Here is a 121,896-nt window from a genome sequence, read left to right on the forward strand (position 1 = left end):
GTCTTCTCTTCTCAAAGAGCTGACATATAGTTTACTTTGTATTTGCAGGAAAGGACACACACTTCCCTCCCTATTGGCTCTTTAATTAAACACATATTTAATTATGTGGCCCTCATGTTCTTCATTGAAACTGCAAAATAATTGGGTGGAAACTTAAGCAAATGGCTGATAAAGCACAGTGAAAAAACAAAAAATCCAAACATTGATTGAGTATATGCCTTGTCAAGTTAGAAGTGACGTTACATAAACTATTTGGGCTATGTTACAAAAGGCCACAAGCTGTCATTCTCTTCTCTTACTACTTTAAACTTAGAAATGTTTAAGGATCTTAGGTCCTCCTAGATTCAAACCAAGATGATTATTTTAGATACTTTGACATTTGTAGTTCAGGTATTAGAAGTGCTTTCCACTTCACACTTCCAGCCTCTATCCTCCTGTCTAGAACCATATCACTGAAAAGCAGCAGTCTGATGCACCACTTTGCAAAACAGTACTTTTCCATTTCACTATTTAATTATGGTCCTTCAAAAGGAGAGCTCAGGCTGTGGTGCCACAACTTTTAATTTCCAACTCACGCTTAAATCTCAGTCCAGGATTTGACTCAGAAATATATCAAACCACTTGGCTGCCTGGGGGTGCCGGTCTTCTAATATTTATTATCTAGTAGTGTATATTATTATAACTTTTTCTTGTTAGCCTATTTCTATTGTTATTGCAACACAGTTTTAAATAATGAAAGTTTGAGTTGTCTCAACTTATAAAGGAAATTGTACCCCCATATACCACTGCATATAGCAGTTTTCTCAAGGCACCAGCAGAGGTCCTCATTTCTTCATCCCGAAGATGATTAACGAGTGTGGGAAAATTGGAAGATGTCTGCATTACATTAAGTCACTCGAAAATTAATACTACTTTAACCTTTTCTTTTTTTATACCTTTTCTTTTTTGATCAAATTTCCATGTGGCTTTTAACGAGTCATTTTGAACTGATTGCGTAAAGACCACTATCTAAGCTTTTTTTTTTGTTGTTGTTCTGTTATGATCTGGGGGTAATAATGAAACTAAAGGATGGGGCCCAGCAACTTCAGCAAATAGTTTAATGTGACAGTAAATCACCTGACAGGACAGTGTAGTGAGCAGTTAGTGAGTGCAATGAGGAAGTGATATAATCTAGATCCTCAAGGTGGCAGTCGTGACACTTCAATGCCGTAAAATCCTAACGCAGAAGAAGCAGTGATTCGTGACGCCAGCACGTCACGTCTCACGCAGCCTGTTGCCAGGAGGAGCAGCGCTTTCGTTAGTGTGAGTGGTAGACGGAGCCGTCGGCTGTAGACGGTCTGTACTCTCGCTCTCCGGTACCGGTTCAGAAGGAAGACCGGACAGACCAAGAATCCTTTCCAACAGGACTGGCAATGGATAATAGTAAACGGACGGTGGTCGTTACAGGTGCGTCGTTATTTTCCCAGCTATGGTTGTCTCTTATCTACAGTGTACACAGCGAGTTGGAGTGGGGAAAAAGTTGACAGCTGCTGGAACGTTAATGGCGTCAGGCTGTTAACTGCTACACTCCGCTGCACTCTCAGACAGTTACAAATAAGGCTTCATGAAAGTTCACTATCATGACGGCTTATCAAGGTGTAGCTGTGTTTTTAGTGTCTGTGTCAGGACAAGCTGCCGAACATAATGATTATTACTGATTCTTCTATCGTCCACGAAAAGCAGCAATAAACAAATCAAAGTAGTAGCTAAATAAATATTTACAATACTTTAGAAGAAATTTTAAGTTGACTGAATTTCTACAGATGTTGCAATTGAGTATTTCCAAATATAAGTGCATGTGGCCTAAAACAGGCTGCACTGAGTAAATGTCAGTTCTTGAATGTTTTTCTCTTAAATGTTGATACATTTTTTTGTATCACTGTAAGTAAAGAAAAAAGAAAAAACAAAGTGATGGTCTACATGTTGTGGATGCATTTTAGGACAGTAGCGTAATTTTTCTTGGAGCAAATCTACAGTCTGAAGCATTGAGATTGTGCAGGACAACGGACGCAGTGACCTGGTGTTTTCAGACACAAAGGGGAGAAGGAGCTCACAGTCCCAGCTGATCCATGATGTGTAGATAGCCTGGGAACTGCACCTTCACAATAGCGTGCCGGCTGGCAGCTGCTGGCCCCTCACTCAGCTCCTTTTCAGCAGCCTGTCAGACAGACTGACCCCCCTCCTCTGTGTAGCCCCAAGGGACCCACTGACCCTTGGAAGGGTGGTGGAAGGGGATCAGTTATAGATGCTTACATAAACAAGCTGAGCGAATATCTGTAAGCTGCTGCTGTAAATTTTCTAGGTCATATGAGAAGTAAGCTACAGGAAGGGGTTTTACTAATCAAGTATAATGTAGATTAGTCTGCCTTCAAGATCTGTTTTGTATTACTCAAATCTGTGTGCAGTTGACATTCTTTACTTGGTGCACAGTATTAGAAAGAGTATTCAACATATTTTTTTGAATACCCTGAGTCAGTCTCTTAAACTTTTTTGTGATATTTCCTGTGAAACATGCAGAACTTATACTCTATCATCTCCGTCAGTTGGATTTTTTATATATAATTTACTCTGTGCAGCATTTAAATAACACAATGTTTGTTTTGCAGGTTTCGGGCCATTTGGAGAACACACAGTAAACGCCAGCTGGGTAGCAGTTCAGGTATATTTTTTTCTCTGTTGACGATTTCATGCACATATTTTTTATGTCACTTCACCACAAGCAGGTGATGCAAGATTTGACAGCTTACACAAGCAGTCAAATATTTAAAAAATGGGTGTAGTTGAGATTGAATAAATATCTCTTGGTGAGCCTGTTTTTTGTGGAGGTGACAAGATGCTCTGATTGCTGCTGGCCAGCCTCACATTGTGCAGCAGTACGTCGATAGGTCTGTCTGTGCTCTGCTGAGGAAACTGCATGTGGGGGATGATGGTGGTTGTCAGGGTGTCTAGACGGACTTGATAAGGATATTAAAGGCAAACAATGGGCTGCTTTGTGGCGGGGTCACAGACGTGGTCGAAAAATCCTCTTTACAATGCAAGTGGGGGTCAGTGTCCGGGCCTGCTGGTCTTGGAGGGAGACAAGGGGAGGTGCTGGTCAATGACACAATGTGACACAGATTTATCTTACTTAGAATATGTCTCACTACATCTCTTATCTCAGGATGGTCCAATGCTGGTTTTATTTAAATATTATATTTATATATTCCTGATGGTATTGAAAATTTAGTTCTGTAACTAATATACACATGAAAAGAGAGATTCCACTGACATCCAACTAAGATGTGCAAACCTTCATCACCAAAACATGCTCTAGATAAAACATCTTTTAAGTTAAAATACGAATTTGAAATAAACTAAGGTGTTAAATGTTTTTGTTTTATTTGGTTTGTTTTTTACTCACACAGGAGTTAAAGAAGCTTGGACTTGGAAGTGAAGTGGACTTGCATGTATCTGAGGTTCCTGTGGAGTATCAGACAGTACAGAGTTTGGTTCCTTCATTATGGAAACAATATCATCCCCAGGTAAGAGAAGAGAAGGCTGTGATGTGATAGAGCCACATAATTCCTCTTTTAAGGGTGCAACACAAAGGGTTGTGTAGACCCTGGTGTGGTACAGTAATTTTTGGATTCAGATCTATGTGGTTCATTTCTGGTCCAATCACAGAAAACCACGTGTCAGATCATGTCAGATAAAAGTAGTAGTAGTAGTAGAAAAGTACAAAAGTCAGGAGAATTGCCAGTTATGTTGCATTACTTTTTTTGCCTTTGGAAAATGATATCTAGTAAATCCATCTTGTATTTTGAATGTTCTCTTTGTTTTCCAGTTGGTTGTACATGTCGGGGTCTCAGGAATGGCCACCACTGTGACGCTGGAGAAGTGTGGCAGAAATCACGGCTATAAGGGCCTTGACAACAGCAGCTTTTGTCCCGATTCCCAGTGTTGTGTAGTGGGAGGCCCGGACTGTATCGACTCAGTTATTGACATGGAATCAGTCTGTAAGAGAGTGACCGCCTCAGGGCTTGGAGTAGCTGTGTCTGTTTCCAAAGATGCTGGAAGGTAACAATTTATTTTCTTTTGCCATTCACGGTTTGCCTTTTGCTTTTTTAAATACAATATGAGGGATCTGTGAAGAGGTGTATAAGATTTCATAGACATTATGAGCAGCACCCTCCAGTGAAATAATTGCGTACTGCAATATCTTTCACAAACTTATTTAAATGCATGTCAGCAGCCACAAAATATATTTGAATGCATGTCATCATTTTGATTTGAGAGAATTTGTAGTGCTAGAGAACTATGTTGTGAGATGTGCCTTTATTGTTAAGCCTCATCAATCCCGCATTAGAATATATAGGAAGGGTAAAATTTACAAACATTTGAAAATGTAAAACATTACCGTAAAAACAAACAACCAAAAAAAACCCCACCTACAATGGGTGCTGGCAGAAGCTGCTAGGGATCAACTGGTTGAGCAGTAGTGTGGTCTTTATATGTATTTAAATAAATGATGAGGGAAAACATGAGATGTATTAAAATAATACTTAAGGATGTAACTAACTCTGAAGCTTGGTTTCACACGTTTTTCTAATCTGGGCTTCAGGTCTCACAGTCACAGATTTATTGAGGCTAATCTGCAAATGAATTTTGTGCCACAAGTAAAACAGTATGTATGTAAACAAAGAACTTTGGATTCTTGATATTATTGTAAATCTTGTTCAGTTAACAGTGTATGCCATGACCTCCATCTAATAAATCCAGGCCCTTCATTAATGTAATGCTTCTTTAACAGGTACCTATGTGATTTCACCTACTACACATCTCTGTACCTAAGCCATGGTCGCTCTGCCTTCATTCATGTGCCTCCACTGGGAAAGCCTTACAGCGGGGAGGATCTGGGCCGTGCGCTAAAGTCTATCATCCAGGAGATGCTGGAGCTTCTAGACCAGGCTGAGGAGAAGATCCACTGCCAGCAGCACTTCCACTAAGTGACCTCCAGATGCCAACCAGCCTCTCCAGCCTTCGACACACAGGGGAAATTGCACTTGACCATAAGTAGCCAAACCTCTTTTTGCTTTTGTTGTGGACAAAACAGAGAACTTCCTCATATTTGATCTTTTAAGCATTTGTTTGCTTTTGTCTGTTCCTTTGTTGCTTTGCTTGATTATGTTATGTTAAATTGTATCCCAGGTGTGTGAAAAGAGGGTTTAATTTAGCACCCTAAGTCCCATTGTTACAAAAGATTTTGTCCGACTCCAAAGGAAGATAAAATATTCTGACTTTTGTGTGAAAAAATGCTAAACATACATAAAAGACACAAATGTTTTACATATGTGTTTATATGAAAGGAATCTGTAGCAGAATACTGAAACCTTTAATCCAAATGTGACTTCTATTAATGCACCTTATAGGGGGTAGGGTTACTGAATGGTTATAGAAGTCACATGTTGGGAAATGGTTATATGTTGTCCTCAGTTTTTAACTCTGAAAACACTCCATTCTGGAGTTTTTACTTTTTTTCAGATGATTTTTAAACCATAAATGTACATGCTACTTTATGTTTTCAGTAGAAATGTATAGCAGTGAACTGTGTTTGCTCATTTTTGTTTCTCTTTCACTAATTTTATAACCATGAAGTTTCACACTTGATGTTGGATTGTTTCTTTGAGTCTCCTTTTTCTTTATAAGAAAACTGTTATTATTTTAATCAGGGAACGGGTTGGTTCCAGCTCTTATTTCCCCAGTTCTTCAGCCCAATTCTGACAGAAAAGCCCTAAGTTCTACATCCTGAGATCTGTCCCCAGGTTGTGCAATGTTATTTTAACAGATCTCAGGTGTGATTATAATTGAAGGGTTACAGATTTCTATCAGGGCTACACTTTTATTTTTGTATCGCTGTGTTGCCTGTTCTTAATCTAAACAATTTGTTCATTTGTATTCTTTTAAAGACAGTGAACTGGTATTGGATGGTCTCCCTCATGCCTACTGCTCCTTGTTGGATTTTAGAAAGTAACTGACATCTGGATCCTTTAGGGCAGTAAAAGCTTTGTCATTTGATTATTGCGTCAGAGCCTAAAAGAACCTGTTGGAGTCTTACTTGCTAGACCTAATTTCTACTCTTCACCAAAGGCTTTCTGATGTCCCCTTCATCAGATCAGATGTTTCTTTATTTTATTTTATTTTAGGGTTTGATTTCAGTAAGTAAGAACCAGTTCAGTCAGGCCATGACTTTTTTCATGTAGCACTTTCTTATCCTTTTTTTTAAATTTTCTTTTTCTTTTTAACTGTATCAGCAATATGGATGGCAAATTCAATGGTGAAAATACCTGCGTTATTTGACTTAATTTTCAGTCACTTTAACTTATAAAATGTAGCTTTTCAAACATGCACACAGCATTTTGATTTGTCCCACCTATTACTTATAGTTGTGTATGTGATGTATGCTTTTAGGTGAGAAATGCTTTATGTTCCTTAGCTTTGGTTTGTTCTGTCAAGTTGAACACACTGCAGGCGAATCTACAAACATTTTTCTGGTCGAGGTCTACTTTCTGCCTTAGCATTCTGTGCCTTGCTAGTGATATAGTGTGTTATGAAAAGACCTTAAAGTCGCTCAGCAGTTCAGTTCAAAGATATTTCACTGGTGCTGTCCAGTCAGATATGTGGCTACCTCATTTTTTTATCTTTGTGTGTTTGCTCTGTTGTACAATAACACAATGGCTCTTCAGATAAATGTGGGTTTCTCTATTTCGGGAAAATCTTTACAAAAGTGTCTTCTGATGTTAACAAAGCCGGTTACAGTTGGTAACTTGGCTTTGTAGGAAGGAAAGGCTTTGAAATAAAAAAGAATAACAATTTCAAGAAAGGTCTTTTGTGTCTGTCATTAAAACAAGCTAACATTAATGCTACCTGTATTCTATACATTCAACAATGTGTTTAAAGTTTTTAATTCCATCTTTTGTATATACTTCTGGCAAATGTATTTTTATTTACCTGCACTGAATAAGATGCATATGTCTACATCTTTTTACATCTTGTTCTTGCTGCTGCTGGCAACTTATTTCGTTCATATTCTACAAGTGCATCTAAAAGAACAAGCATCCTTTATTTTCACAATGCTTATCTAAGAGGTAAACTTAAATATGCTTTATCTTTGATGGATATCAGGTTATACATTTGATCAATTTTGTTTCACTAAGATGGTTTCTTTGACTTTGGTCTTAATAAAAAAGACAACCAGCAGATGATTTGGAACCCTTAATCATCAAAGACTATGGAAAATTCACTCTGGACTTTAACCACCTTGTATTCTGTGCTTTACCATTCTTTCTCCAGACCTAAGACCCTGAATTTTCTAATGAAAATCAAAATTTACTTCAATCTAAGAAAATGACTTTGGAACACTTTGCAACAGTTCAGTTCATTTTGTCCGCATCTTGGAAAGAGGCTTCTAACACCTCCACTTCACTTGATATACATTATCATCATCCTAAATCCACCTTATGTGGCTCTCCAAAGTTGAGAGGACTTTTCCTGACAATCCTCTTAAGGCTGTCGTCCCCACTGATTGTTTAGCTTTGCTCACACTTCTTCAAATGACTGTTCCTAAAATATGCTTGAATACACCCACAGTACTATGAAATATCAGTCTTTGTAGAGACAAGCTTTTGCTTACCCTTCTTGTATGAATGATAGTCTGCTGGACAACTGTCAAGTCTGCAGCCTTACCAATGAGTGAGGTCCTCTGTGGTAAATGCTAAAACACAAAGTATTTATATTATTTGAACATTGATCAACTGAAATCAACATAATTTTTTTCTCAATGTTGAGACAGGACAATTTTTCTTTTCGTTTTTTAAGCTATAGGTCACGATTTCAAATGAAATATTCAAGAAAACTTGCAGTATGTTAGTTAACGTAAACTTGAAGCATGAAATTTAACTTTGAGTGATTGAAAACTTTTTGAAGATGTTTTAATTTTTACATGATTACATTGTTTGCATTCATACGATTTTTTTTTAGATATGTCTTCATGCTTATGTAATATCCGAGAGCATAGAAATTGCAGTACCCGAACTTTCCCTTCGTATAATAAACCGAGTATTTCTAATAAGTAATTCCGATTTCCATGTCATCCCTGCAGGGGGCCACCGTTCTCTTTTGATACCCGGAAATGAGATCAGAGTGAGCGCTCTCTACTTCGTTGAACCGTCTTTGGGCGACAACCTGCCGTGTGAACGTCACACGTTGAGCCGCGCATGGAAGTTCGTCACCGCCGCTGGACCTGCAAGAGCTCTCGAGGTTCTGGTCGGTTCCATTTTTGTTTGGGTTCAAATCAAGACACCCATCGAAGGCCTACTTACCAATAATCTGGAAATAAATACTTTGAAGAAATTGTCGTCTTTTTAGACGGATACCGGAAATATCTCAGTAAAGCGAAAGTTGAGAGTCGAGATGAGTGTGGAGGCGTACGGGCCGAGCTCTCAAACCCTCACCTTCCTGGACACCGAGGAAGCGGAGTTGCTCGGAGCAGACACCCAGGGCTCCGAGTACGACTTCACCGACTTTACCCTTCCGAGCCAGACGCAAACCCAAGGCCAGACACAGAGCCAGTTGGACAGCCAGGTTTGAGGCTTTTAATATAAACAGAAGGCTCAATAAAGCGCGGTTTACTATCGTTAGCTCAGTTAGCTCGCCGACCCAGTGGTGCATGTTAGCCCGCTATTATCGGATCGAGCTAGCCATTACCGCTAGCTGCCAGCTAACTAGCAGTGCCACTGAACTTCCAAAGTAACATTAACGGCCATAGAAAGTTTGTTTTTTACGCCTATTGAGCCAACCGAAGTCCCCTATTATGCTTTTGTAAACAAAGTAAGAAGTAAACACTGTTGTCAATTTGTCAGTTTGGTTGAAACTGGTTGTAATCGCTGTGTATCACCTAGCAACTAGCAGTTAGCATCAGGTTTGTTTTGTAAACCTTGTGTTGTGCCGCAGATTAATGGTCCTGATGAGGGTCTTCTAAATGGAGGTGTGGACGACTCTGTCGCCAAAGCCAGCCAGCTGTTGGCCGAGCTCAACTTTGAGGAAGATGAGGAAGACACATACTACACCAAAGACCTGCCTGTGCACGCATGCAGGTACGTTGATAATAACTACACCGTGTTAGGAAGTCAGTGTCATGTATGTCACGGGTGAAACGTCACAGATGGGTTGTACTCTTCGGTAATTATAAAACACTTCTTGGGTTGTTCTAACTGGTTTGTGGTCTGTGATACTATAAACCTGATAGGTGCAGAAAGAGAAATTGATTGTTAATTTCCCAAATAGCATTTTCAACTGTTAGCATGAACGAAATTAAGAAAATAGTTGGCAGGGCGACTTATTCAAGACTTGCCAGAATAATTCAGTAAATAAAACCCACCTGCCAGCTGTAGCAACAGCATTCAGTTTACTTTTCTGCTGGACATTTTCAAGATCACATCTTATGGTTAAGTCAAAATTAATAGCTTCACAGTTAAAAATATTCATATTCTTCCTTCTTTATTAGGCCTGCTGTCATTTTAGTATTCCCTTACAACTGCAGAGAAAATATCATGTAGTTTGATGGTTGGCTGATTCTGTTTATTTTAATTGTTATAATGCTGCTATTTTTCCTTACAGCTACTGTGGGATCCATGATCCAGCATGTGTCGTGTACTGCAACACTAGTAAGAAGTGGTTCTGTAATGGACGTGGCAACACATCTGGCAGGTATGCTGTCTAGAATAGTTTAGTTTAGTTTAGTTTATTCACACACACAAGTCATCATCTAGAAGATGCAATACAATACTTGGAGTATGCAATAAGCATCTATTCCTCATTATTATTATGTTTATATACAATCAGGTGTGTGAAAGGGATCTCCCCAAGGAAGCTATTTAAAACTTTTAATAGGGGGCTAAAGCTTTTAATAGGAATGACCTCACATATAGGCAGTAAATGCCTTTTAAGACAGATATGAGTACTGCAGCATCAACACTGATTTGTATTCCAGTTGCATTGTTGAATCGCATTGTTGAATCGCACTGTAGGTCCATGTACTATGTCCTCCTGAAATTTACAAGCAGTGCAATAGAACTTAAACACTTCAAGATGTGTAGCATGTTCAAGTTATCTGTGTATTTATAGAACATGTTCTATTTTATCATTCTGAACATTCTGAACATCTCAGACACATCTTTACATTGAAGTTTCACAATGGATTCATGGAGCTGGTATCAGAACAGATTTTCAATCATTTTCTCTATTGTCTGTATTCTAGTCACATTGTAAACCACTTGGTGAGAGCCAAATGTAAAGAGGTGACACTGCATAAAGATGGGCCACTGGGTGAGACAGTACTGGAGTGTTACAATTGTGGTTGTCGCAACGTGTTCCTCTTGGGGTTTATCCCAGCCAAGGCTGATTCTGTGGTGGTGCTGCTCTGCAGGTGAGTTTTAATCATCTTTCATTTAACCGGAGAAACACAATATAGACACAATATCTTGCAATCCAGGAAGTTATGGATAGGATGCTCTATGGGAAAAAAATAAGGGATGGAGTATAGTGGTGTAGATAAGGGAATATTTATTTCCCTAGTTTCAGGCTAGTTGAAATGATGCAGAAATTTTTTGCTAGAGTGTTGTAGTTTCATTACTGCATTGCTGAGCACTCGGCAACTGGTGACAGCAAACCCAGTGTGTTTTGTTCAGGCAAAATTTATCTTTAAAAATGTCTTTAACCTCATTATCACTTTCTGCATGGCCCAGGCCCAAACAGGAAGTTTAACATGATGCTTTTTTTTATGTTTCTCCGGTGAGCGCCTTTTCTGTGTGTCAAGTGTGTTGTCACTGGTATTGATGTAGGAAATCACATTTAAAATAATTCTCCCCATTAAGCCAATCACTACCTTCATCATCATAAAACAGCTGTTAAAAGATTCATATTTTAGCTCTAAGTTAGTACTGTTCTGGAACAGCTGTAAGATAAATTATGTTTCTAAAATATAAACAGATAATGAAAAAGAAACTAATACAGTTTATGTTTGAAGTAGTTCTTCCACAAAAGGCCTTTAATTTATACTCAGTGGAACATTTTGGAGTTAAGAAACTTGTCTTTGCTTTCTGTTGTTTTTATTTGGCTATTCTGGTTAAACTTAGTAGGAATACTTACGGGTATCGCAATATGTTGTTCACGAGTAGAAATTCCTTTGTTGCTCAAAACCTCATAGATTATTTATTCATCAACACACTTAAAAGCAGAATGGGAACAAACTTTTACAAAGATGTGATTTGTCAGTTATTTACTCTGCTGCTGGTGCACGGGGAACTCCCTAGAGATGTCCACAGATGTGTAAACAGTGCTTCCTGTTCTGTGGCATTTATTTGACTCTTTTGACAGTCATACATGGCAAAGTGTTTATCTTGAAGAATGGAGAGGAAGAGAATGTGTTCCATCCTTTGCAAAAGTTTGCTTCTCATAAATTTTTCCACATGAGCCAACTGCCACTTCTTTTTACCTCAATTTCAGGCAGCCCTGTGCTAGCCAAAGCAGCCTGAAGGATATCAACTGGGACAGCTCGCAGTGGCAGCCTCTGATTCAGGATCGCTGTTTTTTGTCCTGGCTAGTAAAGATCCCGTCGGAGCAGGAGCAGCTCCGGGCCCGTCAGATTACGGCCCAGCAGATAAACAAGCTGGAGGAGCTGTGGAAGGTATTTTTTGGGGGGTCATGATCATATGGCAAGGAATAGAAAACCTGGGCAATTAAAAACAACAAGTTATGCCATGTTCCTTGTATGAACAGTTTCTTTGATTCCCTCAGGACAACCCCAGTGCCACCTTGGAAGACCTGGAGAAACCAGGAGTGGATGAGGAGCCACAGCACGTGCTGCTGCGCTATGAGGATGCCTACCAGTACCAAAACATCTTTGGGCCTCTGGTCAAACTGGAGGCTGACTATGACAAAAAGTTAAAGGAGTCACAGGTACGTGAATGCTCCCTCTTATAACTGAAAGAGGTTACTATTTTTATAACTCTAGATTTTCTTTACAGTTGTCACATTTTGGCATGATGGCAGATTTCTGGTTTATAGCATCAGCTTCAAACTCTGTTGACTTTTTAGTGCCACGTCTTGTGTTACAGAAATGAAGTCACTCTGAAAATGCCTTGTAACTTTGAAAGATTTATTTGTTTTAGTGATTCTTTTTATTTTTTCTTCCATAGACACAAGACAATATAACAGTCAGGTGGGACCTGGGTCTGAATAAAAAGCGGATTGCCTATTTCACACTGCCCAAGACGGATTCAGGTGGTAATTCTCAGAGCTTTACTTCCTCCCAGTGGTTCTGTGGTGCAGATAGAGACCCTCCCATCCCCATTCAGTCATCAGACATGCACGCAACCTCCCCCCACCCTGCATCTTTTGGTGGCATGTGTGCTTGGATTTGTTTTTGACTTTATTTTTGTCGTGGGGTCTTGTGCTACTTTGTGCTTGTACGGTATTGTAACTATTAGACCATGAACACTACTTATTCTCATTAGATTAATTATTGAAAATTGTGAGCGTACAGCAGTGTCTGATTTGTGTCTATGTATCAATCCCAGATATGAGGCTGATGCAGGGTGATGAAATCTGCTTGCGGTACAAAGGAGACATGGCTCCTCTGTGGAAAGGCATTGGCCATGTCATCAAAGTTCCTGACAGTATCCTTTACAATCTTGTTAGTCATGTGTGAATTCAAGCCATCGCTGTTTTGTTAAATTTGGTCCACTCTCCTGGCACTTAAATCTTGGTTTTAAATGTCAAGTAGTGACAGAAAATTCCCACTTTCTGAAAATACTCTTGCTTCCTTAGCTGCTTGTTTTTAAGACTATGGGGATGAAATTGCCATTGAGTTACGAAGCAGTGTTGGAGCACCTGTTGAAATCCCCCACAACTTCCAGGTGGACTTTGTGTGGAAGTCTACATCCTTTGATAGGTATGTTGAAAAGTTACATCTGGATATTCCCAATGTGATGGAATCATTAAACTTATGCCTTTGAGTCTCAATAATTGTTCACAGAACTGAACAAGGGTTGGTCATAGGATGTCATTTTGCTTACGCTCATATTTATCATTTTTGAAATAAAGATACTGGTGCATATTTACTCATGTTAAAAAAAGAGTCTAATTTTTGTGTTAACTGACACTTATATATTGGTTTCTGCAGGATGCAGAGTGCCCTGAAGACATTTGCGGTGGATGAGACCTCAGTGTCTGGTTACATCTACCACAAACTGCTGGGCCATGAGGTAGAGGATGTCACCATCAAGTGCCAGCTGCCAAAGCGCTTCACTGCCCAGGGTCTCCCTGACCTCAATCACTCACAGGTAAGGCCCCGTTTACATGACAACGTTTCATCTGAAAACCCTGTGAAAACACAGTGATAAAAATCTGCGTTTACACGGAAACGCTGATGGACTGTAGTAGTAGTAAGCATACCAGGCCTGTAGGTGGTGCTATAACTGTCTTGTTTAGAAGCCGCTTTTGGGAGATCTCCACCAAAGTAGAGTTGAGCCGATCTGGTGTACAACACGGTAGTTCACGAGGATCGTAACAACGGTACTGTTGTCCTGTTGTGTGCGCGCGCGCGAGGGAGAGTGTGACGTCAGCGTTTCCACTGAAAACGCCGGCTTACTGTTTACACAGCAACGGTGTTGGGAGCGTTTCAGAGAAATCCCACTCTGAAGGCCGTTTTCAAAAGTTTGCGTTTTAGGTCGGCTGAAATGCCGTTTCCGTGTGAATGCGAGGCTGAAACGCAACAAAACTTTTGCGTTTCACCCTAAAACCGTTGTTGTATAACCGGCCCCTAAGACTTTATCTGAACTTACATTCATTTGCACTTTTATCTTTTTGTCTTTTGAGAGGAGATCTGAATCTAAAATCACAGTTACTTAGAGTACATTGGTTAGAATTCAACTGCTTTATTTGAGTTGTTTTGTAAAAGGTTTGTATTTTTGTCACTTCACCTAGGTTTATGCTGTGAAGACGGTGCTGCAAAGGCCTCTCAGTCTGATCCAGGGTCCTCCTGGCACTGGTAAGACTGTTACTTCTGCCACAATCGTTTACCATCTGTCCAGGCAAGGCAACGGGTAAGACACCAAGATTTTTGTTAGTTTGTTCCAAAATAAAAAAAAAAGTATTTTGTATTTGTTTGTACTTTTTTACTGCTTCTGTCCTCACTATCTTTGTGGTGTGCCTCTGTGTAAATTTGCAGACCAGTCCTGGTGTGTGCTCCCAGCAACATTGCCGTAGATCAGCTGACTGAGAAAATTGACAAGACTGGATTGAAGGTCGTTAGGCTGTGTGCCAAGAGCAGGGAGGCCATTGAGTCACCAGTGTCCTTCCTGGCTCTGCACAACCAGATCAGCAATATGGACAGGTCAGTTTTTTCTTGTTCACACCTGAACTTCAAAGGCATAGGGAAATAAAATCTGAGTTTTGACATCCCAATGTCAACCAAATGTTGTAAAATGAGTTACACTGATCTCAATCAAAGAGGGGAGAGAGGAGAGATTCAAGGCAAAGCTACTCAATTGGATGAAAGGTTCAGGCACATGCTTGTTCTAAAAACAGCAGAAGTCATTGATTGTTGTTTTGCTGATGGTCAACAAAGGCAGGCAGTTTATTTAGGCAGCCCAGATCCTTTAATACCTGATAAATGCAACTTTTACACAGTTTGTACTTCATATTGCACATATATGTACCACAGAATGTATCCTTATTCAAGTTCTTTTCAACAAAGGTATGTACTTTTGAAACTGCTTTGAAATGAGAGAACGTTATAACACTTGTGGCTCCATTTCATAATGTTTTCTTCAGCTCTCAAAGAGAACTGTTTGACTTGCTTTGTGTTCTGTTGTATACACAGCCTGATCTGTGTTTGCTCTTTGCAGCATGCCGGAACTTCAGAAACTGCAGCAGCTGAAGGATGAGACTGGTGAGCTGTCGTCTGCTGATGAGAAACGCTACAGAGCTCTAAAACGCACAGCTGAGAGGGAGCTGCTCATGGTGAGGAAAAAGAGGAGTTGAGGAGTTGTAAAATGCTACAACAGTTGACCTTGGTGCTGATACTCTACAGTGTTTCGGGATGTTTTCAGCTTACAATGAGAGCTGTTGGTGTGTTTTAGACCCACGCATTAAAAAACGTTCTGACTGTCCATAGTAATCTCTAATTTTATTTAAAACCAACTTAATAAATGATTGTAAATGTTCATTTTTGATCATTCTTACTTTTCTTTATCTTGTTTATTTCTCAGATTAGGTTTCTGTACAAGACAGGGTATACCTGTGTCAGATGTCTAACTTATTACACTTAAGGGGAAAATAAAGTTTCACTTCCATATCACAGCTGTCTCTTGCTTTGGATGATGATAAATTATCTTCCAGAATGCCGATGTTATATGCTGTACCTGCGTTGGAGCTGGTGACCCACGTCTGGCCAAGATGCAGTTCCGCTCCATCCTGATTGACGAGAGCACTCAGGCCACAGAGCCAGAGTGCATGGTCCCTGTGGTACTTGGAGCCAAGCAGGTAGAACTATATGCACACCCAGTTTATCTATAAATTTTGATGAGAGAGTATGATAACCTGTCTTCATTATTCTAGAACAACATCCCCTTACTCACTGTGTTGTTTGTCCGTTCTTTTTTCTCCTCCCAGCTCATTCTGGTGGGTGATCACTGCCAGCTGGGTCCTGTAGTGATGTGTAAGAAAGCAGCCAAGGCAGGTCTGTCCCAGTCCCTGTTTGAGCGCCTGGTGGTCCTGGGGATCCGGCCAATCCGTCTGCAGGTCCAGTACCGCATGCACCCGGCTCTCAGTGCCTTCCCCTCCAACATCTTCTATGAAGGATCTTTGCAGAATGGTGTCACTGCAGGTTTGTCAAGAGCAGGCACTTACTTACCTGGATTGGTGGAGGAACATACGTTTTCTGTGCACCTTATCACAAACTTCTGTTAAAAGCTAATTGACATTTTTTGTTTTCCTCAGCTGACCGGATCAAGAAAGGCTTCGACTTCCAGTGGCCTCAGCCAGACAAGCCAATGTTCTTTTATGTCACTCAGGGCCAGGAGGAGATTGCAAGCTCTGGAACCTCCTACCTGAACAGGTAACATCACAATACTCATAGTATATTTGTATAATTTGTATCACTGCTCTACATATTTTTTAGATATACAAATCACACCTAATGTTGTCAATTGAGCTAGTTCCACAACTTTCACAAAAAACCTGGTATATGGGGAAAGTTGCAAAGTCTACCTTAATCTGCGATAAAAACTTTTGCCTAGTCAAACAAAATTAACAAGAATTGAATGGAAGGGGAACTGGTAAATCAGGGAAACTTTTTTGGGGCAAATGTGTCCTGTTTTTTTGTTCGAGGATTTTGTTATGGAGGGTGAAGTTCTGTCAGAGATGGGGAAAAGAGCTGAAAGGTTTACCCCATCTTTATTTTGCCAGTAAAAATCAAAGTTAAAGAATCAGAGCTGTCTTTGATTGCAGACCAGCACCAGGCAGTTTAACCCCAAACTTAAGATCTGTTCTACGTGTACACTTAATTGAGTACTTAAAGCTGATGTTGCTGTTTTATTAAGGACGGAGGCTGCCAACGTGGAGAAGATCACCACTAGGCTGCTGAAGGCCGGGGCCAAACCTGACCAAATTGGCATCATCACCCCATACGAGGGTCAGCGCTCATACCTGGTCCAGTACATGCAGTTCAGCGGCTCCCTGCACACTAAGCTCTATCAGGTACTTACCAGTCATCATGGAGATTAAGGTCTACTTCTTTTGAATTGATGAAAATAAGTTTATTCTCATATGTGGCGGAATCTCAGATCAGAAAAGGGAGGGCTCAGTTATCGGAGGTCTCGTTTTCATTTTTGACAAAATCTGGTTCTCGGCATGGACTGTGAAATTCTCTTCTTCTCCTGTCTCCCCTGTAGCAAGTTGAAATTGCCAGCGTGGATGCCTTCCAGGGCAGAGAGAAGGACTTCATCATCCTATCATGTGTCCGTGCCAATGAGCATCAGGGCATCGGCTTCCTGAACGACCCACGTCGCCTTAACGTAGCGTTGACCAGAGCCAAGTAAGAACCTACACTTCAGTGTCTTTAGCATCAGAGGGTTTCCACACAACCAGCTTGTTTAGTTTCTGTGGATGATACACAGTTTTATATCTTCTGCATTATGTGGTCCCCAAACAAGATTTATACCTGTCCTAACACGCGGTGTTATGTGTTGTGAATGAAGGTATGGTGTCATTATTGTGGGGAACCCCAAGGCCCTCTCCAAGCAGCCTCTGTGGAACAATCTTCTCAACAACTATAAGGAGCAGAAAGTCCTGGTGGAGGGACCCCTCAACAATCTGAGAGAGAGCCTCATGCAGTTCAGCAAACCCCGCAAGCTTGTCAACACCATCAACCCAGTGAGTATTATTATGTTATCTGCTTCAGTCACAAGATTTGTTCACTCATGGTTCATGTGATGAAATCCAACTCCTCTCTGGTCACTATTACAATCTTTTTGTTGCAGTAGACATTAGATGAAACCTGAAAATCACTGTATATAGATTTGTCATAAAAAACCCTTTGACTGAAGCAGGTGATAACGTTGGGTATTGCAACAACAGCCAGAAAACGGTTAGTGTAGGAGCAAGTGCAGATAACAGCCACTGCCACTTGTCCTGTCTTGTGGCTGTAATCCTAAATAAGACTGATATGCTGATTTGTGTTTTCCAGGGAGGACGTTTCATGAGCACTGCGATGTACGATGCCCGTGAGGCCCTCATTCCTGGCTCTGCCTATGACCGCAGCAATACTGGTAGGAATTTGAGTTATTCAACTTAAACCTTTTTGTAATAAATGAGGTAATGGATACACTGCTGTTTTTTCAAACTGTGCTTGGTAAACATATTCTTCTCCTGTTGAAAACATGGTCTAAGCCCTGCTCTGTGTGATTACCCTCAGCAGGCCGCCCGTCCAACATGTACTTTCAAACTCATGACCAGATCGGGATGATTGGGGCAGGCCCTGGTCACATGGCTGCTATGAATCTTCCCATACCTTTCAACCTGGTGATGCCACCGATGCCTCCTCCCAGTTACCTTGGTCAGACCAATGGCCCTGCTGCAGGTACAGTACAGCGTTAAGATGTTCCACTGAGTGCTCCATGAGCTTTATTAGTTTCACCTGTAGGTAGTTCAAGATTGATCTCCTTATGTTTGTTCTGTTTTGTTAAAGGCCGCGGTGCTATGAAGGGTAAGCTGGGCCGTGGTGGGCGGCAGAGGGGCCGCGGCTCAGGTAGCCAGGGTCCCGGTCAAGGTAACGGACCACACATCCAGGCCAGTCAGGATGGGGCCTCTCAGTCCTTCTCCCAGGGGCCCCTAACACAGGGCTACATCTCCATGAGCCAGCCTTCCCAGATGAGCCAGCCTGGCCTGTCCCAGCCAGAGCTGTCTCAGGTAATACCTGAATATCACTCAGTGAAGAAGCCTTGCTCAAAATTTCATGAAACAAATTCCACCATTTTCAAGTAGACATGCTAAAGAGCTTGGAAAGATGTGACTGTAACTGTGTCCCTTTCCTTCGGTTCTCCAGGACAGCTACCTAGGCGATGAGTTCAAGTCCCAAATCGACGTGGCTTTGTCCCAGGACTCGACTTATCAGGGTGAACGTGCATACCAACATGGTGGGGTGACTGGACTGTCACAGTATTAGAGTGTAAGTACAAAGGACATTGGGTATGCAGTTTTATGCTGGGAACAAAAAATGAAAATAAATTTCTTTGCTTCTTTCAGGTCACTTGATGAAGGGAGCTAGGCTTAAGCTGAGCTTAGTTCATCAGCTTTTTAATCTGGGAAAAAATAAAAACATAAAATGGATACCTGTTTTCCTCTGCTACAACCGAAGCACCACCGAGTGAAAGCGACGGGATAGCGAAACCAAACCAATGACCAGCGAGAGAGATAAGAGGGTAGAAGAAGAGAGCACGAACGGACGGGCAAGAGAGGCCGAGAGAACATGCGAGAGGCAGGGACCGCTGTCCGTGAAAAGTGAAGGAACGAAGTCAAGAAAATGGGCAGCGAGTGGTCAAGCTGCTGAGGGAAACGGAGGGGAGATCTGAAGGGTCTCATGGGAATCCAAATGAGGCTCAACTCCCGACAAAATAATCCAGCCATCCCCTTAGGTCCACTGCCTCCAAGGAAGCAAAGCTAGCCCATGTTTACGTGGGTGTCAGAGCTTTTCCTGCTGAATTTCAAGAACTTGTTCTGAAAACTTGCAGGAGGCACAATTACAGGTAGCCTTGGAACAGGCAACACACAATCCCCATCCTTAAGCATTTAGTACTCCACTTGTGTCTTTGAAATTTGGATTGTCATGGGAGGAGAGTGGCAACAACAATCTACTGGTGGGCCCCAAACACCTCAGCAGCCTCTGAAGGAAGCAGCAGACGACACACCCTCTGGAAGAGGAAATGAAAACCTGGTTTCTGTGCTTGGGTCTGGGATTAAAGAGCCTTGAAATAAAACCTTTCCTTGCTTGAGAACCACAAGGCTCAGTCACAGCCTCTTATATGAGGTGGTTTGACCACACATCAGTGGGAGAGCAGCACAGGGATTTCAGACTCTTTTTCAAGGCATGACGCGCGAATCCAACCGATATCGCGATCTTCATGGGACAGTTTTTCTTCTCTGAATTACCTTTTCTTATCACTGAGCACAAATTGCAAAAAAAGTCATTGAAACATGACCAGCATTGAATATTCAAGTCAGTGTCATTTGATGTTTCAGCGAAGGCTTTTCCTTATTTTAATCCAATGAAAGCGGGAGCGTTGATGTCCCACGGAGCTTCATGACCAGATGTCTTTTTTTTTAACACTCTGTATGCTTAGATCGGCAAATGCTTGAATGCTTTGCATAAATTGATTCCTCAGGGGAGGGTGGGGACTTTCCAAACTCATCATACAAATCCCCTCTTGAGGTGAATGAAACCAAACAGGATAAAAGGAGGAGGATGACTGTAGTTGAGGCTTACAGGCGGTCGTGGTAATCAATCCACCACAGGTGAGAAGTGGAAAAGGAAGGTGGCTGAGAGAGAGGAGGGGATGAGTGTTTCCACATCTGGAACATAGGTTCAAGTCATTACTGGAGATAAAGAAAATTCAAGTGTAATGTGGTGGATGGTTCAATTCCATCAGATAACCACACAGAAATGTAGGTGAAAGTGAAAGTTTCACACAGCCTTTGAATCAACATTAGAAAATATAACTGATAGTCAAACTGCCTGGCCACACAAACTTTGAAATGATCAGGGCAGAAAAAAAGAAATTGGTTGAAAATTACAACCTAACTCAATGATTTAAATATCTTCGTCTTTGTGTGGATTCAGTTACTTAGACACTTTTTTTTTCCACCCAGTTGATTTTGGTAGAGAAGCCATCAGAATAGTTCAGATGATGGTGAGCAGATAAGAAGAGTGACGGAGAAACCTGAATCAGTGCCTATAACCAATCACCTTCAGATAAACAGCTGCAGCACAAGCATGAATGTAGTTCAAATCAAACTACCAGCATTTATAAAACCTTCCACACACCAGAGGGCTCAACAAACCTACAGAACAGTACTTTTGTGTTTTGTTTTGTTTTTTTAAATCAAAATCAGGCCAGGTCACAGTGAGGTCGCTGAGGCGAGCAGCTGGATTGTTTCTCAAAGGACGGGCGGATGACAAAAGCCACCTTCCTTCTCTGTGGAGGAAAACAAACGGGCTGGTAGAGTTTCTTTTTCCTTTTGTGGACTTTTGATTTGTGCAAAGCTGTTAAGCCAGCGTTCTGTATTTCATGTAGAGTTCCTTCAGAGATTAACGTGATTCTTCAGCCTCCTCGTTCTGATCTTTGTGAATCTTGAGTTGATCCAAACATTGCTTCTGTCAGAATGCTGCTTGGTGTGTTACTTTTGTTTAGTTATTTAGCCATTTTGTGTGGATTTACTTAAGTGTGTTTTTGTAGCAACTGACTGACTACAGGAATGAGGCTGAAACTTTTTCTTTTTCCGTTAGTTTTGAATCTTCTCCTTGAGCTCTCTGAGGGAGTGTGCTCCCTTTTTTTAACTCTTCCAGAGAAGAAACTTTCTGATCACAGTAAGAATGTACTTCACTGTCCTTTCTATCCCTCTTGTTTCAGCAGTCATGTGACAATCATGTTGCAAGTACATGTGGCCATGTTACATTGACTTGGATCTAGACATTTGGTCAACATCATGTAAAAATGTCACCTCTTCCACTGAAGTCTTGATATGTTATAGCTTTAAAACCCTGCTGCCGTTTTACTATTGCTGTGGTGTTTTTCTCCATTTCTGAGCCACGATGAGTTGCAACATGAGCAGTGATCATTGATTCAGCTGTATATTAGTTGTTAAACCCTTGATTCTAAACGTTAAAAGACAATTGAAATTAATCACAGAGCTTAATGTGATGTAAATAATTTGAAGTTGTCTTATTTTCAGTGAAGTTGCATCACAACATGGTTGTTTCTTGTCAAACTGAATCAATAAAGGCTTTCAATTTGATAGCTTGTGTTTTATTTGCACTCGCTCAAGAAGTGAAAATTTTACAGATACTGTACAGTTAAGAAATCCATCGTATTTACATTTGTCACTACAGTCGTCATGAAGTTGCCTGTGCCTTTTCCTTCTTCATCTGCTTCCTCTTCATCGGTTTCTTTTTCAGCTGTCCATGTTTCTGTTTCTGAATGCTCTCTTGGATTTTCTGTTTGAACAACTTCTTCTTACTTTTGATCTTCTCCAACTCAGCTTTCCTCTTCGCCTCCAGGTCTGGATCCTGGAATAACAGTTGGATCACAAATCAAGACGTTGACTGGGTTCAAAAGCAGCTCCCTGACTCATTGCATGCTTCTTTGCAGAGAATTTTCTTCAAAGTTGATACTTTACTTGGTCAAGTTATTAAGTCTTTGCAAACGACATAGTTCATGTAATCAGATTCCAGCCTCTAATATGGGCCTTAATGCTGATCAGGTTATGCTTTACTCTCTGGACATTTGGGGTAACATAAAGATGTAATCTTCAACAAAGAGGAAATAGAATTAATTTTGAAGTCAATAAATGCTTTATTCAGCCATTTACAAGCTTAAGATCCTCCGATTTTCACAGATCTAAACCACTATGGTTAGTACTGCTACCACCACCTGAAGGAACGTACCTTCCCCTCCAAGATCAGCTGTTTCCTTTTATTGATTTCCTTTTTCTCATCGAAATCTGTTGCCTCCAGTTTCTGTAGAGCAGAGGAGTCATTTTAGGAGGGAAACACAAAATGATATACAGTCTCAAACAGTGAGCAGAGAAGAAAATATAACTATTCAGGTATATTAGTGGGTGAATCCAGCATGAAAACACATTTTTTATCTTGTTGCATTGGACGTATTCAGTGTTTGGTGTTCACTGAGCTACAAAGATGGAAGCGAAACACCTGAATATGCATAAAAAACAGGTAACCTACTATTTCACACTGCCGTCTGGTCACGTTGACCTGTGTGAGGATCTTCAGGACTTCCTTCTCTTGCACAGGATACTCCTCCAGCTTCGTCTCTGTGAAAACACAAAACACACATTATTGAGGGGTTGGACCACGCCTGTTCCTATACTGAAGGAGTTTCTACAGCTCATAGACTCTTGGTTAGCGGCTGAATTTAGAGTTTGAATTACTGTGTTAATCTTTTCAATAATGCCTTTAACATTTAGTCTGCAAAGCTTTCAAATTACAAGAGATCTTTCCCTCAGAAGAACCAGTCAGTAAAGCAAATATTTGGCCATAGTACTTAAAGTATTGAGAACGAACATGTCAACATTGCACAACAGCAGTTATGACTTTACAGGTCACATAACTGAGCTGAACTCTAAGAGAAAGACAAACATTGGTTGAATTACATTTTAACCAACTTTACAGATCCATGAAACTTACGAATTTGTGCTTCAATAGCCTGGACCAAGTGAATATCGTACTGAGTCACCAGTGTGACGGACACGCCATTCCTTCCTGTAGGAGGAAAACATCGTTATATCTTTGCTGTACTAACATAACAACCAGGAGCAGATCATGCGGGTAATACTAAAGTATCATTAAATGTTACCTGCTCTTGCTGTTCTTCCCACTCTGTGGATGTAGGTCTTGGGAAGCCCAGGGGTGTTGTGGTTGATAACGACCTGAACTGTTGGAATATCCAAACCTCTAGAAGCAGAAGGGAGAGCACAGATGTTTGAGCTAGTCTAGTTAAAGAAACTCTGAGTGACATTTTTAGAGAAGACTGACAGATGATTACCTCTGTTCAGGACTAAAGTTTTCAAGTTTAAAAACAATCAATGTGCCGAGAAAGAAGCCAAACTTCTTACCGTGAAGCTACGTCTGTTGCAATCAGGATTTTGAAGACACTGGCCTTGAACTTGGCGAGGTTTGCAAAGCGTTCTCTCTGGAGGAGATAAAAAGCTGTTCAGTCTGCAGGCTTGCTCATCTGCTATAATCCATCCTAATCCTTCACTGTCTGTTTCTACATTACCACAAAGGCCTTCGTCTCCCTATACGTTTATTTGTGTTGTGAATAAGACAAACAATTCAAAATCCAACACGAACTTCTTTAGAAGCGTTTAAGACTCTTCATTAGGACCACGTCACCATTTTCTCACATTTCTCCCCCAAAAGCAAAAAAAAAAAAAAAAAAACACATCCTGAGTGCAAACTAGAAGAACCATTTTCTGACAGACTCCCCCCTTGGCTGTAATTCTATGACCCTAGTAAGTCGATCCTTTGGCAGGCTTGTGTTAGTGAAATGTGCTGAGGCAGAATGAATTCTGCAGCAGCATCAGTCTTACCTGTTTCATCATCGAGTGCAGGGAGATAGTTGGGAAGTCAAATTCGCGCAGCATCATGGTGAGAATCTGGCAGTCCCTGTGAGAGGAATTATAGAAAAAGGGTGTTCATGCTTTTTGCAACCAACTTACTTTCAGGTCTATGTTCCAAAGACAAAAATAAATATCCCACCCTTCAGCTTCTAAGTCTTTTGTTTATTTACTTTGTTTTGCTAAAAGATTACAGAGTGCGTTTTTTTGATATTTTAAAGACTTCTGACTGGGTTTCGTACTTGCACGTTTTGGTGAAGATGATGATGGACCAGTCGTCGTGCTCGTCCGTAAATTTCTGTATCAGGTGGACTAGATAGGCGTCCTTTACCTTCTCCGGAGTGAGGATGAACCTCTGATCCAGCTCCTCTACTGTTCTTGTCCTGTAATAGTGTTAAATATTAAAATGAGGATATACTTCAGAGTTCACGCAGACATGGAGAGGTCAGGGTTTAGAAGACAGGACAGCAACTAATTCCTCTAATCTCAGTTAACCATGTCTTTCAGAGTTGTCAGCCGTCAAAAGTTAGATCTTAATCAACTCTTAGCTGGCCTTCTCAATTATTACTTATCCTTTGGAAGAATAAGTTTCAGACTTTGCACTTCTCCCCTTTAGATTAAAATCAAAATAAATTTAAAATGTCAAGAAGACTGATCAAAACAATGTTAGGGGACATTTAAAAGGAGTAGTTTCAACTCTAAAAGTGTGATTTCCTTTGACAGTTGACTTAAGTATCAAAATTATGTCAACCAATGCAAAAAAAGGTCCCTCTACATTAAATTTTATTTTTTTTAATTCTATATTTTTGAGCTTCTGCACAAACTCTTTCAGACCAGCTCTCTTTGAAATACACTTGAATGGTTTGCAGTGGCTCCCTAGGCTTTGAATATAGTCGAACCAAGAGTAAATCAAGCAGAATGCTCATTTAGCCACCCAAAAGTATGTCTGCAGCTACAATTTGCACAACTCCCACTCACATCAAATGCATTTGTGGGAGAGATGAGATTACATGCAAACTGAACTTCACTGCATCACTTGCTTAACATAGCTCGCAAGATTTTCTCCTCATGTGCTTCAGTACATTGTGCCCATATTTCAGTTAAACAGATTTCTTTTGGTTAGAGGACCTAAAATAACACTGTCCATACAAAAAAATACAGTGAACAGGGCAGTGCACATAGAAATCTCTGCACAGATCATCTGGACTTAAAACCTTCTCCTTTACTGACTGAACACAGTTTTCACACAGCTTCAGTTTTACACACTCTGACTTGCTCTCCCAGAAGTGAGGCTCATTCATTGCGATGCTCTTCAGCTCCTGCAGGGTGTCAGTCAGTGTGGCACTGAACAGAAGAGTTTGTCTCTTAGCTGGTAAAATCCCCAGGATCGTCTCCAGATCTTTGGTGAAGTCAGTGCAGCCCTGCTCCAGCAGACGGTCTGCCTCATCCATGATCTGAAACAAAGGCAAGATCAGACAAACTTAGTCAGTCTTAGAAACTTCTAAGAGTAATGTTCCAAAAGCAGGGGGTTGGTTCTGCAGTTTCAAGAGGCCTTGATAAAAAAAATGATGTTTCAACTTTCAAATTTAAAAGATAACTACTGGCATTGAAATTTACAGTAACAATCTGTTATGGTTATTCAGTGATTTCAAGGAGCTACGAAAACCCTACAAAACAAGAAAATGTGTAATCAATGGCTGTTTCAAAAAAGTAAAACATGTAACTGTATATCAATCTGAGACTCAAACAAGTAGGAAAAATGTCCTGCTCAATAACAGTAAAAGCCAGACTGTCTGTGCCATGGATAACCAGAATAAAGTGGTATGTTGCACACATTGGATTCTGTTCAGTTAATTCTGTCACTGATTGATTGTTATGAAAACCCCCAGTTTTTAAAACCTGGTCAAAGTCTCACTTTGTGGTCTCCTGAACTCACCAGAAACTGGATCCTACTCATGCTGAAGGTGTTTGAGCTGCGGATGTGATCAGCCAGTCGTCCAGGCGTCGCTACAACAACATGTGGCTGGTTGGAGAGCTCCACAGCCTGAGCCACCATGTCTGCAAGAAACACAACACTGTCAGCACAAATATACAGTATCTGTTCTGTAGAGACACACTGAAATGTTTACTACATAGCTTAAACATTAACAGCTGCCAGCAAAATAAACAGAGGGGAAAGCTGTAGGGATGTGAATTGATTTACCCATTCCACCGACAATGATGCAGTCTTTCAAACCAAGAGGCTTCCCAAGGACTCGAAACTGCTCTGCAATCTGATAGGCCAGCTCCCTGTATGACATCACACATCCAGCATGATGCGTTATGAGACAGTTCTTCCTGTTACTATTCATGTTAACACAAGTGGTATTAACAACTTAAGTATGAAAGGATTCTTTGCATCTACATGAAAATTTTGTCTCGTATTGTCTTGCTGAGTTACATGTCTGTATTAGTATAGGTAACAATGCACACTGGCTTTACTGGTTTCTCTGAACTTCTTTAAGTGTTTAATGTGCATCTTTTTTTTTATTAACATAGCTTTTAATGCAGCAGGTTTTCTACATGGACACAGTACAAACCTAGTCGGGGTGAGCACCAAGCAGAAGATGCCATAAGGGTCCTCTGACAGTTTCTGAAGCACTGGGAGCACAAATGCTGCTGTCTTCCCACTTCCAGTCTTGGCACAGCCCATACAGTCCCGACCTTAAAGAAAAGAGGGGATTTCACAAGAGTTATTCACTTTTTATTAACAATTAACAAGTGAAAAACTTCCTCAGAAAACAAATTCATAGTCTCTGTTTTTTTTTTTTTTTTGCTTGTCTGCAAACATAATACACAGAAGCTCAGTCAGTACCAACATTGAACATTTTTACAGCCTAACAACAAACTGTTGTTACGTAAAACTACAATAAATAAAATAAGGGCAGTAAGTTGGAAGAGGGTAGTTACTTTATCGAAGTGTACAGTGATATGTAGACTAATTCTTGAGTAACTTTTGCCCACACATACATGAACGTGAAATTAAAAGGTGACATAATAAACACACCTTTTTTGAAAACAACCGAACTACAGGATAAACTCTGCATCTTTTTTTTTCCTAAAAAATACAGGAGTCTGGAAACAAACTATTTACAGCAAACAATCAAAAAGATGATGTAAATGACAGGAAAAACCACGGGGCGTGATTTTATCCGAATCTTGAGACTAAATTTGGTTTACCTTGCAGTATAGCAGGCATGCAGTTTTCCTGAACAGGAGTGGGTTTGTTGATGCCCAGCTGTTTACACTGTTTAACCAGCCAGTCCGAGAGACCGAGCGACGAGAACTCGGCCATTTCTGGTTGATCTGGATCCCTGAGAACGGATGTCAGTATCTTTAAACGTTATATTCCAAAATAAATACTGAATCACTTTATGTAAGTGTGGAGTAAAACATCCTCGTGCACATGATCATGTGTCGCGGTGTGATGACGTAGTCATTGTGCATTCTTCATCTTCTTGTATTTGCGGCAGAACAAACGCACAGACCGGGCGACATTGCCCTCTGCTGGTCCTTCACAAAAAAAAAAAAAAAAAAAAAAAAAAATAATAATAATAATAATAATAATAATAATAATAAAACGATTAAACTACAGAAATGATCAGTTAAAATGTTATCTTCCTGCATGTCGCTGCTCTTTTCTACTAACGTCTCAGCTCTAGGCCTATGCATTAAGCCAATAAAAACGAATAGAAATAAACCTACGAATTTAGAAATATTGTCAAATTGGTGGATGAATGCTCCATTCAAAAGTCATCAGATAAGGTATATCTTAAATCATAATGTTATGATTTACTCTCACGTTGTGTTTATTTCATGTTAAACAGTTTTGAGTTCCGTTAAGACTCATCATGAAAACTGTACATAAATTATCACTACTTGTGTTAGATTTGTTTTTATCAAGTTTACTGCCATCACTACAAGTCTGACCCATCTGTAATTTGTGGCCTGTATGCCTTAATGATCTGAACATTACATATTGAATTTGAGTTTCAAAAAATTTAAAATGTAACTTCTAGATTTTATTTTTTGAAGATAAAAATAATCAAATGAAACATGATATACTTTATATAAGTTATGACATTTGTTGACATCTTTTTTTTATCACAATTTTATATTGTTATACACTCACATAAAGTAACACTGATTTATGCCCCTTGTTAAAAGTGACCATGAACATTTTACTTGGAAATAATCTTAAGTCTACTATTGACAATTTCATAATATTCCATGATCTATGTCTTAACCTTGTACATAACTGGATTAACCCACCTGCACCAAAAATGACCTTTGGCCCCAAACTGAACACCCCTTGTAACGTCAAAATGACCCATAGGTCACTAAAGATGGTTACACACCTGATCTCTAGTGGTGAGCTCTGAAGCTTATCACCTGCTCCCAGCCTCCTGACTGATAGATGTGGATAACATGCACACATGTTTGTGTAGGCCTGACCATCACTTGGTGTTTCATGGTTAGTGGAGTGAGGAAATGTTGATATTTGTGACATTTACCCAAAAATATTTGCAGAACTGTTAATTGGGGATTCAATACAGAAAATCTGCCCAGTTAGAAGCTCAATGCATCTCAGAGAAATAGAGGAATTAAGTTTTAACAACAAGCCATAGAAATGCTAAGTATACCATAAAATTCAGATTTATTCTTATCTTGACTTAACTTCTGTCTGGATGTTCATTCCTGCCACGCTCTTTTTATTTCCCCTGATCCATGTCTTTATTAGCCTGAAAATGTCAGTGATCTTTACTCAGTAATTATCGGAGGAGGCTAATGTTCAGAGGAGAGTTTACTGAGTTACCCACCCTGCAGCTCCTCTAAAAGGATTTTAACTCCAGTCTTTCACCTTTTTCACTCCTTACTGGCTCTCTGTGCTCCTCCTGCTGATCGCTCTGACTTGTTCCTCTCACTGAGCTGGAATAATTGGACCTGAAGTAACATCTCAGAGTCGAGGATCTTTATGTGCTGGCCTGACATTCAAGAGTCAGGAGGGTTGATGGGGAGCTATAAACCTCTCAAAGAAGAATAAAAACATTCAAAGAGTGATGATGTTTGTGTCTTTTTTATTTATACTTTGTCAGAACTTTCGAGAAACATGTTATGAGTTATGTAGGAAGTTATTTTGAGCTAAAGTAAGCAGCCAAAGGGTTAATTTAGCTGTTATCTGCCTGTAATGACTTATGATGTTGTTGTTGAGATTGACAAACATTTTTGGGGTTTCCAAACATTTCAGTCCCTGAAGAATCCAACAAAGAGAGTAGTTTATCTGAAAAGTTGCTTGAAACTGTGAGCTTAAGCAGCACCAGTTTGATACCAGTCCAGCATTAGAGTTTCAAACCCTGAGGAAAATGTGTGCTGTGTGAATATGGTCAATAAAACTTCATTCAAATTGTCAACATTTGGATCTTATACAGAAGATTTGTTGATAACTTTTTTTTTTTTCAGGCACTTCTAAACCTGCAGCAAGGGGTGTAAAAAAGAGTTTGAGTCAACACAGAGGGAGAGTAATCCTCAACAACATGTCCCATCTGTGTGTGCACACGGGGCTGCCAGAGGTGATTAATGGTGTATGTGTGTGTTAAAGGCAGAGGCCTGGAGGTTCAGCCCAATCTTGTCCACTCTGTCCTGCTGTTCTGCAAACTGCCTGGGCCTGGTTGAGCGGTGTCTCCCTAAACGAACACGAAGGTTGTTTGCATGTGAGGCAGAGATCTGCTGCGCCCTGTTGTCTCCCTGCAGCACAGCTGAGCAGTCAGCTGCAGAGCAGTAACAGTCCACTGAGCAGCACGGTTTGTGCACAGAGCTGCTCCCATCGCTCTTCCACTACATTTGATGCTACGCCCTCTCATCTTCAGCCAATATCCACACAAATGAGAGAGGTTTATTTTAGATTTAGGAAAGACTCAAAACCAGGGTAATTGGGAATTAATGAAATGAAGAGCAGATCTTCAAAACTGTCAGCAGTGGCGACACTTTTTAAACATATAAAAACAAACACTTGATATTCTAATTATTCTTACTGTGTTGTTTCCTATTTATCATCTTTCAAATGAAAAGTTGCCTTGAATTGTTGCCTTTCTCAAAACCATTCAAAAACAAATCAAATATGAAGACCTTTAAAAAAAGGGGAGTGGGTTTATTTTTAAATGTCTCAAATTAGTCTTATTTAAAGGACAAGACAAGGTCTTCAGGATTTCTGGCCAGAATTTTTCCATTTCATTAACAGGAAATCTCCCTGACTGCATAAACCCTCCACTTTTGTCACTTTGGTTGTGAGCGTGTTCCTCCTGTTGAAGATTTGGTTTGATACTTTGTGTGTGGTGTTGATTCAGTACAAATCAGGCTTACTTGAGTCTAGTGTTCCCAGCATAATGTGGTTTCCAGCTGGATGAACACAGCCACTGGATGACATAATCATGGTTTTGAAAAGAAGGATCTTATGAATATTGTATCAATGCATAATATTCCTACTGGGTCTTCATGTTAATGTGGTGTGAGTGAATTTACTGTGCTATATTGTGTTTCCATTTAATCAGATTTCCTGTCTTTATTCCTGTCCCACTTCCACAACATTTGATCCTGTCCATTACTGTTCTGAAGAGATTATTATATAGCTTGATTCAAACGGCTTTAAGCCAAATGCTATCTGATATTATGAGGGATCAAGAGCAGTGTTGGACATCTGAGTATTTACTGAAGCTTATTGTAAACAGCCATTTGGCTTCTGCTAATAACGTCAGCTGCTTCAAGCTTTTATTACGCTGCACTTCACAAATACGCTTCTAAGGCAGGCTGCAGGCCATTTCCTCATATTAAATTTCACTTTTTGACATTTAAGTGCAAAGTAGGTGAGGATGAGAAGAGAGGAGGGGCGGCGGGGTTTGTCACTGTCATCGAAGCCATCAGATGGCGCTGAAGAGGCTCCACGGTCCCGCTGAGAGAGCTGAATGAGGTCCCAGTGTGATCTGGAACAGAGGTAGCAGCGGAGCACAGCACAAGTCCTGGAAGAGGTTTGAGCCCAAAGAACTCTGCCGCTTGACTCTCATCGACACTCCTTGGTGTTCCTGGCCAGCGAAGCTAAGTAAACTGTGCACGGCGCGTAATTACGCACGGGGACGACGGTTCTGCGGTGTTGCTCGCAGTGGAAACCCGCGGACAAAGGAAGGCACGAAGCCTGGAGTACAACAACTGACTTGGAAAGAGAGGAGTAGTGTTGGAGGGGGAACGGCTGGAATCTGGAGTCGGAAGTGATTTCTCTGTGGGTTTTTTTTCGAAATGTAACTTGAAACGTCCAGGATTTCGGGGAAGAAGCAAGTGAGTTTAGAAAGCGAGGGTGAAAAAGGACTTAAAGTGGAGTTGTGAGTGGAAATCAGCATCAGCATCCAGATCCTCGGAGCATGGGGTAAGTTAGATATCTGTGTCTGAGATGTAAAGCTAGCTCTTTTGTGTTATAGTGAAGTGTTGGTTCAGAAAGCGAAATGCTTAAAAAGCGAACTTGAGCGACTTGATTTGTGGAAACATTCGGTGCGAAGATTTGGGGTCCGGATACTCTCAGGCCCTTGAGAATTTCGAAAATGGCAAATGACACTTAGTTTTTTTTTCTAAGTTAGTCATCCAGGTAGCCACACACTCGCTGCTGCTGCTGCTGCTGCGGTGTGTGTGTGTGTGTGTGTGTGTGTGTGTGTGTGTGTGTGTGTGTGTGTGTGTGTGTGTGTGTGTGTGTGTGTGTGTGTGTTGAATTATTCATGCAAGCTCTCAGCTTGTTTCCAACACACCTGAACCCTCCCTGTATTATCAGAGTCGATGCTGTCTGTTTCAGGGCCGGTCTCGCGACACTTTAATTGAGATGCCACTCAAATGACTAACTGAGAACAAGGTTAGAGCATCTCAAGAAGCCTTCTGTTATTTGAATTAGGTTTGTGGTGGACTTGGGGGACTTGTGGTCCCCACAGATCTATCCCTTTTTGGAAAACTCAGTTAAGGTGCCACCTTTAATTCAGATCACAAGGTGCTTTCTCAAATGAAAAAAACATGAAAAAAAAGAAAACATTTATGGGTGCCCTTCCTTTTTAGAAAAACTAGTCAAAGTGCATATTTGGGTGCCTTTCTTGTTAAAAAATAATCACGATGTGCTCCAGTTGGTGCCTTTGCCAATGAATTTTTGATAAAACAGCTTCAAGTTGGCTCCAGTGCTCCCTTAGGCTGTCCTATATGTTATAAAATTTTCTGTGTGGGCGACCTAACCTTAACCCTGCGCCTAAGACCTGACTCCTCAACTGTTAGGGTTGTACCAGTTCTATTCCCTATTTAAATTATGTGATTTGACATTTCACACAACATGCCACTGTCAGCTGAAAGATGCTTCAATGCAAATATTGTTGGCAAAGTCCTGTTAAAGTGTCGTTTTACAGTAATTTTACACAGACTACTTATTGAGTTATGACCACAGTGGTCTTGGATTCATTCAGACCATGCTGATTTCTTACAGCAGCACAGCACACGAGCTGCTGGATCCACAAAGCTCAAGTCAAGGCTGAACCTGCAACTCCCCTCACACATAAACGATTGGTGCACTCAGGCGGCCCCCTTCAACTTATAAAGTTACACTTTATCACCAGGAGTGAGAACTCAATTAGTCAACAATGTGGACAGCACATGAGAACAGAACAGCAAGAGTCTACTTGGGAAATGTCACATGTAATGACGTTGCAAATGTATCCAGCCCACTAAGCCCTGTAATTATCTCACACTGAACAATATTAAGTCAGATGATCTGCAATGTAACACCAGGTCTCCAAAGTATGGGTCTTTGAGACACCTGTATATGCCCGCTGTCCACTGAGCTTAGCTTCAGTCTGTACCAGGTAGTTTTAATGAGGATAAAAAAGTGCCAGTGGTTTCAGAGAATATCTCATTGCAGTAATAAGGTCAGAGAGTCATTGACGTGAAGTTGATTGTTTCGTTTCAAGTGAAGTCAGAAGCACAACAGCAACAGTGGAAACCTGCTGGGTGACATCTGCAGTGAGAGTGGGTCTGCTGTGCTGTTCACTGTAACACAAAAACAGCTGGATGGCTGTCTTATGGATTTTCTTTGATGAATATATATAACCAGGGCATAGTTTTAATCAGATTAAAACTTAACTTAACTTTACTGTTTATCATCTCTCTGTAGTGACTAGTTAAACCAGTGGAGTTTAATGACTCAGAAACTCAAATAAGAACCACACTAATATGTAATCCTGCTAATAATGATGATAATAATAACAATAATGATATCAATGATTATAATTATAAGCAAATAGACTCTGATTCAAAAATTATGTATCAGCTTCTAATACACCCCATATTTTGATATTTTACATTGACAAGGGTACCAGTCAGTGAATTTTTGCAACACTAAATCATTTGTCCTCCAAATTCAAGCTCTATTTTCCAGCAGAATCAAATGTCCCGTCTCCAAGGAGTTTCAATAAACAGGCCTGGATTGTAGACGTAGAATAAACACCAACACTCAGACGTGTTGCTGCTTGAGGCCTGATAGGAGACGTCTCTTGTGCCCTCTTGACAGAAGTCAGTCCTGATAAACGACCCCTCCAGGTCTGTAAACAAATTGAGTGTTATACACAAGTGCTCCCATGCCGTGTGCTGCTAATCTAAAAGCACTTATCAAAGTTATATGACCTGTACTGTTCCTTTACAAACAGAAAATGTAGTTTGATAGATTGATTTTTCTAGACATACAAGTGTACAGCCTGCTATAGTTTCTTTATTTTTCTGGTATAGTAGTACGATTACAGAAAACACTTATGATATGTGGAAAAGGGGCCACAGCATGTACATATGGTATTGCTAGATGTAGATAAGTACCTCTTGAATGCACCATTCACCTGCCTCATCACTACGTCTGTATGAAAGAGCGCTTATTGCAGAGAATAATTCAACTGAGCTGCATGTCAGAATCACACATGGGGGGTCTTTGGATTGAACAAAAGTGGAGAACTTTTTATGGAAACTTTTACCCATTTTGTGTTTTTATATTTGAAAGAGACACTTATAATGTAATTTATAATGAGACGTTATTCACACTGTGTAACTGAAGTGATCTGTCCCCCCTTGTCCTGCTGCAGAGGAGTTGTCAGCGAGCTGTAAAATGTTCCCGGTACACCGAGAGAGGTACAAACACACAGCGTCTGTGTTGTGGATCTGCATGGCAGGGATGGGCGATAACTCAAGTTTGATTTTGATCTCCTCCCACCTGAAATTGAGCACCAGAAAGCTGTTTTGTTGACACCTTTCAGAAGATAAAGCTTCTTCAAAGCCAGGATGGACTATGATGTCAATTTGTAATTTATTGATAAGATTTGATTCAAAATAAATACATGCACAGCAACATTTCAAGGTGGCTTTCCCAGAAAAAAAACAAAATTAATTTGCTTTTGAAATTCACCAAACACACATGTTTATTTATGCACATGGCTCTGCTTTGAAGAATGCAACATCAGGATCTGAACTATTGATACTTGAGGGATCAATCAGCCCATCCCTACTTCATCAAACATTTATTCACCACTGATCAAAATTCACCCGTCTCTCATCCATGTAGTGTTCTGCATCCATAGTGTCCGTCCTTTCCTCAGTATCTGTGATATTTCCTGCTGTACTGTGAATTGAGAGGTATGATGAACAGAGAGGGGGCTTCATCTTTATCAGTGGTGTGCAGATGTTGTCTGCATGCTCTCCTCCTCTTTCTGCTGTTGTTGGCTTTTGTCTCTACAATCAAATCATCCTCCAGCCAGTTGTTCTTGCAGCTCATCTGTTCCATATAATGTTGGATTATTTTGTATATTATAAGTTTCTGGTATGTTTTTATGTCAAACTTGTTGTTGATTTATTACTAAATGCTATTTCTCAATTGGGTCACACATGAATCTATTCACAGCACGTTAACTGAAATTCCCTTATGACAAAAATACACCTTATGACATACGTGATACTGTTTATTCCAACCCACATGCATCAGAGAGTCTGTCAGTAAAATGAAGAGCCAGGTTATGCTTCCTCTGCTTGGTGAGGTTGGAGTTGGTAGATGAGCGCTGGTAGGACATGACCGGCATTCACTAACGATACACGTCAGGTACATGCCAGAGAGAGCCGGGCTGTATTTTTTAAAACTTTTTTTGATTCTCTTCAAAGGGGCTGTTAGGAGTTTGAAAGTAATCTTTAAAAAGGCTCCCTCCTAGATTTATGCCTGACCGTAATCCACACCTTAAAATGAAATTATCAGAACCAATATTGCTGGTTACAGGTTGTTTTAAATTGCTACTTCTTAGCTTCCCAGTGGAGTCGAGCAGGACCGTATTGATTTACGTTACGTCTTGGTCTCTATGACAACACCACACCGGCTGGCAAAGTTTAGCAGCGAGAAGAGATAAAACACAAAGGTCTGTGTTTTTCTTCACTAAAAAAGATTTCTATGACTAATTTTGCAGTGTAGGTGGACACAGGAGCCTCACTGTCAGACAGAAAAAGAAAAGAAGAGCAGAAAAAAGCTAAATGGGAGAGTGATACAGCCTGAGCTAAAGGCTTATTAGTCGGGCTTGGGCTGTATCACTCTATAACACAGGGGCTAAGCTGTTTGTGATAATGTCTATTCCAACCCACAGTCAGCAGTTATTCTGCAGTGGTCTGTTCAAACTTGAGAGTGTATCAATAAAATGACAAGTGAGGTTACGTTAGCTCTGCTTGGTAGATGACTGGAAGGACGTAACCAGGATTCACTAACGTACACGTTACAGACTAAAGCTGCGTTTCCACCAAGCAGACCGGTTCGGTTAGTCTCGGTACGGCGCGCTCTTTGCGGTGTTTCCACTGACTCATCCCGGGACAGATCCCTAAAAACCGAGATGAGCCAACCTACTTTTTTGGGACCCTTTTGTATGGGTGCCAGACTGAACCGATCCGATCTCGGAAGATGGAGCAACACACTGCAGACCGTTGATTGGTCGAAAGAATCGTCACAAGTTTGATTGCACTTTGTATCAAAGAGCTACATGACAATCACAGAGAGGATGAAATGCTGCGTGTCTTCCATCCGTGCTCTTTGTTTACTGTGTCGCGTTTTTCTTCTTTGTTGAATTTAATAGCGGGGTAAACTGCTACAGCGTCGCGCTATTGTTTACCAGTTGCGGCTTCCGGCATCCGGCTTACACACCGCCCACCACAAGAGGACACAGTTTTGCTGTGGAAACGCAAACGGGATCAGGCTTAACTGTACCAAACCGTTCCAAACCATACTGAACCGACCCGAAATGCTTGGTGGAAACGCAGCTTTAGAGCACCGTACTGCCAACTGCACTAAATATAAATATAAATATAATGCTACTAAACTACTTACAAACTTACAGTGTTAACTTGTTGTCACGTTAGCCTATAGATATGTTGGAGCACTGGGCTGTCGGTATTGCTAACATATAGCCGCTGCTATAACGTCTGCTTGATGTCACATTTCAAACCTTAACACAACGTAACTGTACTGATAAGTCTGTTACCTCAGCTTGTGTATCCAGTAAAAAGTTGTCTTGAACAAAGAAAACTTGTTTCGATCCGATCTCCATTTAATTCTAAAACAAACACACGCCTCACTAAAACTAATATACCACAGTGTGCGGAGACTCCGGGCCACAAGGTGGCGAGGGAGTACAGTTAAAACAGATCCTCCTCATAGCATCTTTAACAGCTTGCCATTAAGCTATCTGTTTCCCATTGTGCAAATCATCTGCAGGCCCAGGCTCCCCATTTAAGACCATTTGTCACGGTGGTTTAAATGTAACGTTTAATAAGTCTACAGGAAGGTAGGTCACTGTAGTCATCGTTCTACATAATTACAGAGGAGTCATGTGAGGAAACCGTGATACTGCTGCCCATATTATCTCATTTACAGTTTAAATTTGTCTTAATGTCCCCCTGCAGCTTCCTTTTATAGCACAGGATGTCTAGTCTGTGATTTCAGCAGGAACATAATCAATTAATCTGCAGCATCACACCATTAAAACTGTTTAGTGTCTGCGTCCTCCCATTGCCCAAGGAGAAAGCAGCTGCTCTCTGGGGAGAAGAGTTACTGTAATGCCGTTATTGAGACATCTGTAGTTGCATGAATACACAGTCTTCTTAGCTAAATCTCTTTCCGTTCACTTAATTTCCCTGCTTTTTATTGGCATGCAGTCAGTGCTGCTGGCTGGGGAGGGGAGGAGGGGCTGAGATGAAGAGGATCAGCTTTTTCTTTCTGTCTGAAACTGGCCTTCATATTCTGGATACAGAAAACTCCCAGTCTCACCTTCACAATGTGAGTCTGCAGTAAGTAAGACATCATTCAGACTCCTGCAAGAGGAGCTGACCTTCAGATAAGTGAAGTGTCATGCCGTTGTTGAATGCCACCAGAGCTCATGTTTCTGGCAGTTTTCCAAGTGTTTTGCTGGTGAAAGTTTGAGCCTAAAAACTCAGAACCACAGCCCTTGTTTCTTCATTGCAGCAGTCCAAAAATCGTATGTTGTGTATCGTGCGTTTGACTTGTTTCGCAGCTAGGGTTTCCACTCATAGTGCTATTTTGGTATGTGGTTGTAGCGTGTCATGTTGCCGTACTGGGCCAGACACTTTCGCTGGCTCAGGAATGTGGACACGAGGCTGCTCGCTGTCTCTTAGGTCAGAGGAAGCAGACCCTTTAAATGAGAAATGCTTTAAGAGGAACAGAGAGAAACTGCCAGAAAGAGAAGTTAAGATTTTCTCCCATTTCTGTGTGAGAAATGAAGTCCCACAAGGCTGCAAAACACACAGAAGAGATCGGTTGTTGTTTGTCTAAATGCACAGATGGTGAAAAATGATGCTCTGCTGAAGCAGTCAGCTGATGCTCTCATCTAAAATGAATTTGACTTGTTTTTCAGGCTTATGGGTCAACACGAGTTTTTCAGCCTGACAGGATGGACAGAAGTTTTTGTTCATACTTGAAGATTTCTTGACAGGTGGTATCTCCTAAACATTGATGACTTACCCACAGGGAGTTAGAGAATCTGCTGTTTAGGAGGTGACTGAAAGGAGAAATACAATCTTATTATGTTGTGTTATTTCTCTGTGAAAACAATTTCATGTTTAAACAAAGCTTATTTGTGCCTTCAGCAGCCTCAGACAGACTGAAGCCCAGTTCACACTTCATCCCCAGGCAATTTCCAGGCAATCAGGTCCTGACATTTCCCAGACTTGCCCTTTCACACATGGAGCACACAGCTGGAGATTGTGCATGTCGAGCATGTCACCACAACCAGAAATACAGGGTTTGGTTTCAGTGAGGGGGGAGGTGGGCATCTGGTTGGAGTGTGCAGGAGGAGTCTTCTGTAATGTTTCTTGGATAACACAATCACACACACGTACACACATACAAAAAACAGCAACAAAAGCAACAAAAACATGAGTGAGTGTGCTCGATAAAGAGGAAATCATGAAAAGCCTGGATGTAGACAGTTGGGGCAAGAAGTAAACATTAAAAAATAAGTTTTGGGAAGTTTTAAATTGATATGAAATAGTAGGAGTTAAAAACAGTGGTGTTGCAGGACTCAGATTTCCCCCACCTCTTCTTTTGAGTCAGTACGGGACATTTTAGGAGAGCAGGGTATGTGTAGGTGAAACCTCTGCAAACAGGACATATGCTCTGCTAACTGGCATTACTCAGCTCTGTATTTTGTTGTAAATCTATTTCTACAAATGCCAAAAAACATCCCTCTAATAAGTCGATGTTTGGCAATCATTAAAGTGGACACGTGAAACTTTTTCAGCTGTTCTTCAATAGGAGGTGAAATGATCCATCTGGTGGAATCACGAGACATGAATTTCAGTCTTACAAACATCTTGCAGTCTTGGACGCATTTCAGTTGATGACTCTAAGTCCAGTCATTTGTTTACAAACCCTTTTTCTTGCCTTCAGTCGAACTCTCTGAACCTCCGGCTCATCTCCTCCTTCCCCTCCTGTTAGCTCGCTGCTCTTACTTCAAGTGTGAACACTGACTTTTAAGTATAGCCAACAGGGTTTCTGGCAGCTAGTTTCAGAGCTATTTACAGTCTGCAGAGCTTATAGGCTTCATTACTATCAGTTTGAGGGTTTTGTGCTCCTGTACAGAAGAAATGAGACTGGTCTCACTGCAGGGTCAGACAGAGGGGTGAAGCTCTTGTTTCACAGATCAAAGATTCAGGAGGCTGAATGGGTGCTAAAGTTAAGAGGACAGATGAGGAGAACCGTGAGAGAGGATTAGAAAGTGATGACTAGGGGCAAAGACACACAGCTCTCAGACCGCACAACTCGTGCATGTTTGTGTGTGTGTCTGCAACTTCATGCTGAAAAAGGAAACCATTAAGAATCTTTTCACAATTTTGGGGGTTTTAGGACGATAAAAGTGACTCATCAGATCTGGTTTTGACACATTAGATTGTAAACAGACAAAACGAGGAGCTGCACAGAGAAGGCCGAGCAGAAACGTTTTTGTGATGCTTGGCAGCCTTCTGCACAGCATGGCGGGTTGGAAGTATGACTGGTCTGCAATGAAGTTGTCAAGTGTCTGACAGCTCTCTACACAAATTGAGCAAATTGAGCCTTTCATGCACATTTCCCTCTAGTCTGCAGACGTTTCTCATCATAAAAATCACAAGAACAAAGAGAGATTTTAAAAAACTCAGGAGGGGACTTCTTCTTTTGATTAAAAAACTTATTTTGTGCTTTCTTCGGTCTCATGAATCTTTCTCAAAATTTTGTTCTGCATTCAGTCTTACACTATCACGCATTGTTGACACAAATATCTCTTTCCAGCCAACTAATATTTTCTGTTTTTGTGACACAGAATCTGCACATCCACAGTCTGTGAGGGTTCAGTGATTTGAGCTTGATATAGATTTCTGGTTCCTTTAAAGTTTCTTAAGTTCTTTGGTGTTGGAGCTCTGTAGCAATTTTGTTCTAAGTATTGACTGATGCTGTTCATTTCTTTTTTAGCAACACACATTGAACCCAACCATTGTGAGATGAAGTGAGGGCCTGTAACTATAATTGAAAAAGAAAGTCCTTTAACATTTAACTCTTGGACTGCCAGGCGCTTTCAGAGCAGAGAGCCCCATACTGACAGCTGTACAAAAGCATTTTGACCGATCTTTCAAGACCCTCAGAATATTCTGTACCATGACTATGCAACCACCAAAATTACCAAAAGAAAGAGTAGACTCTTTTCTTTCATCAGAAAAAAAGGTTGTTTCCACTTTTTTTCTGTTCTAAAAAGGAGAAATAACATTGTCTGTTCTTGCAAACGCGACACTTACTCTGTCGGAGTGTGAGCTGCCTGAACTCGTTCGACTTGCAACGTTTTGCCTTTGTTATTCATCTCACGTCTTCTTCCCATAATCTACCCTGATCTCTCATCCAAAGAGAGCACTGCTACCAGCTACATGGGGTCAGTTGGTCAGTACACTGGTTTAGTCCCCCAGCCCACTCTGATAAAAAACGTAACTGGGAGAGATGTCCCATATTGATATCGGATATCGGTCCGATATCAGCAAAAAAACATATATCGGTATCGTATAGGAATGCATCTAAAATCTCAGATATAAGCAGTCCACTCCAGACTCCGCTCCTGCTGTTTTTATTTGATTTATTTAGGTTATTTTCTGGGTCTTCTAATTTATTATTTATTTTATTGAATTACTAGTATATTCCTATGTTTAATGTTAAAATTTCTGTTACTCATTGGTTAATAATAAATGGGTCAGTTTTTCCTCATATCTACTGTTGCTGACTACTGTTCTTTGTTTGAATAATATCACTTAATCAAGCCTTTTCTAACATGACAGACATACAACAAAATAAGTAATAAAAGTATGCATGTGTAATGCTGATATCGTATCGGATTAATATCAGTATCGGCCAATACTCAACGCTGCAGTATCAGTATTGTATCAGAAGTGAAAATGTAATATTGGGACATCCCTGATAACTGGTGCCTATAGATGTCATTGGAAGTCAGTGAGTTAAACATGTAAAGGACGACACCAGGGTAGAGATTTGTGGTACAGCTTGTCCACAGTTGGTGCTAGTTTAAAACAACCAGAAAGTTCCTCAGAGGAGCTTTAAATCCTTTTTTTCTGTCGTATTTTGTTTTCTTTATGAGCACAACTCCCAATCCATATTTTCATCTTGACATCAAGAAAAGAACAAATCGATTATATTATCAAACGTTCCATGTAGATGCGAACCACTTACCTTGAAATTGGTGAACTGAGATACTCTATTCTGCATCACTGTCAGTTTGTATCTTCATTTCTGTCCCAGAGGAGGTAATCAACTGTTATCAGAGTAGTGTGAGCAGTAATTTGAAACCACATGAAGGACTGCTGTGAAAGGAGCCACACAGGTCAGAGGAAGTGTATTAAAACCTCCCTGCAGAAAACTCAACCCTCATAGACGTCTGACTCGTCCAGATGGAGCTATCTTAAAAGAGCCCCTGGTTATGACCTCTGCTACAGGCTGCAGCTAAACACAGTGTTAATATTTTCCTGGCCTTAAGAGAAAAATTTCATCTGTTTGGATGTGAAGCTGATAAAGAGCCAGCACACTCAGTAGGAGCTGAGGAGAAGAAATAAAAGAGGGTTGATTGGCTCAGTTTGACATTTCGTCAGAGCCATCATCCTGCATGTGCACCCATAACCTCAAAATTCATCTGAAGGCCTCAGCGTGATTAATTATTAATGAGGGTTGAGTGTAGCTCCTGGCCTCAGGGCTACATGCCTTCTTCTCTATTGGTTGTCGTTGCAGAGCTTTTATTGGGGAATGTGCGGGGCAGATAGCAGACTTAAGAGAAAACTTAAAGCCTCAGCCATCCGCTCAGACTCTGCTGCTTTACTCTTCCTCTTTTTGACAATGGCAAAATATCAAATACAGGTTTTCTTGAGGCAGGCTCTCAGAAGTGCCTTTGATGGAAAGTGTCGTTTTAAATCCGTCAGTTGGCTTCACGTCAAACTCATCAGATGATCCAGCGTCGACGGGCGCGTGCTTCAAACTCCTGCATGAATTCAATAACGTGCAGAAGGAGAGATAAATTGTCCCAGTAAGGCATGAGGAGTGTTTGTGCCCCATAGAGGTTTGAACCACACTTGAGGATTCAGTCATGTTCCCCCGCCGGCCTGCCTGCCTGCCTGGCTCTGATCCCAGAAGAGCTTTCTCTCCTGTGGCTCCCAGGTTTTTCCTGTCTATCGTTTTTTCCTCTTTCCTCATTCTGACCCTGAATGCTAATATAAAAAAATCCCATGGAGGATGTTCTTGCTCATCTACTTAAGGAAAAAAAGTTGTTTTTTTGTTGCAGTCAGCTAAAGTTTCCCAAAACAAAACTTGTTCAGACAAACTTCTCAGGTAACCCTTATTAGTTTAATAACACCTCAAATTTAGCCCAAGTGTTATCAACTACACTTAACATTTTGGTCATTTAAGCTAATATTACTCTTTAGAGATAATATTATTTGGCTTCACAGTTGTAAATATTATCTTGTTTTCTTTGGTCTAATTCTGTGAGACTGAAAATCTTTGAGCTGTTTTTTTTTGTAGTTTTTCCATAATCCACTAGATCCAATCCTAAAAATTTCATAACCCTCCACATACGATCCAATCTCACTGACACCAGTTTGATTTACATGTCTTTATAATCTGGATAGTAAAATGTGAGAGCAGTTTACACTTCAACATCCATGACGTGAGTTTGACCTTTTTGTTTACTGAGCTGTAACATGAACAGTCTCTCTTGCATTAATGCATGGATGAGTTGCATATATTGTGTACAGTATATGATGTAGGGGGTTGGGTGGGTGGATGTATGTGTATGACCTAGAATAGATTAACAGTGATTGATCCAGATGACCCCCTCACTGGATGGAGGCCTCTGGCTAACAGCAGGAGGTGGGGGCTCTGAGCTGCATGATCACAAAGCAAAGCAGCACAAAAAAATAACTGATCCAAAAAACAGTTGTACGGCAGCATCTACATTTACATCTTTGTACTGTTACACTGAACCCCCACAACTGTATACTATTGATGTCCGACTGACTGGACTTATAGAAACACAGGAGACATTTGATGAAAGAAGCCCCTCAAACTTTGGATACACAGAAAGAGCAAGTCGGCCATATTGTTCAGCAAACCTTGACTACTCATCTATAGGAGACAGCCCACGGCCTCAAAGTGTTGACAGGGTAAGGAAACAGTCTTCTTCTAGTGTTGGCTTCTTGGGACACCCACCCCACAGCCCGTCTCCGAAATCCTCTGTTATATGCCCCCAATCCAACAAACAATAGAATAGAATAGAAAATACTTTATTTATCCCCAAGGAGGGGAAATTCAGGAGGAGTCACAGCAGCAGTCAAGAAAACAAAAGTTAGAAAGTGCAAAAAGGTCCATAAGAAAATAGATGACGACAGCTTGTCCATCATTCTCCAGTCAGCCAGCCTCCACCTCCACAGGGTCCAGGACTGGGCTTCTTCAGTCTTTCCCTCCTGTATTCTGTCTGTGGATGCTACTCTGCCTTCTGGTATTCCCTCTGTTGCTGGGTTAGCATGGCTAGCTTGTCCATTGTATTGGAGATAGCTCTTACGATCCCAATAATTAGGGCTGAACAATTAATCGAATTTAAACCGACATTGCAATGTAAGACAATGAAATTTTCAAATCCCAAAGGCTGCAATTTAAAAAATAATAATTAATATGCATTTACTTGAGTTTGTGTTTTGTTATTGAGAGATCAGCAAGATTTTTATCAAACTACTATTTCAATTTATATTCACACAGTATTTCTTTTTAATTTTATAAAAAAAAGTGTGCTTGACATGTTGAGGGGCTTCTTTCAGTGATTGAATCAGAAATTTGGTCTTATTTTCAATTTTGCACTTTATTTTGTGTGCGATCCATGGAAGAGAGGATTCATATTTATTTTTTATTTCATTGTTCATACCAGGCCTGTCGTTCTGCAGTGCTTTTTTTTCTCCTTTTCTGATTTTATTTAAGGAAATTAATGATAATTTTACTACACGTCTACAAGACCTGAAGTTAAATCAGTCAATATTCAACTGTGATTGTAATAGTTAAATCAAGATGTGTTATTCTTATCAATTCATGCTTCAATTCATCTCATTTCATCACAACACGTAGGTTGACAGTATTCTTTGTTGTGTTGGTCATACTATAGAACAGTGTATTGCTTGTGTTGAGTAAATAATGTAGAAGATAAACACCTCCCAAAATATGGCACGCAATTGCAATATTGGTCCAAAAAAATGCGATAAGATTATTTTCCAAAATCGTTCAGCCCTACCAATAACGATGGATGGAAGGACAGGTTCATGTCTTCACTTCTTAGCTCACACCTGAGAACCAGCACGTCGTCCTCACCTCCTTCTCCTCACCTTGTGGGAAGACATCAGGCCTTGCTCCAGTTAGCATTGACATGCTACAGGCTGCTAACAGCTGATTTCATATGTGAACAATATGGCCATGGCTGCATGTAGGATCTTGAGACAAACACAGTAGCAAAAATAGTAAAAATATCACTGAAGCCACTAAACAAGTTTGGTGTCACGACCAGCAAATGAACCATACAAAGTAATGATCCTCCTCAAATGCAGAGATGACAGAAAAAGAGATGACATCATCACAAGAAAGGGACAAGGAAGAGAGAGCTGCTGTAACAGGCAGCCACAACATGGCGGCGCTTAGCAACAATACCAATACCGAACAGGAGTCAATTGCAGAAAAAGCTGTTTGGCATTGGCAGAGAAGATTAGTTTAATTTTTTATTGGCGCAACCCACATACTCATCTCTGCTACTCATCCCAGAAAATGCATGGGTCTTACAAATGTGGCTCCATTTGAAAGGGATGTAAACAGACTTACCAGTGGTATAAGATTTTTTTGCCGAAAAGTAAAGTTGCAACAAAGAAATAATCTACCAGACACAAATTCCTTACTCTTTGTGCCAAGTTAGAAATCAGTATAAAGCTCCTGCAAGAATATCTGTTCACTCATTGGTTACACGAAATGCTAAGCAGATGTATCTTGTCTCAAATGTGTATGTTGAATGGAACAGTTTGATCATAAGTGATTTCAAATGGTTGTGTTGTTAAAGTAGTTACAGATTTAGTAGCTAAATTGAATCTTGTTGAGGTTTAGGCCACAAGTAGCTTCTTCTCTGGCTACATCTGCTCCAACTTGGGTTTAGCTTTTTCTAGTTTCATTAAATAATGATCTACACTGACAGTTCCTCTACAAATATCTGTCTCTTAACCTTAGTCATGCTGGTTTTTCCTCTCATAGCACCCGATTTAATTAAGAACCACATCGTTTCATGTTAATTACATCTGATGTATGTGAAGAATCAGACACTGCACTCCTTCAGGCCTCTGTGACTGTCAAGCTGTTTCATGTTTGCTCTCCCTAACCTCAGGAGGATTTCAATCCAGTTTTAATCTGCTCATATCATCAAACCTCCATGTGATGCATCCTGTCTGAGCTGATTGGCTTGACGGTCTCTCACAGAACTACACCGAGGCAGAACCCATTGAATGATGGGACATTAATTTTTGTGTGATCTACTGTGACGGCGGGAGCTGATGAGCTTTCAGTCATCTTTCCTCATTAAAATCAGAATACAATAGAACAGAAATCCTCATAGAAGCTACTTTACGTTGACTTTAAATGTTATTTGCTTTTGTTTTTTAAGCTTATTGGCTTTAACCCTGATCATCTGTAACACAACCACTAATTAGTTTCATAGAGTGTAATTAAATTCTTTCATGGTGTCTGATGCATGTGCAGTGTTTGAAGAAGGATTTCACCTCCTGATGGGAGATTAGTTTTGAGGTTTACCTGAAAAGCTTGTCACAACATCCTGAACACAGGCTTTGCTGCTCTGCACTTTAAAGTGACATGCAGCCGAAATTCCACTGATGATGAGACACTGTGAAACGTGGAAAAGCAGTTTTTAATGGTATGCAAATCATTTAAGGCCTGAATTTATCAGTGAACAGTGGAAAAAAGATTATATCACATGTTGAAACTGAAAACTTTGTTGTTTTATGAAAAACTATGCCAATTTTAATTTAAATGACAGAAAACGTTTAGAAAATGGCAGAACAGGGACAACAAAATCCTAAAATAGTTGTGTTGCACTAAAAAAAACACCAGGTAGGTTATTTTACTAGGTTATCTTTCACAGGTTAGTAACAGTTTCTGGGTATCAAAAGGACACTCTAGGGAGACTGAATAACAACCTCAGAATAACGTTAACACCACATAATGTCAATAAAAGAGTTGGAGAATCTGGGGAAATTTTGTTAAAAAAAAAGCCAAAGCCAGAAAGCAATTCTCGGGCTGCACTACATCAGATACAGACATGACTCTATAGTGGAAATCACTGCATGGCCTTGAATTTCTAGAAAAAAAGCTATCCGTAAACAGTTTGTTGCTGAATCCACAAATGCTAGTTAAAAACTATACCATGACAAACTTTCCTGTGGTCTGCTGAATCAAAATATGATACTCTCATTGATGGATCACATTTTTATATGGTGAAGATGATATAGATCATGACTTTTATATATTTATGTTGCCTTTAAGATATACCAGGATGCCTCACAACAGTTCTTAATTAGCAACACTGTGATAAAACTATCAACTTTCAACTAGGTTAAAAACACTTTACAAAGAACATTTAAGGTTGCTGCTTTAGGCCTAAATAACACCAAACTCATCATAAAAAGGCCAAATACAGCAGTGAGATGTTACCTTTAAGTGCAGGAGGAATAATGCATGCAGTGTTTGAGGAGTTTCTCTTAAGAGGATACATGACTGTCTTTTTTTGCTGCTTTAATATCTGCTAATGTTCTGAAACAGCAGGCATAAATTACAGCTCCATTAAGCTGTAAAGAAACACTCCAGTTTGATTGTTATGACTCCTCTTGGAGGTAAAAGCACAGGTGTAAATAAAACCATTAATGGCTTTATACTGTGTGTGGCCTGGTTAGCTATAGCTTAGAGAAGTAGCTAATCTTTTAGAGGGAGATTTAAATACCTGTTGTGAAAAGATGTAACAACCATAGACTTTATAATAAATGGACGTAGTCACCCTAACGTCACCTGTGTGATTCTGAAACAGATTTTTTAAGCAAATCAGCTGTCACTGCCACACTGGAAGTGGCGCTTTTCAAGTCTTCTCATTGACGGCTATGAGGTGCTGTCAGTCACATGACCTGAGCTGTGCCTCTGATTGGTCGAACTTGCAATATTAGTATCCTCTAAACTGCCTAGTTACAAAAAATGACCGCTGAGCAGTGTGTGCCAATAGTTAAATTTGCAATTCAGACAGGAGGCCTTTTTTGTACCAGGCAGTAAATACGTTTAGTTCTGCCGTGAAAACAACAAATTTTAGCACTTCCGCAATTTTTAGACTAGAGGTTGCCGCTTAGTAACGACAGGAAAGAAAAACATACTGTAACTGACCATGAGATAGAAATCTATTTGGGTGGTGGAAAAAATGTCTCCATCACGCCTGTTAATCATGAAAGTAATTGTTAGAACCTGTAATCTGAGAAAAAAGGAAAAAATTGATACAAAGTATTATTCAAAGATTATGCTTTCATGTGACCTTTAGCTTTCAAGGTTAAAGAAATTGGCCTAAAGACACCATGTGTTATGGGGTCAAATACATCGCAATCTTCATGTCATTTTGTCCACTGACTCCATGTTTTCAGGCTACAAAGAACCATTTCCATATTATTATGATTTATTACATCTCTACCTGCTCTCTCCTTGGACTTAATCAGCCTCCTTGGCTGTGCTGCTGTGGTCCATTGTGAATTGTGGCTCTCGTTATCTGTGTTGAAACAATAACCACCATTGTTTGTATGCAAATGTACAGTAATTCACACCAAACCCGCAGAGAACAATGCTTCATATAGCTGGTTCTGACCTACATAAATGGTTATTTCTCCTACGTTGACAAAGAATCAAACCTCCTCCCTGTACTCATTATCCTCATTAATGCCAGTGAATAATTGCGATGGGGAATGGCTCATTGCATACGATAACATTGTGCAGACTGTATTAGCTGGGTAATGTTGCATGAGCAGTTCCCCATTGTCCTGAGAGCCTCCACCGCCCCCAGCCTTTGTTAGTCCCCACAGCCAGTATGAAGTTCTTCAAAGAGAGAAGGACGGCTAATTGCACTGCTAGCGGTTAGCTCTTTTTGCACCAATAGCCTCATTACATCTGGAGAGCATCAATGACCTGAGGTCCCTGACGAACACAATCACATTTGGAAATTGGGGTTATTTTTCACCCTATTTATAGATCGATCCCCCATCAGAGTCCACTGAGTGGAAGAGGGGGCCCCAAAGAGCCAAACAAAGTCAATGACTCGCAGTCAAAAAGAGGAACTAAGTGAAACGATAATGATGTTCAGCTAATGATAATGTGAGGTACATATGTTTCTGCCAATTAACTCTGATCAGAAAGAAAGTCCCATCATTCTTTTCTTCACATGTATTTTACAACACACAAGAAGGATTGTAAATGCTTCTTTATTCCAGGAAATACTATACTGTACTACGTTTTCTAAGTAATAGGCTGCTCCAACTAACCAATCAGAAATTAGATGGGATGGGGCTACTGACCCAGTTAACTTGTCATATGTCATATGACCATCAGAAAGACATAGAAGCTAAATTATTGGGTCAGATCTTTGTGCATCTACTTTGAAAAAGAATCAATTTCGTATTATAGTGGTGTATGACACACACTTTTACAAATAATCCAAATTATCTCTGTTTAATTGAAATGGATTGTGTTGGATAGAAAAAAACTGCTTTAGAGGACCAGGTATTTCCTAATAAGAAAAATCATACAGCTGCAAATGAAATACCACCATTCAGTCATACTGTGATATTTTTGCCGAAGGCTATCATACCATCAGAATCTCATATCAGCACATGCTTAATAAAAATACCACCTTTAGACAGCTTTTTTATTCAGTGCTGAACAAAGACTGAAGTAAGCAAAAAGTACATGTATTAAAAAAGTATTGAGAGCTTGAAATGAAAAACTTATTCTGCTCATCCTTTACGCCTCCAGGGACTTGAACAGTTTTTGTTACCATCATCCTGACTACATTTGCATTTTCATATTTCCCAGCGCCAGTATTTGTTTATGAATGGTCTCAACATAATGCCCATTTATAGTTCTGAGTTTTCATCAATGCAACCAGTTTTGTTTAATTTTGTCCATCTTTCAATTCAGCTCTGCGCCTACGAATAACACAAATAATCTTGACAAGAATTAAGAGAGATTTTGACTCCGACAACAGAATCTTTTCTTTTCTTTTCATACTTTACAAGAGCAAGTTGCGAATTCAGTTTTTGGTTAGCCTTCTTGTTTGAAGCAAGATGTCAGTTAAGCAGTCAGCTGCCTGTGCTAAACAGAGGAACAAGGAAAAGTTAAGATTTAAATATCAAAAAGCTTTCTCTGTTGAGATATCAGCATCACACTTTAAAAATCAGGACTTAAAGATAATTATGATTTAATGACACTTCTAATGAATGTATTTTTAATCTATCAACAGCAAAAGAAACAAATGAGTAACCAGTGGCTGAGTTTGCAATTGCAAACTTAAACCCTCTCTTTCACATACTACCTTCATGAATGACTCTGCCCTCACATAAGTGTCATTTACAGTGGTGTCCAACTGAATCAGTGATACAAGAAATTAATGTGGCATTGTTTGTTATGGTTCTCTCTTCATCTCTTCAGGGAGCAGCCCATCTTCAGTGCTCGAGCTCATGTCTTCCAGATCGACCCGGCAACCAAGCGAAACTGGCTGCCGGCCAGCAAACATGCAGTCACCGTGTCCTTTTTTTACGATGCCAGCCGCAGCGTCTACCGCATCATCAGCGTGGGCGGGACAAAGGTAGGAACCAATCACAGCAATAGTCCTAATGCATGTACATCAGTGGTGCTTAATATTGTCACATCAAACTCGCAATAACTCACAGAGACCAGCAACAACTCTGATTATAATGAGGTGCAATGCTCAAAAGTGATAAATTATTCATTGTAAGAGCTTCATGTTTCAGAAAATATTCTCCACTTTTGATTGATTTTAAGTTAGTCCATTTTAAAAAAAACGTATTATTGTATTTTTGTCACATAACGCCAACACAAAAAGCAGGGGGGTATTGTTAAGACTACTGTATTCCTCAAATGGACCTTGTTGTACTCAGCAGTGATTTAATAACATTTTCTTCTTATAGTGTAAGTATTACAGTATGGGAGAGACTCTTTATTTGTGAATACATCATTTCCCTCGACTTTCATTTCATTTATCCCCCTCCTCTTCAGATAAAGAGGAAATAAATGGTGTTTCTGTTTGGTTGTGGTCGTCAGGTGGCAGGGGAGGCATTTGTCAAGGTTTCATAAATTGTTGGTAGACTACACACACACACACACACACACACACACACACACACACACACACACACACACACACACACACACACACACACACACACACACACACACACACACACACACACACACACACACACACACACACAGGCAATGCAGCATCCCAAACAACAGTAAGGCACCTGGGACTGCAAACACTAGCAGCAGATCTTGTTAGCACCAAACTCATAGAGAAAGCTGCACTTTGTAGTTATCAGCCAACTGAGCCAATTCAGCTCCCTGAAACCGGAAGCTTTTGGAGAAGAGACCAAAGAACTCCACATTTGGCAACTAATCCACCTCATGAGGCCACTTTCTCCTGAGAGGTAGTGAACATATCACCACACAGCAAAACAAGCTCTTTCACTTAGCTCTTTCTGTGGTGTGGTTGTTGGAATTTGTCTTTATTTTTCATGCACAGCTTTCCACTAAACCTTCACAGAGCCTCCACATCCTGAAGACTACAGGATGATGTTTAGTTGTTATTGCACTGAAACCCCATCAGAGTGAGTAGGTGTAGGCCTCTGCTTCTTAATGTGAACATGATTTCACAGATTCAGAAATGATGACTGTTATTTACACACAGCTCAAGTCACATCCATTCTTAAAGTTTACTCTATAGCCTTTAAGCTAACATAGCTGTAAGTGTCATGTTCAACTGAACATTCCCACTGACGATGAAGTAAAAAAGAGGTTCATGATTACATAAATCTGTGCTGCAGCTGATTGAGTTTATATTTGTCTCATCACTGCCCTTTCTGTGCTTTATTTCTTGGTTTTTGTTATATAAAGAAAGAAACAGTCAAATTATCCAGACTTATTTCTGTGCATTGGTTTGATTAGTTAATTAGCCTGACTGACTCTGATTAGCATCCAAAGTGTTCATCATGGCAACGATGTGCTACAGCACAATGATCAAGCCTGTTGCCACAGAACTGTATAACGAATCAAGTACTCCACACAGCTATGTAATCAAACTATATAATTAATTTCCTGTTATATTAAAATGTCAATGAATTGTTAAAATAGCAGCTAACGCACACACACACACACACATGCATGTTTCTGAAATGAGCTGCTGCCCTGTAAATGGTAAGTCACTTTGTAACATAGGCTGTAATGAATTTGGCATTTAAAGGTGACCGAAATAAATCTTTCTCTTCTTGTTGGTTCCAGAGCTGAGAGGATTCTTTGTTTTGTAAAAATCACCTTTCCTTTGAGAGAGTGTCTTTTTCAGCTTTTGCAAGGTCAACGAATTAAAGTCTCTTTATGCTTGTGAGTGAAACCCCTAACGTATTTTAAATGGACTCACTTACAGTCATCATACGATATTATGGTGGTACACTTACCTGAAAAAGGAAATAATGAGAAATGTGGGGAACTAAAGAGTGCAGCAGGGTGACATGATCAGAAAACACAGCATAGACTTCAAGCAGAGAAGGTGGGCAACGCATGTTGTTGCTAATTGGTCCTTAGTTTAACCTGAAGTAAATGATGCTTTCACATGTTAATTTCAAGTATGTTGTGTGATCTGGGGCACGGTTACGCTGGCCATCCATACCGTCCCATACTCAAGCCCCCTGCAGCACTATTTCCCTGCTGGCTGGCATCTGTCTACGAGAAGCGCTGTCTCGTCATAGACAGCACAATGATGAACACAGAGTGTATAGCTTTAGTTTGTTTTTGGCTTAAGTTTAAGGATGCACTGATCCTCACTTAACTTTTCTGGTCCCAATACCGATACTGATACCTGGGTTTTGAGTGTCATCTGATACAGGTACTTATCCAATATCAGTGTTTAAACAATTACCTGCATACCCTTCTGTGGGATAAGACTGGTTAAGTTTTGAGTCAACAACAAAAAATGAGTACATATGGATAACTGAGGTTGATATTTATTTACACCATAAAGTGTTTTAAAGTTAACGAGCAGTTTGATAAAACAATTCTCCAGAACCTACAGAAATTACTAATCATTTGCAAACTTTTATACCCTGTAGACTAATTCATAGCTTAGCGTTAGTTTCTAATTTGGACCAATACTTTCCTGATGCCCTATCCGGCTTTTAAGGGGCTGGATTGGGCCAACACCGGATACCAGGATCCAAAATGGTGCATCCGTGCTTATGTTAAACTGTTTTGGTCTGATACAGCCCTCTAACACCCTCAAATTGATCAACTATGTAAGGCAGAGATTTCCAAGTAACTGTTCTGCAGGCATAAGACACACGTTTTATACCTCAGGGCCACTGTACTTGCTAGATGAAATAGTGCTTAAGATTCAGCGGGATGCATAAGACGAAGTGGTCTATGTTGTGCTCTGAGAGGCTTGCCCTCGAGTGGATGGCCGGGGTTCGAATCCAGTTTGTGGCCTGTCACTCCCCTCTTTGCCCCCTTACCTACTCTATTCTCTGTCCTGCCCTCTCAAATTAAAGTTACTTAAATCTGACAATGTAGCTCTGTTCTCAGAGCTCTGTGCCCAGCCATGTGCTGGGATACAGAATCAAGCCAGAATCAAACACAGCATAAAAGGAGGAGCTGATTTTTTAATTTAATTTTTTGCGTCTTCTTTTTAACTTCCCAGGCGATCATTAACAGCACCATCACCCCCAACATGACGTTCACCAAAACCTCCCAGAAGTTTGGGCAGTGGGCCGACAGCCGGGCTAACACTGTCTATGGCCTGGGCTTCTCCACGGAGCAGCAGCTGCAACAGGTGACTGACACACAAATACACACAAACACGTTCAGGCAACTTTCAAACAAAAAACTTCAGTGTGTGTTTTACTGATGGGACATTTAACTGAGAGGAGGAAAGAAAAGAGATTATAATGGAAAAAGGACACATTCATTTACATATCATTCAGAGTCTGTTTGGTGCAGCTGCATTTTACATACACACAAACACAAAACCTCTCCAGTGTGCACCAGGAGACTTAATTTGAAACAGACATTCATGCACTTGTTTGAGAAATAGTCTAAATCCTCTGTCAAGACTGAAAAAGAAGCTGCAAAAAGCATCCAGTCGGTGTTATGTAGATTAGGCATGGTGTTTTAAGCTCTCAGTGTTTTCCTGCCCTGCAGAGGTTGACTTGTCCTCTCTCTCCTGCAGTTTGCTGAGCAGTTTAAGGAAGTGAAGGAGGCGGCTCGTCTGGCCAGAGAGAAATCTCAGGAGAGATTTGAACTGGCTAACCCTGCACTCAACATTGCTGCTCCAGAGGTAAAGCACTGCTCTTCTTTCTGAAAGTTGTTGTGTGCTTATCCAATTCTTCAAGTACTGCAGATCAGAACAAGTGGGAAGCAAAGTACACTCGAAATAAACACATTTTTGAGGCTTTCTTTTGTAACAGATGGTATCAAGGATCATCAATCAGACATTCTTTGAAGATACCAAGGACCAACCAGCTTTAGAATAAACTGGTGTTTGAAAGCTTTCTATTTGAAGTTTGGGGGAAAAACAACATTTAAAAAGCTGCAAATGGTTTATTAAGGCAGCATTAGCTCAGTCTGTTAGGTTAGGGACTCAAGGGTCACAAGTTCAAGTCAGCTTTAAAGAAGCTTTAAAAAACACTATTGTACTTTTAAAATTCCCTATGACTAAAATCTGAAAAGCTTTTTGAAGCATTTGCTGAGTGTTTTTTTGGCCTCAGGATCAGAAAGGATGACAAGTTGAGGTTGTAGCAAGTGGACCTGTAAGCTACAGGAGACACGATGGTCCTTAAAACCCCAGAGACATTGTTGAGCAGTAATATCCCGATGAACTCTTTCCCTTTTGTTGCTATTTTAAACATATACAGAGTCACAAGGGATTAGATGGATCCCCATCTGGCTGCTCCATTATTCTCCCTTTGGTTAACTCCATTAAAAGATTTCATGCATGACAAATGGAGAGGGGAAGCAGAAAGAGACGCTGGCGCTGTAGGTGTTTGGAGGGATAGTAATGGCTGGGACTGAAAGTAAGAAGAATGAGGGATCAGGAGGATGGAGAGGGGGGGGGGGGTTGATGGTGGGGAGAGCTAAATCATCTATAATTGAGGGAATCTGGCTCCTGTTGAAATGACAATGGCCAGCCTTTATCCTGCCAGCTCTGCTGATTTCTTGGTGGACCTGATAATTCTGTGGATCAGTCAGAGAAGTGGAACTTCCTTGCTGTGGAAACTTTTTGTCCTCCACTTTGTCTTCTTTGCACAACAAGTTGCTGTGCACTGACCTTATACACAGAGCGATATTTTCTGGGGCAGGTCTTCTGACATTTACAGCATTAACTAGAACACGCCCTGTTTGGATAGCTGTGATTTAATTGTACAAATATGGAGGAGGCCGAATCAAATGCTGACTTTTGGAAAGCTGTGGAGCTGCTATGCTCTGTGTATGAGTGATTTCTGCCAAGTATTAGGATTAAGAGAGCGTTGAAGTGGCGGGGATTCAAAACAGAGAAATGTGTGTGTGTATGAGCGTGTGTGTGTGTCAGTGCAATGAGAACAGATCACAACAAAGAGGCACTCAGCAGGTCTGAGAGACTGCAGAGTCATGGTGAAAACTGCAGCAGAGACTCTGATAAGAGCCTATGGTACCTTAAGTGTGGCAAGGAGAGCAACTCAAAACAGAAAAACAAAACCAAGAAGGGCAACAGAAACAAAAGTTCAGCGCTAGAACTGAACAATATTCAACAAACTTTCCGGCATGTAAAGGTGAGGTCTCCTTTACAAGGCCTGGGCACTAGTCAGAGTGCTAATAAAGGACTAAGCTGCAGAGACACTGACCTGAAGGTGAGGTCAAAGGTCAGGTTGAGCACTAGTGTTTTTTCCTTTTTTTAACTTGTTTCTTTTCTACCTTTAGTAAAAATATAATAAAATAGATAAATAATTAATTGAATAAATAAAAGAAGAATAAGTATTAAAGCCTTAAAAATCTGACTTAAAAGGTCAGCTTCTTACAAATCAATCGTCAAACTTCAGAACTGCAGACAATCTGCTTCTGCCTCCCTGTATTTGACATTGATTAGACAAACAGACTGTGAAGTGCAGAGTTGAAGAGCACACACAGAGGTCAGAGGTCAGGGTCAGTGAGAGAACAGCAAGTAGAGGTGTTACATCCTGTTACCATGGCAACTGGGGGACATGTTTGCCTATTGGTTGCAGCTCTGGACAAACGAAAAACCCACTCCCCCCTCCTCACACAAAGAGTGAGAACAGGGACAATTGCTCATGCTTACATGGAAATTGATTAATTAGGCAAACCAACACACACACACACACACACACACACACACACACACACACACACACACACACACACACACACACACACACACACACACACACACACACACACACACACACACACACACACACACACAGAAAAAGCACCTGAATAAAACTTCAAGGTCAGAGGCAGGCAAGCAGCATGCACAGATTTCCAGATAACACAGCACTCATTGATTTTTGTGTCAGGAGCTGCACACTGAGGCTTTGTGCACTGCTTTTGTGTTTATTATCACATTTATTTTCACACACACACACACTGCTGCACATTGTAAAACACAACGCACTGCTGACTGTCTGAACCTGTGTAGTAAAGAAATAACGTCCAATCAAAGGTGTTATGGAGTGTGAGTATACAGACTTATTGTGCTCATGAGCTACAACCAGGTATTGATTTCAGCCTCAGTGTGGCTAATACCACTTAAGAGCCCCATTAAGGCTTTTTCACCGAGATGTGTGTTCTGGTTGAAGTGATCAACAAACACCTGTCAGACTGGGCATAAAAAGAGTACGAGTTTTAGGGGTTCGAGACTTTTGTTGTGACACAGAATCAGGTTTGTGGCTACAAGAAATTTGTAATTTTGTTTATGGTGTGGTGCAAAAAGGAATGGAAAGCATGTACAAAACAGGACTTTGATTTCAACTGTTGTAAAACTAAAACAAAATGTACAATAATGCATCCAAAACCCTTACATAATTTAAGTATGATGCATGTTATGAAAGAGCTGATGCACAAACATTCAATGAAACTCCATGCTCAGTAAAAGTGTTTCTAGTTACAAAATGTTTCAGCTGAGTCATAATTTTAAAAAAAATCAAAAGAAACACATTTTTATTAGAAACAAACATTTTTTTTTAAATATGATATCAAAACAATATGACAGACTTGCAAAACACTTTCTTTCATAGAATGGTGCAGACAAACTTCACTGTATGATTGCTTCTTCTGTTTTTCTTCTCCCAACATTTCAGCATGTTTTGCGTCACGCTCACTTGGTCAGTTGCATCTCCGGTATAGCCGAGCTGAATTTGTGCAGCCTCGAGCTGTTCAGAGCACATATTCTGTCTCTAAAGGCAGCAGGGGATCAGCATGCAGTAAAGCTTCAGCTCTCTGGCTTATTTGCAGAGCTCAGAGATAAGATGGAGGAGGAGATGGTGAGGTTTAGAGAGACAAAGAAGTAGAATGATAAACACAGCAGTACAGAGAAAGTTATAGATCTGCAATGTACAACAGCGATAAACACTTGATTGATATTTATCCAATTATATTTAAGCTTAGCTAGAGTTTTAATTCTGAGTGTTTTTGTGGAATTAACTCTTCACTATGGCACTCATCATGTTAAAAGGATGAGAGAAAGACTTAAATGCTAATGGTTTTGTGCTGCAAGATTATAAAGATGGCACAAGCTAGAAGATCCCAAACCAGCAAGCGTTTGTTTCACAGGTTTTCAAAATTAAGTAACAAATTGTTGTCTTTTGTGATTACATAAATTTCTTGAAGAAATTATCTTGCTTGAAGAAAAAGGAAGGAGATGAAGCTGAACATAAATAACTTAAGGTTTAGGTATACACCTCTTTCATTGTACATAAGATGCAGTCTAACATGAATTAAATTAAACATGCTTCAGGGATTACACTTGTCAGAATAAAACATACGGAGCCACTGAACTGGACACAAAATGTAAATTCATGCAAAAACAGAGAATAGACAGATAACAGCTGTGTTTAGTTTACACGTGCTGACTAAAGCGTTTTCTCCTCTGTGTTCTCCTCACATACAGGGTTTCTATGCAGAGGCAGACACAGAGGCAAACAGAAACTCCAGTCATCAATATTTCAAACCACAGGCTTGGCTTTAAAACCAGCTAAAAAGAAGTATATGCCAGTGTGTGTGTGTGTGTGTGTGTGTGTGTGAAGGTTTTGCTGTGGTGGACAGGCGTTTCAAGAGAAACCCAGGCTGGCTCCTCTGCTGCATGGCCAGATGAATAAATAAAGCGAGTTTGTTGTCTCAATGAAGCGATGAGTGTGGAAACAGGAGCTTTATAAAGGCTCAGGGAGCACATGGACCCATGCGTGGATAAATAAGTAAACAGCGTAGATGTACTTAAGACCAACATCATGATGAGAGCTTTCTCAGGAAGGCAGTTTAATATTTGAAGTATCAAGAGTTCCATCCAGCTTCCTCCCTTGACCCCAAAAGGTTATTTCCTCAAGTTGCTGCATTGGGATTTCACACGCCTTTACAGTACAACTAAAATCTTGTACACTGTTTGTTTATTTTGCAGATAGAGCAGATGTTAATGGACGTCTTTTTAATTTTGGTTCATGTTGTTGATGATAATCAAATGATGAGAAAAAGGAATTATTGTGCAGCTTGCAGCAAAGCTGTCAGGTGTTGTTCCCAGCCTGCACTTCATGTGGATCACCTGTCATTCAAACAGTGTGGTTGGCAACGTAACCTGTCTATCCTTTCTTAAGAGTTGTTTTTGCAGCCTTCTGCTGATCGGCCTCATACGGGCATGTGAAATAATCAATAACTGTGCAGAAACTTGGCTGCGAAGTGTAAATGCAAAAGCTTTCATAAGGCAGACTTAGGATATTTGATGAAAATAAATGTCCTCCACATACTAAATTAATGATGCAATGGCATTATTCTCTGTTTCTCTTTTCATGATGCATCATGGGAACTTTTCATCTCTCAGCTCTCCCAGGTGAGTTGAAACACACACACACATCGACCTATAATAAAAGAAGTAACACAAAGACAGCCATCTTCTTTGTCGATTGTACTGCCGTGTTAGATGCACTTCTTCGTGCTGCATGGACTATCATGCTCAATAATTCATCTTGAGTCAGATTAAAGTTGATTTCAGACCAACTTTAGCTTCAAAGTGCAGCTGGCACCTGGAACGAAAGTCAGTCTTTGTTAGCCACAGCTACAGGCACATTTTCTATCATTTAATGCAAAAATTACTCTGAAATGTACCGGATAAGGAAGCATAAAGCTTTTTGTTACTTCTTCTGGATGAGCCTGAGTAAAACTGTGAAAACTGAGACTACACATTGATGTGGTTGAAGTGTTGAACAGACAGTAAAGTGATGCATCTCATTAGGGAGAAAATTCCTTTGAACTGTAGCAGATTAGCAGTTGGTTGTTGCGGGCCCCTGCTCTTGTGTCCCGCTCAGCCTGTTAGTGAACAACATGCTGAAAAACTGCTGTAAATTTGTAATCCCATTTATGACTTATACATGATCCACAGTATGAATTATTCAGGGATACGCTCAGTCGATCTGTTGGCTTTGGGGCCAGACTAGCGTTATCTTGGCTTTGATTTTCTTTTGCTCTCTGGACACAGCGCTCGTCCACATGAAACAGCTCTGTGTTTTATTTCAATATCCTCCATAAGGACAGGCTGCTGAGCTGTAGATGATAAAGCATCCTCCTCAGGGGAACAGAGCCAGGCTTCCTCAAATTAATAATATAAGCTTTCTCTACGCTGAGTGCAGGGTTGTGACGTTTCGCTGAGGCACTCGGCCGTTGACAAGTTCGAGTTTAGGTTCCCGTTCACAGAGAAGAAGACAAGAGGAGGCAGAGGTTTAGAATCCTGCTCAACCTAATTCATCTGTACATTTTATGAAAGGAGGCTGAGCAGTCTTTAAGCCCATGGCTTCAAAATGTTCATGAAAGTGTCTGATAATAAGCTTCAACCAATTTCTGAGCAGCAGGGAAGAAAATCTGAAAGCAGATTGGTTCGACTCCACTGTGCCAGACAGGAATGAAGCCATCTGCATGCTGTAATGTCATGTTCAGAGTCTCCTCTTAACAAGAGAGAACCATGAATGGGTTTTCTCACAATGTGTCACGATTCAGGATATCGCAAAGTCATTTCGCTCCATGCTCTGCTCTTAAGGTCATCTTAAACTGCAGACATAGCCTTTGATTTGACTAAGTTTTTCAAACTACCTGGAGTCAGATCTTTTTACGCATGACTTAATGTCTGGATTAGGTAATGAGGCTGCTGTCAGGATACATGCTAATGTGATTCTCCTCTGCTAAACAATGACAGATCATCAAAATAATGAAAATACACCCCAGAATTAGACCTCCAGTGGGAGAAAACTATAGTCGAAAAAATAACCAGCATGTACAAGAGAAGATCACTAAAGACATGAGTTATCAATTTGACCACAGAAGGACGCCAAAATTGACACAAACAAAAAAATCCTTAAAGGAGCTTTAGATTAATGTCTTTTTACAACTTGATTTATTAGTATTTGATTTGAAGAACTTGTTAAAAAATATGACTTGAAAATGTATTCATTTAGCTAAATAAAGAAAAGACAGAGTTCTGTCAAATATGAAGTCCCAGGAAAAGTATTTTTTGGGGATTTTGGTGCCAATATAGCTGAAATATACTGGAAATGATTTAATACAGGATTACATTTTTCTAGTAAGGATGCTTACGTTTGCTGATTCAGCTGCTAATTTGTCCTGGAGTTCCACTGCTTGGATGTCAGCTTTATTATCACCAGGTTATCTTTGTATGCATCATATATATGAAAAATAACAGATAATTGTACTTTTCATTGAGAAGTTGAAGCTAGAATTTGAACTTTGGGCGAGTCTCAGCCTCCTGGAACCTGCACTGCTGTTCCCATTGGCTGATAAACAGTGAACAGAGCATCTCCGTTGACACGTGTCACAACAGGTCATCACTTTATGCATATTTATTAATCATATAAACACCAGATGAACGGGTGGAATAAATACTTCATTTTGTCCTGTTAAATCAAAGCCTAATCAGATCTGCAAGGCAGCTGGGCCCCACGCACTCTCTACATGAAGTCTGTCTACAGGAGCCCAGATGGGACATATCAGACTCTGACAGGTTGAGCTCTGTCATGGCCTGCTGCTGTGTCTTGTCTTGTTTTTCCTCAGAGGAGGTCTGGATGTAGACACAGTAATGAATTTTATGCATTTTGCTCTGTCTTGTATCATCAGTGTAAACTCTGCTGTATTACTTATGCATTTGGAATCATTTCCTGAGTCAAATCATGCAGTGCAGAAAACTGTACAAGTGATACTGGGTGGACTGCTCCTCCTGTCTTCTAACTGGGCAGTTTTCTGTAAAAGGGCTTGTCTCCAAACAGAAAAACTGCCCTTTAGTTAATCCGGATTTCTTTAGTAATCCCAAACAATCCCAAAAAACACATTTTCTCTAGTTTTGAATACTTTTAAAACAAAAGGTTCTTGTTTTTAAACCTTTCCCCTCTCATTGGTTTCTTTTTCAATGGATAAGCGCAGCTACATAATCAAGCCAATGCCTTATTAGCAGAGCTGTGTCTGAGTGTATTTCAGTGCTCTAACTGAGCTTTGGTCCTGTTTGTGTTGTTGATTCAGGAGTTGTCGGAGGATCGCCAATCCCCGCCGCTGCTAACCGTCAACGGACCAGGAGAGGAGAAGCTGTTTCGCAGTAAGAGTGCTGAAGTGGAGCTGACAGTGGAGAAGGAGAGGGTCAAAAAGATGCTCTCTGAAGGGTAAATATCACTTTTCTTTATTTAAACAGATCAGGAGAACTTAAAAGCTTTAACCACTTGAGGAACACATAGTGTATTGGTTGTTATAAGTGGTTGGGTATTGAGATCTCTTAAATGGATATAGAGATCTATGACCCTGATGCAAATGCAGATAGCTAACAGCAATAGAAGTTCTTGCATCTGCTTGCACTTTGCAGTTTGTCTTTTCAGAACCTTAATCCTCTGCAGAGTAGGAGATACATCACATCAACTGAGCTACAATGAGACCACACACAGATTAGCTACAGGCTGCAAGAGAGTCAAAGGTCGAGGCACGATGTCATGATGAAGGAAGAAGTATGTCTATGTTGGATGCATACTGCATCCGGAGTTCACTTTTTGTAAGTGCAGTACTTCTTTCCATCCATCCATCGACCCAGTATTTATTTCACTTCTACTTTTCTATAAGGTTGCAGGGAGCTGCTTGTGCTTTTTCCTGCAGAGTTAGACCACTGAACAAGAATCTCACAATGATCGGACCAGTAATACCCGCCAGCTGCCCCTTGACAAATGATGCCGATTATTCAAATGTGCTGCTCCAGAAGATAAAAGAAAAGTGCCATCTTCATGAGTAGATCAAATTGAGTATAGAGAATTGTAAACTTAATATTCACAGTTACAAAGTTGTCTCGTCTAAATCTGTGGGTGAGCAGTCATTTTAACTCTCCACCTCCTCAGTGTCTAACAGTATTCTCATAATGATCCCCACTCCCTGAAGTCAAGCAGCAGACATTAAGTGAAAATGTGCAAATACTACTGGCCCATTTTGGGATGAATTAAATATGCAAAAGAAGTCTTGTGTGTCAGCGTTCATATCACGAGGCTTTTATCTGATGCTTGTGGAGCTGCTTTATAAAGAAATTTGGGGCACAAATTAAGAGAACACCCACTACTCCACAGCTTCTCGTATTTCACATGCAAAGGAGACACTCTATTATTTCAATGTGGTGCATTGTCAGTTAGTTTAGTTTTCACAAACACTCTGAGCCATTGTTTAATTTAGCATACATTATCTGACAGCAGAAAGCAGGAATAAAACAAGAGAACACAAAGAGATGGAGGGCTGGTAGTCCAGATTATCAGCTTTTTGGATGTGTTCAAACTAAAATTGAGCTTGCAGAGCATGAAAACTGACATAAATCTATGACAATCATGTAAAAAAGACACGGACAGTAACATCCAGAAACAGTGAGAGCAGCAGATGTGCATGTGTAGGAGTAGTGAGAAGAAATTTTATCTCTCTGAGAGTTGGGAAAGATTTTTTTCTGCAGAGGTTACACTCATGTCTCTAACCTCCAGCGTGGTTACATGAGCAGAGCACAGAATGCTTACAGCAGTTTGTAAAGCTGTTTACACTAAATGTAACCTACTCCAACCACCTAATACCACATATCTGTTAGAGGAGAAGAGGAAAATATAATTAGATTATACTTAACCTGCTATTTTGGTATGAGGGATATCTACTGAACCATTTTGTGCATCAGAATAACTCAAGGTCATGGGAAAAAATAGCAAAAAAAACTATCTGTACTGGGGTAGTAATCCATTAATTGGTGGGCCATATTGGGTCTTAGCTATGACACAGCCCCCCTGGTTCCTGGGCAGTGTCTCATTTTGTTGGCATATGCTATTATGCTTCACTACTCAGATGTAAATAAGCACTGTCAACAGAAGGCATCTTGTTGCATGGTGCAGCCAGGTAGTTAGTATTTTTTTAAGCATTTTGATCTTGAAAAGTTTGTTAGAGTTGTCTGTAGGCTGTGTCTAGCCAAACTGGCAGCCACTTAAAGTGTGACGTACAACCAGCACAGGTATGTAAACAATAAGCTGCAAGGAGGATTAAAAGCTGCTGGTGCTAGCTCTGCTAACGTTAGCCACACTTGGGAAACCAATTTGACCAGACTGTATTTAGGTATTCAATTAAAAAAAGTCTGCATCCCCAAGATAAACTTTTTACTCATGTTTCAGCCCATCACTCACCTTAACACTAAGATTATCTAAAAGCTGTTTACAGGCTTTTGAAAAACCCATCTGGCAAATACACCACATGACCTGCTTGGCACAGGGACCTGGTTTTAAAGTGGCAGCTTTCAGGATCAGCTCCGCAAACAATGCAAACTGTTCTCCATCCACAGAGCTGACACCGCTGAGGAGTTTCTTTCTGAAACAGGAAGGTTTTTTGATTAGCCACGATAGACTTTATAAAATATGGATGTAGTTTCTGCTTCATCACCCGTCTGTTCCTGATGCAGAATAATGATGCCCAATTGTTGGTGGGGGCCATATTGGATATGGCGCAACCTCAGAGCTTCCTTCCGTAGAGCTATAGGATACCTGCCAGTCACGTGAGCTGAGCTGCACCTCTGACTGGAAAAACTTATGACCCTAATAGCTTCTAAACCCCTAAGCTATAAAAAAAATCCAACCTATTTACAGTGTGACTCGATGGCAAAATTAGCCTTCCAGACCCAAACCGTTTTTTGAACCAGGCTGTCTGGGTTTTTTAAATGCCGTAAAAATATTTTTTTTTATTTGGCTTGGTTTAAATACTGTTTCCAGTCTTTGTGCAGCCACCCTCAAGCCGATTCTTGATGAACAGCAACTTTTAGCACTTTCCTAAAGGCATTATTTTTCTAAACCAGATGTTGCCCTTTGTTAGCTTCCAAATAACTGACAAAACCCCCCACAAAAGACTACAAATATGGAGTAATATCGCACCCTAAACCAAACTAGGACGAAATCATGGTGCCATCATGGTTGCTTTTCACATATTACTGATTGGTACTTAGTTGACAACAATGCGTGCATACATAACTTGCAGCAAGATACATTTGGTAAATGATCTACTGAATTAGCATCTTCATTTGTCTTAGGAGGAACTGTAAATAACAGCATGATGAAAAGCAAATAATAATTGAAAAATGCTTTCCGTACAGTATCTGTTTTTCTTTTACCAGTCGATACAACTAATTATCATGATGAACTTAATGGCCTCAGTGAACATATTTTAAGCATTTAAAGCGTAGCTATTTCTCACCTTGCAAAATGGTGCTTACATTTAACTATTGACCACTTCCTTTATAGTGGTTGGCAGGTGAAGCTACAGTTTTAAATTTAAATTATAATTAAAATTTGATAAACAATTATTGTGGGTTTTTTTGTTTAGAAAAGTTGCAGAACAATAAGTATTGTAGTTTTATTCAGTTTAACTACCTTAACACTACAACCAACACAGACCCAGATAAACAAGTATGCGAGTATTGGGGAGCAAACCTCAGATCGTATGCTTAGCAGATGGAGGGGACCAAAAACTAGTTTAAAAAGGATATTTGGATGTAAAACTTTTTAAATTGAATTAAAGTAAGAAATAAATGTCTTCCCCTGTTCTGGAGGAGCTTTACAAGAAGAATCAACCCTGCTTCAATCCCAAAAGTTCAGAGTAAAAAATTAGGGTATTGTCCCAGGATGAGGAGCAGGTAGCACTCACCAAAGGTTTTTGGATAGCCAGGAAATATCATTTTCAAAGCAGCTACTGGATTTTAACCTGCGTACTTGTCCTTTTCTCTATTGAGTCTAAATCTTGTCTTCCTGTGTTTTACAGCACAGGTGGACTGATTGGTTCTGTTGAGTTTGTTTGTGTAGGCAGGAGCTTGTAATTATTATTATTATGCTGCCTATGATTGATGACTCCATCCCTCCTTCTGAGGCCAAGAAGCATGTTAAACCCAAGCCCCTCTGCTCTTCAGCCTGTTATCCCAGTGGTGTTATTTTATGATTGTCATCAGACCATGAAGGCTTTTTGCTCTTGTTGCTATGGTGAGTAGCTTTATGGTTGCCAAGCTGTTAGGTTTGTCGTCATTGAGAAGACTGTGCTTCCTGTACTCCATGCTCACATGCAAGCTTTCTGCTTTATTAAATATCAGCACTGAAAACTGACCTTTCCCAGCTCACTGGACCCGATGCGTCTTTCACCGCGTGTTAAAGGAGATAAAACGTCCTCCTGTTGTTTCAGAAATTTTCCACTTTGTGAGATCTTTTTTTTCTGTTCTGACTCAGGTGAGAAGGTTAAAGGTTCATTAATGGATCATTCTAGAAAACGGGGCTGTAGAATAAAAACAAGTTGCTGTCTCTTTAAGACACAACCTCAACAGAAAACACAAACAAACTATTATTTATGAAGTACAGAGGAGGAATTTAGGAGCCCCACAGCCTGAGGAGAGAAGCTGCTCTGTAGTCTGCTTGTACAACCACGGATCAGTTACTTTATTTTTTTCCAAAAACACAGAGGGACTGTTCTCATTTCATTACCAAGCTGAAAATTCTCTGTCCTGGACACAAGCATCAAAGGCTTTATTGGACTTACAAGTTAACAACATTGTTTAGACATGAGAGCTGGCACTCGATGCCTTTAACCCTCTGCATGAATTAACCCTGAAACCTGTCCAGAGAAACAATACCTTCATTCAGGAGTTGTTGTTTTTTTACCCTAATTAAATAAAAAAAATTAAATGGGTTGCTTACAGCCAGTCACAGCAAGAGTTTTTGGATTAATTGTGCAGCATGAATTTGTTTAAAATCGCTCTATCCAAATTATCCTTTTGTATTTTGAGCAACCCAAGGTTCTCCTTCACATGACTGGCGCCACATGAAGTACACTGCTGGCATTGTTATCACTTTGAAGGTACTGGTAAATGGTGCTTTTTTTTTAAGACCTTGTACCAGCTATGAAGGGCTGAATTACAGGGCCCCTTTCTGAGATGTGCATGAAAAAAGAGAAATAAAGGAGGTATTAAATATTTAAATGATAAAAATAGAGAGGGAAAAAGAAATTGTCAAATTTGGGGGTAATTTGCACCTCATTGGCTTGATGAAAAGAAACACATTGGAAATTACACCAATTCATTTTGTTTTATGTCTTTGGAAACTTTAAAACACATGAATTCTTTGACACTTTAAATAAGATAAATTTCCATGAAATCCATTCAAACATCTGCTGCAGCATTATATAAAAGTTTCCCATCTTCATCTCCCCGTCTTATCTTTAAAGTTGCCTTCATCAAAAATAATTGGCATCTTTATTTTTAGCTCTTCAGAGTGCTTTTGTGTCTTTCAGCTCATTATTTTGGATCATTCTAATATTTTTTTGGTTGCAGCAAGCAGTGGAAAATATCCTGTTGAACCACGTCCTGCTCACTACTTCACAAAAGCAGAAACTACAGAGTTTTTGTTGATTTCTGTGACTCCCCCTCAGGTCCATGTGTGAGATCAACCTGGAGGCTGAGCTCTTCACCCTGCAGGACAGCAACGCCAAGCTGGTGGCAGCACTGCAGGAGGCCAACAGCAGCGTGGAGCAATGGAAGAAACAGCTGGCAGAGTACCAGGAGGAGACAGATCGCCTCAGAGACCAGGTAGGCGACACAAGGGCAGGTGAAGGACAGGATCTAACATAAAATCCCTGTTAATATTGTCAGTGTGTGGAAATTTGTAGAAGACTGAGACTGATGATGTGCAAATTTAGAAATCAGACAATGACAGACGGTGGTGTCTGGGCATGTTTGTTATTGAAATGGTTTGTCCCGCAGGACGTGATAAAAGTCTGCTATCTGACTAATGACTGTTCAGAACTGTGTTTAAACATTCAAGGTCTTATTTGTGGTTCAACTAGTACATCCAAACCATGTCAGGGCATGTTTTTCACCTTCAAACCTGCAGGTTCTCTGCAACTTGCAGTTTTTCTGACACTGACCCTTTTTGGCATTGTCAATATGGTACAATAATGATTTTTTATATCCTGATTTGTCCTGATAAACCGGGATAGACCTCCTGTTTTAATCCGCCATGCCGACATGAATGTTTTCATGCAATGTTTCGCTTCTTGTCAGTTACTCAACTCCCAAAGGAGAAAATTTGTCCTCTGGCAAATCTCTACAAAATAAGTCACACTCTAAACTATTTTGTCACATCCCTGTCTTTAAATTAGGGCACCTCAACTGGCTCTGAAGAAGTTATTTTCTGTAAACTTTCAAAAGTATGAAACAGAGTTGCCTGTCAATTCTCATCCAGGCTCACCTTAGATTGTAATTGATTCACTTTAACTCACAAAATCAGTTTTGATACATGCTTCAGGTTGGAAATGAGGCCACATCTTTGAATAACGTTGTGCTCAGGATTGCATAGAATCAAGAACCCAAGCAGAAGCACAGTGTATGATTTTATTCCATGAAACATTTTCAGGTCACTCTCCCACTCTGTTACCAACAATATATCATGCTGCTGTCTTCATATTTTCTCACATGTAAAACTATCACACTGAAATCCCCACATGTACTTGGTTTCTTCCAAACTAGGGATGCATTTTTCACCCTCGGGATATTTCTGTTGACAGGGTCCCGTGATAATCGCAGGGCCAAAACACAGACATTTCATCTTTAATTCACAGAGAGAAAATTCTGCCCTTGGTCAAGCTTAACAAGGCTTCTTCAGTGCGACAGAATTAAGTGCTGCCGCAACCGGCCTGCAATGGAGCTATTACCACCAGTGACAGCAGACTGGCCCTTTATTTTTAGCCCACGTTAGGGTTTCATCTATCTCTACCGGTCCAGGTGAAGGTTACACACACATACACACACATGCGTACACACTACAGCAAAGTCAACCAGGTGGCTTTAAGTGGAGCAGGCCTCCAGGGTCTGGTAACAGGGTGTTGAGGGGGGTTGGGATTTTTATTTTTTAATTTTTTGGGACAGGACACCCTAACTGCCCCCACCCCCCTCTGCCCCAGTTACAGGAGGAAGATAAATCATCATAGGAGCAGAAAGAGAGGGGTTGGCTGGTTTTTCCTCCCTCGTCACACTCTCTGCTTCAGCCATATTTGCGTTCCTGTACAGCAGAACGGCTCCGGGTTCATTTTCTGGGTTTCTGGGTTGGCTCTGACCACTTGCTTGGTTTTTACAAGAATAAAGCTGCCATCAGATGATAAGAAATTTATGCCTAACTTACCGAGAAGTAAGAAGAAGGGCAAAGAGGTACTTGCAGAGTCAAACACATCGTATATTCAGTAAATCAGAAGCCATTTTGTGTCAAAGGGCAACTTTGCTTGTTGTTGCAGACCCAGTTGAACTGAAAAATTGGGACCTTAAGTCTTTTTTGTCCTACTGAGATAGTTGTATGTGTTAACCTTTGCTTTTCAGGGGTTCAGAAGTACAAACCCTTTTGCTTTTTTTAAGGCAAAAAAAAGAAAAGCAAGAAAAGGTGGAGGGAATGTGTGTAACACTTTTCAAATTGAAATTCTCCTTTAAATATAATCCAAAATACAATAACAAAAATCTGAATAATAAAGGAAAATTTTGTGCAGCAGCCTAACAACAAGCTTCCCTGAACACCTACCCACTGCCTGAGCATAATGAATCAGTCGCAGTCACACAGCACACTCAAACATACTGAGAATACTCCCTCAAACACTGAGGATGTTTGATTTAAATCCAGAGCCATCATTTTATTTTGACTTTGTTTTTTTTTTGTTTGTGTTTCTGAGTTTTCAGGATTTTCGTGTCAGCTGTGATATTTGGACGCAAACCAAATTTCCAGACGCTGAACAAAGTTAATCCCGTAGATAAACATTGTGTAGACTTTGCAGCTCTCCGTCACGTGCTGGCTGAAGATAGTGAGCTGAGAGCAGCTGCACCTCCATCAAGGCAGCACTATTATAGAGCTACTGGATAGCTCTGTTAAAACACAATGCCACCAAATAAAATTAATTTAAGATGCCATTTACCCTTAATAGATTTCTAAAACATGATATCACACACACATTTTGTCTATTCTTTGTCTAATCAAACATTTTAGACTGTGCATACACACAGTCCTTCTCATGGATGTGGACAGCCTGCAGTTACAGACAGATAGATTGAAAGCAGACTTTGGTTGCCCTGGGAAATAGTATTAATTGGATTGGCAGATGGGAGTCAGGGCAGAAAATCAACCAATCAAAAAGAAAACTTGAAAAAGAATATTAAGATACTTCTGCCTGGTGAAAATATTGCTGTCTTCTTTCAGTCCTCTTCTTTTGATGAATAGTCATGTCTTGACCAAAGGAATTTTTGTCATCACATGATTTTGATTCAACAGAACCCCAAACAGCAGTGATTAATTCATGCCAGGGATAGTCTGACCACATTCATCTTATCAAATAAACCTGTGGAAATCTGTCGGACTCATCTGCCGGTTGACTCTGTGGCAAATCCTTTTGTTTCCATTAGTTTTGAACAGTTACACCCACACCCACCACAAAGGAGCATGTTTGCAGCCGGACCCCAGTGTTGAGACCCCTCTTAATGCCGCGGCCACACCGGACGAATTCGCAAATTTAAACGCGTGTCATACCTGTAACGCGCTGCGTGAATACCGGAGTCTGGACACTGGACTATTGATTATTTACTGACAAGCTGAGGGGCTGACGCGTGTCACTGTGCATGCGGAGTAGAGAGCCCGCTCATTTAAAGACGGAAAGCCCAAAAGAGCATCTGAAAAACAATGAGCTACGGTTTTAAAAGCACAACAGGAGAGTGTGCAAAAGCCTTGGAGATCACAATCGAGGCCTGCTGCCTCTCCCTGGTAATCCACCTCCACTGGCCCTGCCGGGCTGTTCCCTGCGATCTCATCCTCGACCCCCCGACCCATGTTCCCGGAGGTCTCCCTGGCGATAATGAAGGGGTCAAGGAAAGAGAGGACCGCAGAGAACTTCCATCTTTTCCCTGGCTCTGCCCCTGCCCCGCTCCTCCCTCTTCTCTGTCTCTTTCATCTTTTACGACAAAACTCCACTGAGGAAAACATAGCCCGACTCAGTGATGACCCGTGCAGGCAAATCCAGATGGAAACGAATATTTACAGAACTTACCTTCAAAACCTGTCTCCTCAGCAACTTTCACTCAAGCCTGCTCCATTTTTTCTGGTCTCTGTAGAGTACACACGTCGTATCCTATAACTCTGGATAATGACACACCGCACAGATTATTTTCTCCTCCATCTTCCAGCGGGGTTGGAGTCTGAGTAGGTGGCGGTTCCCCCCCCAACGTCATGAAATCAATGACTTTGTGGGGGGATGTCATTGCTGATTGGCTGCCACGGCACAGCCTCACTTAAATATTTTTAACTCCAGCGTAAAGGCGTCAATGCTCCAAACGCGCCAATGCCTCAAATGCGTCCAACACGCTGTCCGGGGCAAATCAACATCCAAACGTGTCTTTGCATTGAGTTTGTATGTAATCTCAACACAAATAAGGTTCCGGTGTGGCCGTACCATAACAGTTAAACAACAGCTTAGAAAAACAGTCCCCTATGCGTTCTCAAACTCTCATTTTGTTACCCTATTAAAATAATGGCCTAAGTCATTTTTTGATAAAAATGAGTTTTTGGCTTAAATCCTCTCTTGATAATGCTGGCCATCTCTGGTAAAATCGCTAAAATCTTTAGCTAAAAGGATCGTGCCCCTTATGCCCTATAGGACAATGACCTATGTAAAGAGGGTGACTTCGGGCAAAATTTTGGACTATTGAGGGCAAAATGCGTGACTTGGGCAATTTAACACCTTTCATGATGATGGCTGCTTCAAGAAAAAATGAAATATTTAGTGCAGAAGAATCTGTAAACATGATACTTGAATCACTTTTAACTGGTGAGTGAATAGGCTCACTATCATAAAGGCTAGGGTATAATGTTGTGTGGGAATTTACTCTAAATTTCACAAGTTATAGTTTAACTACAAATTTAGCTACTTCTAGCTAGCTACCTATTCCTGGCTATCCTACTTATTTCTGTAACCAAACATAAATTTGCACAAGGCAAAAAAACCCTCAGAGTTTTAAAATTAAAGAAATGTTTTTGCTTTTTAGTTGGAGATATACGAGTATGCCAACTCAGCGTATTATTGATGTTTGTTCAATTCAGGTTGGATTTAGGTTAGAGTTATTACATCTTGAGTTTGCTTTATGGAATTAAAGGAAAGTTAATGGTCAGGTTTCACAAAGTTGTCAAAACTGGATGTTGGAAATGGGTTAAGTTCAATAAAAAACCCAAAAATGAAGAGGAGGAAAGGGACTGCCTCCTGACCAATTTTATTTACCTGACATTTGTTCAGTTTAACTCAGGGTGGTTTCAGTTTTGAGTTTGCACTATGGAATGAAAGGGAAGTTTAAGCCAGGTTTAACGTTGCCTAAGTCACACTAAAATGTTAGAAAATTCACTTTATTTTTTAATGTTACATGATTGACCCACAATGTTCTATGCATGTCAACAGTCATCTACTGAGAAGGCCATTTGATTGAAATGATTAATAAATATCATATTATTATTTTTACTAGGGTGATGATTAGAGATGTGTACAGAGTTTGAACTGGTGGGGAAGAAGATGTTTTTATTGCTAGGAGCACTCAGCATTATGAACAAAACATTTACTGTATCTACACTGCTCCTATGGAATCATATTGATGTATATTTTAAAATCACCATTGTGCCTGTCAGTCCAAGAAGATCAAACATTCATGTGAACATTTATTTAAAAGGCATCAGAGGTTTACAGCCCTATCTTTTCATATGTGTCTGAAGCTCAGAAACAGGGAAGCAAAGCCTCTGGGGACAGAAGCTGTCACATATAGACAGGAAACGAAAGGGTTGAGTCCTCTCGGATCACGTGGACCCCCCCCTTCAACCTGAAGCCTTTTTTCCCCCTCATGCTTGGTTTGGATGTAGCTTGGTGTGTGAAATAAAAAGAGCCACTCTGAAAGTGGCGGAGGAGACGGTAAAAGGAGGTGGAGGGGAAATGGTTTCTCTTCTCCCCCACACACATTTACATTAGAAACACTGATGTCTTCCATGGAGTGAAATTTAAGCAGCACAAAGCTGACTCCTGCATCCTCATCTTTAACATATTTAAAGCTGAGGGGCAAACGGTTGAAATGCTTTTAGCTGAATTCTCTTCTGTTCCTGGAAAAGTGAACTTTTCTTCAACTCACTCACCCAACTCTGACTCAATACAAGAACAAAAATATAATTAATTCAACATTAAATTGTTATTAGGAAAAAGGTTTTTGAGAAGTTTGTCAAATTTTTTTAGAAACAAATTAACTTCTTGATTTTTTGTTGATGTCGGCAGATCCCAAAAAACATGAATACTTAACACTGGCACTGATGCACATTTAGATAATTATCTTAATTCAATATACAACTTGTACACAAAGCAAAATTAAAACAAAGTTTTTCTTTTGCTGCAAATAAAGTCTATAGAGGAAATTAAACTTCTAACATGGGGGTGTTGGTGCGTTGCTCTGGCTGCAGAGAGCTTCAAAGCCCTGAAGGATAACTGAGCAGATACTCAGCGAAGCACAAACTGAAATCACAGCGTGGTCAAACTTCAAAGGCTGAACAGTTTGCCCTTTCTTACTTAAACTGTCACTCAACGTCTTTCCTTGGCCTTTCCGTTAATGGAATGGGTCAGATTGGGAAAATGTTTTTCATGTTCTTTTTAAAAAGTCACATGCCTCTAGCATTTGGAAGAAAAAAAGGATCCCAAGGCGAAAGGGAGAAATATGTTAGGGTTTTTTTCTCACAGAATACATCTCAGTTAAATGTGTGTGTGTGTTGGGGGGGTGCATTCAGTTCAATGAATATGAGGTTGCAGAGAACAAACAAGAAAAATGTCCTTGGTTCATTTGTCTCATTTAAAACAGCGTGCTCCACAATTAAAGCGTTAGAATACACTTCCATCAGCTCTGAGTATCACTCTGTGTTGTGTGTGTGAGCAATGAGTGGGCAATAACCCTTCTGCTAGCTTTTCTCATGCCCATCAGCAGGAATCATTCAATGCGAGTGTGTTTCTGTGCTCCTCTGTGTGAGTGAACTGTGTTACTCTATCAGTGCGCTGCTGCCCTCATCCTTTAATGCTACTTCAGCTGATTTCTAAAATTACAGAGGAGGTGAGGGGTCACATGTTCTCTAATTGTTCAAATCCACATCAGGTTTATGAAACATTTTCAAAGCACAGCAACAAATAACTTTAATTACAGATGAAATGATCTCTGAAATTAATCAATCCCGTCATGAAAATTAACTCACCTTCTCTTTCTTTCTTTTCCCTCTTTTTTCTTTTGGTTTTCTATCTTTCTTTTTATCTTATTTTTTTTTTATCTTCCTCATTCTTTTTTCTCTTTTTTCCTTTTTTAATTTTCCCATCTTTTTGTCAGAGCTCTGGATCCTGTGATTGCTCCCCCTTCCTTTTGTCTGGAACTTTTCAGTTTTCTACTTCTAATGTCCATTTTGTTTATCCTCGTTTTCTTCTTGTTTCTGTTTTCTGTTATTTTCCTAGCATTTTTTCTTCTTCTTTTCTACTTTCATTCATTTAGTTCTTCCCTTTATTATTCTGTCTCTGTAGAATACTTTCTCATCTCTGTTTTTTTTGTACTTCCCACATTTTGTCTTTTTTTGTTTTATTATCTTCTGTAAGTTTCTTTCTTTCTTTCTTTCTTTCTTTCTTTCTTTCTTTCTTTCTTTCTTTCTTTCTTTCTTTCTGTTCCTCCAGTTTATCAATGTAGATGTGATAAACTTTAAAATGCAGCATATTCCCATGAAACCTGGCCTAATCAGGTTTAGAGAGAAGGCTAAATGGATTACATTAGACAAGAAAACCAAATCAGGCTTTGTAAACTCCTTAGAGGCTTTTTCTGGGCCAAACATTAACTTTAAATTCAAGTTAGAAGACTTCTCTGTTGAGCTTTATGTTTTTTTTTGCACATCTGCTCTATTTCAGTGTGTATTATGCTTCAATAAAGAAGCATGCTTCAGGTCATACTCAGTGTAAATTATGGTTGTACCTGTTTTGTCATGTGTGATATGATTGGTGTACTCTCCTGTCTGCTTGTTGATGCTCACAGTCAAACTGTGAAAAATATCAACCTCCCCCTCAGCCCTGAGGTCCGTGATAGGTTGCCATCCTTGCTGTTCCTCAGGTCCACTGATGCTAAAGATGCTTTCACAGAGGCGACCTGCTCTTAAGCCACATAACAGAGCCAACACTTTCAAAAGTTTAAAGGATCTTAAAATAAAAAAGTGCCCTGTTTAACCCCACTCAGTGAAAGTTAATAAACGACTATGTAAAAAGCTGCTATAGTAATTGAATAAATATCTTATCTGGTAATGAGCTTTTTAACCAAAGCAACAATGGCATTTCAATGATGTATTGCTGCTAGAGCTGCAAAGGAGTGGAAAATTTCCAGTAAATTTAAGTAAAGTTTTCAAAAACTTCCACAGGAGTTTAAGCTCAGAAATATTGGAACATTTCAGGATTTTGTTGCTGTTAGTTTAAATGATTCTTTTCACCTAGAAAATTTTGTCTCTGAAAATTTTCTCTCTTTTTTTCTTGTTATCAACTTGATTTAAAAAATTGCATTAGACATGTATGCATGCATGTCTGCTTATAAAAAAAACAAAATGTTTCTAAATGTATATGACCAGGTAAATGCAATTAACAAATTCCTGACAGTTCCTGTTAAATCCTGTTTATTTCCGAGAATTGCCATGGAAAGTTTCACTATTTAAAAATTCCTGGGATTTTGCAACCCTAATTGGTAACAAGTCTCAGTGCACTGTTCTTTAGTTAGATGGTAAAACTATGTTACATAATTCATGCTCTTTATAAGCATTTTCATTGTCATGTTCAATTATGTAAACATCTTAGTGCACAGCTGTTAAGTCAGACTTTCAGTACAACACGCCATGTTAATAATTTGTATTATTAAGAGTGTATTGATTGCCCACCTGTGTGTGTGTTTCAGGTGGCAGAGCTGGAGGCCCAGCTGGGGCGTCCAACTGCTGTTCAGAGCGGCAAAGAGGAGCTGAGTCGCTCTTTGGAGGAGCTGGAAGCTCTGCTGAGCGCCAAAGACCAGGCAAGACACCGGCTCCCTGCATGCTGCACTGCACACTGTCCAAACCCATTAACCGTCCTACAGGGAACCTGCCACTGAGAGCAAGCCAGGGATACAGCCGCACTTTTGATACTATACCTTTAGTAAACAACTGGTGTGTAGCTCCATCCTGTGCTCATGTGGTGTCAGAATTATCAAAAAATGTGAAAATTTACAGTAAGAGAATGTCAGGCTTGAAATGCAAATCAGAAAGTTGTAAAAACTCTTCAGGATTTTTTTTTGGTCGTATGAAGCGTGATCCAGCACAAAGTTTACATAAAATGTTTACTTGCTGAGCTCTGAGCAGGAACACAGGATGGCGTTCTTGTGCTAAACGTTTTGTTTTTAACAGTGTGACTTAAAAATTAAGAGCACATCAGAGTCATAAAATATATTTTCCAGCTGAGAGGCATGAGAGCAACATGCAACTGTGGTGGTATCTTATCTCAAATTTTGATTACAAGAAGGGAAAAAAATCCTTTTTCACAAGAATTAATATTTTTGTGAATCAAGCATAAGTGTGAAAAGTGTCAGTCTGAGTAGTTTCCCCTGAACCGTTTATAAGCTTTAAATCACTCCCAATGCTTCATTGAGCTTGTTATTGTCTTAAAAAATAACATTCTTACCCAACATACTTTCCATAAAATCAAACAATTCAAGAATGAAGAATTATGAATTTTATATGCAGCTTGGTTCCTCTGTCCACAGAGACCTTAAATTAACTTTGAAGCACGGCAATATTTCCTGTCAAATCATCGGTTACTTTAGACGTAGAGGCCTTTGATAAAATGTCACAGTCTGAAACACACACATGAAAATGAATCCTGCAGACGTCCAGAGCTGCCGCCTACGCTTTGAATGAAACCAGTGTTTTCTGACTCACCTTCATTACCGTTTCCTTCCTGCTTTAGAAAGATTTTTTATGACGCAAAACCATCACCTTGTGAATAATTTCTGCCTACATAAGCCAACTTGCTGTCCATCAAATGCAGTCCTGGCCAACAATATGGAGATTAACGTTAAATATTCCTTGAAAGCCGCTTTCTGCTGTGTTTCATTTACATAACTGTGTCACTTCCGTCATCTGGACAAGTTCCACTCATGACAGCAGAATTTGTCACTGTGTTATGTTTCCCCTCAGGGGGGGCTGAATCCCCCGTCTTCCCTTGAAACATCAAGGTGTCCCAAATCTTATCAGCAGCCTACTTTATGCTTAATGACTCAGCTTTTTTCAAGCCTAAACAAAACACTTTGCAAATGAAGATAGATGCTTCTTGAGCTAATAAACAAGGTAGATGGACACGAAGGAAGACGGTGTTCTGACAGTCGGATGTGTGTGTGTTTTCAGGAAATCCACAATCTGCAGAGCAAGAAAACAGATGTGAGTGAGCTGGAGAAGGAGAGAGAGGAAGCCATGCAGAGACTTCAGGTAAGCTGATGACAGGCTGAGGATGTTTGTTTCTCTCTGTAGTATAAACTGAAGCACAACAGCAGAATAACTTTCTTTGCTTAACAAGTATACGTGTGCTCCAGGGAAACGGCCCTAACCTCATTCGGCTTTAATGGGTAAATAATGTATTAAAGGCCCAGAAATGAACCCTGGGAGCACATTCTGTATTCTGTATATCACACTGATTAAAAGTTTCTTTGCTAGATTTTGCATTGACCAAGTAAAGCAAGCATGAGACACTTACACACCGATAAACAAGGAATAATAATGTGGGCTGCAGCCACATATTGCAGCAAAATATGTCCTCTCTTTAGCTTAAAATGTTGAGGTTTGGTGCCAAGCAGGCTTTAAATTTAACATTTCTTCTGTGAGACAGCTCAAGAGCAAAGTGATTCAGGTGATGGGTTTGGGGGGAAGGCATGCCCCAAATCATGTCCAGACCTGGGTCTGTGTAAGGAGGACAACAGCGTTCATGCATGTGGAGCCTGCTCCACTAAGCTAAGCTAGCACCCCATATCATCCTCCTCGAGGGGAAAAACTCTTAAACTGTCTTGTTCCACAATTTAGACTATTTCAGAGCTTAATACCTGAAGCAACCCTGAGCAGTGCAAAGAGATAAAGGAATTTTATTTTTCTTTCTAAATGCATTTGCAATGCACACAATTTTTCCATTACAATGATATTTTTATTGCAGCTTTTAGAGAAGGAGAAACATAACTTCAGTGAGATGGGGGTAGAAAATAGCTTTTTATCTTCAGTGTGTAGAGTAATCTTTTTTTGCCATTTGTGCGTCTAATTTAGCATCTAAGAGCTCCCCACTACACTCCCACTCTCCTAACACAAAAGCATGCTGTTTTTCTTTGTACATATTAACTATAGAAATGTTAATGCTGTGTTCTGTTGATACTGCTGTTTTCTTTGCTGTGTATTTTCGGATTTATTTCAAGAGCCACTTCATATTTGGAGGCAGAAATATTCAGTTTTTCAGTGTGCTTCTCAATACACCTGTCACAAACAAAGCAAAACAGTCAACTATTAGAAAACCAAAGCACTCATATTGTACGTGCAGAAGTCCCAGCACAGTGCAGCCTGTACAGGTGAACCAAAGACTTCAGGGAGAACAGCAAATTGTGCTGATTTCTCAATGTTAATGCTGGAGGTTACACCTGATGCATATTGCATCCCCTTTATGAGGTCTTTTATCATTTTTAGCGGGCCTGTCAGTTGTGAATGATGTAAATTAATACGTGACCTCCCCTGTCCTTGTGATCACTCCAAAATCTATTCATTGGTGTATTTTCCGAGCTTTATAAACTATGCACATTTAAATTTGCAGCATAAACAATTTAAAGCAGCTAACCTCAATCAGGTGTTCTGTAGGCCAGATCTAGGCCACTAGATTCAGTTTTCTGTCCCACACTGACCTCTGTCACCACATGTAAAAATGTGTGAAATAAAGTAAACAACATAATTTATCATGATCACACTCACACACACACACACACGCAAATATTTGACTGCTGTCTCTGACATCTGATAACGCACAGTTAACACTCTGGATGGGGGTGTGCAGTCCCAGACAATAGAGCTAATAATGTGATGGCTGAGATAATGTAAGTCACCGCAGATCAATAGTTGCCCAAAGCCAAAACAGCATGGCAGCACTCAAAAACACAGAGTCATTCTGGAAAAGTGGCAGCTCGTTTCTGATTAGACTAATCAGTTTTGGTTCATTTACCAGGAACATTCAAATGTTAACATTTTCTTCTGAGAACCATGCAATAGAACCAGTCGCTCAAGAGAATAAGACTTTAAAAAGCAATAGGATTACATCATACATGCACTCAGTTTCTGCTACATTTCACTAGAGCTGAAATGATTCCTCGAATGATTCGAGGTACTCGATTACAAAAATTACTCGAGTAATTTTCTCCGCCTTCTCCTTAATTTTTAAAAAGATCAAAGAGTGGTATTTCAAATAGAGCTGAGGCCATATTAAGAGCGTTTTCAGACCCCTCAAGCTACCTCTTATACAAAATAGCAACTAGCAACAAATCTAGCTTCTTTTCTGGAGTTTGGAGACTAATGGGTCATTCTACGAAACGGGTGCCATTTGGGTCTGCAACATTTGATGAGATGTACAAGGCACAAAAAATGTGTCAAAATGTGTTTACAAATTTTGGAGCTACCAAAGCAAGTGCTCTTATTGACATGCTGTATCAGAAAATTCTATTTCTTAAAGAGAAAAATTTTCATTTGAAAAATAACTGCTCTTTAACTTAACAAAAATGTATTTTATCCGATTACTCGATTAATCGATGGGATTTTCAGTAGAATACTCGAATACTAAAATATTCAATAGCTGCAGCCCTACATTTCACTCAACAGCTGCATTGCTGCTGGTGTTCATGAAAAGCTTACAACATGAAACAACTTTTACTAGTACAGGTGGAAAACGACCACATTTTTCCCATGGATTGGTGTTTTGACCCCCCAGTCAAATAAATTTAAGAACTCTGGCTCAAAGCAAACAAGCCTGATAGGATTAATCTTTAATTCTATCGATGTCAGAGCAACACAAGGAATTCAGCATTTTTTTACACCAAAGGCTTTTTTTTTTTTGCTTCTTAAGAACTATGCGTCTCCAAACAAAATAACTTTCTTGCACTGTTTTCTCAAACTGTATTTGCGTCAGTTTAGAAAAACAAATAAATGCTGCAAGTATTCTGAACTACATAAAGATGAAAAATTTGTATTTTCCATGTTACTGCAGGATCTGGAGAGAAGAAACAGTGAGTTGGAGGACAGGGTACAGAGTGCCGAAAAGACACTCGCCTCAAGCCGTGAGGAGCGCAACCAGGCAGAAGGAGAGGTCAAACAAATCATCGAGGTTCTTGACGTCAAAATCTGCGACTTGAGAGACCTGAAACAGAGCCTGGCAAAACTCATCGACAAGTAGCTGCAGCAGCAGCAGCATTTGGGCTGCATCTCCACAGTCAGCACTGTTTGCACTCCTGTTGTGTTGTCCTGTTGTTTGAGCAGATCAGAAATCAAAGCAATACTGAGGTGAAGGTACTGGAGTTCACCGCCACAGATCTCTGTTTTTTAGACCAGTGCTGGTAAACAACACGTATCAGAAGCTCCTCAAAGGTGTCTGCAGAATAAATCACTATTACTTCAAAACTGCAACCTTGGTATGATTGTCTCAAACAGTGCACAGGATGGTTTATTCACCCACTGCTCTTAGTTTTTCTATAACATAGTTTCCAGCAGCTGCATGCCCTTTAGCTCTTCGACTGATGACAAAAAAAGGTTTTTGTATCAAGTTTTGTCTTATTTTACCTGCTGTCAATGAAATCTCTGAAAGCAGGAGAATAATTTGCTCTGGAACAACAGCGCCCTCCTCCTCTTTTCAGTGCCATAGCAGTCCTGTGTGTTCTGTCTACATCTAACCTCATTGTTAAAAAAATAAAATAAATTAAGAGAAGCGGCTGCTAAAGGCAAACAGGCTTCTCAGAGATGGTCCGAAATGTTTGTTTTTTTTCAAGTGATGTCTCAGATCTGAGGTCATGATTTACTTGCTGGAAATAATAGACCTATTGAAGATTTCTAACATATAGAAAGCTTGTTATTCTGCAGAAGTAGTAGATGTTCTGCAGGTAACTTAAGATACTTTTTAATGTTTTTCCTTTCCTTGAAATCCACTCTTGTAACTAAATGCTCATATTGAATTGAGGAGGGAATGGCTGCAGTAAAACTTTGTACGCACACAAGAATTTACCTTAACAGTGTTCAGTAAAAGGCTGTGGTGCTCTGCTCCTCTGTAGAGCTGAAAGTCTCAACTGCTTAACTGTGTCTGGACTCAGATGATTGAGCCTGTAGTCCTGTAACAGCAGGAGGTAAATAATGAAGATTTAGAGGCAAATAACACTCAAAAAAGCTGTTTCACTTGATTTTTTATCACATTTTATAGCACTTCCCTGTTAAGACAGAAAAGTATCTGTCCGGTTTTAACAAATAACACTTCTGGCCTGGGGCCATCACATTTCAACACCAATCAATAAGAGTCAGTACACTGTGTTAAAATGTTGATACAAACATAATTTGATGGTTTGCAAATCACTGAAAGCCTAAATTTAATTAAAAAATCAAATACAATTTATCAAATATCTTAACTGAAATGACAGGAGCATTTATATATGAAACTAAACGCTTCATTAAAGCTTTAAAAAAAAACAAAAAAAACCGTAATGTAATACAATGATTCATAGGTCCTGATTCCACCTTCATGGAACAGGTCACTGGCATCAAATCCAAAATGAGCAATGTTTCTCAACATTTGGCATATTCTCCTTGCTCTATTTTCAGTTAAATATAAGGTCATGATTTTTGTAAAGCATCAAATTCTGCTTTCACCGACATGTCACACAACAACTCTTGCTGAATTTAGTTTTTATAATATTCCTGAAAAAATAAGGCTTTTATTGTTATTTCCCCAACAAGTAGTGAAGAAGTCTTTTTTTTGTCTGCAACAACTTTAAAAAGTTCCAGATGTGATATTTAAGTGAATAATTTGCTTTTAAACTATAACAACCTCATGTTTATGTTGCTGTTATCCTATATTTAACACTGTGGAGATGCACCCAGAAGGAGTTTTGTCACATGGACTTTAAGACCCTTAATGAAATTCAGCTCCTTTTCACCATCAGCAGCCTGGACCGGCCTCACAGCAGCCAGAACACCAACACACTCAGAGATGTAACAACCCGCTCACATTTTGTCCTCTGGGGATTGCCGGTGTACAAACCTTTTTGTTTTTCTTTAATGAAGACCACTCTTTCTTACCACTTATTCTATTATTCATGTCCATCAATGGGTTTCACTCACAGTCAGGGTGGGAAATCAACAATGGCTAAATGCCACATTGACAGCAAGATCAGCGTGTGAAGGATGGATCTGGGTGTCGTTTTCTGTGGCTTGTGGACAAAGAGGGTGCTTTCCTATCCTGATGCTGTTGAGTTAAACTTAAAATTGCACTTAATGATGTTTGTGCCAAGTTTATTTTTATCTTCTTACATTTGTCAGTGTCCACAAAATGATGCAGTCTCACTTTCTGTACCTTTTCTCCGCATTTGGAACACTATGATTTTACCATAATAGTAATAATAACCCTACAGAGAGGCTCAGAGAAGCTGCAGATCATAGATCACAATGAGAGCACTGCATGAGCTCTGCAGAAGCCCTGAACCTGCCAAGAAATGTGAAGCTGTGTGTGTGTGCGCATATGCAAGTGTGTGTGAGACCTAAGACTGCTTGAGTCAAAAAGCACAACTGCAGTAGTTTCAGTGCTAAATCGTCGGTACTAAATTGACTTGTCTGTCAGCATTGTATTTGAGCCTCTGATGCACAATAACTATTGATCTCTACTTTTCACCCGGTGATGAGTTATTGATTTCTTCTTATGACAGGTCTTTAGGAACAAATAAGGTGCTTTTTTGCAGCTGATGATGCTGTGCCTGCTTGGATCATAACATGTCAAAACACAATTCAAACAAATAATGAAATCTGTTAATAAAGAAAAATCTTCACTATATTCTGCTTGCAGCACTTAACATAAGCAGTTAGTATTTCCTTTAAGAGGCTGAACCTTTTCCAACTAATGGTGTGTTTAGTACCCCAACTTCTTGAAAGCCTAAGTTGGATTTTCATGCCAAAATAGCATCACTTCCGTAGTTCAACAAGATTAGAACAGTAGTAATAGTTATGTTGCTGTTTCATGTTTCTAATAAGATGATTATTGTTGAGATTTAATCATTTTAGAGGTAACTTTACCATTTGGGAGTCCTGACATCAGCTCCTATACGCAACCACCAACAGAATTAGCAATAAAAAACTAGCATAGATGCCTGTTTATATTTAATAAAAGTAAATTGTAGGTTATGTGAGATCTGTAAAGCCTGCTCTTATTTAAAGACAGTTTTTTATTTTATTTTAATGGATTCACCAGATTATGAAAGACTGCTGCCAGCTTTTCTGTTAAGCATAAAAGTAATGCAGAGGCCATTTGCACCTGGAGACACTTTGCATCACAGCAGCCTTATTCCAGTATCATGAATACAACACAATCCTGAGCAAATCCTTCATAGTTTTCCTAGGCATAGAAATGTGGGCAGACATGAAGTTCTTTAAAGTGAGCCCCAAATTTTTTCCTTTAAGGATTAGTTATGCATGGATTATTATACTAAAGCATAGTAAAGGTTCACAGTTTCATCGGTTGTGCTTGACTTTAGAACCAAGATCAGCCATAACATCATGATCATTTTGCTAATATTGTGAAGACTTCTTATCAAGTTTGGGAAAAGTCATCCCTGACATAAAGGCCTACTTATCTTGTTTCATCTCTCCTTAGACCACATTCTTTCATTGCTTTGTGGTCTTGTTGTCAAAGTCACTCACATCCTTACACTTCTCTGTTTGATCTGCTTTATACACTTTAACTTTGAGGAAAAACTGGTCACTTTCTGCCTAACATATCCCATCTATTGACAGGTACCATGATAATGAAATAATAACATACACTCACGCACATGTCAGTGGTCATAGTGTTATGGCTGATCAGTGTAGAGCTTCAGTATCATTTGGAGTCAATAAAAGAAATCAACCACACATTTACTGGACTTTTAGACCTCCCAGGGGGGTGAAAATGATCACTTTGTCATGTTTTTGGTGCGTTAATATGAATCTTATTCTCATTATTATTTGTGTTTGAATAGACATTGGGAAGGTATTAATAACAATTTGGGAAATGTAGGTAAAAAACTATGAAACTTTTACATCTCAAAGAATAAAATAACAGCAGCAACTGAGGTTTGAACATCTGAGGATGGATTTCTCCCCTTGTATACTGGAATAAGGCCTTCTTTTAAACATCTGGCTTGATCTTTAAAAGAATGCAGAACCAAAGAAACTTAACAGTAAACTGGAATTAATACCATTTCTGTTCAATTAAGTTCATCTCCATTAGATTATTTGATTTATCTTGTGTTCGACTGCTCTTTGCTCAGTGTGGAAAATGTTTTACCACACAGTGAGTCTCAAAATACCTCAGAATATTTCACTAGGTTTGGGTTAGTTCCATTGAAGTGCTCATCTGTGTCTGTGAGCTTAGAGCCCAGGTTTCTTTTGTTTCAGAAAAAACACTGAATTTAAGAGCAGGTGTCTGCGTGGGACATGATAATGTGGGATAAAGTCCTTATATTTGTACAGACCTGTTTAACATTAAAAAAGTGGTCAAGCAAAGGTCTTACTGTGTTTTTTCTGTAAGTAACTCAGAAATAGGCACCTTGACTTCTGATTATTTTCCTCTTTATTTAAAAGATATATGGAGCTTATATAAAGGAGTGTTGAAGGGCATACTGTTTTTGTTTCTGTGTTTGCAGAAGAAGCACTAATGCCTTTTGCATTTAGCACCAAGCACCAGCAGCCATGTCAAATGTGTCTTTGTGTGTATCACTAATCATGCGCACAAGACCTGTTTGTTTCTGCTGTACAGTCCTGTGAACTCAGGCCGACACTGTCTCGTGTGCCCAATTCAGCTTGGCCAACCAGCACAAACAAGCTCTGAGCCAGCCAGGTTTTGGAACTGATCCAGTGTTTGGTTTCAATGAGTGCCAGATCCAGTACCTGGGTGTACTGATTTACCAGACTCCTCAGAGCAGAGACTTTGTAAAAACAGACCCCTGACTTATGCTGTGTCCCAAATCATGTACTTCCTTAAGTACGCTTACATGAAGTGCACGGTTTACACTCTGCACTTACTGGTACAGTACACAAACTCATATAGGTCAGTGTTTTCTCAAATCAAACACTTCAGCTTCGCACTTAGTAGAAACTACCATTGCACTTTACAGCTGTAGTTCTGCTTGTCATTGATAGCATCCATTAACTGATTGATCCATTACCGACCCTTCTTGTTCTTCCAATATGGCAATCATTGGTTATGAAAAGCATCCACTGTTCCACACAACTTTTTGACTATTGAGTGCACCAGGTGAGTGTTTTTACTGTCAGTGTGAACGCACTTCTGCACTCAAAATAAGTGTACGTGCAGAAGTACACAATTTGGAACACAGCATAAGAGCACCTGCTGAATTTATCTCATAGATATTTTAATTTTGAAACACTTAACTGAAAAAACTCCAGGTGAAGTTGCCAGTTCCTTTGACTTCACAACTTTTGTTTAGAAAGCAAATACTTTTAAGCTTGTTGTGTACTACACTAAGTAAGTTTTAACCTCCCACTGTGCAACAAAAATCAGACAAGTTACTTCATTTTCTCACATTTATTTTGACACAATATGGCATACACAGCCCATCCTGTAAAATGTCTACTTCAGCTTCTTCTTGGGGCGAAGGTTGTTGGTGTGTCCACACTTCTTCTTGCGGCAGTTGACGGCACGTGGGTGCAGACGAGCATAGCACCTGTGAAACAAACAAGTTGTAGGGTGTGAGGTAGAGTTCCAGGATTTAAAACTTAAAGTTTGTGGAAGTCAAAAACATGTGACAATGCTTAATCTACATTAAAAAAAAAAACTACATAAAAAAAGATCCAGGCCATAATCACTGGTTAACAGTTTGGGTTTGGGGGGCATTACCATCACACATTTCAGCCAAATGTTTCAGCGTAACATATCTTGTTTGACATCTATCTTTTCCATTCCTTCAATTTACATTTATCTGTCTGGCACTAGTAATTGCTTTTCTGCAAACTATCATGAAGAGGGCTCGTTTTGAGGACATTCACAACTTACTTGCGGCAGATCATCTTGTCGCAGTTGTATTTCTGGGCCAGCTGTCTGAGTGAAGGCTCAATGATACCACCACGCAGACGCAGAACCAGATGCAGAGTGGATTCTGGAAATAAATAAAGCAATGTTAGAAACACTCCAAGTTCATTTTTATCCCCAGACAACTTAAACGTAAGAACCAGGCACACTTCATAAGGTAATTGCTTAGGTCTATTAAGATGGAACACATACAAAGCACTTTAAACAGACCTTTTGGCATTTTTAGATATAGACTTATGACTACACCAAAGTTGCAACTAAATTTCCCACTTAACCTTTAATTGCATGTAAAGAAAGATGTATGTGCTTCCATTAGTGGCGGCAGCAAATCTCAGCTGTTTAACATCAAATGTTACCTTTCTGGATGTTGTAGTCTGACAGTGTGCGTCCATCCTCCAACTGTTTACCAGCGAAGATCAGACGCTGCTGGTCAGGAGGAATTCCTGCAAACAAAACATAATTTATTATTTCAACTTTAACCATACAGATCATTAAATCAAATTGCGAGGAAAACTCAAATGAGTGACAATGATCACGGAGTTAGACATAAACTAACAGAACAAGTCTCAGCATTGAGTCCAACACAATATCGAACTTGAAAATCTACTTATTGGCTCCAAATGAAAATATTAGCTTCACATAAGAGCAATTGTTGTCCGTTTCGTTAAGTAAATCGGGAGCTCAGTTGCTTTTTCTGACGTTGGTCATTTCCTGAAAAGTTTGTTTCTGCCGTCTGGACTGTCATTTTGTACTTCGATAGAAGTAACCGCTTACCTTCCTTGTCTTGGATCTTTGCCTTGACATTTTCGATAGTGTCGCTGGGCTCAACCTCAAGGGTGATGGTTTTCCCCGTCAACGTCTTCACGAAGATCTGCATGTTTGCAGGCTGAGAGAGAAACTAGGGTTAACTCCAGCCCAAGACTTTTACTTAGCTTCAGCTAAGTCGCCAAAAAGACCAAATCAGACATCTTTACTGTCACGTCAGTCACAAACGAACACAAGTGTCATTAGGCTTTATGATTAACGAACGGCACTGGTTTGCCGTTTTACAGAAAAAGTGTGTTAGTTTTTAATGGCTTTGGTCAGCAGCTAGAGATATTAGCATAGTTACTGTCAGCAGCACGGAGGACTGAGCGGCCTTACCACATGCGAAGTGTTAGCTTGAAGCTAAACCACGTTAAACTTAATTTTTTGCCTTCATCACAGAGCAGTGATGTAAAATTCATGATAAAAAATTGTCTCAATACAATAATGTGAATGTTTTAATTGCATTTAATAGCATATATTGAGCTTAAAATCGAATAATATACACAGGACAAAACGTGTACCCACCCGGCCGCTAGCTGAGCCTCAACGAAAAGAGAGCGGAAGAGGCTGTCGCGCGTATACGTCACTTCCGCCTTTCAGAGTAAAATCTGTACGACGTTACAATTTTATATTTATTGGCGTTTTATATATGTTTTCTTCATACTTAACCTATTGTAAGTAGTAGTATAATATTTTTGTATAATTATATTTAAAAAAAATATGAAAGTCAAAGGAACACAATTTCCATATACCGTTGACCGCACCGTTTTTGATCAGGATTTCATTTTATAAAAATTCACCGAGGAGGGCGACATTGAGTTGCAGCCACATTGTTTTTACAGCCTATGACGACAGCTCACTTCGAATTCTGACAGTTCTGTTTCCTTTTATTGAATTTTTACCCATGGATCAATAGAATGTTATGAATAAAAATGTAGACACATATTTTGATTTGCATGGCAATAAAACTTCATGCCAATCATTTATGTGGGAAAACTTTAAGAAAGTGTCTGTTGTTGTTTTTCCTTCTCTTGACAAAGTGTCAGTGTTTAAATCATGGATGTGAAAATTACTGTGTTGAAAAACTATCAATACAGTTAGGAATTAACTCTCAGAGAGAGGGTAAACATTACAAAGAAAGCCTTTGGCTGCATGTTTTACACTTTTACTCTGGGAAAGACTGTGTAATATTTCATCTCTGAAAAAGTGTGGCGTAATGTGAAAGCGAATAACAAATGTTCCTGTTCAAGAAGGATTTCTTTTTTCTCTTCCTTTTTTTCTTACATTCACTACAGCTTAATCTTTTAACATTTTTTTGTATACTGGTTCATGTACCTCTTCTGGAAATGGGCATGCTTTAAGCTTCAGGATGACACTGGAGTGACAAATTTAATGACGTCTTTCAGGCACATTCCTTTGGGTGTGTATTGTCTTCAGGGAGCAGAGAACGTGACTGTTGGCTTTGTGTCTTTTCTCAGGACTTCTCCTTCACAATAGCTTTTAGAGAGATATAGTAAAGACTGTAACAAGAAAGATGACAGTCACTGTCTGCTCTCTGTGTGTGGAAAGATTTTTTTAAGACGTGTTGGACCTCTTGTGGTGGGTTAAAGTGTTTGAGATGTCTTAGGAGCTAAACTGACCTATATTCAACAATCTAAACGCTGAGCTTTTTCGGCGTATAGTTTGTCTTCAAACAGATATAATCCAAGCTTTATCTCTGCGATACAGAAAGATGAGTGCTGCAGACACACTACTTGTCCGTCACGTTAGAGGGTGAGATCAAAAACTGAACACGACTGAATACACGGACTGTATTAATATAGAAATGAAAACACTTGCAAAAACTGCACCGTTGAACACTGACAGTTTGAAAGAAACTAATATTACCACAGCCAAAAGACGTTTGCACTGAATGTCACATTGAAACATGTCCCAGGAAAATCCCACATCGATAAACAGTAATCACATGTTTCTGTGTGTGATTAATTTGGGGCAGTTTGACCTCTGAAGTGTGATGCCTCTGCTACTTTTTATGGTCTGAAGGTCAAACTAAAACTCGTAACACACTGAAATGTAAAGTGTATTAAAAGTGCATCTAAATTAAGTTATTCTTTCTCATTCTTTTGTATCCATTGTTTTGTTTTGCTTTGTTTTGTTTTGTTGTAATGAATTGCAGAAAAATGCTCCTAATCTTACTCAGCTGACATATAAATATGCTTCAGTCTTGACTGGTACAGGGTTCATCTGGGAGTGAAATATTGGCGAAGCAGACAAGTTCAGCTTTTGCAGTCAACCAGTAAATCTTAAATCCTAACTTCACCTTTCATATTTAGGCCAAAACAGTGAGCAGCCTTATGTTTAACTGTCCTACTTCCAGCCTGTTTACACTTTCAGTGCTAACAACTAGGAATGAGGCTAGCGTCTGTTTCACTCAAAGTTGGGATGCACACATTCAAGCATGACTGACCACAAAAACAGTCTGTGTTGTAGAAACAACACAGCCTTGACCTAGAGATGCAGACTCTTCTGTTAAAAAAAGTTGGCAGTAAAACAGATGCAAATAAACTAAAATTGAAGTTCACCCATCTGGCAAAAAGACAGTTAGCCAGGTATATTAACTGGAGTATTGGAAGCCCTACAAGTCCAGATTCAGGTCCAAGGGTTACAACTGCAAGAACGTGCCTCAATACAATTTTTAACCCTAGAATAAACTAGACAGCTTTGTTTAATTTGCTGACGCTTGGTTCAAAGGGGAAAGCTCACTGCAGGTTTATTTTCCAGAGAGGTTTCAGCTTAAGAGAAAGGTGGGGAAAACTTTAGAAACTGTATGATTTTTAGAGTCTATGTTCTCAATTAGCCATAAGAAACAACCTGTATGAGGAAAGCGGTACTCCAGTGAAATGACACTTTTGAGTCACAGGCTAACCTAAACAAACTTTTAAAGGACATAGGACCAAGAAAGGTAAAAGTTTCTCAGAAGTATTTTCACATTGGATGTTATAGTGAAATAAACTGAATTGGAAACATCAATTTTACATTCCACACTATGACAAACTATTAAATCCAAAGAGAAACTCAGAATAAAGCAACGTATGTTACACTTCTACTGTGGTGTAAAGTGTGCAATGTTGAAGTCTTGTGTAAATCTTGAAGTACTGCAATCTCTCCAAACGTTAAATAAATCAGAGCTGAACTAAGATGTTTATTTAAACAAAGTGGTCAGTTTTGTCAGGTCTGTGAGCTATATAACTGATCTGTCTTATTATTGTGTATATTCAGCAAGTACAAAAGTATTGTCACCCAGGGAATTTTCTAAGAGACAACAGTTGTTTCTTGTGATGTGATCGTATTTGTTTGAGCCAACATGTGACGTGTTGATCATGTGAGAGACTTAAAAAAGCCTGTAAAATCAGGTTTTATGGATGTAACCCAGATTCTCCTCCATAAATTTACTTAACTGTACGATAGTATATAACTTCATTTACTGCCGAGCCTGGTGGCTCTGTATGTGTTTTTATGTGTGGAGTTTGTATGTTTTCCCTGTGCAAGGGTTCTCTCAGAGTACTCTTGCTTCCTCCCACAGTCCTACAACACCCTCAAAGTGACTGCTCTCTCTGAATTACCTTCAGGTGTACATGTGTCTGACTGATTTCCATACACAATGATATAACTTTTGGTTTAATATTAACAAAATAATAATATATCTGCTGTGTCAAAGTTTTATACCTTTCTGATTTTTTAAAATTTATTACCTCCCCCTCAAAAAATATAATAATAATAATAATAATAATAATAATAATAATAATAATAATAATAATAATAATAATAATAATAATAAAAAGATTCACTAAAAAGTTTTTCTTAATGATATTTAAATGTACCTTTAGTCATTTAAAATGAAGAAAAGACCAAAAACTCTTTGCACATCAATAACTGAAATGTCAAGATGTGCCCATGGTTTATTTTTTACAGTTATCTTTTTTTCTTTTTCTTTTGAACCCTAGACTAAACTATAATAAAGGTTTGAGTGAGTGGTTGGTTGGAATAGTTATCTGTCTCTACTTTTACGCCCTGTGATAGGCTGCCTCTGTGGGCAAAGATAATGGATGAACATTTAAAATATGACATTGCTACATTTAGAAGTCCTGCACTTTTTACATCAAAGACATGTTGTCTTCAAAACAAAAGCCTAATTCCAACAATAGTGGGGCCAGCTGTTAAATTTTTGTCCAGTGAAAAACTGTATGGGTCCCAACCGGCCTCATGCTCCGTAAGGTCCTCTTTTGACACAAATATACATTGATGTGACAGAATCGATAGCAAGACTATCAATGTGCTCTCATTGAGGGCAAAAACTGTTTAAATAGCTTGTGGAGCTGTAATCTAATTTTATTTTGGCACCGTGTTTTCCTCCCCTCCTCCTCCTCCTCTCTCTGTTTAAGTGGGCGGGCGTGACTCGCACGTGCTCGTTATCATTGGTGTACAACAGAGAGCTGTTTTGTTTCTGGGCGTTGAATCCAGCCGCAGTTTAAGAAGCTGAGCCACCGTTGAATATCCAGTCGAAATAAACATTTGGTCTGTCCCACAGCTGCGGACTTTGACTGTGAAAGGACTGCGACTTGTGCTCCTGTCCAGCCGGTGAGTTTGAGACTTTAAAAATTTCAGAGCAGTGTTGACAACTGGATAACGGGTCTGATTGGCTGACATGAACCTCTTTAAATTCACGATAAACCACACTGACTGAATAACTGGACTGTAAGTATTAGTCATGGCAGTGGACCTTTAAAATAATAAAGTATTGTGCTTTTTGCTGTTTGGCAGTTAAAAAATGATGTTTTGTTCTTACCACATAGACAACTGAGGCATGTATTCATTGTACATTGGTATTTAAAGAGGGTATGGTGGTTATTGATATTTTTGGACTTGTTTATTTGCTGCAGATGAGGCTTTTGCATCGAATTATTTTAAAATAAGTTATTAAAACATGACAGGATTCAGACAGCAGGTTGCACAGCAGCAGTTACCAGCTTGGACTGAACCCCGTGTCTGTTGACCTTGGCACTGCACACCCTTGGGCGAAGGAACCCCACCCTTAAAATAAGATCTTTCTCAGAAAATAGGAGTTGATGGTGATTATGGTCTGCAAATTGAAACTGCACATTCTTGAAGCGGTTGAGAAAATAATTAGTAGGCTTATTGTTCAAAAAAGGCAAAGAACTGGGAATTACTGGTGTGAAAAATCATTTACCTGTTCAGAGTCACAACAAAGTTCCCAAAAGCCCCAAATGCTGCCATCTTTAGTGCTATCAGGGGGACCTTTAAACCTGCTTATAATAGTCTTTCTTATTGTTCATCTCTTGGCTTGACCTAAGGAAGAATGGTTTTTCTACATTTTGATTTTTTATGTCTTTACAGAAATGATGAGTTCCATTAAGTCCTTTACGCTTGAGCTTGATGGTGAGCCTGATGCAGCATTCACAGGAGGAGAGGTGGTGTCCGGCCAGGTGGTCCTGGAGCTCCGGAGGGACACCAAAGTGGTGTCTATGAAGGTGCAAGGCAGAGGGGTGGCTACTGCACACTGGCTGGAGAATCGTGGCATGAACTCTGTTTATAACGATTACACCTCGAAGATCGCTTACTTTAGGAAGAGGCAACACCTGATTCGAGGTTAGTGGACAGAGATGCAGATCTTTTTATCTCATGCATGCAGATTTGATTTTAATTGAATCTACTCAAGTATCATCCTCTGAACTGTTTTTTTTTTCAGTTTTTTTGGGGGATTCTTATAGCTTCAAGCTTACAAAAAACTTTGCACATTTTCAAAAGTGACATTTATTTTCAGGAATTTAGAACGGGAAACGAGGCTGGTCAAAGAATTCAACTATGTGTATTAAGTAGTAGTTCAAAGGTAACAAAAAATAAACACTATGACCTGACAATATTTTTTTTACCCCTGTTATGAAACAAGACATGAATATATAATTTATGCTAGCCTTGTATTTTTGTCTTTGCTTTTGTGCCGGGTCGTGTTTTTGTAAGATATCATCCATCACTTGCAGCTCTGCTGTGCTATATACAGTAAAAGTGTTCCAGCACGTTTTGCAGCAGGTGGATGAAAAATGCCTCTCTCTGATCTGAATAATGAGGCATAAAACTGCTGATTTGCTCCACCATGTGCCAGCTGGTAGCCACCGTGTCTCATAGTCACTGCAGTTTGCAAAATGAAGCCACCTGAGTCAAATTGGTTGCATGGAAACCTTGAAGATGACTTAACACTACATCATCAAGATACATCTGCCAGATTGCTCAGTGTCATTAAACACATACACGTTAGTGCTGAATCCAGATAAACACCGTGAAGGACATGTTGCCAGAAAGTGGGACATTCCCTCAGTAGTGATGGTACCTGGATACTCAAAATCATGGAAGCGGAGTATATAGGTCATAGCAGGAGAGTAAATGAACTGTTGACGGTGGTTAATGTTTTATGACATGCTCTAAAAACAGTTTATTTGTCCTGACTCTCCGCTAAGGTTCAGTGTGTCAAATAAAAGCAAAATTTGTTATTGCTTGGGCAGAACACAAACATCCCGATAATGTAAACAAATGTTGAACCCAATTGAACCCAAAGTACAGTTTACACTGCAAATCATTCCAAATCATTGACTGCTAAAACACCAGAATCATGGTGTCAATAGAAAAAGAGCTGTATTGGTTTTGTGAATTATATCCAGCCCACATTGTAGCCACAATTATACTCTGCATACAAAGCATAAATAAATCAAGATTTACCTGATATGCAGTACTATCAGGCAGCAAATAGAGGGCATGCATCACTGTTTTGTCTTTTATTTATGTGCAAAACTTCTATAACTGACCCCATTCTTAAAGCATTAATATTGTTGCTTATTTATTTCTGAGATATTGAAATGTATTTTCATGAAGACAACATATTTGTATCTAAAGTGGGACAAAACATAACCATAAAAGCAGCAGCAGACTCTGGACAGGTCATGGTGCATTCAAATACTTCTCACTCAACAGTTGCTCTCTGTTTTGAAATGATAATAGTACATACTGTACTGGGCTAAATACAATAGGACAGTTGATGTAAATGTTAAAATCACCATTATTCTTATTATCTATTTCTCATAACTGCTTCATAGGTTGACCACTGTGTTGAATATCATGCAATTCTTGCTGAGATACTGGCAGAAAATGGGTGATTCGATTTGCAACAACCTACAGATTCTGCAGTGTCCATCCAGGAAACAAGATTTTAATTTGTTCTTGCAAAGCCTTGGCTTTCAACTTTTGAGACCCTCAGATCCCCTCAGAGGGTAGATATGGTTTAAAAGACTTGGTAGATGTTTTTTTTTGTGCATGGGTGCAGATGGGAAAAGTTAAAAAATGTTCTTGAAGGAGTTGAAATGAGGATGTTGTGTTTGGGAGAACTCATACGAGACAAGGCATGAGAAGAAAGTGAAAGGCCCATATTGAAGGAAGTGAGTGAAGAAAGAGGAAGAAGAAGGGGTTGTTTGAAAATCGCAACCCCTGTCACCCTGGCAACAAAAATAACAACACGTGGCTGCCCCTTAACTCCACCCTCCTCCTTCACCATCTAGCTGCCACTTCGCCCCATTCATTTTACAACATGGAGTCATTTCCAGCTCATTTATCTTTAGTTTTCCATAAACATGTCTTTTTGTGACTGATTATTTTCCCCACCCTCTGCTTGCTAAAGCCACACATGTATCTTAGAGTCAGTTTGGTTTCAGTGAAGAGTTGTCATTTAGAGGGCTGTCCCCTTTAATGATTCTCTTACAAACATGACTGAAGAATCCCTATTGCTCAAGCCCCTTTCTGCAAACTATAGAGGGCTTTAATGTAAATATTGGCTTCACTGTACTGTGGGCTCAGCAGATGTTGTGTAAAAAGAGAAACTCACATGCATGTTTACTTTAGTCTGCACATGTTCTCAGCAATGATTACACTGATCATACTGAGTCATCTGCTCAGTATGAAGTAGTTATCAGTACCATCAGGCTGTGCAGAGAACGACTTGTTCTTCTTATCACAGAGCTAAGGGAGAAACTCTTTCTCCTGTTCACCAGCAGGTGGTGTGTAGAGCTTTACGTAAGACAAGAGTTTGTTTTAAGTGCACTGTAAGCAAAATCTGAGAAAACGATGCAAAGAGGAGAACTGACCTCAAAAAATATGACTTGAGTCATATGAGTTTGGCTGTTTATCATGCTCTATTTTCCTCAAATGAACTTCTTGTACAGACAGAACAAAGCAGGGAAGCTTCTTTTACTTTCAGTATTTGATCAACTGAAAGGGAAACAGCAGTGCCGAAATTCCCCATTGGAAAGTCTGCGCAGGAGATTATTTGTGTGCACCATCTGTAGTGAGGCTTGCCAACTTCTTACCATATTAACAAACATCCTCACTCAAGTTGTGAAGGCATCCTCAGGCCTGCCACTGTGCACAATGCCTCTTCATCACCAGTGGGGGACACTACAGAGCTGACTTATCAGCCCTGGGAACAAAGGAGTAAACAACTTTGTTTTTCTCAGACCCAGACTTTTTCTATGAGGCATTCGAGAATGAATGAGAAGCTTGATCCAGTTTGGAAAGGAGGATGTTTTAGTTTAGTTTGCATGTTGCTGAAGCTTTTGGTAGAGAGCTAATTTTGATTAGATTCTGCTGTGTTTGCAAATACTTGAATGCTATCTGAGGCACCAAGAAGAGGTTGCGTGGGTGCATTGATTCATGCAAGGGACATTAGGAGTTTACAGCTCCTCTTTTCTCACTGCAGCTGGCAGTTTTCCTGTGATACCAGTGCAGCAACACTTTATTACTGGAAATGGGAGTTTGTTCTTTAGAAGGGGATTTAATGGCATAAGATGCATGCTTTGCTGCATTCACAACATGTGCTGCAGCCCTGGCTGTGTACAGTAACAGTATGTGCATATCGACACTGGAGAAGTGGAGTAAACAGCTTTAGTCTTGAGTGAAACTATTTTCCTCTGAGCTGTGCAGGGAGGTATGCCCAGTAAGCCTGTTTTCTTCTAAGAACCTGTAACCATCAATCATCACTAGGGCCTGTTTTCCTCACTGCTGCCTCCACACCCAGTCTGCATGTTTGTTATGATGCCTTCAAGTTCGGCACGAAAATATGAGTGCCGTGAAAACAGTTGCATTAAAGTTACTTACAGAGTTGTGAAAAAAAAGCCTTACTGTTATGTTTTATAAAACATAGGTTACCAAGATGTGATAAGATGTCTTAATTGATAAGATATGTCTGTCTTAATTTTTTTTTTAAACAAAATTGTTTGTTTCATGTGGCGTATCAGGGTGGTTTCATTATGAGGTCTTTGCCCTGGCATGTTTTTGTGGCTGTTGTCTCCAACTATGATAAAAGAACAACAAATAAACAACCTCCCAAAAAATAAGAATAAATAAATAAATCAAATTAGAACAAATAACTTTCTTGGAAAACAATTTCTATTCTTTTTCTTCTTTTTTGAGTTTAGTGCACAAATGAAGCTGTAGCTGGTATAAAACATTTTATCTTTATGTTTAGGGATTGTTATATTTTTTGACAGGTAATTTAATGCGACGAAAAGCCTGTGAGCTCTCATTCCCTGTACCAATCACAATTCCCCCACCACGTTTTGAATTAAAAAACCCCCGCAAAAGTGGCCACATAGCTTGTTGACAACTCTAGTACTGAGAAGTCGGTGTCAAGAAGGAGAACCTAAAGGCATCATTCGCCTTCAGCCCTCTCCTGAGCCTTACATAATAAAACTAAGCCCCGCCCACCTCCTCGACTCCAAATAGGGCCGCAGACCGAAAGTGCTTCACAGTTTGAGCTTTAAACACGGAACAAAGTAACCCCGAAGAAACTCTTCGGTTGACTTAAGGGCTGAGAGGAAAGAAGCCACTAACTTTTTAGAGGAGTTGCAAATCCTGCAGAGATGATTTTCGATAAGTTAAAAAAGTTGGACATCGTCTTCGACTCACCAGAGGTGGATAGTCCTCCTGTGTTCAGCAGCGGGGACGTTGTGTCCGGACGGGTGGTGTTGGATCTGTCCGGGGAGAGTCGGATAGAATCCCTGAAGCTTCACGCTGAAGGGTTTGCCAAAGTCCACTGGACCGAGTCCCGTTCCGCCGGCTCCAGCACCGCATACACCCAGAACTACAGCGACGAGGTGGAATACCTGAACCGAAGAGAGGTTCTACTGCAGGCAGGTCAGTCCGCTCTGCAGGCTGGGTGATGGGTGTAAGGACAGATTGTGCAGCCTGCCTCAAAACTTCCAAAATTGGATGAGGATAAACAGCAAAAAAAGTAAAAATTATTGAGCAGATGAAAGGGAAATGAAAAGGTGAAATTGGTTCATTTGTTCGGGACCTGGAGAAGAAAGTTGTTTTTTAATTATCTGGGTTGTTTGGGGTAAACTTTTTTAATCAAGATGTAGTCCTAAATTTAGGTTTGCACTAGTGGAAATGTTATTTAGTTGTTCTTCCTGGATCTTTTAGGACTATTTCGTGAGATACAAACTTGTTGCATGTGCAAATAAGTTTGCCCATTGAAGACATTCAATCTGTGAATAAAATAGTCGTTAGAATTACATGATTTTCTTGTAGCATTGCATGATAAGTTGTTGACCATCTCATTCAAAACAGCGACGAGCTAAATTTGGAAGATGCACCAGGGCAGTCATTCATTCCACAAAAGAAGTCATAGGGGGCATAAGTTTTTCTTTGGCCAAATGATTGTTTTTTTGTTCTTTGGAGATTAGTGTAAGTTTAAAAGAGAAAGAGCATGAGATATGTAGTAGCTGCCCTTCAGTTTGTTTTATCACTGTTTAAATACATCTGTTGAATGAAAATAGCACTGAGTTTTCTTGGAGTTGTTTTTCTCCTGAGCGAGAAGGGAGAGCCTCAGTCTCAGCCCTCATTCATTGAGCTCGAGTTGTTTTGGTTTAAGAGAAGACAGGAAGTCCACAGCCAGAGCTTGTCACGTTTCTGCCCTCTTTCTGCAGTTTTCAGTCTTAATGCCTAATTTGGCATTTTGCAAAAACAAAGTTGCACAAAAACTGGAACTTTTCAATGTAATTGTCTTAAGTTAGAATATTCTTTGCCAGCATGCACAAAAACATGCAGCAAGAGCTTCCAACAACCCACTTCACCAAAAAAAAAAGGATTTGACAGTGACAGTATTGTTATTAAAATGAGGTTGGAGCTTCCAACTAACAAAGAGAACTCAAAACACATCAAATCTGTTAAACACAAACACGTGTTTTAGACCTTTGCAGCAAGCGAGGGTGAGAAGGAAGAGAGAGAAAAAAAACAAGGCAGTCGAGACGTTGAAGAAAACATGTTCTCTGTCAGCACAATGGAGCAGGAACCGCCCCTCTGAGCAAGCACAGCAGCCATGTGACTGCACGTAGACAGAGAGATTTCTATTTCAACGAGAGTCATGCTTAACAGATCTTCCAGTCCCAATAAAAGTGTTCTTTATGAAATTTTTTAAACCTCCTGGTGTTAGTCTGCCTTTTAAAGTTTGCTTGAGTTGTGCTGGCTAAAGAAAGTTTTACTCAGACTTCTTTTCTCCTTCAGGAGCCATCATTTGTCACCATTTCTTCTTGTTGAATATGAATTCCTTTAAACAGATACTCAGTGACAGTAAAGACATAAACACTTTTATCCTATCATGTGGCACATTGATTGATTTATGTCAGTGATTGCACTGATATGCAAAACTTCCTGTTACTCAGAGTCTTCCTGAAAGTTAAGTCACACTCCCTGTCTGAAACTCCTGGATCTGAATGACACTCATAGAAGCATTACAATCAGTTAATTAAAAATAAAAAACATTTTCTCTTTTCCCTCCTTTCTTTAGATAACGGTGAAATAACAACCCTCCCTGCCGGAAGACATGAATTTCCATTCAGCTTCCAGCTCCCTGAGGAGACGCTGGTCACCTCCTTCGAGGGCAAACACGGCAGCATCAGATACTGGGTCAAGGTGAAGCTCCACAGGCCGTGGGCCACTGTGAAGAAGATCAAAAAGGAGTTCACCGTCATTGAGCCGATCGACATTAACACCCCAGCCCTACTGGTAAGACTCTCAGCTCTCACATTCAGAAGTTTTCATCTCACACTGCACGATTTTCTGGGTGTTTGAGGCTCACTTGTTTGCATCGTTTTCAGGCCCCTCAGGCTGGAACCAAAGACAAAATGGCACGGGCATGGTACCGCAACTTTGGACAGGTGTCTGTAACCGCAAAGATTGACCGCAAAGGCTACACACCAGGTGAGTGCCAGAGGAAAAAAAAACACAAGAAGGTCAATTTAACCTCCTTGGAAGTGTTGGTCATTTCTAACAAGCTCTTTTTCTCTACAGGTGAAGTGATTCCAGTCTTTGCTGAGTTTGACAACTCTACCTCCAGATCAGTAGTTCCCAAAGCCTACATCACTCAGACACAGACATTCATCGCACGAGGCACCATGAAGCAGAAGCGCTCGGTGGTGGGGACTCTATCCGGTGATATTGTTGGGGCCAGGAGCAGGGAGACGTGGCACGGTCGCGCCATCAAGATCCCACCTGTAGGTCCTTCGATCCTGCAGTGCCGCATCATCAAAGTGGAGTACATGCTGAAGGTGAGCTCAGTTATGATATCACTGGCTCTTTTCATGCGCTCTACTGCTGGTTGTTTAAACAGTGTCACTAAAAATTACTCTTTTTCTTTCTACCAGGTCTGTGTTGATGTTCCTGGAACATCCAAACTGTGTCTGGAGCTTCCACTGGTCATTGGCACCATACCCCTTCATCCATTTGGCAGCAGGACCTCTAGCGTCAGCAGCCAGTACAGCGTCAACTTGGAATGGCTGCGCATGGCCATCCCCGAGCAGCCTGAGCGTAAGTGTCATTTAATACTGCAGTGACTGATAGAAAGAGAGGTGTTAATGTACATTTCCTGGTAGTACAACTAGAACATTAGTATTACTATGACACAAAAAAACAGGAACATCCTGGTTTGGTACTTTTCGTTTACGGAGAAAAACAGGATTATGGTTTGTTTTCCCTCTCACGTATTTGAACAATATCAGCTGTTAGTGTTTAGACTCTGCAATGAAAACACATGACTCTCAGTCTGCAAAGCAGTACAGACTCATTATTGTCTGATTATTTTCATAAACCATAGCCAGTGTTCAAGGATGTTTGCAATCTTGAAATAAAGCATGCAGTGAGGTTGATTAAAAAGAGCAGAACACTGATCAACCCCAGATTTTACAATTAACACATGTTGAAAATCTTTCGGAGTCACTTGTTTTTTTTACCACTATCTGCCAAAATCCCTCACTATGTGATGCCAACATTTACAAAACAACAGCAGCATTCAGTCGAGATTCATGCAGGATTAAATCTGTGTTTCCCAGTTCAAAAGGCAGTAAATGTTACGTGGGGGGTTTTAAGAGTTTTAACTGGTGACTCAGCTGCTCAGTGTTTGGACCTGTTCTGTTCGGTTGAGTCAGAGAGCTAGACTAATCCTGCCTGTTTCCCCTCAGCTCCTCCAGATTACAGCTCCGTGGTGACAGAGGAGGAGGCTGAGCAGCGTAACAACGCCGTGGTCCCGCCACCTGCTGAGGACCTTAGCGGGATCTTGGAGCGCCCTCTCATGGCGTTTGTCCAAGAGTTCCGCTTCAGACCCCCACCGGTGTACTGCGAGGTGAGTTCATAAATGCTACTTCCTACTTTTATTTTGTGTGATTGACATTTTGGATACAGGTCTTTAAATCATCCAGGCTTAACAGTATCATGATACTAGATGTTTGTTCTTCTGCCTACAGATCGACCCCAACCCCCAGCCCTTAAACATAAGACCCCGCTGCATGACGTGTTGAACCATGAGCCCTGCCTGAGCGTCAAGCGACATGAATTAACCAACAAATCAAGAGATTTGTCTTCTCCTGGATTACTTCTCTCTGATAAATGGCACCTGGTCCCACCGAGTGTCGTGGAGAGGGACCGGAGCGCCACAGAGAGGTCAAGGTGCGGAGCTCACAGGAAGAGCTGCCACTTCCTTTTCCAGTAAACAAAGTAAAGTGGACTTTTTCCTGTCCTGATACGATGGAAGACTCCTTCACACCAGTTCCTGCCCTCCCTGAGTGATCAAGCTACAAATACCTCCCAATCAACAGTTCCCTCATGTGAAGTGAATTTAACGATTTCGGGAAAAACCTGGGGGGTGGATGGATCACTTATACGAGTTAGGTGTGGGGTTGGAGATGTACCTGGAAAACGCTCTTGATAAGGTGACACGTATAGAAGCGCGTGGTCGTCCTTTGAGTGGCGTTACAAAGAGAAAAGTGCAATTATTGTGTTCAGTCTCTAACTCTTCTTGTCCTGGCTGCACAGTAGACTTTAACAACTTATACTATGGCTATGCATAATGTGACTCAGCCGCAGTGTGCCTGTGATACTTTCCACTGTTAACTGTATCTGAAGGTGGACAAGTGAAGTAAGCAGATGTAGACATGTTTTAATGCATGCAGGTCACAATATTTCAAAGGGAAAACTATGTATGCCTTAATTTTCTGCCGTTGGAGATTGCATGAGAGTTTCAGGAAGTTGTTCTCTCAGAGATGAACAGAACTTAAAACAAAAAACGCTTCAGGTTTTACTGGTGTGTGGATGAGTTCAGAGAGAAGTGTTGTGCTAATGGAAAGCTTAACGCACTCAAATGTCACATAGCTGTGGTTGTTGACTTAAGCGCGGTGATTAAATAGGATGAGCAGTATGTGTATAGAGCAGCACGAGGCTCATAGATTAGCTCTCCCAGCTGCTGAACAAAAGGTGGAGGAGGAGGACTCAGAGCTTTTGATGGGAGCCAGATGCCTTGGTGCTGTGCCGTTCAAGTCGAGCCTCAAGCAGGAGATGCCACTGAAATGTTTGTGTGCGAGGAACATTCCAAAAACTGACTTGAGGATCATGTTTTACTCCTTAACTTCCAAAAACAAACTGTTCGGAGCATGAAAGAAGTCTTCAGGGTCAGCTGTGCGACTTTGCTGTCACGCACTGAAAAAAAACTGAATGTATTTTTTTATACAAATGCTATTGTTGATTCAAGATCTTACCAAAGTTTTGTAATTGATTTTTGTAATAAAAAAGTTGAAAACAATGTCAGTCTTCAGGCTTTCCTTCAAACCTTTGACAGTTGTGTAATCTCCACTCTGCTGGAGGAAAAGCACAGAGTCTGTTTTTAGCATGTTGCGTGACAGTGAAATGGTACATCATGTTTAAAAGCATGAGTCAAAGAAATATCAGTGCCAAGAGGAGGGCTCAGCACAGGAACAAGCAACAGCCAGTGAATCAAAACAGTAATTAGTTTTGTCTGTGACAGCTCTCATATTGCACTCTTACACATTCCAGATTTATTTGGTGCTTTTATTGCTGTTGAACTCACTCAGAATCAAATAACTTTCCAAACACTCGAGAGGAAACATGGCAATAACAGATTATTGTGTTAATACAACTATAAATCTCAAACGGTCATGAAACGCATGATAAAATCATTCTAACCACCAATAATGCATTCAGGGACATGTTTAGTTTCAATTTTACATTTCCACATTACTGAAAAAAAATCTCTTCAGCCAATAACATGAAATGGTTACAAATACTGAACATTTCTTAACTTGTAGGAAGTTAGCAACAAGTGATGTATTTGGTAAGGAGGTTTTTATATTTAAATGTGCCCTACACTACCTTCTTGTATTACCACCAGCCCTACCAGCTATTAAAAACATGTGGCTCTTCTTCAAGACATTTCATAATGTGACAGAGACTGGCTTGAACATCCTATGAAATGTTTCCCATCAAGGGGAATACTATTTTGTTTTACAACCAAATTATCATTTGATTTGTCAGGGATCTGAAGAAATGAAACAGGAGGGCAGTTAAAAGCAAATTATTCTCCTCACGCTTTGATTATTAGTCACTGATTATGTTTGTATCTCATGGTATCCTCATGAACAGTTTGTTCTTTTATTTACATGAATATTCAAGAATGACCCAAGCTTTTTTTTCACCACATGTAAACATGAAACACTTAGGAAAAACAAGCTCAATTTATTATAAACAGTGTTACACAAGGCTGTGAACATGGCTGAAGGCCAGAATGAAGATACATTTCACTGAGTCAAATAAAAGTGGGAGAGAATATTTAGTGGCGTGTGAGGGACGAAAAGAAGTCTGAATACACTGCTCATATGTTTAGGTATATTTATGGTATGTAATGGTGAAATAATCTATAAAGGTATTTAGCATGTGATCAGGAACAGAATTAGTTTAAATTGGAAAAAGGTTTTCATAACAAACTGGATAGTGTGTGTTCCCAACTTCTGAAATGTACAGAATGTTCATAACAACTGGTTGTGGTTTGGGTTCAAGCAAGGCTTGTAGTTTGATAGTTTGAAAGGGAGCCAATCAAACTGATCCATCGGGTGAAAGAAAAAGACGGACAAGTAAGTAATAATTTGGCCACCCATTGAGCTTAATGGTTCATCAGAGGTATTAATCAATAAAGTCCTTAAAGGTGGCCTAGGTTCAGCTCCATATCATGGCCTGTAACTCCCCCACTATGTCCTCTGCTTCATTCTCCAAGTCAAGGCATCAAAGCCCTAACTTGAAAAAGGAGCTATGAACCCTGAGTGAATTAACTAACACAGAATGAAGTGTCTGAAACTTCAATGGTCCAGATAAAAGAGGTGAAAAGTGGTAATAAAATAAAAGTATATCAGATTTTTAGAACAGACAAAAAAAAGACTGGGTGCCTAGTTTAGATGTCCATAAAAAATAAATAAATATGTGTTTAAAGCACTTTAACCCAGGCTTTCATGTTTCCCTCTTGCCTCAATACATCACAAAAACTACAACTTAAGCCAAGTATTTTTTTCCTATTTCAATAAAAAGTTAACATGAGTTAACATGAGCTAACATGAGCATGAGATGCACTACAATATTCAGAAAATGTTTTTAAAAATCAACCTGCTAAAGAGGTAAGAAAAACAACTTGTTGAGTGTTTTAAATGAAGACATTACTGTTTTTTTTTTTCAAGAAAATTTCAAATTAAGCTTGATGAGTTAATTTACCCCACCCCGCTGTCAGTTTGCCTCATCACAAGAAAAAAGGTCTTCAAAAGGTCTCATAATACAGAAATAATCAGAAAAAAAAACATTTTATAGATGCAGCCATCAATCATTGACACTCTCAACTCCAACAGCAGGGACATGGATCTTAGTGAAAAACAATGAAAGCAAAAATAAGGTTTACTTAGTACTGAAAAATGACATAATGTGTCAGTTTTGGAGGTAAACATGGAGCAGAAAAACATCCAAAACACACAAAGCTTAAACACAGTGTTCCTGTAATTCTCAGAACTTAACCTCAACTTTCCTTTTTACATGAAGCTGTTCAAACAAAGCCTAAAGAAACATGCTCAACCACAAAAACAACAAGACTGTCAACACACAGAACCATATAGTCAGGGTTTTTAAGGATCAGTGTCAGTTGTTTACTCTCAAATGTACTGTAACTGAATAGATTTAACTGGACAAGGCTTTGAATGTACTGAAAGTTCAGTCTGATACATTAATGAACAAATGTGAAAGTGAAGATGTCCGACAGCCTGGGGTCTCTTCCATGTCACCACAATAACCTCACAGTGATCGTGTGTCTGATTTCTCATGACTCTGACCTGATGCGGCGTCCAGCATGTTTATGTAATCCCTGTCATTTTCTCTACGTAGCATCAGCTGTTGATGTGATTTAATTAGAATGACACATTTGACCTTTAAGTGTTTTGTAACTTACTTTCATCCGTCATCAAACCTGTCCGTCTCGTTTGGCAAACTAAATGATATGAGTTGTTATTCGCCTATCTTTTCATTTCTCCCTGTTTAATTGTTGTTTAATTTTCCTGACATCAAGTTTGTTTGTTTTTATTAATTTCAGTTAGTTTTGCATCTTTATTCTTTCACGTCACCCTATGCTACATTTTTGTAGATACACTGCTGATGTTCAAATACGTCATTACATCTTTTTTAAAGCTTAAGCTGTTATAAAATACTATCATAAATATTTCACAGTGCTAAAAGCATCATAAGATCTGAAAATTTGCTGCTTGTTTTTGTTGTTATCTCAATAAGGAGGCACTGTAAAGATGTCACTTTGGGTTCATACTTTTTACACTTTAAAACAATAATCAGTTATTTGAGAAAATAAAATAGATTAACCCATAGTGGATAGAAAATGAGTTTCATTTTAAAATAAAATACTTGTAATTCACTGTAAATGCTCTAAAAGCTTTATCTGCTGCTGCCTGTCATGTTTTTCGAACATTTTAGTCTTATTTTGGAAGTCACCCCTCCATATATTCACACATTGTAACCTACATACCTCCTCTGGTTGTTTCCTTGGCCCAGATTTGAGATGGGTATGTCTAACAGGTCTTTAAGCCCATCTGTTTTCTTGACCTGATTAAGCAACAGATAAAGTGCATAAGTGCAAGAGAAAAATAACAAGTGCAAGAGTGTAGTGCTCTTCATTGTCTGAAGCAAAGTATCGAGAACACCTGGGCACCAACTATGAAATAAAACCACCAGTGGGCACAGTAAAAGTTTAAAACACAATCAGGGTGCAAATGTTTCCAAAATCTTAACATGAGACTTCATGGAATCAGAAACTTTTGAGGATAACTTGGTCTAATACGTTTTTCAAGAAAATGTCGTACTGTTTCCTTCACCGTTGTACAAACATGCAGACAAATCTTGGCTTGACAAAAACTGCCTTGACCACCAGTGATCATTTCCTCTGAAGTCTCTGCTCAGTGCTAAATTAGGTTAACATAATCACATGAGCCAAACAGACACAGTGTGTTTCCTCTGTGGGATTTTGGTCAAGCTAAGACTGGAGTAGTGACAGACTGCAGATTAAATTTTGTAGGGTAATGGATTAAAAAGTGGTTTCAAGGAACGAATTGTGAACACAGCACTGGGTTTGAGCGTGTGAATGTTTTCACTTCGTCATATAAACACTTGTGAAAACTTTGCTTAGAGACACTAGAAATTTAAACCAATCATAATTTAAGAAAGCAATTTATGCGGTCACGGGGGCTCTTCAAGAATAACCTTGAGTGATATTTGTAATATTTCGATTTTTCTCACTGTCTGTATATTAGCAGCTGGAAAGATTGCCTGATACTGTTGTGCTGTGTTTGAACACCACCAGATAGACACACACATTTAGAGACACACACAGCATCATTCAGGTCATCTGAGTCATGTTTAACCTCTGACCTCTAAACCACAACCAATACAAGCAACCACAACCAGGGCCACCAAACCACCTGTTGTGTTAAGGTCTCCTCACTTCACAGCATTGGACATCAGAATACAAACCTTTTATTCACAAAGCATACTTTTACTGACAGAGTTTAAACTCAGCTGAACTTAATCGACCGTAGACACAGCAGGTCCATCAGTACAAACTAGCTTCAACAAGTTCAGGTGAAAACTTTAAAGTCAGAAAACTCAGAGATGCTCTAGGTTTGACTTATGTCTCTATTCTGATGATGTGATTTTCAGCTAAGATATAATTGCTGATGTGGTACTATGGGTGAGGAAGATGACTCATAGACACATGCATCAAGCTTTTCTTTCACATGACAATATCTTGTGTGTGGTTAATACCAAAGACGTCAAACTGTGTATGTTCCTGTTTTATAGGGTTCTCAGAAACATTAAACACTCATTATTTACTCAACATTGGTCACTTTTTTGCTGACTTTTCATATTCTGTCATCAATCTTTGTGTTGGTTTTTTCAATGAGAAAGGAAGGACAATGGATGAATCAGTCAGGCTACAGGCCATTTTACAAGAACTGTAAAATCAGCACAAGTACTTCCTGCTAGATTGAACCAAAACTCTTTTTTCTTTTTTCTTTTTTTTGACAGGGATCCCAAAGTATTCCATTTTTTTGAGGAAATGGGTGAGTTCAGTAATATTATCACAGGAAATGTGTATTTTACTGTTTTTGTGGAGAGATTAAAGCAGCATGAGTAAAATACATCACGTTTGACCGTAAATAGACGATGACAGTGTGTTTCAAATCAAACTAGGACAGAAAATTAACTCTTAAAAACGTATTGTGTATAGTGCTGATACAACAATGTCGTAAATCTACGGATGTAAAACTGCTAAAGCACTCCAAGAAAGGCTTTTGAGGACAAAAGAATCTGGTTGGCATTTAAGAATTGGAGTTTAAAAGGGTCACTCATCACTCATCTTTGGAACAGCCTGAAGTGGCCATTTGAACAAGTGCACTTGTTTTGAATTCCTGAGTTGGCTCTTTTTGTTTCGCACTTGAATAAAAAAGACCCTGGTGGTGCTTTGTAAAATCTACATGGGAAGAGAAGAAGAGTTTTTCTACATTTAATCTACTTCTGTGTGTCTGTTTTCAGACAGCAGACTCTTAAATCTGTTGATAGGGTTTGTTTTCTATGCTGTGTTACAATGTTACTGCACTTTATACTTGCACAGAAGTTGGCAAAGAGACTCTTGACACCAAACATCCTCTGTGACCCCTGCAAGGAAAGTGTCTGGCTGTGTAAGCCTCTGTATTTCTCATTAGTGAAAGTACCATTGTTCAGTCATATCAGGACATACTTTCTGTATCATTTTACCTGTTTGTTCTGTAAATAAACTTGAACACAGACAGAGTCAGGACAGGAGTGAGCAGAGACATTTTGTCAAGGTTGCCTGGAGAAAGTATGCCAGTCTAATTTGTTTTCCACTAACGTTCAAAATCAGTATCAGCTTACATTCCAAACAGATCATAACCAGACAGGAGGGAGGCTGGCAGACAAACCAAAACAATCCCAAGTTGCTTTTTGCTGAGGCGTATGAATGGAAGGACAGATCAACAGGTTATTTTCAGAGACACCATAAGGCCTAGTGATGCGCTGCGGTGGAGGGGAATGAAAAGAGTTTGATGAGTGTGCAGATTTCATCCAGGGCCAAATACAGTGTTTTGTCTTCAGAGCCAAAACACCAACTAAAGTCTCGGATGTGCTTCTGTATGTCTTAGACTTTTTCCTTCCATAAGTCATAATAAAATTCTACATTTAAAACAAAGAAGGTTTATTATGTTGAAGATTAAAAGTTAAAAAGTGCCCAACCAATAAAAAAAGCTGGCATGCAGAGTAAGAGAGAGAAACTTTCCCCATGATGTCAGGGCTAAAACTCACACTTCTACACAATTACAACAAAAACTAAAAAAATGGAATACACTTTATTCTTCTTCTATTCTCAATTTAGGACTGTTTATCATCTTCAAAATAATAATGAAAGGATTTTGGAGGAGAGCCCTCACCCATATTCCTTTCACAATACAGAATATTTAGTATCAAAGACTGTGAGCTCCCCCTACTTCCCCTAAAATACACACCAGGTGCATTTTTCCTCAAACATGGTATTTCTTTTTGCAGTTAGCTCTTTGCTAATGTGCATTAATGTCGCAGTGTCCACTTGATTTTAAAAATGTTATTGATTGACAGCTCTGTTGAAAAACACTTACACTAAAGCAATTGTACAATCCATGTTGATCTGCTCTGGATCAACACATAAACCCACTCTCCTGTGGACTGTACAGATCTGAGCAGTAACTTTTGCTCTAGGACTGCAAGGGAAGCTCAGCTTCCCCTAAAATTTCCCCCAAAAAGTGGTGATATATACTGCTGTGTGAACATTTCATTGACAAAATATGCGCTAGAATTCCTTCATCTTTTGTCCAGAATCAGCTACCTATCACAGGTGACTGGCTTGACCTCCGTCATCCCCTTCATCCCTGCAGCGTCTCAGCGCTTTAACACAGTTGTAACACAGTTGGACGCTGAGCATCTTCTGACTTCATGGGGGAAGCGTAGGGTGGGTTGTTCCACTGTGGAAACCTGATGGTGATTGGATAAACGCTGGGCTTTGTCCCGCCCATTGGACGCTCAGTGTCTCTGGGGGTCTATGAGGCAGTGGGCTGGCCTGGATGCTGGGCTTCTGCATGATGATTGGATGATCTGTCTGAGGCCGAATCCCTTTTTGATTGACAGTGAATTGAGTGCTCCAATTTTGCACTTTGTATTCCCAATACACTAGATGATCGACTAAACTCTACTTGGGTGAAGACCTCCCAAAAGCGACTTCTGGACAAGACAGTTATAGCGCCAATTACAGGCCTGGTAGCTTACTACAGCGTTTTCAGACCCTCTGCGTTTCTGTGATTTTTTCCACTGCATTTTAGCGTTTTCAGATGAAACGTTGTCGTGTAAACAGGGCCTGAGCCATAGCCACCCACTAGCAGAAGAGGCATGAGGTCAATATCCCTGCTACACCAGATTGCCTCTGAGTGTGTCTTGGCTTGAAAATATGTGATCAGCATCACATATTACCATGTGTCACAGGGTATTTTGGCTTCAGTTTCACCAAGGGAGGAGGTGGGACGTTGTAACTGTCCATATGTACAGTTTATGCTGTATGAGGGTAAAATATTAAAGCTAAATGCTACTTCAACTTCTTTCAATACTGCCTGTAAAATAAGTGCTATGTGAGGCAGGATGTAGCACCCGGTGTAGTCAAAACAGACTTAATGTGATTTGGAACCAAAGAGCATTCAGCAAGTTTATTACGCCAGTTCAGTAGAGATCCAGGGTGTGACAAATCAAAACAAAGTAGAGTGGGGGTTAATCAATTAAATAGCATCAATTCTTAGAGGGACACAACATTTCCAACACTTATAAACATCACACTGGTATGGTTAAAAACACACAGTCACATCCCCGCGTAACAAACTGTATAAATTAAGATATCATGTTCAGAGAAATTCTGGTAGTGATGTTTTGGCTACTTATCTTTTATTTTCATAAGCTGTTTATCACATCTTAAAATTAGAAAGTTGTGTTGGTCCAACACATCTCCACACCCTCTTTAAAACTTTTGGAGGCTTTCTCTCCTCCCTGTGTGTTATGCACTGAATTTATTGCGTGTCATAATCATACCCTTTGACATTATCATCAGGCAGATGATCTGACCATTGGGGTGTACCTTGCTGCAGTTTGATACCCACGTGTGCCTACGTATTCGCTGTGACATCATGGACGTCTGCGCCGGTTCAGATCAACACCTTGTTGACTCTTCAGAGAGAGGGAGGGATCAGCTTGCAGCCCCCTCCCTTTTCCAGACTTCATGGAAATCAGTGTAACTTCAGAGGGGTCACAGAGCAGGCAGCCGCGAGTGGCACGCCAAGCTACTCCCTGGGGTATTCTGGAAGGGGAAAAATACCATGAGGGAGCAAACAACATCCCCAAAGAACATGCAAAAAGAGCAGCTTTTGTCTGTGTTTGCTCCTCCCACATTTGTAATTTAGGGTGCCACAAAATCTACTTGTTTCTTTGTGTTGCTTATGATCTGTCTCTCTTTGTCCCAGGCGTCTGTAGCGCTCTTTGTTCATGAATCTTCCTCAGCACAAAGGAGGCTCCTCATTGGGCCCAAAATGCGGGATGTGATGAATTTCAACAAATAAATAAATATTCACATGTCTGAGGTGGCGTCACCAAATACTGAAGCTAGATTCATTTGGAGAAAAAACCAAAAAGAAAAGGAGATGAGTTTAGAGCCTAAATCAATAAAATCAGCATCTGCTGAGAACCAACAACATCTGGAGAAGATATTATTTATTTGTTTTTTTTTTTAAGTCATTTAAAACTTGATCAGAGGATTTATTAGAGACTCTGTCTCCTATGTTTTTGATAGTAAAATGCTGATGTGTGTTTTATGAAGGCAAAAATAAAATAGAAGGTGGAATTTAGTGCCATCACAAACTCAACCTAATTTATTAGAACTGATGAATGCTTTGAAGTATGTGTGAAAAAAAAGAAGTTGGAATCAGTATTGCATTTTACCCCATTATTCCAATACATGTGCTGTTCTACTTCCTTTTTGAAATCATCCCAACTGCAGGCCTGCTCATCCAGTGTATGTAATGCCTCTGAAAGTACGATGTGGTATGGGGAAGAGCCTTCAGGTGTCAGACTGTTCTCTTATGCATTGTCTGCCTGTCAGAGTCTGGTAGGCAGACACCCTCTCTCCATTTGAGAGTACACCCAGACATTTACTTTTTGATAAAACTTATAGCCAGGACAGGCTAAATAGCATGAATGACTCTTTTGTACATTCAGTCAGCTCAGATTGAGGCTACCTGTTTAAACACACAGCTCTTTACCAGACAGTGTGAATATATTCCTCCAGTGTTAAATACGTAGAAGCCATCTGCAAGTTATTTCCCCTCCCATACGATGTGCACATGGCCGGGTGTTTGGTCGGGAGTGCTGGCTGTTGGCCAGGTCTTCAGGGAGAAACCTGCTCCTTCATAATGTGACAAACATGAAAGCAGCGTTCAGGAATGTATTTTTCTTGGAAAGAGCTCCAGATTAGCACATCGTGTAGCTCTCTCAGAGCTGCTGAGCACAAAAACAATGGCAGGGTTAAGCCGTCGAGACGAGTACGTTTTTGACTTGGATGTATTTCTCGATCGTCTTGCTTTCCAGAGCCAAAAGAACACTTTGTCCCTTGAAGGCAAAACAAGTTAGACTTAAAGAGTCTGAGAGCAGAAAAGGGGGTGTGTCAGTGTCAGATAGCCTGAAAAATGCAGAGATGTACAGAGGGAGGAGAGTTTTTGAGATAGGCCTTCAAGAAGCATGTTCAACATTTACATTTCATTTCACTTCATCTTTTATAAAAAATATGTTTTTTTAAGCAGAAAACACCAAGTAGAAAAAGATGTCTGCTGCTAAACTAAAGGGCATTTCTTGGCCAACTGGAACAATGATTTAAATCCTCTGATACCAAACAGCAGCTTAAACACTCAAATAATTAAATTAGATTAACAGGTCTGTGTTATACTAATCTAATCTAATCTAAGAGGGAAGAGGTTTGCTTTAATTCTGCACAGTGGGTGTGTCACCTCAGTAATGTTGATTGAGGTTATAACAGAAATTAGCGAAATTATCGTAATAACCTCAGTCTGTAATTGCCTGGGCCAGCTGTTGTGGTGAGTTATTGAAAAGTAGGTCTCTGGTTTTGCACGTGATTCAGCACTTTGTACCTGCCCTAGCTTGTTAAAGTCCTCCCTCCTCTTTAGACTCACCCAGTCTGAGTGGATTTTAACTCTAGAAATCACTTGACAGCGTTTAAATTTTCTGTGTATTTTCTTTTCAGTTGATGTATTAGAGATAAAATGTGCAAGAGCAATTTGGACCATGTGTGTCAGAACTCCTCATCGTCTGCATTCATGAAGCAGCTGTGCCCAGAGCTATCAGCAGAGAAGAGGACATAATGGCATGAGCCAAAAGTTTGCATAAACAGAAACTGGACATAATAACTCAAGTGTGTGCAAAACAAAGAAAAACACTAACACTAAAACGCAACTGGATGTAAAACCATAGAGGCAAGTTGTCACTCATCCGTGCATTCATTTTACAGCCCTTGTTTTTTTAGTAGTTTCACTTTGAGTAACTGGTAAGATGGAAAATCTGAAACAATGGGAGAGTTAATTTAATGACTGACACCATCTTTTCTGGATGTGTGTGATTAACTCTGGAATGTCAAAACAAGCAAAAGCGAAAGCTTGAGCTTTGTTTGAAAGAGACTTTGGCAGAGATACTGTTGATTAGATAGTAGATACAGGGTCCTTTATATAGCAGCCAATCAGAGGTTAGCATTCGTAGCCAGGCCTATTGGCACTGATGGACTTATTCAAAGGTTTTCCAAGTTTTTCGAGAAAGAACAGCCAGGTGTTTTAAAGTTCTTCCAAGAGATCTTTCTTAGTTATTCCTACAGGGAAAAAAGATTAAGAATTGTTTTTACTTAACTTTCATTATGGGATGAAGTCCACAAAAATGTATCTCAAGTTTTTTTCTTACAATGGAAAATTACTGCAGCTTGAGTTCAACACCCTTCATATTAAACACAGACAACAAAGGTAGCAGTCTGACTCAGCTGGTAGTGCCGGCACCCTTTTTACAGATGCACAAGTCCCAATGGTTGTAGGATTGACCTCCACTGATGGGTGGTGGGATCACATTAATTTTTCTTAGATTAAATAAAACAGTATTAGTGCTAATGTTGATGTTGTCTTATTTCCTGGTCACATCAGGGCCTTTTTGTGTAATGTTTCTTATACGATGTACTTAAATTTATTCTGACTATGAAACCTGTTGTTATGATGTGATATTGTTATCGTCTCTTTTTGATTGAAAATATGTTTCCTCATATTTTTTTTCTTACAACCTGTCCATCCTCTTGAACTCCATTAAATATGTTATTTAGTTTTTACCTGGAATTCATTCCCCAGACCCTAATTTTCACTCAGTTTTGCAGCCGCTCTCAGCTCTCTCTCCATCTGACCTTTGACCTCCCTGCATCTGGCTTCCCGTAGTGCTGGTTTACTGTAGGAAACACAGCTTACCTTACTCTTGCACACATCGCCAAACACTTTGGATGAGAGTGTCAGCGAGATGCCTCGAATGCAAATGTTATTGTGGGCGTAATTTGACCTGGCCTGTCGGGGACTTGTTGTTGGCTCGCCATGAGAGGCTCCTTGTTTGGAGTGATGTGATCCGCTGAGGAGGTGTGACTCCCCGCAGGGAGAGAAGAGGGGCTGTGGTTGGCTCAGACATCAGGGATCGATGCTAAGCTGCCCTGCTTGTAGTCATCGAGAGCTGATGCAGAGGAAGGGGGCAATAAAAATTTAATCACCTTGAGCATGAAGCAGGCAGGCCTTCTTTTGTTTATAGTTGAGGGTCTGAAAACTCTACAGAGAGATTGTTCTGGTATTTTTTTCATTTCTTTTTTTTTGGGGTTATATAATGTTCGGGGTTAGATTTCCTTGAAAAAGTATCACATGTCCAAAGAGACATAACAAGCTCTTATTACTTATTTCAACATGTCAAAACTCCACCATAAATTTTCAAAAATGCGTGAGTAACACTTCGGATTTCCTGTGCACTGTAAAGTACCAGGCATCCAAAAAGAAAACAACAACAAAGTAACGGTTAGACTTTTCAAAGTCCAAACCGCACAAAAATAACAAACAGAGAAAGACTTCTTCAAGATAAACTTCATGTTTGGAAAAAATAAAGCAAAACAAGAAAACCACGATGATGCTTTTTTCACATTGCATTAATTGCGCCCCCTGTGGACAACATCAGTAAACTTGCAGTTGTCACAATAATCTGGGTAGCAATGTCTTCAGAGGTGAAAGAGAGATAAATGCATTTCCTTTGGAGACTAGTTGAACTTGACATTTGCAGAATGCACAGTGATGATTTTTTTTTTTAGCAATGTAGGAGTGATAGCTGAAGTATTAAAAAAAACGGATATCCTGTTCACTGACTTTTAGAGTGTTTTCATTTGATTCAATTTGTTGTTCTGCAACTTACACTTAATTTGGATTGGGTTGCTCACTCACTCACCCCAGTGTGTAAGTACAGTACAAGCAAAGTCCTCAAACCAAATATTGTCAACAGTTAGCAACACTTGTGAGTTGCAGTTAGTTTATTGATTTATTTGTCGACAACTATCAGTCCTTTAGTGGGCAACTATCAGTGTAGGCAGGATTGTAAAATGATACCAGTGACAATATAATAAAGAACATTAAAGTACATTCCTTCATCAGAGACTTTGTATTGCTTGACAAATGCTGTAAAATAAGAAACACATTGAATGTCACTGAAGGCTGGATATAAAGTAAGCTCAATAAAGTTGTGTACGTTTCATCGTGTACATTATGCCTTCCTGTGCCAACAGTTTCATCATGATGTACACTAAGGCATCCCTCGAGGTCCAATTTATGCTGAACTTTACTGTTACCGGTTAAGTTCCATATGTTACATAACACATGTGACACAGCGAACACAGAAAACCATCTCCTGAGTTTTAAATGATGTTCACTTCTCACAGCTCGTCCTTCTAGCAGTCCCTCGAGAGGAAGTGCTATCCAGGGCCCTGACGTCAGACTTCATGGGTAAGAAAAACAAAGACTAATCAGGGGAAGAGCCTCCATGTAAACAGAGCTGTTGTCACTGTCAGTGAGATTTAGATGAAAAGACAAACAAGGGCCAAGGTCAGGTTTAAAGATTTGAGAAAACAAGTACAGGAAAAAGAGTATGAGTCTTTGCGCTGCATTGCCAGATAAAAAAAAAAAGTGTTTGGGTAAGGATGGAGAATTTCTCGCTGTAAATAGCCCTTTCCTACAATAACAATAATACAGTCAAGGTCACTTTCGTATCATCAAGTGGCATTGGAAGGAGTTCTCATGTCTGATTGAACTGTAACCATTCTGATTTTTTTTATCAGTTACAAAAATGCATTTCCCATGAGCACCATGACCGGATATTACAAAGAAAGGGTTTGCATTTGTTATGGAAGCAAATGTGTGTCTAAATTTTTGTTCACACTCCCTTTTCTTTGTTCAAGAAAAATATTTGCAGGATGCAGAGTGACGACGTTATGTTTTGATTTGTTGCTGCATACAATTACTGTTAGGTAACAGTGACAAAACTTGATGAAGTTTGATATATCATCATTAGTTTAACTGTGTAATATGTTAGCTGACCTCATTGCTAGGCTAGCATTGACCATTGATGGCAGAAATAAGAGGCCTCAAAGTGGTCACATTAGATTAGATTTCCTGTCAAAAGTCCACTACATAAACATAAATGCAGTTATCCAAGAAAGAAGACACTTTTAAGTTATAGTGCAGTCACTCATTATTTAATTAGATAATGTAAGACAAGACAACTGCAAGAAAGTGTAATGACTTATTTCAGGGTACTGATCATTTCTTAAAACATTAAGAAATTTAAATCAGTGGAGGTGATATTTTTCTTTGATTCAGCTGTATTTCACTGGTGAAACATCCATACAGTGATTGTTTATTTTTTGACCTCAGGCTGTGTCTCCAGGACACCACAGCACAAAGGTGTGGTGTACTTCTCCCATAGCCTCAAATGGGACGTGGAACAATTGATGATTGCATCCCTGACTCCTGACACACTGTTTACGTGCGCACGTGCAGCTTTTCAGCGGCCTTCACGAGCCCCCTCGGGAATGTTAGTCCAGCCAAGTTTACTGGGTCACCTTGAAGGTTGGCAGGGAGGCTGCTGTGTGTAAGGAGTGCAGACACGTAGCTAGGTTCACACTGCTGACACAAGTGTTTTATTTCAGCTTTGTTCACACTAAGGCTGAAAGTTTCCCCGTCTTGTGTCTGGTTTCCTGCCATGTGACTCAGGTCTGCTTAAACAGGAAAAATCTGCACAGAGATGCATTGTTATAGAGGTGTGAATTTAGCCTGTTCAGGCCAGGTGCTGTGAGGGATTTAAAAAATATAAATCTCTGCACACCTGATTAAATCGTACTGGCTGTCAGTGTACCAATAAACACTTTGACCTTAAGGAGTGAAGTTTTCCTGCTTTTACAGTTGTAAACATGCATTTCTATGTACAACATGCAACAAAAGCAAATATATTTGGGGAGAAATACCATCTGAGGCCTGATTCAAACTTATTATTCAACGCATTTGCGTATGACAATGATGAACTCTACAAATCCTAAAAATAATAATGTGATGTGGTTAAGCAGGGAGTGTACAAGAAGATGGGTTAAGACAGCACTGCAGCAAGGACAACAATAGAGAGTTTAGAAGACAAGCTGCTTGACAAAGCCTGCAAGTATAATCATCTGTACCATGTGCTGTTGTCGCTGCACAGCAATCAAGCATGTGTTGAAATAGTTGACAACAGATAAGTGTCTTTTTTCAAAATGTTGGAGAAACAGGGTGAGATCAGGAGAGACATCAGGTTTTTTCTGAGCTGGCTACAGAACTTTGTCAGTCACCACAGAGACCAGATGACAATAGTCACCAGTAAACAAAAACATGCATGTTTCAGCATGTTGGTAGCTAGGATGCTGCATGAAGCTTATTAAGCATGTGAACAACTATGCTAATGAGACAACTTGTTGTGTTTGTGAATGTTTGATATAAAAAAAGAAAATACTGTATTGACCCAAATATGAGACAACCTTAAAAAAAAAAAAACAATCACTCTCCATCCTCCATCCTCTCAGGAGCTTCTTGTCCACCAAGGCCTCTGTCATTTCTTCATCATGTACAAATGTGAGAGCTTAATGAATCCCTCAGGTTTTATAGATCCAAAGGTCATGATACAAAGCATCATTTAAAAGTTGGAGTGTAGTTTATATTACACTCATAAAAGTAATTTTATGGTCACTGATCTCTGCCCCTCCCTTCTATAACCTTGGCCTAATGTAGGTGTTGCATAATTGTATCTCTGTAAAAGAGCAAAAATCTATTAAAGACCATCCTGACATTTTTTGTGTACACTATTTCTCAGTAGCTCTTAACTTAAAAGAGGCATTCAGGAAATAAAGCGGACCCATGTGTGAAATCTAAACAGCCAAAAGAGGAGCAGGAAGAAGAGATAAAGAAAGTGAAGGTAGGGGATTTAAAAGGCATTCATATCACACTCGGGCCTAAAGTCAAACACGTCTCATATTTTATCATTTCCAACCGCAGACTCTATTTTTAGTCAGTGGGTGAACAAAGAGCGAGCAGGCTGTGACCTGACTCTGACTCTCATCACCAGCCTCAACATGTGAGTTCAGAGGATTAAAGTCTTGTTCTGCACATTTTGTGCTGTGCTTTAACCACTTCTCCTATTGATGAGAGGAAGTAAACACCTGCTGTGCCTACTTCACCACATCCGCAGAATGAAGCTTGTTGTTAGCAGTATTTGTTCCATTAACACTTGTCTCTAAGTTCTTGTCATATTGCCCTATCATTAATTCTTAAGCCAGAAAAATATACTTGACACATGCATTTTATTTGATTTTGGTGTGTGTGGTCTACTGCAAGAGGGACCAGATGAGCCACATGGATGGCTCTATCGGGAATGCAAATCTGTTGGTTAGTCAGTTCAAAGCCAAATATTTGAGCTAATTCGTCTTTTTTTCTCCTTCAGATATTCCTTTGGTCTGCAAATGTGCAAAGAACCTTAGTTAAGTGTTTATTTATTTATTTATTTATTTTGCATTTTTAGACAAACTTGGCTCCGTTTCTCTGTGCTTTTCTTTATGTCTACCTGCTCTGCGCTGTGTGTGTGTTTCAGGGGCTTCTGTAAATGAGTGAAATCACCGTAACAACCACATACAGGCTGACAGAGCAACATCTCAGTGTTCACAAACTGTTATAATTTTTCAGGTTGTGTAAACGGTTCAGGAATAATGGTCATTCAAAGTGTGTTTGTGCAACTGTGTCAGCGCCGCCACATCCAAAGCTAAAGGGTTGACTAGCATGAAATTTCAATTTGACATTCACATTTCCTAGATGATGAGTTTTCTTTTTTTGTATCCTTACATTTAATGGAGCAAGCCAACCTCACATTAGTCTCAGGTGTAGAGTCAGTTCGGCTCAGTTTTACCAGAATTTGCACTGTTGGGAAAATCAGAGATTATTCTGCACCAAATGATTGACAAACAAAATTAGTAACTAGCCAACAAATCTTAATCTCCTTCAAGTATGCATGAAGGCAGCCAGTTAGCATCCTGGAGCAAAACTTAAAAAAAGAAGAAGAAAAAATGACTTCAGGATAACGTATGTGATCTTGTCTCTGGCGTTTCTCTTGTTGGTCAGAGTAATCAGTAAGGAAGACTGGTAATAAGCAACTGGGAAACTAGAGCAATCACTGGACTGAGTAAATCAGTGTTGTCAGTTTGAGGCAGTGGGTTGCTTTGTGTTTGATGTTATCAACATTTAGGACCTTCTCTGTTCTATCTGCTGTATGCACCTTCCTACCCTTAACATGCTGAGCCTTTTAACCTTTTAACGCCACATCTCTTCTATTATTGGTTTGATTACTTTACAGCTACAGGCCCTGCTGAAAGATCCATTCATCAAAACTTCAGTGCATGGACCGAGGAATCCAGTGACACAGTTATCATGCTGCTCATACCAACTTCAATGATTGAACGGTCGCTAGCTCAAAAACACAAACACCAAAATGGATCCCAGATGATTTCCTTCATAGCAGAAGTGCACTCTGGGCTTTTAACATAGAGCACATGTAGCTTGTTATGTGTGCTTATATTTAGCAGAAATGTTGGATGGAAAATTGGTTTCAAATGGTAAGCTGGGAGATTTATGGCTCATTCAAAGAGAAAACAAAAGAAGAGGATGACACGCTTGGATGTGTTATGCTATTTGATTGCCTCTACCAGAACCATCCACGGGTTTGGTAAGAGAAGCTTTTATTAAACAACACAACCAAGAATCATCATGGTGTAATAAATCATCTGTAGTTTTAATATTGATTAAAAATACCAACTCTTAAAACTTATCGTGCTTATGAAAAGTGAAACTAAAAGAATTCTTTTTTATCACAGCTGATTACTCAGAAAAGATAAAAACCATGGTCAGCATGAGGGAGGTGTGTTTGGAGATAAACAGATCAGTATCACTGAAAGTACCATGCTCCGAAGACACAACTCACTGCTCATGTGTGGGAGAGACAGCCGAGTTACAGGCTCGATACATGATCAATAAACTGTTCCTGATGTGAGTTTAAATCTTTGTCATTGTGTTCAAAATGCTCCAGACTGGACATGTTGACACAGCTTAGCCTTAAACCTGACAGAGATTGGTTTTCTATTGTTAACTTGGCCTCACTGATGCGAGTGTAAACACAACCTGGGAGTGTTTCATGTCAGCTCACTGTAGTGTACACTCTTTGGATATGGGTGTCTGCATTTTCAGTCAAGGTGTTTAGCTGATGCCTATTTCTGACCATAGGGGTGAGATGAACTTCTACCTCTATTTCTGTCTCAGAGGATAATTCTTAAATGAATTAAAATGAAAACTCTACCATATAGCCGAGGAATACTTTGTCCTCCTCCACCAGTGCCAATGGACTTATCTAATCGTGACATGTTAATCATGGTAAAATCAGTCAGACAAAAAAAACCCACTAAACTGACTGTCAGCAATGAAAATCTGTCTACTTTTTGAGGTCAGCTGTGAAGTGATTGTATCATGATCCTCTTGAGTCTGGTGGTGTAAACACCAGTGTAACTCTGACCACTGATAAACAAACAGATTCATCAGTGTGGTTGTTAAACCGTTTAAAGCCAACACAGGAAAAAACTGCAATCAAACCAGATGAACAATGGATACCCAAATATTTTCTGAAGCTTCATGACTCTGATGATTGTAAGGCTTTTCCGCTGAAGTCAACAGACACAAAGACTGGCACAGCGTTGTGAGGCTATGCACATGAGTCACAAGATGATTTTTTAAAGTTGGATTTTTCCAAGTGGTTGAAGTTCTTGTTTCTCATGACCTTGTCTGCGGTACGTGTCTCGGTTTTATGTGGGATGGTTTTTCCTAACAGAGGCTGACTGTTATCTACTGTACACAGCACACTATTGATCAGTACCTCAAACAACCCCACTCAGAATAAAAAAACCTTAAGCTTGAAACCAGCATGGTCCACAGCCTTCAATAAAGCCTGAATTTCACCTCTTATCTTTTTGGCCTTATGGAAAGTTGTCCTACTTACAGCTTTACCTGAGTTTAAAGTCAGACTTGGGCTGAGCAAAAGCACTCCACCAGGAAATTTTGTTAACAGCATGGTAGAACAAAGTTTGAGGTATAAGACCGAATTTATTTAATTGATTAATTTTCAATTGGTTATTAAATACTGTTATGACATCAAAGTTTTGTAATCTTTGTCTTAAAATTTATTTTTTTTAGAGTGCAAAGAGGAGAGAAATTATTTCTGGGTTATCATTTCTTTACAGTATCTCCAGCAGTAGTTTCAGAACACCTTCAGTATATGTTATTTTAAAAAGTTGGTACAAAATCTAAATAATTCAGGAATGTTGAAGAGAAAGTAGTTATTATTATTTTTTTTTTTTAAAGAAGCCGGTGGTGACTAACTGTCTGACATACACTGAGCTGTGACTTTGTGCACTGATTTATCCCCTATTAACTCTAAGATCTGTGATATAATAATATCAGCTACAATTTATTAAGAAAGCAACCTTAAAACTCTCCATGAACAAGTGTGTTTTACTTTGAGTTCCCTGTAAAGTCTTATCTACAAAGAGCCTGTCAGTTAAGTCTTCAAAAGACAAGAACAAGAACAAAAATGTTCACTCTTCACTCCGTTATTTAATGTCTTTTCATCAGTGACCACTGACGTCTTTGAGCGTTGTTTCCATAGGAAAATGTCCCCCTGAGAGGTTGTTGCAAAAGCAATTCTAGAGGAGTACCAAGAAGGTCATGGATTAAAGCAGAAGGTCATGCACTGAAATGATGTAATAGATCCTTGTGGACTCAAAACTGGCTTGATTATGAGCATGCTAGCATGCTAATGTTAGCACTTAGCTCAAGCCTCACAGTGTTCAAACACAGCCTTTTAAAAGCAGCTCACATGGGTATAGGCTCACATGTGGCTTTAACTTATCACTGCATACACATACCACTAATGTTCCAGCTGCTGATTCTTTCTTTCTTATCTCTTCATCCACATGAAACCTTAGAGCACAGAGAGCAACAACAACTGGCTGTGATGACACGATGGGGGAGTGTCTGGTTTTTCTTTGCAGCTCTCCTCCCTGGAGAGGTCAGAGAGCTGGAGCTCCGTGCAGGAGAGGAGGGTTGTTTTTCAGGAGTGAGTGCAAGAAACTCAAAACAGTGTATGAGTTTTCAAAAATTCCTGTTGACTTTTGTTATGTTGTTTAAAAATCTGAGGGTACAGACCCTGTTTCACATGCTTAAAAAAGGCGTTTGGGTAGAGACAAAGAAAGGCATATAAAAGTTATGGTAAAAACAAACATTGTTTTATTTCTGTTTTTGTGTTATTTTAAAGTTTCATTCCAATTAAAAGTGTTCAGGGTATAGAAACAACCACATGCACATAACACAGAATGAGGCCTGTTAAAAGCAGTTTATCAGGTTTATGCCTGGGCTCTGTCTCTTTAATCTCCCAGATTAAATGGTAACTTAAGTAAAAAGCAAAGATCTCATTCTTCTCACTGAATTTCCACTCTTTTCTTCTGGCACGTGCTCAGGTACTGATTTCCTCGACTAACCCTCAGACTTTTGGAGTGTGGATGTGACTTTGAGGAACTGTTGTCTGTATGTTAAAAAAGAGGAGGGGTTAAACAGAGGACAGGCTCTCTCCTGCCTCGCTGCAGGCCTGCAGCACCA

The 121,896-nt window shown here is 39.8% G+C and overlaps 6 protein-coding genes across 11 annotated transcripts; 4 read left to right on the top strand and 2 right to left on the bottom strand.

Moving 5' to 3' along the window:
- The first annotated feature begins 1,216 nt into the window (after nucleotides 1–1,216).
- On the top strand, nucleotides 1,217–6,856 carry LOC141788557 (pyroglutamyl-peptidase 1-like). The gene is made up of 5 exons (XM_074667430.1): nucleotides 1,217–1,446; nucleotides 2,646–2,698; nucleotides 3,444–3,560; nucleotides 3,863–4,095; nucleotides 4,829–6,856. The coding sequence occupies exons 1-5, from the start codon at nucleotides 1,413–1,415 to the stop codon at nucleotides 5,022–5,024; spliced, it is 633 nt and encodes a 210-aa protein (XP_074523531.1). The 5' UTR covers nucleotides 1,217–1,412; the 3' UTR covers nucleotides 5,025–6,856.
- A 1,342-nt stretch (nucleotides 6,857–8,198) lies between these two features.
- Nucleotides 8,199–21,648, top strand: LOC141788745 (regulator of nonsense transcripts 1). 4 transcript variants are annotated; one of them, XM_074667794.1, is made up of 24 exons: nucleotides 8,199–8,658; nucleotides 9,028–9,170; nucleotides 9,694–9,783; nucleotides 10,334–10,501; nucleotides 11,581–11,761; nucleotides 11,872–12,033; nucleotides 12,273–12,360; nucleotides 12,654–12,752; nucleotides 12,919–13,027; nucleotides 13,259–13,418; nucleotides 14,062–14,180; nucleotides 14,306–14,470; nucleotides 14,985–15,099; nucleotides 15,478–15,621; nucleotides 15,751–15,964; nucleotides 16,078–16,195; nucleotides 16,680–16,836; nucleotides 17,031–17,173; nucleotides 17,337–17,511; nucleotides 17,825–17,906; nucleotides 18,056–18,217; nucleotides 18,326–18,546; nucleotides 18,683–18,805; nucleotides 18,883–21,648. In XM_074667794.1, exons 1-23 carry the CDS (start codon nucleotides 8,488–8,490, stop codon nucleotides 18,800–18,802), a joined length of 3,306 nt encoding a protein of 1,101 aa, XP_074523895.1. In that variant the 5' UTR covers nucleotides 8,199–8,487; the 3' UTR covers nucleotides 18,803–18,805; nucleotides 18,883–21,648. The 4 variants fall into 4 exon arrangements, with proteins under 4 accessions (XP_074523895.1, XP_074523896.1, XP_074523893.1 ...); XM_074667795.1 differs by having other exon boundaries at nucleotides 12,273–12,357; XM_074667792.1 differs by having other exon boundaries at nucleotides 8,200–8,658; nucleotides 18,053–18,217.
- On the bottom strand, nucleotides 21,638–27,486 carry ddx49 (DEAD (Asp-Glu-Ala-Asp) box polypeptide 49). Its single transcript, XM_074667796.1, has 13 exons — nucleotides 27,208–27,486; nucleotides 26,568–26,691; nucleotides 26,192–26,277; nucleotides 25,925–26,046; nucleotides 25,255–25,442; nucleotides 24,231–24,371; nucleotides 23,962–24,037; nucleotides 23,485–23,561; nucleotides 23,226–23,323; nucleotides 23,057–23,131; nucleotides 22,595–22,683; nucleotides 22,298–22,369; nucleotides 21,638–21,919 (listed from the first exon to the last, which is right to left on the bottom strand). The coding sequence occupies exons 1-13, from the start codon at nucleotides 27,320–27,322 to the stop codon at nucleotides 21,746–21,748; spliced, it is 1,437 nt and encodes a 478-aa protein (XP_074523897.1). The 5' UTR covers nucleotides 27,323–27,486; the 3' UTR covers nucleotides 21,638–21,745.
- A 3,449-nt stretch (nucleotides 27,487–30,935) lies between these two features.
- Nucleotides 30,936–84,130, top strand: LOC141789143 (homer protein homolog 3-like). Of its 2 annotated transcripts, XM_074668461.1 has the most exons (10): nucleotides 30,936–31,441; nucleotides 34,167–34,212; nucleotides 49,904–50,060; nucleotides 53,181–53,312; nucleotides 53,709–53,816; nucleotides 61,262–61,398; nucleotides 66,689–66,845; nucleotides 75,261–75,371; nucleotides 76,738–76,818; nucleotides 79,613–84,130. In XM_074668461.1, the coding sequence occupies exons 2-10, from the start codon at nucleotides 34,190–34,192 to the stop codon at nucleotides 79,796–79,798; spliced, it is 1,092 nt and encodes a 363-aa protein (XP_074524562.1). In that variant the 5' UTR covers nucleotides 30,936–31,441; nucleotides 34,167–34,189; the 3' UTR covers nucleotides 79,799–84,130. The 2 variants fall into 2 exon arrangements, with proteins under 2 accessions (XP_074524562.1, XP_074524563.1); XM_074668462.1 differs by lacking the exon at nucleotides 34,167–34,212 and having other exon boundaries at nucleotides 30,938–31,441.
- Nucleotides 84,131–85,165: 1,035 nt separating this feature from the next.
- Nucleotides 85,166–87,110, bottom strand: uba52 (ubiquitin A-52 residue ribosomal protein fusion product 1). Its single transcript, XM_074668114.1, has 5 exons — nucleotides 87,017–87,110; nucleotides 86,459–86,570; nucleotides 86,041–86,127; nucleotides 85,649–85,751; nucleotides 85,166–85,319 (listed from the first exon to the last, which is right to left on the bottom strand). Exons 2-5 carry the CDS (start codon nucleotides 86,559–86,561, stop codon nucleotides 85,226–85,228), a joined length of 387 nt encoding a protein of 128 aa, XP_074524215.1. The 5' UTR covers nucleotides 86,562–86,570; nucleotides 87,017–87,110; the 3' UTR covers nucleotides 85,166–85,225.
- A 3,893-nt stretch (nucleotides 87,111–91,003) lies between these two features.
- arrdc2 (arrestin domain containing 2) lies at nucleotides 91,004–101,653 on the top strand. Of its 2 annotated transcripts, XM_074668693.1 has the most exons (8): nucleotides 91,004–91,129; nucleotides 91,907–92,158; nucleotides 98,400–98,617; nucleotides 98,710–98,812; nucleotides 98,903–99,159; nucleotides 99,256–99,418; nucleotides 100,069–100,229; nucleotides 100,351–101,653. In XM_074668693.1, the coding sequence occupies exons 2-8, from the start codon at nucleotides 91,909–91,911 to the stop codon at nucleotides 100,402–100,404; spliced, it is 1,206 nt and encodes a 401-aa protein (XP_074524794.1). In that variant the 5' UTR covers nucleotides 91,004–91,129; nucleotides 91,907–91,908; the 3' UTR covers nucleotides 100,405–101,653. The 2 variants fall into 2 exon arrangements, with proteins under 2 accessions (XP_074524794.1, XP_074524793.1); XM_074668692.1 differs by lacking the exons at nucleotides 91,004–91,129; nucleotides 91,907–92,158 and adding an exon at nucleotides 96,311–96,745 and having other exon boundaries at nucleotides 100,351–101,650.
- The last annotated feature ends 20,243 nt before the right edge of the window (nucleotides 101,654–121,896 follow it).

The sequence above is a fragment of the Halichoeres trimaculatus genome, unplaced genomic scaffold (genome assembly GCF_033239565.1).
Source record: "Halichoeres trimaculatus isolate MK-OKI-2021-1 unplaced genomic scaffold, fHalTri1.1 fHalTri1_scaffold_4, whole genome shotgun sequence".
Taxonomy (NCBI): Eukaryota; Metazoa; Chordata; class Actinopteri; order Labriformes; family Labridae; genus Halichoeres; species Halichoeres trimaculatus.

Bases quoted from the DNA above. Each gene is read 5' to 3' on its own strand.
- LOC141788557 (XM_074667430.1), top strand. From the start codon at position 1,413: ATGGATAATAGTAAACGGACGGTGGTCGTTACAG. The intron at 1,447-2,645 runs GTGCGTCGTTAT...TTTGTTTTGCAG, and splicing joins ACGGACGGTGGTCGTTACAG to GTTTCGGGCCATTTGGAGAA. The intron at 4,096-4,828 runs GTAACAATTTAT...CTTCTTTAACAG, and splicing joins GTTTCCAAAGATGCTGGAAG to GTACCTATGTGATTTCACCT.
- LOC141788745 (XM_074667792.1), top strand. From the start codon at position 8,488: ATGAGTGTGGAGGCGTACGGGCCGAGCTCTCAAACCCTCACCTTCCTG. The intron at 15,965-16,077 runs GTTTGTCAAGAG...TGTTTTCCTCAG, and splicing joins GCAGAATGGTGTCACTGCAG to CTGACCGGATCAAGAAAGGC. The intron at 16,837-17,030 runs GTACTTACCAGT...TCTCCCCTGTAG, and splicing joins TGCACACTAAGCTCTATCAG to CAAGTTGAAATTGCCAGCGT.
- ddx49 (XM_074667796.1), bottom strand. From the start codon at position 27,322: ATGGCCGAGTTCTCGTCGCTCGGTCTCTCGGACTGGCTGGTTAAACAG. The intron at 26,692-27,207 runs GTAAACCAAATT...CTTTTCTTTAAG, and splicing joins CATGCCTGCTATACTGCAAG to GTCGGGACTGTATGGGCTGT. The intron at 23,132-23,225 runs GTAACATTTAAT...TTCCTCCTACAG, and splicing joins GGGAAGAACAGCAAGAGCAG to GAAGGAATGGCGTGTCCGTC.
- LOC141789143 (XM_074668461.1), top strand. From the start codon at position 34,190: ATGTTCCCGGTACACCGAGAGAG. The intron at 53,817-61,261 runs GTAAAGCACTGC...TTGTTGATTCAG, and splicing joins TCAACATTGCTGCTCCAGAG to GAGTTGTCGGAGGATCGCCA. The intron at 75,372-76,737 runs GCAAGACACCGG...GTGTGTTTTCAG, and splicing joins TGCTGAGCGCCAAAGACCAG to GAAATCCACAATCTGCAGAG.
- uba52 (XM_074668114.1), bottom strand. From the start codon at position 86,561: ATGCAGATCTTCGTGAAGACGTTGACGGGGAAAACCATCACCCTTGAG. The intron at 86,128-86,458 runs GTAAGCGGTTAC...TTTTGTTTGCAG, and splicing joins AAAGATCCAAGACAAGGAAG to GAATTCCTCCTGACCAGCAG. The intron at 85,752-86,040 runs GTAACATTTGAT...ATTTATTTCCAG, and splicing joins AGACTACAACATCCAGAAAG to AATCCACTCTGCATCTGGTT.
- arrdc2 (XM_074668692.1), top strand. From the start codon at position 96,472: ATGATTTTCGATAAGTTAAAAAAGTTGGACATCGTCTTCGACTCACCA. The intron at 96,746-98,399 runs GTCAGTCCGCTC...TCCTTTCTTTAG, and splicing joins AGAGGTTCTACTGCAGGCAG to ATAACGGTGAAATAACAACC. The intron at 99,419-100,068 runs GTAAGTGTCATT...GTTTCCCCTCAG, and splicing joins CATCCCCGAGCAGCCTGAGC to CTCCTCCAGATTACAGCTCC.